This window comes from Ascaphus truei, chromosome 3 (assembly GCF_040206685.1).
Source record: "Ascaphus truei isolate aAscTru1 chromosome 3, aAscTru1.hap1, whole genome shotgun sequence".
NCBI lineage: Eukaryota > Metazoa > Chordata > Amphibia > Anura > Ascaphidae > Ascaphus > Ascaphus truei.
In genome coordinates, this window is record NC_134485.1 from 1,026,387 (window position 1) to 1,170,565 (window position 144,179).

Genomic DNA, 144,179 nt, shown 5'->3' on the forward strand with positions numbered 1-144,179 from the left:
ACAGGGAGACCATTAAAAAGAAGATTTGCCGAACATGTGTACAACATCAAGAAAGGGTTGGAGACACATAGTGTGTCCAACCATTTCAAAATACATCACAATATGTCCCCTGAAGAACTCACATTTATCGGCATAGATTGCCCAAAGGTAGGTGTAAGAGGAGGAGATAGACTGCAGAGGGTATCCCAACAGGAGACCTTCTGGATCTACACTCTGCGAACACTTCAACCTAAAGGGTTAAATATTGATTTTGACTTAGCTTCATTTTTATGACCTGTCATTTCTTGTTTTGGACTATATACCTCTTAAGTATTAGCTCCCATCCAGTGTATTTTAAACATGTATTTTATGTGATTTATGATTATCATTAAGAGTCATGGATCATTTTAAATAATTGTATTTCAAGTGCTTTTGTTAAAGATGCTTCCTAAATAACCCCGCTGGTAAGAATCACCAGGACAATAGGAACATTTTATTGCTATTCATTAGCCTCAGGTGGCCCCTCCATGTAAGGGGTTAATCTGCAGCTATATAACTGACATGGGATTGATGAGGCTCCACAACCCCCTGACGAAGTGACGTTCCCCGTCACTAAACGCGTAGGGAGGAGCCTAAGAAGCAGTGTCCCAGACATCCCGGCTGCCAGTCATATTGAAGATGGTGACGTCACCCAAGTGCGCCGGATACACGCGAGGTACACGCGGTACCTGAACGGACTCTCAGTGACTGAGGCGGCTGTGTTTGTGTGTGCTGGGCCGAGCACTTCTGTATTATATGCATACTCACCTTCTCTTGTGAGTATTTTTTATCTATGTTTTTAGGAAGGCATCATTAAAAGTTTTTACTGTGCTGCGCAATCCTCTGTCCTTTGTCTGTTCCTTAATGAAGAAAAAGGTGCAGGATTCCTCAAAGACAGGACTCGAAGAGACAGCTTTTCAGGATCCACGGAGACACCGGATACCACGAGGGGTTCGTGCTATAACCGAGGCTTCCAGGATCAGGAAGGCACAAAGAACAGTTTCTCTCCCCTGCATGTGATCTAGCCACTTCTAGTAAGTAGGCATTTTAGATAACTCAGCTTTTGAAATAACCATTGTTTGTTCAAATATACTGCGCAATGTTTGTTCTTCCCGCTTGATATTTCACATACTGTATGCAGGATCAAGTCCACCCCATGAGAAGAACTGCTTGTTGCCCCTATGAACTGTGAACTGGGTTCGTTTCTCACCGGCCACTCAAGGTTGTAAAATTGGAACTATCACTTTATCACATATTCATTTGGGACTTTTTTCATTACACACTTATGCGCCAGGTTCTGTATCTATTTTTGTGTTTATTGATTATGTTTTGAGATATATGAGATGTTTCAGTAGATTACCAGGCAGCTTAGTTATTTTAGTGCACAGCACTGTAATATTAGGTCTAGCGCTTGTCACAGTACTTTTGTATTTAATAAAATTCCATACGCCACCGCTCCCCTCTCATCTGAGAACTTGGTCCCACCTGACCGCAAGTTACTCCAAATCTCCTGGAACTCAAAATCGGCATAAAATCCCAGCCACGTCCGCTACGTTCATTTCGGAAATCTTGGTCCCAAAAAGCGGGACTTAGTCTCTGGCGGGCAGGCTTTTCTGGCTCAAAATGGAAGCCGGTTTCTCTGCTATTCACACAGAAGTAACTTTGAAATGCCCGCCCACACTCTTAGTACCGGAGACTCCGAATCTGATTAACTCATCGATTCTTATTGTATTTTCAGTTTCATTCACAAAACTGAACAGCAATCAACACGTGGGAACTTTCCATGGCAATCAGAGCCAGGCCGGCTAGAAAAGCCGGGTCAACTGGAAATCCGAAATAGCCAAGAGACATGCGCAAGCCTGCCACCTCTCTCCCTGGCTATCTCAATGCCACCCGCTGGGCAGGCTCCACCAGGTCTGGCAGAACAAGTGGCATCCCGGGGGACTGCTATTGATCTCCAGACCTGGTACTCCACCTTTCCCCGCTGACCAAACGCTATTCTCACCTCTGGCATCTTCTGGCTGCTTTGAACTCCGATGTCCAGCAGCCTTACCGGTGCCTATGGGTTAGCTCGGACAGCCTGTTTGGACATTGGTTCCAAGTGTAAAATGCATGTTACATTATTAAAGTATATTTTAATACACTCTGAGTCTTGGGGGACAGAAAATGTAACATGTTATCTATCTATTTCTATCTGCCCACACACTTTCCCTTCGACTCAGTTTGGACTCTCAGAGTTCCCCCCTCCCCCCCCCCCCTTCACCCTCAACCTTATATATGGTTGGGGCACCCACAAACCATATACTTTTTGGGGGGTTACCTTTGCACTAGCTGGGGTACCCCCCTTAACCTAGGGATTCCCCCAGCTACAGAGATAGATGTTTTAACCCTGTGCCTCATTCTCCTTTCTGGGCTGTGCTGAAGCAGGGTACCCTAGTGGTGAGTCACGCTCACGTTTTCAAGGGGACATATTGCCGGGACAATGTGCCTACATGTATCCGAGAATCAGGCATGATTCCTCGGTACATTTATAGGGGAACCGACAACTCCGGACCCCAACCTCCTAGGCACATTCTGGCAACGCTTCCTCTGCAAACCCCCTGCAACCCCCCCATTAAACTCACCCACTAGCAATCCCTTCTCGCTGGCACGCCCGGAAAGAAAACAAAATGCTTTTATTACAGACAGTACATTGGAGTGGTACATTGTTACTGGGCCCAAGAGCTAACTCTCTTGGACCTTTATACATGGAACAGGGGTAACCAAAACGGGCCTGACCTTTCTTATATAGCCTGGTTACCCGCTCCAGTGACAATGATACAGAAGAAAATATCATTACTTTAGCCCAAGACTCTCTAAATGTCACTGATTTGGGACCTATAGAGTCTGCACCCTTTGTGTTACTAATGCGTTGTGATATTGTGTATGTTATCACAGGGTAGTGATGGGAGGGAGTTGTGTAACTCTGGATAAGATTTTGTGTGTGTGTGTGTGTGTGTGTGTGTGTGTGTGTGTGTGTGTGTGTGTGTGTGTGTGTGTGTGTGTGTGTGTGTGTGTGTGTGTGTGTGTGTGTGTGTGTGTTATCACATGACCATTATGGGAATTGCTTTGTGTAACTCGGGATAAGATTGTGTGTGTGTGTGTGTATGTGTTATCAATCAGTTCAGTGATTGGACGGGAGTTGTGTAACTGGATGTGTGTGTGTGTGAGTGTGTTATCTCAGAGCAGAGATGGTGAGTTGTGTAACTCTGGATAGCATTGTGTGTGTGTTATCACAGGGCAGTGATGGGATGTGAGTTGTGTAACTGGATGTGTGTGTTATCACAGGGCAGTGATGTGAAGTGAGTTGTGTAACTCTGGATAGCATTGTGTGTGTGTGCGTGTGTATCTTTGTTATCACAGGGCAGTGATGGGAAGTGAGTTGTGTAACTCTGGATAGCATTGTGTGTGTGTGCATGTGTATCTGTGTTATCACAGGGCAGTGATGGGAATTGAGTTGTGTAACCCTGGATTAGTGCGTGTGTGTGTATCTGTGTTATCACAGGGCAGTGATGGGATGTGAGTTGTGTAACTCTGGATTAGTGCGTGTGTGTGTATCTGTGTTATCACAGGGCAGTGATGGGAAGTGAGTTGTGTAACTCTGGATAGCATTGTGTGTGTGTGCGTGTGTATCTGTGTTATCACAGGGCAGTGATGGGAAGTGAGTTGTGTAACTCTGGATAGCATTGTGTGTGTGTGAGTGTGTATCTGTGTTATCACAGGGCAGTGATGGGAAGTGAGTTGTGTAACTCTGGATAGCATTGTGTGTGTGTGCGTGTGTATCTGTGTTATCACAGGGCAGTGATGGGAAGTGAGTTGTGTAACTCTGGATAGCATTGTGTGTGTGTGCGTGTGTATCTGTGTTATCACAGGGCAGTGATGGGAATTGAGTTCTGTAACCCTGGATTAGTGCGTGTGTGTGTATCTGTGTTATCACAAGGCAGTGATGGGAAGTGAGTTGTGTAACTCTGGATAGCATTGTGCAATGGATTTCTGGGATGTGTTTGTTTATTTTCATGGCCTGAGTATAAATTCTATCTCAGAGCTGAAGGAGGAGTATTGTGACCCTCTCAGACCCCCACACACCTGCACTCTCAGACACTCTGCGAAGGAGTAGTGTGACCCTCTCACACCCCCACACACCTGCACTCTCAGACGCTCTGCGGTAGCTGTCCCTGCTCTGTCAGTATGAGGGGCTCTCTCACAACCTGCGTTCTCTTTTGTCTCCTGTCTCTCGGACTCTCGTACCCAATGTGAGTACTTTCTGTGTGTGTCACATTGCTGGAACATAGTGAGAGGCTATACAGTTTTGTGTGTGTTTGTGTGTACCATCTATTTGTGTGTTTGCTATTCTGTGAGGGTACTCTGTGTGTTTGTGTGTCTTTGTGTGTGTGTGTCTGCTATGTGTACATGCGATTCTGTGAGTGTAAGGTGTATGTGTATATATATATATATATATATATATATATATATATATATATATATATATATGTGTACATTTGTGTGTACCTGCTATGATTGTGTACATGTATACGGTGTGTCTGTATAGTGTACATACATACTGACATGTTTATATACTGGTGTGTTTGTATACTGCACATACTCACATATCTTCTGTAAACTGTACAGTACATACATATTGACGTTTATATATTGGTGTGTCTGTATACTGTACATACATCCTGGCGCATCTATATACTGTACATACTGACATGTCTATATTCTGGTGTGTCTGTAATGTACATACTGACCTGTCTTTATACTTGCGTGTCTGTATACTGCACATACATACTGGCATGTTTGTATACTGTACATACATACTGGCATGTTTGTATACTGTACATACATACTGCGTGTCTGTATACTGTACATACATACTGATATGTCTATACTGTATACAGGCATGCCTTTATACTGTACATATATACTGGTGTGTCTGCATACTGTACATACTGACATGTCTATTTACTGGCGTGTCTGTGTACTGCACATACAGTACATAGTGGTGTGTCTCCCTGTGTATATATTGATATCTATCGGCCGCTAACCTCACAGCTTAGAGAAGAATCAGATATTTAAAAGCAAACACTTTATAAATAGAAGGGTTTTGTGACGATAGCTTATGACAGGCTGTAATTTACACCAAAATATATATAACTGGGTTGAACTGGTACGAGACTTAGATATGATAAAATATCATTTATTCCTTGATAAAGGTGAACACACAAGATATACAAATAACAGGCAAAATATGGACACTCACTTAAGATGGAAATGATGAAACAGTCATAATTCTGGACTGGCAGTTCATACAGCAATCTTCATAATCCCAAGACACGAAAGACATGAAGCCCTCTGGCATGAAGACTATACATGAAGACAATAGCCATAGGCTGAGCCTGGTTATTATACCATTATTTCCCATTGAACACAACCTAAACCCAGCCCCTCTCATAAATCAGCGGTGAGGTTGACAGTTTTCCTCAGAGTAAAACTCTTCCCACCCAAGGACGTTTACAAACTGCTTTTCCTATCTAAATAACTTCAGAACTTCAGTTCAGTAATACTTACTGGCACGTGAGGCATATTAATACATTCCGGCACGCTTGACGCTCTCAATGAGACTAAATATTACAGTGTAATACTAAAATTAAGAGAGATATTAATATCTGGCTCTTAGTACTGGCTAAACATCATGTGCCTGTATTTATTATTTGCATCTCAGTCCCTCGGTTACACATATGTAACTCTTAGCATGTTCAGCCGAGGACATCTCATAATATTCTTATATTTAATAAGGTCACTCATTCTGATCTCTCCATGAGTAACCGCACCCCTGTCCCCCATCAATAAATCTCTTTGAAGCAGATTTTGGCTTCCATTGAAGTATGAAGTATCACACTTAAAAAACATTCAGTTTCTTGGTTCCTGCCTCCAACATAAACCATTAGGCAGTTAGCCTTTGATCACGGGGCTGCTTCCTAACCATTTGGTAGCTCTCCTGACCATTTGCATTTAGTAGGCAGGCATCTTTGAGGGTAAGTTAAACAAAGGGCTAGAATCACTATTTTAACATTAACCCCTTCCCTCCCGCATCAACCCTAGTGTATATGTGAGTGCAAACACCAGGATAACACAATACAGTTACACAGGGGAATAAGCATTTGGATATTGAAGCGAGGTAAAAGCACATTACTGGACCTCAGTCCAGTTAACCCCTTGTTTCCCAGGTGAGGGTAGAGGGTGGCCAATTGGGGTGTAACCCCTTTAATCCCGGGCCAAATCCTCCCCATCATCACAGGTTTGTAAGCGCATCTTATTGGGGGCAGGAGGATAGTGGCAGTACCTGCCATGTTAGTATTCACTCTTCCCAAAGACGTCATCAACTATGGACATCGCAACTTGCCGACGTACGTTTCGCTTAACCGCTTTATCAGGGCAATGAGGAGAGATATATATATACTGTATATATGAAAATATTGTATCGTAGCTAATTCTGACCGCTCACCATGGCTGCTACTCCGCAGGTCCTGCTGACTCTGCTTCAGCTTAAATTTGGCCAGCCGAGATCTGCACTGTCCCGGTTACAGAGGGATACTGATACTAGGGCATCATGCTTAAACTGATAGCTATGGGTACTTCGCTTTTGCCACAGATGGCTTCTCCTATACCTTTGTCGCAGTCAGTATAATCTCACTGCACAGGACATTATCGTGGTGAGGCTGTTTCTGTCTAAAGAGAGCATGCATGGATAAAACGAGCCATATTTAATGTGTCCGGAGCTTCAGTATAAGGGGTTAATTAACCCAGTATAAGGGGTTAATTAACTGACTCTAACAAACCACAGCAGTCCCTGTACACATACTACGATCTCCCAGAGATCCCCTATAGATCTGACAGGATCACAGGAGCTCATAATTGTGCACACTAGACTCAAGGCACCTCTTGCAACTTAGTATCTTCTCTATACCTTTGGTATTGGTTACTCTGTAAAATTCATACTTTAGTAACTCCTCCACCCGCAAGTACTCCTCTCTGCACATTGTTTGCAGCTGAGGATTTATATTGTAGGCCTGAATAGCACTCCTCCTACCCTGAAGAAGCGCAGCATATACGTGAAACGCTTGCTCGTCGTCGGTTTTAGATGATGTCATTTCGGTGACGTCGGTGGTGGGGACAGCTGCACCTGTGTACTCACACATACGGATGCACGGGTTGTATATCGGTTACAATGTGTGTATACTATCTGTGAGCTGTCCCTGTCAATGCTAGAAAGGAGAAGCTCTACACATGATAATCCAGCCTACTTACCCAAGTGATACTGGTTACCCCTTGTCACAGGAGACCAGTTTTATTAACACATTTTATACTGGGATCATTGATTGAGCAAAGCAATTAGGTAAAATAAATTGTAATTTATTTCAGGAAAAGACATACACACAATGTAACACAATTTACACGGTTAACACACTTACTGGGAACGGGGCTAACGAATAAACTTGACCTTTAAACAAAATTCACAAAAATGACCTCTGTAGGAGCCCTTTCCAATGACTGGGAGGTACTCACGAAAATCCTGGAACTGATTTCGGCGCAAGGCCAGACGCGACTGCTACGTTCTCAAAAAGTGGGACTTAGAAAATGTTCTCACTCAAAATCTTTGAAGCCGGCTCGCGTCTATTCAGTACAGAGCATCTTTGAATTTGCCGCTGTTGGTTTGGCGCTTGGAATCTGCGCTCATGATTGGCTGCAAGGCTCCTTATGGGTTTCAGTGTCCCATTCACAAACCTCTACAGCCAATCAGAGCGTGGGAATTCTCCTGCAGCCAATCACCGATTTTCCGGTATTGTAAAGCCAGGTGGGTACTTTTTTTGCATTCTGCAAAGGGGCATGCGCCAACCTGGCACCTCTGCCTATTTGCATACTGAGCCCCCCACACTGTCCAGGCTCCACAGACTCTGGGCTCTGGCAAATGGTGGCTAGATAGCCATGTGTCAGTCCAGGATGCGGGTACTCAAGTATAACTGCAGTAACCCTCCCTCCTTGGCATCCCTGAGGCTTTCAAGTCCGGACTCCGCACAGACCCAGAGGCACCAAGCTTGGTATCCGCCTGGTCCCTCGGAATCCATGACTTGGAAATCCCACAGTTCAATGACAGGTTATCAGTACATACACCTATTAAATATAACTCTTTAATAAAATACACTGTGTCCTGTATGTTGTGTGATAAAAATGTGTAAGTCCCTGTTCTGGATGCAGGGATGGAGTGAGGGGATATATCGCCTACACACACTCGCCTCATTCTTGCCACACTCTAGAAATACATTTTACACTTTTTACACATAATAAATCACTCTCAGCTTTATCACATAGCTGGAGCATCTTCTGTACCCCTATACTAGGTTCCGGGTACCTGGGCATGTATCTGGGCACACCCCTTTATACTAGGGACCCCCTGTATGGTTGCAGGTATGGATTTATTGTATACTGTTATCCACCCGTTGCAACTCACTGAGTTTATGGTAAACCTTTCTGATTGGTGGAAATACCCATAACGGGATGTCTTATAACAGTGGATACAATAATGTGACTAATATATGACATGTATCTATGTTTATACCCTTGTTGAAAGGGAAATATATGTGATTTAAAAATAGGCTATCCTATTTCCTTGAATAAGTATCTAACAAGAGCATTAACCTCTTCGGAGTATAATAATCAGTTGTTTGGCTTAGGAGGAGACAGTTACTAATTGTGCATGCGCCTTATCTACCACCAGGGTTTTAATTACACTTTATTTTATGCCTTGCACCAAACTGGTAAATTTATTATGTGATTAAAATATTATTATTTTTTCATTCTTTGCATATGAATAGGATATTTGTTTGGATTATACATTGTCCAACCCAAGAGTACTTTACCAGGGATTCTTTCCCGGGTGTTACTATGTAATAACCGGACCTTGTGTATATACTGTATACAGTATATGCCCCAGGCAGCCGGCAACCAAACTTGGGAAAAAATCAGAAAGATCCAGGGCAACGCAGAATGGACATCAGTTTAATGCAGGAAGGAAAGATGCAGACCTTGATGAACGCACCTGCTTACTGTAAAGAAACCTTTCCTTTGTTGCTGGTGAAATTTCCTTTCCTCCAACCCTAAGGGATGGCCCCGAGTCCTTTGTACTGCCCGTGGGATGAATAGTTCTTTTGAAAGCTCCTTGTATTGTCCCCGAATATATTTGTATATAGTTATCATATCCCCTCTTAGACGCCTCTTTTCTAACGTAAATAAATCTAATTTAGCTATCCTCTCCTCATAAGTTAGAATGTCCATCCCCTTTATTAATTTGGTGGCTCTTCTCTGCACTCTCTCTAGTTCCATAATGTCTTTTCTTAGGATTGGTGCCCAAAATTGTACTCCATATTCAAGGTGAGGTCTTACTAATGCTTTGTAAAGGGGCATAATTATGTTTACTTCCCTTCCATCCATTGCCCGTTTAATGCAAGATAAGATCTTGTTTGCCTTTGCAGCTACTGCATGACTTGGGCACTATTGCAAAGCCTGGTGTCTACAAGCACTCCTAAATCCTTCTGAATCAAGGATTCCCCCAATTTAATGTGTAAGTCGCCTGTTTATTCTTGCTTCCCAAATGCAACACCTTACATTTATCTGTATTAAACAAGTCCCTCTCTCTGTGTCTCCTGGCACCACTATTTATGCTGCTCCTTGGCACCTCCTCATCATCGGCTGATCCTGGATCCCGGTTTTTGGTTCAAATTATTATTCCGTCATGCTGATTATTCAGTGACCGAACAATTTAATCCGGAAGATGCCGATTGCGCTTTTGAGACTGAGCCACGGAAATCCATGGGCCAAACGAACTGGTCGATCCAAAACGGATTCAAATCCACGTAAAATGTGTCCATCTCCAGTCATCATCACCTCTGCACCGTGTGACAGTGTCACCTCTCTGCACCGTGTGACAGTGTCACCTCTCTGTGCCGTGTGACAGTGTCACCGCTCTGCACCGTGTCACAGTGTCACCTCTCTGCACCGTGTCACAGTGTCACCTCCATCATAGTGTAAGCGGTTCAACATTTTGGGATCTTTCTGTTTTAGGATGAAGGGGAAGCCCAATGATACCAGCTCTAAACCGTTCCCTTTAGAAGACCCGACACACAACCTGACAGGTGAGTTTGCACAGGACGGAGCATGCATACAGTAACAGCACAGACTGTGCACTGCACAAAGGACAGATAATGCAGTGACAGGACGGAGCATGCATACAGTAACAGCACAGACTGTGCACTGCACAAAGGACAGATAATGCAGTGAGAGGACGGAGCATGCATACAATAACAGCACAGACTGTGCACTGCACAAAGGACAGATAATGCAGTGACAGGACGGAGCATGCATACAGTAACAGCACAGACTGTGCACTGCACAAAGGACAGATAATGCAGTGACAGGACAGAGCATGCATACAGTAACAGCACAGACTGTGCACTGCACAAAGGACAGATAATGCACTGACAGGACGGAGCATGCATACAGTAATAGCACAGACTGTGCACTGCACAAAGGACAAATAATGCAGTGACAGGACAGAGCATGCATACAGTAACAGCACAGACTGTGCACTGCACAAAGGACAGATAATGCAGTGACAGAACGGAGCATGCATACAGTAACAGCACAGACTGGGCACTGCACAATGGACAGATAATGCAGTGACAGGACGGAGCATGCATACAGTAACAGCACAGACTGTGCACTGCACAAAGGACAGATAATGCAGTGACAGGACGGAGCATACATACAGTAATAGCACAGACTGTGCACTGCACAAAGGACAGATAATGCAGTGACAGGACGGAGCATGCATACAGTAACAGCACAGACTGTGCACTGCACAAAGGACAGATAATGCAGTGACAGGACGGAGCATGCATACAGTAACAGCACAGACTGTGCACTGCACAAAGGACAGATAATGCAGTGACAGGACGGAGCATGCATACAGTAACAGCACAGACTGTGCACTGCACAAAGGACAGAGAATGCAGTGACAGGACAGAGCATGCATACAATGACAGCACAGAACAGACTGTGCACTGCACAAAGGACAGATAATGCAGTGACAGGACGGAGCATGCATACAGTAACAGCACAGACTGTGCACTGCACAAAGGACAGATAATGCAGTGACAGGACGGAGCATGCATACAATAATAGCACAGACTGTGCACTTCACAAAGGACAGGTAATGCAGTGACAGGACGGAGCATGCATACAGTAACAGCACAGACTGTGCACTGCACAAAGGACAGATAATGCAGTGACAGGACAGAGCATGCATACAATGACAGCACAGAACAGACTGTGCACTGCACAAAGGACAGATAATGCAGTGACAGGACGGAGCATGCATACAGTAACAGCACAGACTGTGCACTGCACAAAGGACAGATAATGCAGTGACAGGACGGAGCGTGCATACAATAACAGAACAGACTGTGCACTGCACAAAGGACAGATAATGCAGTGAGAGGACGGAGCATGCATACAGTAACAGCACAGACTGTGCACTGCACAAAGGACAGATAATGCAGTGACAGGACGGAGCATGCATACAGTAACAGCACAGACTGTGCACTGCACAAAGGACAGATAATGCAGTGACAGGACGGAGCATGCATACAATAACAGCACAGACTGTGCACTGCACAAAGGACAGATAATGCAGTGACAGGATGGAGCATGCATACAATAACAGCACAGACTGTGCACTGCACAAAAGACAGATAATGCAGTGACAGGATGGAGCATGCATACAATAACAGCACAGACTGTGCACTGCACAAAAGACAGATAATGCAGTGACAGGATGGAGCATGCATACAATAACAGCACAGACTGTGCACTGCACAAAGGACAGATAATGCAGTGACAGGATGGAGCATGCATACAGTAACAGTACAGACTGTGCACTGCACAAAGGACAGATAATGCAGTGACAGGACGGAGCATGCATACAGTAACAGCACAGACTGTGCACTGCACAAAGGACAGATAATGCAGTGACAGGATGGAGCATGCATACAGTAACAGCACAGACTGTGCACTGCACAAAGGACAGATAATGCAGTGACAGGACGGAGCATGCATACAATAACAGCACAGACTGTGCACTGCACAAAGGACAGATAATGCAGTGACAGAATGGAGCATTCATACAGTAACAGCACAGACTGTGCACTGCACAAAGGACAGATAATGCAGTGACAGGACAGAGCATGCATACAGTAACAGCACAGACTGTGCACTGCACAAAGGACAGATAATGCAGTGACAGGACGGAGCATGCATACAATAATAGAACAGACTGTGCACTGCACAAAGGACAGATAATGCAGTGACATGACGGAGCATGCATACAGTAACAGCACAGACTGTGCACTGCACAAAGGACAGAATAGAACATTATATTTCAGTGAGCTTCAGAATAGAACATTATATTTCAGTGAGCTGCAGAATACACCATTATATTGCAGTGAGCTGCAGAGTAGAACATTATATTGCAGTGAGCTGCAGAATAATACATTATATTACAGTGAGCTGCAGAATAGAACATTATATTACAGTGAGCTGCAGTATAATACATTATATTACAGTGAGCTGCAGAATAGAACATTATATTGCAGTGAGCTGCAGTATAATACATTATATTACAGTGAGCTGCAGAATAGAACATTATATTGCAGTGAGCTGCAGTATAATACATTATATTACAGTGAGCTGCAGAATAGAACATTATATTGCTGTGAGATGCAGTACAGAACATTATATTGCAGTAAGAGTCAGTTCAGAACATTATATTACAGTGAGCTGCAGTATAATACATTATATTACAGTGAGCTGCAGAATAGAACATTATATTGCATTGAGCTGCACTTCAGAATACATTTCAATACATTATATTACAGTGATTTAATGGTCAGTAAATTATATTGCAGTGAGTTGCCGTTCAGAACATTATATTGCAGTGAGCGTCAGTTCAGAACATTATATTACAGTGAGCTGCAGTATAATACATTATATTGCTGTGAGATGCAGTACAGAACATTATATTGCAGTAAGTGTCAGTTCAGAACATTATATTACAGTGAGCTGCAGTATAATACATTATATTACAGTGAGCTGCAGAATAGAACATTATATTGCATTGAGCTGCAGTTCAGAATACATTTCAATACATTATATTACAGTGATTTAATGGTCAGTAAATTATATTGCAGTGAGTTGCCGTTCAGAACATTATATTACAGCGAGCTGCAGTATAATACATTATATTGCAGTGAGTTGCCGTTCAGTGCATTATATTGCAGTGAGCTGCAGAATAGAACATTATATTGCTGTGAGCTGCAGTTCAGAATACAGTTCAATACATTATATTACAGTGATTTCATGGTCAGTAAATTATATTGCAGTGATTTGCAGTTCAGTGCATTATATTGCAGTGAGTTGCAGTTCTGAACATTATATTACAGTGAGCTGTAGTTCAGTACATTAATATTAGTGTTTAAGTTCAGAACATTATATTGCAGTTCAGTACATTATATTGCAGTGAGCTGTAGTTCAGTACATTATGTGCAGTGAGCTGCAGTTCAGTACATTATATTGCAATGAGTTGCAGTTCAGTACATTATAGTGCAGTGAGTTGCAGTTCAGTGCATTATATTACAGTGAGCTGCAGTTCAGTACATTATATTGCAGTGAGTTGCAGTTCAGTGCATTATATTACAGTGAGCTGTAGTTCAGTACATTATATTGCAGTGAGCTGCAGTTCAGTACATTATATTGCAGTTCAGTGCATTATATTGCAGTGAGCTGTAATTCAGTACATTATATTGCAGTGAGTTATAGTTCAGTACATTATATTGCAGTGAGCTGTAGTTCAGTACATTATATTGCAGTGAGCTGTAGTTCAGAACATTATAGTGCAGTGAGTTGCAGTTCAGTACATTATATTGCAGTGAGTTGCAGTTCAGTACATTATATTACAGTGAGTTGCAGTTCAGTACATTATATTGCAGTGAGCTGTAGTTCAGTACATTATATTGCAGTGAGTTATAGTTCAGTACATTATATTGCAGTTCAGTGCATTATATTGCAGTGAGCTGTAGTTCAGTACATTATATTGCAGTGAGCTGTAGTTCAGTACATTATATTGCCGTGAGCTGTAGTTCAGAACATTATAGTGCAGTGAGTTGCAGTTCAGTACATTATAGTGCAGTGAGCTGTAGTTCAGTACATTATATTGCAGTGAGCTGTAGTTCAGTACATTATATTGCAGTGAGTTGCAGTTCAGTACATTATATTACAGTGAGTTGCAGTTCAGTACATTATATTGCAGTGAGCTGTAGTTCAGTACATTATATTGCAGTGAGTTATAGTTCAGTACATTATATTGCAGTTCAGTGCATTATATTGCAGTCAGCTGTAGTTCAGTACATTATATTGCAGTGAGTTATAGTTCAGTACATTATATTGCAGTGAGCTGTAGTTCAGTACATTATATTGCAGTGAGCTGTAGTTCATTACATTATATTGCAGTGAGCTGTAGTTCAGTACATTATATTGCAGCGAGCTGTAGTTCAGTACATTATATTGCAGTGAGCTGTAGTTCAGTGCATTATATTGCAGTGAGCTGCAGTTCAGTACATTATATTGCAGTGAGTTGCAGTTCGGTGCATTATATTGCAGTGAGCTGCAGTTCAGTACATTATATTGCAGTGAGTTGCAGTTCAGTATATTATATTACAGTGAGCTGTAGTTCAGTACATTATATTACAGTGAGCTGTAGTTCAGTGCATTATATTACAGTGAGCTGTAGTTCAGTACATTATATTGCAGTGAGCTGCAGTTCAGTACATTATATTGCAGTGAGCTGCAGTTCAGTACATTATATTGCAGTGAGCTGCAGTTCAGTACATTATAGTGCAGTGAGCTGCAGTTCAGTACATTATATTGCAGTGAGTTGCAGTTCAGTATATTATATTACAGTGAGCTGTAATTCAGTACATTATATTGCAGTGAGCTGCAGTTCAGTACATTATATTGCAGTGAGTTGCAGTTTAGTGCATTGTATTGCAGTAAACTGCAGTTCAGTACATTATAGTGCAGTGAGCTGCAGTTCAGTACATTATATTGCAGTGAGTTGCAGTTTAGTGCATTGTATTGCAGTGAGCTGCAGTTCAGTACATTATATTGCAGTGAGCTGCAGTTCAGTACATTATATTGCAGTGAGCTGCAGTTCAGTACATTATAGTGCAGTGAGCTGTAGTTCAGTACATTATATTGCAGTGAGCTGCAGTTCAGTACATTATATTGCAGTGAGTTGCAGTTCAGTACATTATAGTGCAGTGAGCTGCAGTTCAGTACATTATAGTACTGTTGGACTCCTCAACACATTTTGACCCCATTTCTCCCCAGCTCTGGCTGATCGCTGCACAGATGAAGGATTTGATGCCATGACATTGGATGACCAGGGATTAATACACCTTTTCAGAGGTAACAACACCTGCGTGTCTTACACTGCTCTCTAATAATAACCCCAACTCCTGCGTGTCTTACACTGCTCTCTAATAATAATCCAACACCTGCGTGTCTTACACTACTCTCTAATAATAACCCCAACTCCTGTGTGTCTTACACTGCTCTCTAATAATAACCCCAACTCCTGTGTGTCTTACACAGCTCTCTAATAATAACCCAACTCCTGCGTGTCTTACACTGCTCTCTAATAATAACCCAACACCTGGGTGTCTTACAATGCTCTCTAATAATAACCCCAACTCCTGCGTGTCTTACACTGCTCTCTAATAATAACCCAACTCCTTCGTGTCATACACTGCTCTCTAATAATAACCAACTCCTGTGTGTCTTACACTGCTCTCTAATAATAATCCAACTACTGCGAGTCTTACACTGCTCTCTAATAATAACCCAACTCCTGCGTGCTTTACACTGCTCTCTAATAATAACCCAACTCCTGCGTGTCTTACACTGCTCTCTAATAATAACCCCAACTCCTGCGTGTCTTACACTACTCTCTAATAATAACCCAACTCCTGCGTGTCTTACACTGCTCTCTAATAATAACCCCAACTCCTGCGTGTCTTACACTACTCTCTAATAATAACCCAACTCCTGCGTGTCTTACACTGCTCTCTAATAATAACCAACTCCTGTGTGTCTTACAATGCTCTCTAATAATAACCCAACTCCTGCGTGTTTTACACTGCTCTCTAATAATAACCCAACTCCTGCGTGTTTTACACTGCTCTCTAATAATAACCCAACTCCTGCGTGTCTTACACTACTCTCTAATAATAACCCAACACCTTCCTGTCTTACCCTGCTCTCTAATAATAACCCAACTCCTGTGTGTCTTACACTACTCTCTAATAATAACCCAACTCCTGCGAGTCTTACACTGCTCTCTAATAATAACCCAACTCCTGCGAGTCTTACACTGCTCTCTAATAATAACCCAACACTTGCGTGTCTTACACTGCTCTCTAATAATAACCCAACTCCTGCGTGTTTTACACTGCTCTCTAATAATAACCCAACTCCTGCGTGTTTTACACTGCTCTCTAATAATAACCCAACTCCTGCGTGTCTTACACTGCTCTCTAATAATAACCAACTCCTGCGTGTCTTACACTGCTATCTAATAATAACCCCAACTCCTGCGTGTCTTACACTGCTCTCTAATAATAACCCAACGCCTGCCTGTCTTACACTGCTCTCTAATAATAACCCAACACATGCGAGTCTTACACTGCTCTCTAATAATAACCCAACTCCTGCGTGTCTTACACTACTCTCTAATAGTAACCGAACACCTGTGTGTCTTACACTACTCTCTAATAATAACCCAACTCCTGCGAGTCTTACACTGCTCTCTAATAATAACCCAACTCCTGCGAGTCTTACACTGCTCTCTAATAGTAACCCAACACCTGTGTGTCTTACACTACTCTCTAATAATAACCCAACTCCTGCGTGTCTTACACTACTCTCTAATAATAACCCAACGCCTGCCTGTCTTACACTGCTCTCTAATAATAACCCAACGCCTGCCTGTCTTACACTGCTCTCTAAAAATAACCTAACACCTGCGAGTCTTACACTGCTCTCTAATAGTAACCCAACACCTGTGTGTCTTACACTACTCTCTAATAATAACCCAACTCCTGCGTGTCTTACACTAGTCTCTAATAATAACCCAACTCCTGCGTGTCTTACACTGCTCTCTAATAATAACCAACTCCTGCGTGTCTTACACTGCTCTTTAATAATAACCCAACACCTGGGTGTCTTACACTGCTCTCTAATAATAACCCAACTCCTGCGTGTCTTACACTGCTCTCTAATAATAACCCAACTCCTGCGTGTCTCACACTACTCTCTAATAATAACCCAACACCTGCGTGTCTTACACTACTCTCTAATAGTAACCCAACACCTGTGTGTCTTACACTACTCTCTAATAATAACCCAACACCTGCGTGTCTTACACTGCTCTCTAATAATAACATAACTCCTGCGTGTCTTACACTAGTCTCCAATAATAACCCAACACCTGCCTGTCTTACACTGCTCTCTAATAATAACCCAACACCTGCGTGTCTTACACTGCTCTCTAATAATAACCCAACTCCTGCGTGTCTTACACTGCTCTCTAATAATATCCCAACTCCTGCGTGTCTTACACTGCTCTCTAATAATAACCCAACTCCTGCGTGTCTTACACTGCTCTCTAATAATAACCCAACACCTGCGTGTTTTACACTGCTCTCTAATAATAACCCAACTCCTGGGTTTCTTACACTGCTCTCTAATAATAACCCAACACCTGCGTGTCTTACACTGCTCTCTAATAATAACCCAACTCCTGCGTGTCTTACACTGCTCTCTAATAATAACCCAACTCCTGGGTGTCTTACACTGCTCTCTAATAATAACCCAACACCTGCGTGTCTTACACTGCTCTCTAATAATAACCCCAACTCCTGCGTGTCTTACACTGCTCTCTAATAATAACCCAACTCCTGCGTGTCTTACACTGCTCTCTAATAGTAACCCAACACCTGTGTGTCTTACACTACTCTCTAATAATAACCCAACTCCTGCGTGTCTTACACTAGTCTCTAATAATAACCCAACTCCTGCGTGTCTTACACTGCTCTCTAATAATAACCAACTCCTGCGTGTCTTACACTGCTCTTTAATAATAACCCAACACCTGGGTGTCTTACACTGCTCTCTAATAATAACCCAACTCCTGCGAGTCTTACACTGCTCTCTAATAATAACCCAACACCTGCGTGTCTTACACTGCTCTCTAATAATAACCCAACTCCTGCGTGTCTCACACTACTCTCTAATAATAACCCAACACCTGCGTGTCTTACACTACTCTCTAATAGTAACCCAACACCTGTGTGTCTTACACTACTCTCTAATAATAACCCAACACCTGCGTGTCTTACACTGCTCTCTAATAATAACATAACTCCTGCGTGTCTTACACTAGTCTCCAATAATAACCCAACACCTGCCTGTCTTACACTGCTCTCTAATAATAACCCAACACCTGCGTGTCTTACACTGCTCTCTAATAATAACCCAACTCCTGCGTGTCTTACACTGCTCTCTAATAATATCCCAACTCCTGCGTGTCTTACACTGCTCTCTAATAATAACCCAACTCCTGCGTGTCTGACACTGCTCTCTAATAATAACCCAACACCTGCGTGTTTTACACTGCTCTCTAATAATAACCCAATTCCTGGGTTTCTTACACTGCTCTCTAATAATAACCCAACACCTGCGTGTCTTACACTGCTCTCTAATAATAACCCAACTCCTGCGTGTCTTACACTGCTCTCTAATAATAACCCAACTCCTGGGTGTCTTACACTGCTCTCTAATAATAACCCAACACCTGCGTGTCTTACACTGCTCTCTAATAATAACCCCAACTCCTGCGTGTCTTACACTGCTCTCTAATAATAACCCAACTCCTGCGTGTCTTACACTGCTCTCTAATAATAACCCAACACCTGCGTGTCTTACACTGCTCTCTAATAATAACCCAACTCCTGCGTGTCTTACACTGCTCTCTAATAATAACCCAACACCTGCGTGTCTTACACTGCTCTCTAATAATAACCCAACTCCTGTGTGTCTTACACTGCTCTCTAATAATAACCCAACTCCTGCGTGTCTTACACTACTCTCTAATAATAACACAACACCTTCCTGTCTTACACTGCTCTCTAATAATAACCCAACTCCTGCGTGTCTTACACTGCTCTCTAATAATAACCCAACTCCTGCGAGTCTTACACTGCTCTATAATAATAATCCAACACCTGGGTGTCTTACACTGCTCTCTAATAATAACCCAACTCCTGCATGTCTTTCACTGCTCTCTAATAATAACCCAACACCTTGGTGTCTTACACTGCTCTCTAATAATAACCCAACTCCTGCGAGTCTTACACTGCTCTCTAATAATAACCCAACTCCTGCGTGTCTTACACTGCTCTCTAATAATAACCCCAACTCCTGCATGTCTTACACTGCTCTCTAATAATAACCCCAACTCCTGTGTCTGTTACACTGCTCTCTAATAATAACCCAACTCCTGCGTGTCTTACACTACTCTCTAATAATAACCCAACACCTTCCTGTCTTACACTGCACTCTAATAATAACCCAACTCCTGCGTGTCTTACACTGCTCTCTAATAATAACCCAACTCCTGCGAGTCTTACACTGCTCTCTAATAATAATCCAACACCTGCGTGTCTTACACTGCTCTCTAATAATAATCCAACACCTGGGTGTCTTACACTGCTCTCTAATAATAACCCAACTCCTGCATGTCTTTCACTGCTCTCTAATAATAACCCAACACCTGGGTGTCTTACACTGCTCTCTAATAATAACCCAACACCTGCGTGTCTTACACTGCTCTCTAATAATAACCTAACACCTGCGTGTCTTACACTACTCTCTAATAATAACCCCAACTCCTGCGTGTCTTACACTGCTCTCTAATAATAACCCAACACCTGGGTGTCTTACACTGCTCTCTAATAATAACCCAACACCTGGGTGTCTTACACTACTCTCTAATAATAACCCCAACTCTTGCGTGTCTTACACTGCTCTCTAATAATAACCCAACACCTGGGTGTCTTACACTACTCTCTAATAATAACCCAACTCCTGCGTGTCTTACACTGCTCTCTAATAATAACCCAACTCCTGGGTGTCTTACACTGCTCTCTAATAATAACCCCAACTCCTGCGTGTCTTACACTACTCTCTAATAATAACCCAACTCCTGCGTGTCTTACACTGCTCTCTAATAATAACCCAACTCCTGTGAGTCTTACACTGCTCTCTAATAATAACCCAACTCCTGTGAGTCTTACACTGCTCTCTAATAATAACCCAACTCCTGCGAGTCTTACACTGCTCTCTAATAATAACCCCAACTCCTGCATGTCTTACACTGCTCTCTAATAATAACCCCAACTCCTGTGTCTGTTACACTGCTCTCTAATAATAACCCAACTCCTGCGTGTCTTACACTGCTCTCTAATAGTAACCCAACTCCTGCCTATCTTACACTGCTCTCTAATAATAACCAACTCCTGCGTGTCTTACACTGCTCTCTAATAGTAACCCAACTCCTGCCTGTCTTACACTGCTCTCTAATAATAACCCAACTCCTGCCTGTCTTACACTGCTCTCTAATAATAACCCAACACCTGCGTGTCTTAGACTGCTCTCTAATAATAACCCAACTCCTGTGTGTCTTACACTGCTCTCTAATAATAACCCAACTCCTGTGTGTCTTACACTGCTCTCTAATAATAACCCAACTCCTGTGTGTCTTACACTGCTCTTTAATAATAACCCAACTCCTGTGTGTCTTACACTGCTCTCTAATAATAACCCCAACTCTTGCGTGTCTTACACTGCTCTCTAATAATAACCCAACACCTGGGTGTCTTACACTACTCTCTAATAATAACCCAACTCCTGCGTGTCTTACACTGCTCTCTAATAATAACCCAACTCCTGTGTGTCTTACACTGCTCTCTAATAATAACCCAACTCCTGTGTGTCTTACACTGCTCTCTAATAATAACCCAACTCCTGTGTGTCTTACACTGCTCTTTAATAATAACCCAACTCCTGTGTGTCTTACACTGCTCTCTAATAATAACCCCAACTCTTGCGTGTCTTACACTGCTCTCTAATAATAACCCAACACCTGGGTGTCTTACACTACTCTCTAATAATAACCCAACTCCTGCGTGTCTTACACTGCTCTCTAATAATAACCCAACTCCTGGGTGTCTTACACTGCTCTCTAATAATAACCCCAACTCCTGCGTGTCTTACACTACTCTCTAATAATAACCCAACTCCTGCGTGTCTTACACTGCTCTCTAATAATAACCCAACTCCTGTGAGTCTGACACTGCTCTCTAATAATAACCCAACTCCTGTGAGTCTTACACTGCTCTCTAATAATAACCCAACTCCTGCGAGTCTTACACTGCTCTCTAATAATAACCCAACTCCTGCGTGTCTTACACTGCTCTCTAATAATAACCCCAACTCCTGCATGTCTTACACTGCTCTCTAATAATAACCCCAACTCCTGTGTCTGTTACACTGCTCTCTAATAATAATCCAACTCCTGCGTGTCTTACACTGCTCTCTAATAGTAACCCAACTCCTGCATATCTTACACTACTCTCTAATAATAACCCAACTCCTGCGTGTCTTACACTGCTCTCTAATAATAACCAACTCCTGTGTGTCTTACACTGCTCTCTTCAACCGTACCGCCTAAAGACGCGAGTGCATAAAATGGCATTTTTGTGTTCTGGTGTTTAAACACCTGAAATTGACACAGTAGCACAGTAACACAGTGACACAGTAACACAGTGACACAGTAACACAGTAACACATTGCAATTCATTCATTTCATTGCATTTAATTGCACACAATCCATGAAATTCAAACAAAGCAACCGCGATAAACACGTGTGCCTGGGGCGATTGGCGGCATTAATGCCGCGTGGAGTACAGCAGCGCAATGAAAACGGCGCCGTGATTTGTTTGAATAATGGCCGCTGCATCCGTAGTTGTCATGGTAGACCAGGTCTTTTAACAGATTTATATTTAAGTGATTGGTCACAGGGCAAATCAATGCAGTGAAATTAATTGAGGCTTATTTGGAGAAGACCTCGGAAACACACAGAAATACAAAATACAGAGAATATACACACTTACTGGGGCCTGGGGGTTGAGATTAAGCCCTTTACTAGTTGCAGGGCTCCTGCTTCAGCAAAAGGTGTTACCTTGTCTGCTCCAGTTGGTTCTAGCCTGCTGGCTGGGCCTCTCCATGCTTCTGGGTTGGTTTTATAGCACGTTTCACCTATAAGCACCTTTGCGAAGTCCGCCAGCAGCTGATTTTCTCTTCACATCTCCAACAGAAACAGAGAATTATCTGCAACACTGCACTCTCTTATATAGGGCTTGTGAATATCTAATAAACTGAGGGGGCAGCAGCCAATTAGAGCATGGATTGTGGTTGTGCATTCAATGATAGGAGGGGAAAATTCAAACCTTGCCAATGGAAATCTTGCCTATGAGTTTGACATCCAGCAACCGTTTTCCTGACTAGCCCCATACCCCCTGTGTTCCTGTGTCAAGGTGAAACAAAGGCTTTCTAGTCCAGATATCCTGTTCACAGCCCTTCCCCCTCATGTGCCACAAATCTGTATGTCTTTTGCTATGCTAATCTACCTATGGCTGCCTTTTGTCACCAAACTGGGTTTTCCTCACAAGACAAACACAAAATGCATTGTAGTTTTAAAACTCAAATGTGATCCCTAGAGCTTGCACTCTACAATTTTGACCTAAAATGTGGGGTCTGTGAACTAGGCTCTAAAACCTTTTCCTATGACATCAGCCCCTACACCCAATACAGTAACATTAACATTTGATCCCAAGAGCTGACACTCTAAAACTGAGATCTGTGAGCTGGGATTCTAAAAACTAAACCCAGCCCTTATTCCTTGCTGGCAGGAAATACAGGCTAGCCCTATTTGCCCCCAAATATCCCCTTTTCCCTCATGTTCCAGAAGTCTCTGCCCTGCAGCTATTTTTCATAAGGGGCCACCCATACAAGGCAACCCCCTTATAAGCTGCACAGGCAGCTACGGGACCATGATTCAAAGGGAATACACAGAGAATGCATTACCTGGCCCACTGGGCTTACATAGTTAACCCCGCACACACGGTTCCTAGCTTATAACCCTATGGGGGACAGTATAAGGGGAACAGAATTACAGGGAAACACAGTAAAATACAATATTAGGCCCGAGAGCTGACACTCTCAGCCCTTGCCATATGGTCTCAGGGGCATCCAGCCGGGCTCCACCTGTATTAATGAAGGTCGCCTACCCCCTACCGTCACAGATGGTGAGGGGTAACCTGGCTCACTAATAAAGGTTAAGCCCGTTTGGTGACCTCTGATCCATATTTTGGGGTTCAAGAGTGTCAGCTGTTTAAGCATTACCTGTAATTATGCAACAATACATAATTGTTCTGTTTTTAACATTCCAGGGATGCCAGCGAGCAGGGATTGCTAGGGTATGAGTTTCAAGGGGAAGGTTGCGGAGAAAGTGTTGTCAGAATGTGTCTTGGTAGTCAGGGTCCAGAGTTGCTGGATACCCCAAAAATGTACCCAAGAATCATGCGTGATTCCCGCATACATATAGACACATTATGGGTCCCTAGGATACCCAGTTATGGTGCAGGTCACTCAGAACCAGTACAGAGGTTCTGGGGTGTTCCAACCATAAATAAGGTTGTGAGAGGATTTTTAAAGTCCAGTCCTAAGTCTATTTCATAGTGTGTGGGGAATAAAGGCTAATAGAAAATAAAGTGCAGCTTTTTATTCTATTCCCCATACCCAGAGACATAGGACTTAGAACAGTATATGTTATTAATAGTTGTTTAATATTGTACAGTATGTACTGTTGTGCACGGTATTATGAGCTGGGACTTTCAGAACCAATGTTCTGAGTGAGCCACTGGGCTACCAACTTGGTGCCAGTGAGTCTGCTCAGGCATCTGACATGAAAGCCACAAAGGATGCCAGAGGTGGGAAGAACATTTGAGCAGGAGGGAAGGGCTCAAGTACCCACGTCCTGGGATGAATGGAAGTCCTCCGGACTAACATTTGCCCCACAAGACTTGGGAGGAGCCCGACCCAGTGGATGACTTCTGAATACCAAGTGGCAACGGTGGCAATCTTGTGCATGCCCTTGGCTGATGCTGAATCCCCACTTGCCCGGCTTCAGAAGACAGGCATCGCTCTGATTGGCTGGTTAGAAAGTTCCCACGCGGTGATTGGCTGTAATATTTTGTGAATGAGCTCCAAAATACTATAATAAGCCATGCAGCCAATCAGCCGGGAGATCCTCCAGAGCCAAAGCAGTGGCAGGGTTTTTGAATGTGTAAAAAGATGCCTCTGTGCGAATAGCAGAGAACCGGCTTCAGAAATTTCAAGTCAACATATTTTCTAAGCCCAGCTTTAAGGGGTACAACAAAAAACACAAATGCCCAAAGCTGCTTCCAATGTGACAGAAATACACCGTGCAATACCTATATATCTCCTGTAAAAAGGGTCATTTAGTTTAACCCTTTGACCAAAGCGTCTTAAGCCTGCTGCCACTTACACGGCATGACCATAGCAGGGCCTAACACTCACCTGGGTTTTAAATTCCTATTTACCTGTATAATTACAGGAAGAATGATCACATTGGATCTGTTGTAACCCGGCAACATGAAACTGACCTGCCAACTTGGAAAGTGGGGTGGGGCGAACTTAAACCTTGGGGGGGGAGGGGGGCTACCCTCCCATAAGCAACTGAGACCAGCTGCACACAGTTAGCAAAATACACAGATTCCCAACAAGCTCTGAGGAACCCCAACCAATACCACACTATATATATATATATATGTATATATATATATATATCTTATACTATATTAGTGAAAGCACTGTATGCCTGTCTGGATGTCCGGTGTCCCTAGGGGAAATCTCATTGGTCCCTTGGGCCGCCCGCCCCCGCACACCTCTCATTGGCCTGAGGCGGAGTGACGGGCCACACACACACACACACACACACACACACACACACACACACACACACACACACACACACACACACACACACACACACACACACACACACACACACACACACACACACACACACACACACGGTAGGTAGGGGGGGTGTTACATACATTAGCTTGGGGGGCGCACGATTATGTAGGGGGGCGCGAGCAGCTTGCAGGGAAACCTGGGGACGCTCCGTGCTGCTGCTTCTATGTCTGTGTCTTGCAGAGGGGGCGGGGCCTGCAGAGGGGGCGGGGCCTGCAGAGGGGGCGGGGCCTGCAGATCCGTGCTTATGCTTCTATGTCTGTGCTTGCAGAGGGGGCGGGGCCTGCAGAGGGGGCGGGGCCTGCAGAGGGGGCGGGGCCAGAAGATCCGTGCTGATACTTCTATGTCTGTGCTTGCAGAGGGGGCGGGGCCTGCAGAGGGGGCGGGGCCAGAAGATCCGTGCTTATGCTTCTATGTCTGTGCTTGCAGAGGGGGCGGGGCCTGCAGAGGGGGCGGAGTCAGAAGATCCATGCTGCTGCTTCTATGTCTGTGTCTTGCAGAGGGGGCGGGGCCTGCAGAGGGGGCGGGGCCTGCAGAGGGGGCGGGGCCAGAAGCTCCGTGCTGCTGCTTCTATGTCTGTGTCTTGCAGAGGGGGCGGGGCCTGCAGAGGGGGCGGGGCCAGAAGCTCTGTGCTGCTGCTTCTATGTCTGTGCTTGCAGAGGGGGTGGGGCCTGCAGAGGGGGCGGGGCCAGAAGATCCGTGCTGATGCTTCTATGTCTGTGCTTGCAGAGGGGGCGGGGCCTGCAGAGGGGGCGGGGCCTGCAGAGGGGCGGGGCCTGCAGAGGGGGCGGGGCCAGAAGATCCGTGCTGATGCTTCTATGTCTGTGCTTGCAGAGGGGGCGGGGCCTGCAGAGGGGGCGGGGCCTGCAGAGGGGGCGGGGCCTGCAGAGGGGGCGGGGCCTGCAGAGGGGGCGGGGCCAGAAGATCCGTGCTTATGCTTCTATGTCTGTGCTTGCAGAGGGGGCGGGGCCTGCAGAGGGGGCGGGGCCTGCAGAGGGGGCGGGGCCAGAAGATCCGTGCTGATACTTCTATGTCTGTGCTTGCAGAGGGGGCGGGGCCTGCAGAGGGGGCGGGGCCAGAAGATCCGTGCTTATGCTTCTATGTCTGTGCTTGCAGAGGGGGCGGGGCCTGCAGAGGGGGCGGGGTCAGAAGATCCGTGCTGCTGCTTCTATGTCTGTGTCTTGCAGAGGGGGCGGGGCCTGCAGAGGGGGCGGGGCCTGCAGAGGGGGCGGGGCCTGCAGAGGGGGCGGGGCCAGAAGCTCCGTGCTGCTGCTTCTATGTCTGTGTCTTGCAGAGGGGGCGGGGCCTGCAGAGGGGGCGGGGCCAGAAGCTCTGTGCTGCTGCTTCTATGTCTGTGTCTTGCAGAGGGGGCGGGGCCTGCAGAGGGGGCGGGGCCAGAAGATCCGTGCTGATGCTTCTACGTCTGTGCTTGCAGAGGGGGCGGGGCCTGCAGAGGGGGCGGGGCCTGCAGAGGGGCGGGGCCTGCAGAGGGGGCGGGGCCAGAAGATCCGTGCTGATGCTTCTATGTCTGTGCTTGCAGAGGGGGCGGGGCCTGCAGAGGGGGCGGGGCCTGCAGAGTGGGCGGGGCCTGCAGAGGGGGCGGGGCCAGAAGATCCGTGCTGCTGCTTCTATGTCTGTGTCTTGCAGAGGGGGCGGGGCCTGCAGAGGGGGCGGGGCTTCTCTCTGCACACAGACACGCCCCTCCTTCTCTTCCTGTCTGCTTCCCGTTTTCAGCAGCATGGGGGGTTGGGGGATCGGAGCATGTCGCCCCCCCAGGTGAAATTGTGGACTGATTAAGTGTGTGTGTGTGTGTTGGTGGTGGTGGTGGGGGGAGTGATTGAGTGTGTGTGTGTGTGTGTGTGTGTGTGTGTGTGTTGGTGGTGGTGGTGGTGGGGGGAGTGATTGAGTGTGTGTGTGTGTTGGTGGTGGTGGTGGTGGGGGGGGATTGAGTGTGTGTGGGGGGGGATTGAGTGGGTGTGTGTGTGGGGAGTGGGGGGGGATTGAGTGTGTGTGGGGGGGGATTGAGTGGGTGTGTGTGTGGGGAGTGGGGGGGGATTGAGTGTGTGTGTGTGTGTGTGTGTGTGTGTGTGTGGGGGGGGGGGGGATTGAGTGTGGGGATTGTGTGATTGTGTGTGTGTGTGGGGGGGGATTGTGTGTGTGTGGGGGGGGGGGGATTGAGTGTGGGGATTGTGTGTGTGTGTGTGGGGGGGGGGATTGTGTGTGTGTGGGGGGGGGATTGTGTGTGTGTGTGTGTGTGTGGGGGGGGGGATTGTGTGTGTGTGTGTGTGGGGGGGGGTTGTGTGTGTGTGTGGGGGGGGGATTGTGTGTGTGTGGGGGGGGGGGATTGTGTGTGTGTGTGTGGGGGGGGGGATTGTGTGTGTGTGTGTGTGGGGGGGGGGGGATTGTGTGTGTGTGTGTGTGGGGGGGGGGGGATTGTGTGTGTGTGTGTGGGGGGGGGGGATTGTGTGTGTGTGTGTGGGGGGGGGGGGGATTGTGTGTGTGTGTGTGTGGGGGGGGGGATTGTGTGTGTGTGTGTGGGGGGGGATTGAGTCCCCCCCTCCCTGCCCTTTGCCCCCCCTCCCTGCCCTTTGCCCCCCCTGCCCTTTGCCCACCCTGCCCTTTGCCCCCCCCCTTCCACTCCACGCCCGGGCAACGCCGGGTATATCAGGTAGTATATATATATATATATACAGTATATGCATATAAGTGTCAAAAGGAGTGCTAGAGGCTAGATAATGTGGTAATACAGAGTAATGATGCAGTAACGGGGTCTCAGTTTCCGGGTAGTAATAATGTGGTAATACAGAGTAATGATGCAGTAATGGGGTCTCAGTTTCCGGGTAGTAATAATGTGGTAATACAGAGTAATGATGCAGTAACGGGGTCTCAGTTTCCGGGTAGTAATAATGTGGTAATACAGAGTAATGATGTAGTAACGGGGGTCTCAGTTTCCGGGTAGTAATAATGTGGTAATACAGAGTAATGATGCAGTAACGGGGGTCTCAGTTTCCGGGTAGTAATAATGTGGTAATACAGAGTAATGACGCAGTAACGGGGGTCTCAGTTTCCGGATAGTAATAATGTGGTAATACAGAGTAATGACGCAGTAACGGGGTCTCAGTTTCCGGGTAGTAATAATGTGGTAATACAGAGTAATGACGCAGTAACGGGGTCTCAGTTTCCGGGTAGTAATAATGTGGTAATACAGAGTAATGATGCCGTAACGGGGTCTCAGTTTCCGGGTAGTAATAATGTGGTAATACAGAGTAATGATGCAGTAACGGGGTCTCAGTTTCCGCGTAGTAATAATGTGGTAATACAGAGTAATGACGCAGTAACGGGGTCTCAGTTTCCGGGTAGTAATAATGTGGTAATACAGAGTAATGACGCAGTAATGGGGACTCAGTTTCCGGGTAGTAATAATGTGGTAATACAGAGTAATGACGCAGTAACGGGGTTCTCAGTTTACGGGTAGTAATAATGTGGTAATACAGAGTAATGATGCAGTAACGGGGTCTCAGTTTCCGGGTAGTAATAATGTGGTAATACAGAGTAATGATGCAGTAACGAAGTCTCAGTTTCCGGGTAGTAATAATGTGGTAATACAAAGTAATGACGCAGTAACGGGGTCTCAGTTTCCGGGTAGTAATAATGTGGTAATATAGAGTAATGATGCAGTAACGGGGTCTCAGTTTCCGGGTAGTAATAATGTGGTAATACAGAGTAATGACGCAGTAACGGGGTCTCAGTTTCCGGGTAGTAATAATGTGGTAATACAGAGTAATGACGCAGTAACGGGGTCTCAGTTTCCGGGTAGTAATAATGTGGTAATACAGAGTAATGATGCAGTAACGGGGTCTCAGTTTCCGCGTAGTAATAATGTGGTAATACAGAGTAATGACGCAGTAACGGGGTCTCAGTTTCCGGGTAGTAATAATGTGGTAATACAGAGTAATGACGCAGTAATGGGGACTCAGTTTCCGGGTAGTAATAATGTGGTAATACAGAGTAATGACGCAGTAACGGGGTTCTCAGTTTACGGGTAGTAATAATGTGGTAATACAGAGTAATGATGCAGTAACGGGGTCTCAGTTTCCGGGTAGTAATAATGTGGTAATACAGAGTAATGATGCAGTAACGAAGTCTCAGTTTCCGGGTAGTAATAATGTGGTAATACAAAGTAATGACGCAGTAACGGGGTCTCAGTTTCCGGGTAGTAATAATGTGGTAATATAGAGTAATGATGCAGTAACGGGGTCTCAGTTTCCGGGTAGTAATAATGTGGTAATACAGAGTAATGACGCAGTAACGGGGTCTCAGTTTCCGGGTAGTAATAATGTGGTAATACAGAGTAATGATGCAGTAACGGGGGTCTCAGTTTCCGGGTAGTAATAATGTGGTAATACAGAGTAATGATGCAGTAACGGGGGTCTCAGTTTCCGGGTAGTAATAATGTGGTAATACAGAGTAATGACGCAGTAACGGGGGTCTCAGTTTCCGGATAGTAATAATGTGGTAATACAGAGTAATGACGCAGTAACGGGGTCTCAGTTTCCGGGTAGTAATAATGTGGTAATACAGAGTAATGACGCAGTAACGGGGTCTCAGTTTCCGGGTAGTAATAATGTGGTAATACAGAGTAATGATGCCGTAACGGGGTCTCAGTTTCCTGGTAGTAATAATGTGGTAATACAGAGTAATGATGCAGTAACGGGGTCTCAGTTTCCGCGTAGTAATAATGTGGTAATACAGAGTAATGACGCAGTAACGGGGTCTCAGTTTCCGGGTAGTAATAATGTGGTAATACAGAGTAATGACGCAGTAATGGGGACTCAGTTTCCGGGTAGTAATAATGTGGTAATACAGAGTAATGACGCAGTAACGGGGTTCTCAGTTTACGGGTAGTAATAATGTGGTAATACAGAGTAATGATGCAGTAACGGGGTCTCAGTTTCCGGGTAGTAATAATGTGGTAATACAGAGTAATGATGCAGTAACGAAGTCTCAGTTTCCGGGTAGTAATAATGTGGTAATACAAAGTAATGACGCAGTAACGGGGTCTCAGTTTCCGGGTAGTAATAATGTGGTAATATAGAGTAATGATGCAGTAACGGGGTCTCAGTTTCCGGGTAGTAATAATGTGGTAATACAAAGTAATGACGCAGTAACGGGGTCTCAGTTTCCGGGTAGTAATAATGTGGTAATACAGAGTAATGATGCAGTAACGGGGTCTCAGTTTCCGGGTAGTAATAATGTGGTAATACAGAGTAATGATGCAGTAACGGGGTCTCAGTTTCCCGATAGTAATAATGTGGTAATACAGAGTAATGATGCAGTAACGGTGTCTCAGTTCCTGGGTAGTAATAATGTGGTAATACAAAGTAATGATGCAGTAACGGGGTCTCAGTTCCTGGGTAGTAATAATGTGGTATTACAGAGTAATGACGCAGTAACGGGGTCTCAGTTTCCGGATAGTAATAATGTGGTAATACAGAGTAATGATGCAGTAACGGGGTCTCAGTTTCCGGGTAGTAATAATGTGGTAATACAGAGTAATGATGCAGTAACGGGGTCTCAGTTTCCGGGTAGTAATAATGTGGTAATACAGAGTAATGACGCAGTAACGGGGTCTCAGTTTCCGTATAGTAATAATGTGGTAATGCAGAGTAATGACGCAGTAACGGGGTTTCAGTTTCCGGGTAGTAATAATGTGGTAATACAGAGTAATGATACAGTAACAGGGTCTCAGTTTCCGGATAGTAATAATGTGGTAATACAGAGTAATGATGCAGTAACGGGGGTCTCAGTTTCCGGGTAGTAATAATGTGGTAATACAGAGTAATGATGCAGTAACGGGGTATCAGTTTCCGGGTAGTAATAATGTGGTAATACAGAGTAATGATGCAGTAACGGGGTCTCAGTTTCCGTGTAGTAATAATGTGGTAATACAGAGTTATGATGCAGTAACGCGGTCTCAGTTTCCGGGTAGTAATAATGTGGTAATACAAAGTAATGACGCAGTAATGGGGTCTCAGTTTCCGGGTAGTAATAATGTGGTAATACAGAGTAATGATGCAGTAACGGGGTCTCAGATTCCGGTTAGTAATAATGTGGTAATATAGAGTAATGACGCAGTAACGGGGTCTCAGTTTCTGGGTAGTAATAATGTGGTAATACAGAGTAATGACGCAGTAACGGTGTCTCAGTTCCTGGGTAGTAATAATGTGGTAATACAGAGTAATGATGCAGTAACGGGGGTCTCAGTTTCCGGGTAGTAATAATGTGGTAATACAGAGTAATGATGCAGTAACGGGGGTCTCAGTTTCCGGGTAGTAATAATGTGGTAATACAGAGTAATGACGCAGTAACGGGGGTCTCAGTTTCCGGATAGTAATAATGTGGTAATACAGAGTAATGACGCAGTAACGGGGTCTCAGTTTCCGGGTATTAATAATGTGGTAATACAGAGTAATGATGCAGTAACGGGGTCTCAGTTTCCGCGTAGTAATAATGTGGTAATACAGAGTAATGACGCAGTAACGGGGTCTCAGTTTCCGGGTAGTAATAATGTGGTAATACAGAGTAATGACGCAGTAATGGGGACTCAGTTTCCGGGTAGTAATAATGTGGTAATACAGAGTAATGACGCAGTAACGGGGTTCTCAGTTTACGGGTAGTAATAATGTGGTAATACAGAGTAATGATGCAGTAACGGGGTCTCAGTTTCCGGGTAGTAATAATGTGGTAATACAGAGTAATGATGCAGTAACGAAGTCTCAGTTTCCGGGTAGTAATAATGTGGTAATACAAAGTAATGACGCAGTAACGGGGTCTCAGTTTCCGGGTAGTAATAATGTGGTAATATAGAGTAATGATGCAGTAACGGGGTCTCAGTTTCCGGGTAGTAATAATGTGGTAATACAAAGTAATGACGCAGTAACGGGGTCTCAGTTTCCGGGTAGTAATAATGTGGTAATACAGAGTAATGATGCAGTAACGGGGTCTCAGTTTCCGGGTAGTAATAATGTGGTAATACAGAGTAATGATGCAGTAACGGGGTCTCAGTTTCCCGATAGTAATAATGTGGTAATACAGAGTAATGATGCAGTAACGGTGTCTCAGTTCCTGGGTAGTAATAATGTGGTAATACAAAGTAATGATGCAGTAACGGGGTCTCAGTTCCTGGGTAGTAATAATGTGGTATTACAGAGTAATGACGCAGTAACGGGGTCTCAGTTTCCGGATAGTAATAATGTGGTAATACAGAGTAATGATGCAGTAACGGGGTCTCAGTTTCCGGGTAGTAATAATGTGGTAATACAGAGTAATGATGCAGTAACGGGGTCTCAGTTTCCGGGTAGTAATAATGTGGTAATACAGAGTAATGACGCAGTAACGGGGTCTCAGTTTCCGTATAGTAATAATGTGGTAATGCAGAGTAATGACGCAGTAACGGGGTTTCAGTTTCCGGGTAGTAATAATGTGGTAATACAGAGTAATGATACAGTAACAGGGTCTCAGTTTCCGGATAGTAATAATGTGGTAATACAGAGTAATGATGCAGTAACGGGGGTCTCAGTTTCCGGGTAGTAATAATGTGGTAATACAGAGTAATGATGCAGTAACGGGGTATCAGTTTCCGGGTAGTAATAATGTGGTAATACAGAGTAATGATGCAGTAACGGGGTCTCAGTTTCCGTGTAGTAATAATGTGGTAATACAGAGTTATGATGCAGTAACGCGGTCTCAGTTTCCGGGTAGTAATAATGTGGTAATACAAAGTAATGACGCAGTAATGGGGTCTCAGTTTCCGGGTAGTAATAATGTGGTAATACAGAGTAATGATGCAGTAACGGGGTCTCAGATTCCGGTTAGTAATAATGTGGTAATATAGAGTAATGACGCAGTAACGGGGTCTCAGTTTCTGGGTAGTAATAATGTGGTAATACAGAGTAATGACGCAGTAACGGTGTCTCAGTTCCTGGGTAGTAATAATGTGGTAATACAGAGTAATGATGCAGTAACGGGGTCTCAGTTTCCGGGTAGTAATAATGTGGTAATACAGAGTAATGATGCAGTAACGGGGTCTCAGTTTCCGGGTAGTAATAATGTGGTAATACAGAGTAATGATGCAGTAACGGGGTCTCAGTTTCCGGATAGTAATAATGTGGTAATACAGAGTAATGATGCAGTAACGGGGTCTCAGTTTCCGGGTAGTAATAATGTGGTAATACAGAGTAATGACGCAGTAACGGGGTCTCAGTTTCCGGGTAGTAATAATGTGGTAATACAGAGTAATGATGCAGTAACGGGGTCTCAGTTTCCGGGTAGTAATAATGTGGTAATACAGAGTAATGACGCAGTAACGGGGTCTCAGTTTCCGGGTAGTAATAATGTGGTAATACAGAGTAATGATGCAGTAATGGGGTCTCAGTTTCCGGGTAGTAATAATGTGGTAATACAGAGTAATGATGCAGTAACGGGGTCTCAGTTTCCGGGTAGTAATAATGTGGTAATACAGAGTAATGACGCAGTAACGGGGTCTCAGTTTCCGGGTAGTAATAATGTGGTAATACAGAGTAATGATGCAGTAACGGGGGTCTCAGTTTCCGGGTAGTAATAATGTGGTAATACAGAGTAATGACGCAGTAACGGGGGTCTCAGTTTCCGGATAGTAATAATGTGGTAATACAGAGTAATGACGCAGTAACGGGGTCTCAGTTTCCGGGTAGTAATAATGTGGTAATACAGAGTAATGACGCAGTAACGGGGTCTCAGTTTCCGGGTAGTAATAATGTGGTAATACAGAGTAATGATGCAGTAACGGGGTCTCCGTTTCCGGATAGTAATAATGTGGTAATACAGAGTAATGATGCAGTAACGGGGTCTCAGTTTCCGGGTAGTAATAATGTGGTAATACAGAGTAATGACGCAGTAACGGGGTCTCAGTTTCCGGGTAGTAATAATGTGGTAATACAGAGTAATGATGCAGTAACGGGGTCTCAGTTTCCGGGTAGTAATAATGTGGTAATACAGAGTAATGACGCAGTAACGGGGTCTCAGTTTCCGGGTAGTAATAATGTGGTAATACAGAGTAATGATGCAGTAATGGGGTCTCAGTTTCCGGGTAGTAATAATGTGGTAATACAGAGTAATGATGCAGTAACGGGGTCTCAGTTTCCGGGTAGTAATAATGTGGTAATACAGAGTAATGACGCAGTAACGGGGTCTCAGTTTCCGGGTAGTAATAATGTGGTAATACAGAGTAATGATGCAGTAACGGGGGTCTCAGTTTCCGGGTAGTAATAATGTGGTAATACAGAGTAATGATGCAGTAACGGGGGTCTCAGTTTCCGGGTAGTAATAATGTGGTAATACAGAGTAATGACGCAGTAACGGGGGTCTCAGTTTCCGGATAGTAATAATGTGGTAATACAGAGTAATGACGCAGTAACGGGGTCTCAGTTTCCGGATAGTAATAATGTGGTAATACAGAGTAATGATGCAGTAATGGGGTCTCAGTTTCCGGATTGTAATAATGTGGTAATACAGAGTAATGACGCAGTAACGGGGTCTCAGTTTCCGGGTAGTAATAATGTGGTAATACAGAGTAATGATGCCGTAACGGGGTCTCAGTTTCCGGGTAGTAATAATGTGGTAATACAGAGTAATGATGCAGTAACGGGGTCTCAGTTTCCGCGTAGTAATAATGTGGTAATACAGAGTAATGACGCAGTAACGGGGTCTCAGTTTCCGGGTAGTAATAATGTGGTAATACAGAGTAATGACGCAGTAAAGGGGACTCAGTTTCCGGGTAGTAATAATGTGGTAATACAGAGTAATGACGCAGTAACGGGGTTCTCAGTTTACGGGTAGTAATAATGTGGTAATACAGAGTAATGATGCAGTAACGGGGTCTCAGTTTCCGGGTAGTAATAATGTGGTAATACAGAGTAATGATGCAGTAACGGGGTCTCAGTTTCCCGATAGTAATAATGTGGTAATACAGAGTAATGATGCAGTAACGGTGTCTCAGTTCCTGGGTAGTAATAATGTGGTAATACAAAGTAATGATGCAGTAACTGGGTCTCAGTTCCTGGGTAGTAATAATGTGGTAATACAGAGTAATGACGCAGTAACGGGGTCTCAGTTTCCGGATAGTAATAATGTGGTAATACAGAGTAATGATGCAGTAACGGGGTCTCAGTTTCCGGGTAGTAATAATGTGGTAATACAGAGTAATGATGCAGTAACGGGGTCTCAGTTTCCGTGTAGTAATAATGTGGTAATACAGAGTTATGATGCAGTAACGCGGTCTCAGTTTCCGGGTAGTAATAATGTGGTAATACAAAGTAATGACGCAGTAATGGGGTCTCAGTTTCCGGGTAGTAATAATGTGGTAATACAGAGTAATGATGCAGTAACGGGGTCTCAGTTTCCGGGTAGTAATAATGTGGTAATATAGAGTAATGACGCAGTAACGGGGTCTCAGTTTCTGGGTAGTAATAATGTGGTAATACAGAGTAATGACGCAGTAACGGTGTCTCAGTTCCTGGGTAGTAATAATGTGGTAATACAGAGTAATGATGCAGTAACGGGGTCTCAGTTTCCGGGTAGTAATAATGTGGTAATACAGAGTAATGATGCAGTAACGGGGTCTCAGTTTCCGGATAGTAATAATGTGGTAATACAGAGTAATGATGCAGTAACGGGGTCTCAGTTTCCGGATAGTAATAATGTGGTAATACAGAGTAATGATGCAGTAACGGGGTCTCAGTTTCCGGGTAGTAATAATGTGGTAATACAGAGTAATGATGCAGTAACGGGGTCTCAGTTTCCGGATAGTAATAATGTGGTAATACAGAGTAATGATGCAGTAACGGGGTCTCAGTTTCCGGGTAGTAATAATGTGGTAATACAGAGTAATGATGCAGTAACGGGGTCTCAGTTTCCTGGTAGTAATAATGTGGTAATACAAAGTAATGACGCAGTAATGGGGTCTCAGTTTCCGGGTAGTAATAATGTGGTAATACAGAGTAATGATGCAGTAACGGGGTCTCAGATTCCGGGTAGTAATAATGTGGTAATATAGAGTAATGACGCAGTAACGGGGTCTCAGTTTCCGGGTAGTAATAATGTGGTAATACAGAGTAATGATGCAGTAACGGTGTCTCAGATTCCGGGTAGTAATAATGTGGTAATATAGAGTAATGACGCAGTAACGGGGTCTCAGTTTCCGGGTAGTAATAATGTGGTAATACAGAGTAATGATGCAGTAACGGGGTCTCAGTTTCCGGGTAGTAATAATGTGGTAATACAGAGTAATGATGCAGTAACGGGGTCTCTGTTTCCGGGTAGTAATAATGTGGTAATACAGAGTAATGATGCAGTAACGGGGTCTCAGTTTCCGGGTAGTAATAATGTGGTAATACAGAGTAATGATGCAGTAATGGGGTCTCAGTTTCCGGGTAGTAATAATGTGGTAATACAGAGTAATGATGCAGTAACGGGGTCTCAGTTTCCGGGTAGTAATAATGTGGTAATACAGAGTAATGATGCAGTAACGGGGTCTCAGTTTCCGGGAGTGTAATAATGTGGTAATACAGAGTAATGATGCAGTAACGGGGTCTCAGTTTCTGGGTAGTAATAATGTGGTAATACAGAGTAATGACGCAGTAACAGTGTCTTAGTTCCTGGGTAGTAATAATGTGGTAATACAGAGTAATGATGCAGTAACGGGGTCTCAGTTTCCGGGTAGTAATAATGTGGTAATACAGAGTAATGACGCAGTAACGGGGTCTCAGTTTCCGGGTAGTAATAATGTGGTAATACAGAGTAATGATGCAGTAACGGGGGTCTCAGTTTCCGGGTAGTAATAATGTGGTAATACAGAGTAATGATGCAGTAACGGGGGTCTCAGTTTCCGGGTAGTAATAATGTGGTAATACAGAGTAATGACGCAGTAACGGGGGTCTCAGTTTCCGGATAGTAATAATGTGGTAATACAGAGTAATGACGCAGTAACGGGGTCTCAGTTTCCGGGTAGTAATAATGTGGTAATACAGAGTAATGACGCAGTAACGGGGTCTCAGTTTCCGGGTAGTAATAATGTGGTAATACAGAGTAATGACGCAGTAACGGGGTCTCAGTTTCCGGATAGTAATAATGTGGTAATACAGAGTAATGATGCAGTAACGGGGTCTCAGTTTCCGGGTAGTAATAATGTGGTAATACAGAGTAATGACGCAGTAACGGGGTCTCAGTTTCCGGGTAGTAATAATGTGGTAATACAGAGTAATGACGCAGTAACGGGGTCTCAGTTTCCGGGTAGTAATAATGTGGTAATACAGAGTAATGACGCAGTAACGGGGTCTCAGTTTCCGGGTAGTAATAATGTGGTAATACAGAGTAATGATGCAGTAATGGGGTCTCAGTTTCCGGGTAGTAATAATGTGGTAATACAGAGTAATGATGCAGTAACGGGGTCTCAGTTTCCGGGTAGTAATAATGTGGTAATACAGAGTAATGACGCAGTAACGGGGTCTCAGTTTCCGGGTAGTAATAATGTGGTAATACAGAGTAATGATGCAGTAACGGGGGTCTCAGTTTCCGGGTAGTAATAATGTGGTAATACAGAGTAATGATGCAGTAACGGGGGTCTCAGTTTCCGGGTAGTAATAATGTGGTAATACAGAGTAATGACGCAGTAACGGGGGTCTCAGTTTCCGGATAGTAATAATGTGGTAATACAGAGTAATGACGCAGTAACGGGGTCTCAGTTTCCGGATAGTAATAATGTGGTAATACAGAGTAATGATGCAGTAATGGGGTCTCAGTTTCCGGATTGTAATAATGTGGTAATACAGAGTAATGACGCAGTAACGGGGTCTCAGTTTCCGGGTAGTAATAATGTGGTAATACAGAGTAATGATGCCGTAACGGGGTCTCAGTTTCCGGGTAGTAATAATGTGGTAATACAGAGTAATGATGCAGTAACGGGGTCTCAGTTTCCGCGTAGTAATAATGTGGTAATACAGAGTAATGACGCAGTAACGGGGTCTCAGTTTCCGGGTAGTAATAATGTGGTAATACAGAGTAATGACGCAGTAATGGGGACTCAGTTTCCGGGTAGTAATAATGTGGTAATACAGAGTAATGACGCAGTAACGGGGTTCTCAGTTGACGGGTAGTAATAATGTGGTAATACAGAGTAATGATGCAGTAACGGGGTCTCAGTTTCCGGGTAGTAATAATGTGGTAATACAGAGTAATGATGCAGTAACGGGGTCTCAGTTTCCCGATAGTAATAATGTGGTAATACAGAGTAATGATGCAGTAACGGTGTCTCAGTTCCTGGGTAGTAATAATGTGGTAATACAAAGTAATGATGCAGTAACGGGGTCTCAGTTCCTGGGTAGTAATAATGTGGTAATACAGAGTAATGACGCAGTAACGGGGTCTCAGTTTCCGGATAGTAATAATGTGGTAATACAGAGTAATGATACAGTAACGGGGTCTCAGTTTCCGGGTAGTAATAATGTGGTAATACAGAGTAATGATGCAGTAACGGGGTCTCAGTTTCCGGGTAGTAATAATGTGGTAATACAGAGTAATGACGCAGTAACGGGGTCTCAGTTTCCGTATAGTAGTAATGTGGTAATGCAGAGTAATGACGCAGTAACGGGGTTTCAGTTTCCGGGTAGTAATAATGTGGTAATACAGAGTAATGATGCAGTAACGGGGTATCAGTTTCCGGGTAGTAATAATGTGGTAATACAGAGTAATGATGCAGTAACGGGGTCTCAGTTTCCGTGCAGTAATAATGTGGTAATACAGAGTTATGATGCAGTAACGCGGTCTCAGTTTCCGGGTAGTAATAATGTGGTAATACAAAGTAATGACGCAGTAATGGGGTCTCAGTTTCCGGGTAGTAATAATGTGGTAATACAGAGTAATGATGCAGTAACGGGGTCTCAGATTCCGGGTAGTAATAATGTGGTAATATAGAGTAATGACGCAGTAACGGGGTCTCAGTTTCTGGGTAGTAATAATGTGGTAATACAGAGTAATGACGCAGTAACGGTGTCTCAGTTCCTGGGTAGTAATAATGTGGTAATACAGAGTAATGATGCAGTAACGGGGTCTCAGTTTCCGGGTAGTAATAATGTGGTAATACAGAGTAATGATGCAGTAACGGGGTCTCAGTTTCCGGATAGTAATAATGTGGTAATACAGAGTAATGATGCAGTAACGGGGTCTCAGTTTCCGGATAGTAATAATGTGGTAATACAGAGTAATGATGCAGTAACGGGGTCTCAGTTTCCGGGTAGTAATAATGTGGTAATACAGAGTAATGATGCAGTAACGGGGTCTCAGTTTCCAGATAGTAATAATGTGGTAATACAGAGTAATGATGCAGTAACGGGGTCTCAGTTTCCGGGTAGTAATAATGTGGTAATACAGAGTAATGATGCAGTAACGGGGTCTCAGTTTCCGGGTAGTAATAATGTGGTAATACAAAGTAATGACGCAGTAATGGGGTCTCAGTTTCCGGGTAGTAATAATGTGGTAATACAGAGTAATGATGCAGTAACGGGGTCTCAGATTCCGGGTAGTAATAATGTGGTAATATAGAGTAATGACGCAGTAACGGGGTCTCAGTTTCCGGGTAGTAATAATGTGGTAATACAGAGTAATGATGCAGTAACGGTGTCTCAGATTCCGGGTAGTAATAATGTGGTAATATAGAGTAATGACGCAGTAACGGGGTCTCAGTTTCCGGGTAGTAATAATGTGGTAATACAGAGTAATGATGCAGTAACGGGGTCTCAGTTTCCGGGTAGTAATAATGTGGTAATACAGAGTAATGATGCAGTAACGGGGTCTCAGTTTCCGGGAGTGTAATAATGTGGTAATACAGAGTAATGATGCAGTAACGGGGTCTCAGTTTCTGGGTAGTAATAATGTGGTAATACAGAGTAATGACGCAGTAACGGTGTCTTAGTTCCTGGGTAGTAATAATGTGGTAATACAGAGTAATGATGCAGTAACGGGGTCTCAGTTTCCGGGTAGTAATAATGTGGTAATACAGAGTAATGACGCAGTAACGGGGTCTCAGTTTCCGGGTAGTAATAATGTGGTAATACAGAGTAATGATGCAGTAACGGGGGTCTCAGTTTCCGGGTAGTAATAATGTGGTAATACAGAGTAATGATGCAGTAACGGGGGTCTCAGTTTCCGGGTAGTAATAATGTGGTAATACAGAGTAATGACGCAGTAACGGGGGTCTCAGTTTCCGGATAGTAATAATGTGGTAATACAGAGTAATGACGCAGTAACGGGGTCTCAGTTTCCGGGTAGTAATAATGTGGTAATACAGAGTAATGACGCAGTAACGGGGTCTCAGTTTCCGGGTAGTAATAATGTGGTAATACAGAGTAATGACGCAGTAACGGGGTCTCAGTTTCCGGATAGTAATAATGTGGTAATACAGAGTAATGATGCAGTAACGGGGTCTCAGTTTCCGGGTAGTAATAATGTGGTAATACAGAGTAATGACGCAGTAACGGGGTCTCAGTTTCCGGGTAGTAATAATGTGGTAATACAGAGTAATGACGCAGTAACGGGGTCTCAGTTTCCGGGTAGTAATAATGTGGTAATACAGAGTAATGACGCAGTAACGGGGTCTCAGTTTCCGGGTAGTAATAATGTGGTAATACAGAGTAATGATGCAGTAATGGGGTCTCAGTTTCCGGGTAGTAATAATGTGGTAATACAGAGTAATGATGCAGTAACGGGGTCTCAGTTTCCGGGTAGTAATAATGTGGTAATACAGAGTAATGACGCAGTAACGGGGTCTCAGTTTCCGGGTAGTAATAATGTGGTAATACAGAGTAATGATGCAGTAACGGGGGTCTCAGTTTCCGGGTAGTAATAATGTGGTAATACAGAGTAATGATGCAGTAACGGGGGTCTCAGTTTCCGGGTAGTAATAATGTGGTAATACAGAGTAATGACGCAGTAACGGGGGTCTCAGTTTCCGGATAGTAATAATGTGGTAATACAGAGTAATGACGCAGTAACGGGGTCTCAGTTTCCGGATAGTAATAATGTGGTAATACAGAGTAATGATGCAGTAATGGGGTCTCAGTTTCCGGATTGTAATAATGTGGTAATACAGAGTAATGACGCAGTAACGGGGTCTCAGTTTCCGGGTAGTAATAATGTGGTAATACAGAGTAATGATGCCGTAACGGGGTCTCAGTTTCCGGGTAGTAATAATGTGGTAATACAGAGTAATGATGCAGTAACGGGGTCTCAGTTTCCGCGTAGTAATAATGTGGTAATACAGAGTAATGACGCAGTAACGGGGTCTCAGTTTCCGGGTAGTAATAATGTGGTAATACAGAGTAATGACGCAGTAATGGGGACTCAGTTTCCGGGTAGTAATAATGTGGTAATACAGAGTAATGACGCAGTAACGGGGTTCTCAGTTTACGGGTAGTAATAATGTGGTAATACAGAGTAATGATGCAGTAACGGGGTCTCAGTTTCCGGGTAGTAATAATGTGGTAATACAGAGTAATGATGCAGTAACGGGGTCTCAGTTTCCCGATAGTAATAATGTGGTAATACAGAGTAATGATGCAGTAACGGTGTCTCAGTTCCTGGGTAGTAATAATGTGGTAATACAAAGTAATGATGCAGTAACGGGGTCTCAGTTCCTGGGTAGTAATAATGTGGTAATACAGAGTAATGACGCAGTAACGGGGTCTCAGTTTCCGGATAGTAATAATGTGGTAATACAGAGTAATGATACAGTAACGGGGTCTCAGTTTCCGGGTAGTAATAATGTGGTAATACAGAGTAATGATGCAGTAATGGGGTCTCAGTTTCCGGGTAGTAATAATGTGGTAATACAGAGTAATGACGCAGTAACGGGGTCTCAGTTTCCGTATAGTAGTAATGTGGTAATGCAGAGTAATGACGCAGTAACGGGGTTTCAGTTTCCGGGTAGTAATAATGTGGTAATACAGAGTAATGATGCAGTAACGGGGTATCAGTTTCCGGGTAGTAATAATGTGGTAATACAGAGTAATGATGCAGTAACGGGGTCTCAGTTTCCGTGTAGTAATAATGTGGTAATACAGAGTTATGATGCAGTAACGCGGTCTCAGTTTCCGGGTAGTAATAATGTGGTAATACAAAGTAATGACGCAGTAATGGGGTCTCAGTTTCCGGGTAGTAATAATGTGGTAATACAGAGTAATGATGCAGTAACGGGGTCTCAGATTCCGGGTAGTAATAATGTGGTAATATAGAGTAATGACGCAGTAACGGGGTCTCAGTTTCTGGGTAGTAATAATGTGGTAATACAGAGTAATGACGCAGTAACGGTGTCTCAGTTCCTGGGTAGTAATAATGTGGTAATACAGAGTAATGATGCAGTAACGGGGTCTCAGTTTCCGGGTAGTAATAATGTGGTAATACAGAGTAATGATGCAGTAACGGGGTCTCAGTTTCCGGATAGTAATAATGTGGTAATACAGAGTAATGATGCAGTAACGGGGTCTCAGTTTCCGGATAGTAATAATGTGGTAATACAGAGTAATGATGCAGTAACGGGGTCTCAGTTTCCGGGTAGTAATAATGTGGTAATACAGAGTAATGATGCAGTAACGGGGTCTCAGTTTCCGGATAGTAATAATGTGGTAATACAGAGTAATGATGCAGTAACGGGGTCTCAGTTTCCGGGTAGTAATAATGTGGTAATACAGAGTAATGATGCAGTAACGGGGTCTCAGTTTCCGGGTAGTAATAATGTGGTAATACAAAGTAATGACGCAGTAATGGGGTCTCAGTTTCCGGGTAGTAATAATGTGGTAATACAGAGTAATGATGCAGTAACGGGGTCTCAGATTCCGGGTAGTAATAATGTGGTAATATAGAGTAATGACGCAGTAACGGGGTCTCAGTTTCCGGGTAGTAATAATGTGGTAATACAGAGTAATGATGCAGTAACGGTGTCTCAGATTCCGGGTAGTAATAATGTGGTAATATAGAGTAATGACGCAGTAACGGGGTCTCAGTTTCCGGGTAGTAATAATGTGGTAATACAGAGTAATGATGCAGTAACGGGGTCTCAGTTTCCGGGTAGTAATAATGTGGTAATACAGAGTAATGATGCAGTAACGGGGTCTCTGTTTCCGGGTAGTAATAATGTGGTAATACAGAGTAATGATGCAGTAACGGGGTCTCAGTTTCCAGGTAGTAATAATGTGGTAATACAGAGTAATGATGCAGTAATGGGGTCTCAGTTTCCGGGTAGTAATAATGTGGTAATACAGAGTAATGATGCAGTAACGGGGTCTCAGTTTCCGGGTAGTAATAATGTGGTAATACAGAGTAATGATGCAGTAACGGGGTCTCAGTTTCCGGGTAGTAATAATGTGGTAATACAGAGTAATGATGCAGTAACGGTGTCTCAGATTCCGGGTAGTAATAATGTGGTAATATAGAGTAATGACGCAGTAACGGGGTCTCAGTTTCCGGGTAGTAATAATGTGGTAATACAGAGTAATGATGCAGTAACGGGGTCTCAGATTCCGGGTAGTAATAATGTGGTAATATAGAGTAATGACGCAGTAACGGGGTCTCAGTTTCCGGGTAGTAATAATGTGGTAATACAGAGTAATGATGCAGTAACGGTGTCTCAGATTCCGGGTAGTAATAATGTGGTAATATAGAGTAATGACGCAGTAACGGGGTCTCAGTTTCCGGGTAGTAATAATGTGGTAATACAGAGTAATGATGCAGTAACGGGGTCTCAGTTTCCGGGTAGTAATAATGTGGTAATACAGAGTAATGATGCAGTAACAGTGTCTCAGTTCCTGGGTAGTAATAATGTGGTAATACAAAGTAATGATGCAGTAACGGGGTCTCAGTTCCTGGGTAGTAATAATGTGGTAATACAGAGTAATGACGCAGTAACGGGGTCTCAGTTTCCGGATAGTAATAATGTGGTAATACAGAGTAATGATACAGTAACGGGGTCTCAGTTTCCGGGTAGTAATAATGTGGTAATACAGAGTAATGATGCAGTAACGGGGTCTCAGTTTCCGGGTAGTAATAATGTGGTAATACAGAGTAATGACGCAGTAACGGGGTCTCAGTTTCCGTATAGTAGTAATGTGGTAATGCAGAGTAATGACGCAGTAACGGGGTTTCAGTTTCCGGGTAGTAATAATGTGGTAATACAGAGTAATGATACAGTAACAGGGTCTCAGTTTCCGGATAGTAATAATGTGGTAATACAGAGTAATGATGCAGTAACGGGGGTCTCAGTTTCCGGGTAGTAATAATGTGGTAATACAGAGTAATGATGCAGTAACGGGGTATCAGTTTCCGGGTAGTAATAATGTGGTAATACAGAGTAATGATGCAGTAACGGGGTCTCAGTTTCCGTGTAGTAATAATGTGGTAATACAGAGTTATGATGCAGTAACGCGGTCTCAGTTTCCGGGTAGTAATAATGTGGTAATACAAAGTAATGACGCAGTAATGGCGTCTCAGTTTCCGGGTAGTAATAATGTGGTAATACAGAGTAATGATGCAGTAACGGGGTCTCAGATTCCGGGTAGTAATAATGTGGTAATATAGAGTAATGACGCAGTAACGGGGTCTCAGTTTCTGGGTAGTAATAATGTGGTAATACAGAGTAATGACGCAGTAACGGTGTCTCAGTTCCTGGGTAGTAATAATGTGGTAATACAGAGTAATGATGCAGTAACGGGGTCTCAGTTTCCGGGTAGTAATAATGTGGTAATACAGAGTAATGATGCAGTAACGGGGTCTCAGTTTCCGGATAGTAATAATGTGGTAATACAGAGTAATGATGCAGTAACGGGGTCTCAGTTTCCGGATAGTAATAATGTGGTAATACAGAGTAATGATGCAGTAACGGGGTCTCAGTTTCCGGGTAGTAATAATGTGGTAATACAGAGTAATGATGCAGTAACGGGGTCTCAGTTTCCGGATAGTAATAATGTGGTAATACAGAGTAATGATGCAGTAACGGGGTCTCAGTTTCCGGGTAGTAATAATGTGGTAATACAGAGTAATGATGCAGTAACGGGGTCTCAGTTTCCGGGTAGTAATAATGTGGTAATACAAAGTAATGACGCAGTAATGGGGTCTCAGTTTCCGGGTAGTAATAATGTGGTAATACAGAGTAATGATGCAGTAACGGGGTCTCAGATTCCGGGTAGTAATAATGTGGTAATATAGAGTAATGACGCAGTAACGGGGTCTCAGTTTCCGGGTAGTAATAATGTGGTAATACAGAGTAATGATGCAGTAACGGTGTCTCAGATTCCGGGTAGTAATAATGTGGTAATATAGAGTAATGACGCAGTAACGGGGTCTCAGTTTCCGGATAGTAATAATGTGGTAATACAGAGTAATGATGCAGTAACGGGGTCTCAGTTTCCGGGTAGTAATAATGTGGTAATACAGAGTAATGATGCAGTAACGGGGTCTCAGTTTCCGGGTAGTAATAATGTGGTAATACAGAGTAATGACGCAGTAACGGGGTCTCAGTTTCCGGGTAGTAATAATGTGGTAATACAGAGTAATGATGCAGTAACGGGGGTCTCAGTTTCCGGGTAGTAATAATGTGGTAATACAGAGTAATGATGCAGTAACGGGGGTCTCAGTTTCCGGGTAGTAATAATGTGGTAATACAGAGTAATGACGCAGTAACGGGGGTCTCAGTTTCCGGATAGTAATAATGTGGTAATACAGAGTAATGACGCAGTAACGGGGTCTCAGTTTCCGGATAGTAATAATGTGGTAATACAGAGTAATGATGCAGTAATGGGGTCTCAGTTTCCGGATTGTAATAATGTGGTAATACAGAGTAATGACGCAGTAACGGGGTCTCAGTTTCCGGGTAGTAATAATGTGGTAATACAGAGTAATGATGCCGTAACGGGGTCTCAGTTTCCGGGTAGTAATAATGTGGTAATACAGAGTAATGATGCAGTAACGGGGTCTCAGTTTCCGCGTAGTAATAATGTGGTAATACAGAGTAATGACGCAGTAACGGGGTCTCAGTTTCCGGGTAGTAATAATGTGGTAATACAGAGTAATGACGCAGTAATGGGGACTCAGTTTCCGGGTAGTAATAATGTGGTAATACAGAGTAATGACGCAGTAACGGGGTTCTCAGTTTACGGGTAGTAATAATGTGGTAATACAGAGTAATGATGCAGTAACGGGGTCTCAGTTTCCGGGTAGTAATAATGTGGTAATACAGAGTAATGATGCAGTAACGGGGTCTCAGTTTCCCGATAGTAATAATGTGGTAATACAGAGTAATGATGCAGTAACGGTGTCTCAGTTCCTGGGTAGTAATAATGTGGTAATACAAAGTAATGATGCAGTAACGGGGTCTCAGTTCCTGGGTAGTAATAATGTGGTAATACAGAGTAATGACGCAGTAACGGGGTCTCAGTTTCCGGATAGTAATAATGTGGTAATACAGAGTAATGATACAGTAACGGGGTCTCAGTTTCCGGGTAGTAATAATGTGGTAATACAGAGTAATGATGCAGTAACGGGGTCTCAGTTTCCGGGTAGTAATAATGTGGTAATACAGAGTAATGACGCAGTAACGGGGTCTCAGTTTCCGTATAGTAGTAATGTGGTAATGCAGAGTAATGACGCAGTAACGGGGTTTCAGTTTCCGGGTAGTAATAATGTGGTAATACAGAGTAATGATGCAGTAACGGGGTATCAGTTTCCGGGTAGTAATAATGTGGTAATACAGAGTAATGATGCAGTAACGGGGTCTCAGTTTCCGTGTAGTAATAATGTGGTAATACAGAGTTATGATGCAGTAACGCGGTCTCAGTTTCCGGGTAGTAATAATGTGGTAATACAAAGTAATGACGCAGTAATGGGGTCTCAGTTTCCGGGTAGTAATAATGTGGTAATACAGAGTAATGATGCAGTAACGGGGTCTCAGATTCCGGGTAGTAATAATGTGGTAATATAGAGTAATGACGCAGTAACGGGGTCTCAGTTTCTGGGTAGTAATAATGTGGTAATACAGAGTAATGACGCAGTAACGGTGTCTCAGTTCCTGGGTAGTAATAATGTGGTAATACAGAGTAATGATGCAGTAACGGGGTCTCAGTTTCCGGGTAGTAATAATGTGGTAATACAGAGTAATGATGCAGTAACGGGGTCTCAGTTTCCGGATAGTAATAATGTGGTAATACAGAGTAATGATGCAGTAACGGGGTCTCAGTTTCCGGATAGTAATAATGTGGTAATACAGAGTAATGATGCAGTAACGGGGTCTCAGTTTCCGGGTAGTAATAATGTGGTAATACAGAGTAATGATGCAGTAACGGGGTCTCAGTTTCCGGATAGTAATAATGTGGTAATACAGAGTAATGATGCAGTAACGGGGTCTCAGTTTCCGGGTAGTAATAATGTGGTAATACAGAGTAATGATGCAGTAACGGGGTCTCAGTTTCCGGGTAGTAATAATGTGGTAATACAAAGTAATGACGCAGTAATGGGGTCTCAGTTTCCGGGTAGTAATAATGTGGTAATACAGAGTAATGATGCAGTAACGGGGTCTCAGATTCCGGGTAGTAATAATGTGGTAATATAGAGTAATGACGCAGTAACGGGGTCTCAGTTTCCGGGTAGTAATAATGTGGTAATACAGAGTAATGATGCAGTAACGGTGTCTCAGATTCCGGGTAGTAATAATGTGGTAATATAGAGTAATGACGCAGTAACGGGGTCTCAGTTTCCGGGTAGTAATAATGTGGTAATACAGAGTAATGATGCAGTAACGGGGTCTCAGTTTCCGGGTAGTAATAATGTGGTAATACAGAGTAATGATGCAGTAACGGGGTCTCTGTTTCCGGGTAGTAATAATGTGGTAATACAGAGTAATGATGCAGTAACGGGGTCTCAGTTTCCAGGTAGTAATAATGTGGTAATACAGAGTAATGATGCAGTAATGGGGTCTCAGTTTCCGGGTAGTAATAATGTGGTAATACAGAGTAATGATGCAGTAACGGGGTCTCAGTTTCCGGGTAGTAATAATGTGGTAATACAGAGTAATGATGCAGTAACGGGGTCTCAGTTTCCGGGTAGTAATAATGTGGTAATACAGAGTAATGATGCAGTAACGGTGTCTCAGATTCCGGGTAGTAATAATGTGGTAATATAGAGTAATGACGCAGTAACGGGGTCTCAGTTTCCGGGTAGTAATAATGTGGTAATACAGAGTAATGATGCAGTAACGGGGTCTCAGATTCCGGGTAGTAATAATGTGGTAATATAGAGTAATGACGCAGTAACGGGGTCTCAGTTTCCGGGTAGTAATAATGTGGTAATACAGAGTAATGATGCAGTAACGGTGTCTCAGATTCCGGGTAGTAATAATGTGGTAATATAGAGTAATGACGCAGTAACGGGGTCTCAGTTTCCGGGTAGTAATAATGTGGTAATACAGAGTAATGATGCAGTAACGGGGTCTCAGTTTCCGGGTAGTAATAATGTGGTAATACAGAGTAATGATGCAGTAACGGTGTCTCAGTTCCTGGGTAGTAATAATGTGGTAATACAAAGTAATGATGCAGTAACGGGGTCTCAGTTCCTGGGTAGTAATAATGTGGTAATACAGAGTAATGACGCAGTAACGGGGTCTCAGTTTCCGGATAGTAATAATGTGGTAATACAGAGTAATGATACAGTAACGGGGTCTCAGTTTCCGGGTAGTAATAATGTGGTAATACAGAGTAATGATGCAGTAACGGGGTCTCAGTTTCCGGGTAGTAATAATGTGGTAATACAGAGTAATGACGCAGTAACGGGGTCTCAGTTTCCGTATAGTAGTAATGTGGTAATGCAGAGTAATGACGCAGTAACGGGGTTTCAGTTTCCGGGTAGTAATAATGTGGTAATACAGAGTAATGATACAGTAACAGGGTCTCAGTTTCCGGATAGTAATAATGTGGTAATACAGAGTAATGATGCAGTAACGGGGGTCTCAGTTTCCGGGTAGTAATAATGTGGTAATACAGAGTAATGATGCAGTAACGGGGTATCAGTTTCCGGGTAGTAATAATGTGGTAATACAGAGTAATGATGCAGTAACGGGGTCTCAGTTTCCGTGTAGTAATAATGTGGTAATACAGAGTTATGATGCAGTAACGCGGTCTCAGTTTCCGGGTAGTAATAATGTGGTAATACAAAGTAATGACGCAGTAATGGGGTCTCAGTTTCCGGGTAGTAATAATGTGGTAATACAGAGTAATGATGCAGTAACGGGGTCTCAGATTCCGGGTAGTAATAATGTGGTAATATAGAGTAATGACGCAGTAACGGGGTCTCAGTTTCTGGGTAGTAATAATGTGGTAATACAGAGTAATGACGCAGTAACGGTGTCTCAGTTCCTGGGTAGTAATAATGTGGTAATACAGAGTAATGATGCAGTAACGTGGTCTCAGTTTCCGGGTAGTAATAATGTGGTAATACAGAGTAATGATGCAGTAACGGGGTCTCAGTTTCCGGATAGTAATAATGTGGTAATACAGAGTAATGATGCAGTAACGGGGTCTCAGTTTCCGGATAGTAATAATGTGGTAATACAGAGTAATGATGCAGTAACGGGGTCTCAGTTTCCGGGTAGTAATAATGTGGTAATACAGAGTAATGATGCAGTAACGGGGTCTCAGTTTCCGGATAGTAATAATGTGGTAATACAGAGTAATGATGCAGTAACGGGGTCTCAGTTTCCGGGTAGTAATAATGTGGTAATACAGAGTAATGATGCAGTAACGGGGTCTCAGTTTCCGGGTAGTAATAATGTGGTAATACAAAGTAATGACGCAGTAATGGGGTCTCAGTTTCCGGGTAGTAATAATGTGGTAATACAGAGTAATGATGCAGTAACGGGGTCTCAGATTCCGGGTAGTAATAATGTGGTAATATAGAGTAATGACGCAGTAACGGGGTCTCAGTTTCCGGGTAGTAATAATGTGGTAATACAGAGTAATGATGCAGTAACGGTGTCTCAGATTCCGGGTAGTAATAATGTGGTAATATAGAGTAATGACGCAGTAACGGGGTCTCAGTTTCCGGGTAGTAATAATGTGGTAATACAGAGTAATGATGCAGTAACGGGGTCTCAGTTTCCGGGTAGTAATAATGTGGTAATACAGAGTAATGATGCAGTAACGGGTTCTCTGTTTCCGGGTAGTAATAATGTGGTAATACAGAGTAATGATGCAGTAACGGGGTCTCAGTTTCCGGGTAGTAATAATGTGGTAATACAGAGTAATGATGCAGTAATGGGGTCTCAGTTTCCGGGTAGTAATAATGTGGTAATACAGAGTAATGATGCAGTAACGGGGTCTCAGTTTCCGGGTAGTAATAATGTGGTAATATAGAGTAATGACGCAGTAACGGGGTCTCAGTTTCCGGGTAGTAATAATGTGGTAATACAGAGTAATGATGCAGTAACGGTGTCTCAGATTCCGGGTAGTAATAATGTGGTAATATAGAGTAATGACGCAGTAACGGGGTCTCAGTTTCCGGGTAGTAATAATGTGGTAATACAGAGTAATGATGCCGTAACGGGGTCTCAGTTTCCGGGTAGTAATAATGTGGTAATACAGAGTAATGATGCAGTAACGGGGGTCTCAGTTTCCGGGTAGTAATAATGTGGTAATACAGAGTAATGATGCAGTAACGGGGTCTCAGTTTCCGGGTAGTAATAATGTGGTAATACAGAGTAATGATGCAGTAACGGGGTCTCAGTTTCCGGGTAGTAATAATGTGGTAATACAGAGTAATGATGCAGTAACGGGGTCTCAGATTCCGGGTAGTAATAATGTGGTAATATAGAGTAATGACGCAGTAACGGGGTCTCAGTTTCCGGGTAGTAATAATGTGGTAATACAGAGTAATGATGCAGTAACGGTGTCTCAGATTCCGGGTAGTAATAATGTGGTAATATAGAGTAATGACGCAGTAACGGGGTCTCAGTTTCCGGGTAGTAATAATGTGGTAATACAGAGTAATGATGCAGTAACGGGGTCTCAGTTTCCGGGTAGTAATAATGTGGTAATACAGAGTAATGATGCAGTAACGGGGTCTCAGTTTCCGGGTAGTAATAATGTGGTAATACAGAGTAATGACGCAGTAACGGGGTCTCTGTTTCCGGGTAGTAATAATGTGGTAATACAGAGTAATGATGCAGTAACGGGGTCTCAGTTTCCAGGTAGTAATAATGTGGTAATACAGAGTAATGATGCAGTAACGGGGTCTCAGTTTCTGGGTAGTAATAATGTGGTAATACAGAGTAATGACGCAGTAATGGGGACTCAGTTTCCGGGTAGTAATAATGTGGTAATACAGAGTAATGATGCAGTAACGGGGTCTCAGTTTCCGGATAGTAATAATGTGGTAATACAGAGTAATGATGCAGTAACGGGGTCTCAGTTTCCGGATAGTAATAATGTGGTAATACAGAGTAATGATGCAGTAACGGGGTCTCAGTTTCCGGGTAGTAATAATGTGGTAATACAGAGTAATGACGCAGTAACGGTGTCTCAGTTCCTGGGTAGTAATAATGTGGTAATACAGAGTAATGATGCAGTAACGGGGTCTCAGTTTCCGGGTAGTAATAATGTGGTAATACAGAGTAATGATGCAGTAACGGGGTCTCAGTTTCCGGGTAGTAATAATGTGGTAATACAGAGTAATGATGCAGTAACGGGGTCTCAGTTTCCGGGTAGTAATAATGTGGTAATATAGAGTAATGATGTAGTAACGGGGTCTCAGTTTCCGGGTAGTAATAATGTGGTAATACAGAGTAATGATGCAGTAACGGGGTCTCAGTTTCCGGGTAGTAATAATGTGGTAATATAGAGTAATGATGCAGTAACGGGGTCTCAGTTTCCGGGTAGTAATAATGTGGTAATACAGAGTAATGATGCAGTAACGGGGTCTCAGTTTCCGGGTAGTAATAATGTGGTAATATAGAGTAATGATGCAGTAACGGGGTCTCAGTTTCCGGGTAGTAATAATGTGGTAATATAGAGTAATGATGCAGTAACGGGGTCTCAGTTTCCGGGTAGTAATAATGTGGTAATACAGAGTAATGATGCAGTAACGGGGTCTCAGTTTCCGGGTAGTAATAATGTGGTAATATAGAGTAATGATGCAGTAACGGGGTCTCAGTTTCCGGGTAGTAATAATGTGGTAATACAGAGTAATGATGCAGTAACGGGGTCTCAGTTTCCGGGTAGTAATAATGTGGTAATATAGAGTAATGATGCAGTAACGGGGTCTCAGTTTCCGGATAGTAATAATGTGGTAATACAGAGTAATGATGCAGTAATGGGGTCTCAGTTTCCGGATAGTAATAATGTGGTAATACAGAGTAATGATGCAGTAACGGGGTCTCAGTTTCCGGGTAGTAATAATGTGGTAATACAGAGTAATGATGCAGTAATGGGGTCTCAGTTTCCGCGTAGTAATAATGTGGTAATACAGAGTAATGACGCAGTAACGGGGTCTCAGTTTCCGGGTAGTAATAATGTGGTAATATAGAGTAATGATGCAGTAACGGGGTCTCAGTTTCCGGGTAGTAATAATGTGGTAATACAGAGTAATGATGCAGTAACGGGGTCTCAGTTTCCGGGTAGTAATAATGTGGTAATATAGAGTAATGATGCAGTAACGGGGTCTCAGTTTCCGGGTAGTAATAATGTGGTAATACAGAGTAATGATGCAGTAACGGGGTCTCAGTTTCCGGGTAGTAATAATGTGGTAATATAGAGTAATGATGCAGTAACGGGGTCTCAGTTTCCGGATAGTAATAATGTGGTAATACAGAGTAATGATGCAGTAATGGGGTCTCAGTTTCCGGATAGTAATAATGTGGTAATACAGAGTAATGATGCAGTAACGGGGTCTCAGTTTCCGGGTAGTAATAATGTGGTAATACAGAGTAATGATGCAGTAACGGGGTCTCAGTTTCCGGGTAGTAATAATGTGGTAATACAGAGTAATGATGCAGTAATGGGGTCTCAGTTTCCGCGTAGTAATAATGTGGTAATACAGAGTAATGACGCAGTAACGGTGTCTCAGTTTCCGGGTAGTAATAATGTGGTAATACAGAGTAATGATGCAGTAACGGGGTCTCAGTTTCCGGGTAGTAATAATGTGGTAATATAGAGTAATGATGCAGTAACGGGGTCTCAGTTTCCGGATAGTAATAATGTGGTAATACAGAGTAATGATGCAGTAACGGGGTCTCAGTTTCCGGGTAGTAATAATGTGGTAATACAGAGTAATGATGCAGTAACGGGGTCTCAGTTTCCGGGTAGTAATAATGTGGTAATACAGAGTAATGATGCAGTAATGGGGTCTCAGTTTCCGCGTAGTAATAATGTGGTAATACAGAGTAATGACGCAGTAACGGGCTCTCTTTGTCAGACGGTTACTCGTGGAGCGGTTTTCGTGGCGCTGCGCAGTTCATTAACGAGACCTGGAACCTGACGGTATCCGTGGACGCCGCATTCCGGAACCACAACAAGAACCAGCCACAGACACACCAAAGAATGTACCTGCTGCAGGTCAGTGATCCACGGCAACAACACACCACAGCTACACAACCAGGAGCACCGCACACAGCTACACAACCAGGAGCACCGCACACAGCTACACAACCAGGAGCACCGCACACAGATACACAACCAGGCGCACCGCACACAGCTACACAACCAGGAGCACCGCACACAGCTACACAACCAGGAGCACCGCACACAGCTACACAACCAGGAGCACCACACACAGCTACACAACCAGGAGCACCGCACACAGCTACACAACCAGGAGCACCGCACACAGCTACACAACCAGGAGCACCGCACACAGCTACACAACCAGGAGCACCGCACACAGCTACACAACCAGGAGCACCGCACACAGCTACACAACCAGGAGCACCGCACACAGCTACACAACCAGGAGCACCGCACACAGCTACACAACCAGGAGCACCGCACACAGCTACACAACCAGGAGCATCGCACACAGCTACACAACCAGGAGCACCGCACACAGATACACAACCAGGAGCACCGCACACAGCTACACAACCAGGAGCACCGCACACAGCTACACAACCAGGAGCACCGCACACAGCTACACAACCAGGAGCACCGCACACAGCTACACAACCAGGAGCACCGCACACAGCTACACAACCAGGAGCACCGCACACAGCTACACAACCAGGAGCACCGCACACAGCTACACAACCAGGAGCACCGCACACAGCTACACAACCAGGCGCACCGCACACAGCTACACAACCAGGAGCACCGCACACATCTACACAACCAGGAGCACCGCACACAGCTACACAACCAGGAGCACCGCACACAGCTACACAACCAGGAGCACCGCACACAGCTACACAACCAGGAGCACCGCACACAGCTACACAACTAGGAGCACCGCACACAGATACACAACCAGGAGCACCGCACACAGCTACACAACCAGGAGCACCGCACACAGCTACACAACCAGGAGCACCGCACACAGCTACACAACCAGGAGCACCGCACACAGATACACAACCAGGAGCACCGCACACAGATACACAACCAGGAGCACCGCACACAGCTACACAACCAGGAGCACCGCACACAGCTACACAACCAGGAGCACCGCACACAGCTACACAACCAGGAGCACCGCACACAGCTACACAACCAGGAGCACCGCACACAGCTACACACCCAGGAGCACCGCACACAGATACACAACCAGGAGCACCGCACACAGCTACACAACCAGGAGCACCGCACACAGCGACACAACCAGGAGCACCGCACACAGCTACACAACCAGGAGCACCGCACACAGCTACACAACCAGGAGCACAGCACACAGCTACACAACCAGGAGCACCGCACACAGATACACAACCAGGAGCACCGCACACAGCTACACACCCAGGAGCACCGCACACAGATACACAACCAGGAGCACCGCACACAGCTACACACCCAGGAGCATCGCACACAGATACACAACCAGGAGCATCGCACACAGATACACAACCAGGAGCACAGCACACAGGGACACAACCAGGAGCACCGCACACAGCTACACAACCAGGAGCACCGCTCACAGCTACACAACCAGGAGCACAGCACACAGGGACACAACCAGGAGCACCGCACACAGCTACACAACCAGGAGCACCGCACACAGATACACAACCAGGAGCACAGCACACAGGGACACAACCAGGAGCACCGCACACAGCTACACAACCAGGCGCACCGCACACAGCGACACACCCAGGAGCACCGCTCACAGCTACACAACCAGGAGCACCACACACAGCTACACAACCAGGAGCACCGCACACAGCTACACAACCAGGAGCACCGCACACAGATACACAACCAGGAGCACCGCACACAGATACACAACCAGGAGCACAGCACACAGGGACACAACCAGGAGCACCGCACACAGCTACACAACCAGGAGCACCGCACACAGCTACACAACCAGGAGCACCGCACACAGCTACACAACCAGGAGCACCGCACACAGCTACACAACCAGGAGCACCGCACACAGCTACACAACCAGGAGCACCGCACACAGCTACACAACCAGGAGCACCGCACACAGATACACAACCAGGAGCACAGCACACAGGGACACAACCAGGAGCACCGCACACAGCTACACAACCAGGAGCACCGCACACAGCTACACAACCAGGAGCACCGCACACAGCTACACAACCAGGAGCACCGCACACAGATACACAACCAGGAGCACCGCACACAGGGACACAACCAGGAGCACCGCACACAGCTACACAACCAGGAGCACCGCACACAGCTACACAACCAGGAGCACCGCACACAGCTACACAACCAGGAGCACCGCACACAGATACACAACCAGGAGCACCGCACGCAGCTACACAACCAGGAGCACCGCACACAGCTACACAACCAGGAGCACCGCACACAGATACACAACCAGGAGCACCGCACACAGATACACAACCAGGAGCACCGCACACAGATACACAACCAGGAGCACCGCACACAGCTACACACCCAGGAGCACCGCACACATATACACAACCAGGAGCACCGCACACAGCTACACAACCAGGAGCACCGCACACATATACACAACCAGGAGCACTGCACACAGCTACACAACCAGGAGCACCGCACACAGATACACAACCAGGAGCACCGCACACAGCTACACAACCAGGAGCACAGCACACAGCTACACAACCAGGAGCACCGCACACAGCTACACAACCAGGAGCACCGCACACAGATACACAACCAGGAGCACCGCACACAGCTACACAACCAGGAGCACAGCACACAGCTACACAACCAGGAGCACCGCACACAGCTACACAACCAGGAGCACCGCACACAGATACACATCCAGGAGCACAGCACACAGCTACACAACCAGGAGCACAGCACACAGCGACACAGCCAGGAGCACCGCACACAGATACACAACCAGGAGCACCGCACACAGCTACACAACCAGGAGCACCGCACACAGCTACACAACCAGGAGCACCGCACACAGCTACACAACCAGGAGCACCGCACACAGCTACACAACCAGGAGCACCGCACACAGATACACAACCAGGAGCACCGCACACAGGGACACAACCAGGAGCACCGCACACAGCGACACACCCAGGAGCACCGCACACAGCTACACAACCAGGAGCACCGCACACAGCTACACAGCCAGGAGCACAGCACACAGCGACACAGCCAGGAGCACCGCACACAGATACACAACCAGGAGCACCGCACACAGCTACACAACCAGGAGCACCGCACACAGCTACACAACCAGGAGCACCGCACACAGCTACACAACCAGGAGCACCGCACACAGCTACACAACCAGGAGCACCGCACACAGATACACAACCAGGAGCACCGCACACAGGGACACAACCAGGAGCACCGCACACAGCTACACAACCAGGAGCACCGCACACAGCTACACAACCAGGAGCACCGCACACAGATACACAACCAGGAGCACCGCACACAGCTACACAACCAGGAGCACCGCACACAGATACACAACCAGGAGCACCGCACACAGATACACAACCAGGAGCACCGCACACATCTACACAACCAGGAGCACCGCACACAGCTACACAACCAGGAGCACCGCACACAGATACACAACCAGGAGCACCGCACACAGATACACAACCAGGAGCACCGCACACAGCGACACAACCAGGAGCACCGCACACAGCTACACAACCAGGAGCACCGCACACAGCTACACAACCAGGAGCACCGCACACAGCTACACAACCAGGAGCACCGCACACAGCTACACAACTAGGAGCACCGCACACAGATACACACCCAGGAGCACCGCACACAGATACACAACCAGGAGCACCGCACACAGCTACACAACCAGGAGCACCGCACACAGCTACACAACCAGGAGCACCGCACACAGATACACAACCAGGAGCACAGCACACAGCTACACAACCAGGAGCACCGCACACAGCGACACAACCAGGAGCACCGCACACAGCTACACAACCAGGAGCACCGCACACAGCTACACAACCAGGAGCACCGCACACAGATACACAGCCAGGAGCACCGCACACAGATACACAACCAGGAGCACCGCACACAGCTACACAACCAGGAGCACCGCACACAGCGACACAACCAGGAGCACCGCACACAGATACACAACCAGGAGCACCGCACACAGCTACACAACCAGGAGCACCGCACACAGCGACACAACCAGGAGCACCGCACACAGCTACACAACCAGGAGCACCGCACACAGCTACACAACCAGGAGCACCGCACACAGCTACACAACCAGGAGCACCGCACACAGATACACAACCAGGAGCACCGCACACAGATACACAACCAGGAGCACCGCACACAGCTACACAACCAGGAGCACCGCACACAGATACACAACCAGGAGCACCGCACACAGCTACACAACCAGGAGCACCGCACACAGCTACACAACTAGGAGCACCGCACACAGATACACAACCAGGAGCACCGCACACAGCTACACAACCAGGAGCACCGCACACAGCTACACAACCAGGAGCACCGCACACAGATACACAACCAGGAGCACCGCACACAGATACACAACCAGGAGCACCGCACACAGCTACACAACCAGGAGCACCGCACACAGATACACAACCAGGAGCACCGCACACAGCTACACAACCAGGAGCACCGCACACAGATACACAACCAGGAGCACCGCACACAGCTACACAACCAGGAGCACCGCACACAGATACACAACCAGGAGCACCGCACACAGCTACACAACCAGGAGCATCGCACACAGCTACACAACCAGGAGCACCGCACACAGCTACACAACCAGGAGCGCCGCACACAGCGACACAACCAGGAGCACCGCACACAGCTACACAACCAGGAGCACCGCACACAGCTACACAACCAGGAGCACCGCACACAGCTACACAACCAGGAGCACCGCACACAGCTACACAACCAGGAGCACCGCACACAGCTACACAACCAGGAGCACCGCACACAGCGACACAACCAGGCGCACCGCACACAGCTACACAACCAGGAGCACCGCACACAGATACACAACCAGGAGCACCGCACACAGCTACTCAACCAGGAGCACCGCACACAGCTACACAACCAGGAGCACCGCACACAGCTACACACCCAGGAGCACCGCACACAGATACACAACCAGGAGCACCGCACACAGCTACACAACCAGGAGCACCGCACACAGCTACACAACCAGGAGCACCGCACACAGATACACAACCAGGAGCACCACACACAGCTACACAACCAGGAGCACCGCACACAGCTACACAACCAGGAGCACCGCACACAGCTACACACCCAGGAGCACCGCACACAGATACACAACCAGGAGCACAGCACACAGGGACACAACCAGGAGCACCGCACACAGCTACACAACCAGGAGCACCGCACACAGATACACAACCAGGAGCACCGCACACAGCTACACAACCAGGAGCACCGCACACAGCTACACAACCAGGAGCACCGCACACAGATACACAACCAGGAGCACCGCACACAGCTACACAACCAGGAGCACCGCACACAGCTACACAACCAGGAGCACCGCACACAGCTACACAACCAGGAGCACCACACACAGCTACTCAACCAGGAGCACCGCACACAGCTACACAACCAGGAGCACCGCACACAGCTACACAACCAGGAGCACCACACACAGCTACTCAACCAGGAGCACCGCACACAGCTACACAACCAGGAGCACCGCACACAGCTACACACCCAGGAGCACCGCACACAGATACACAACCAGGAGCACCGCACACAGCTACACACCCAGGAGCACCGCACACAGATACACAACCAGGAGCACCACACACAGCTACTCAACCAGGAGCACCGCACACAGCTACACAACCAGGAGCACCGCACACAGCTACACACCCAGGAGCACCGCACACAGATACACAACCAGGAGCACCACACACAGCGACACAACCAGGAGCACCACACACAGCTACACAACCAGGAGCACCGCACACAGCTACACAACCAGGAGCACCGCACACATCTACACAACTAGGAGCACCGCACACAGCTACACAACCAGGAGCACCGCACACAGCTACACAACCAGGAGCACCGCACACAGCTACACAACCAGGAGCACCGCACACAGCTACACAACCAGGAGCACCGCACACAGCTACACAACCAGGAGCACCGCACACAGCTACACACCCAGGAGCACCGCACACAGATACACAACCAGGAGCACCGCACACAGCTACACAACCAGGAGCACCGCACACAGCTACACAACCAGGAGCACCGCACACAGATACACAACCAGGAGCACCGCACACAGCTACACAACCAGGAGCACCGCACACAGCTACACAACCAGGAGCACCGCACACAGCTACACAACCAGGAGCACCGCTCACAGCTACACAACTAGGAGCACCGCACACAGATACACAACCAGGAGCACCGCACACAGCGACACAACCAGGAGCACCGCACACAGCTACACAACCAGGAGCACCGCACACAGATACACAACCAGGAGCACCGCACACAGCTACACAACCAGGAGCACCGCACACAGCTACACAACCAGGAGCACCGCACACAGATACACAACCAGGAGCACAGCACACAGATACACAACCAGGAGCACCGCACACAGCGACACAACCAGGAGCACCGCACACAGCTACACAACCAGGAGCACCGCACACATACAACCAGGAGCACCGCACACAGATACACAACCAGGAGCACCGCACACAGCTACACAACCAGGAGCACCGCACACAGCTACACAACCAGGAGCACCGCACACAGCTACACAACCAGGAGCACCGCACACAGCTACACAACCAGGAGCACCGCACACAGCTACACAACCAGGAGCACCGCACACAGCGACACAACCAGGAGCACCGCAGACAGCTACACAACCAGGTGTACCGCACACAGCTACACAACCAGGAGCACCACACACAGCTACACACCCAGGAGCACCGCACACAGATACACAACCAGGAGCACCGCACACAGCGACACAACCAGGAGCACCGCACACAGATACACAACCAGGAGCACCACACACAGCTACACAACCAGGAGCACAGCACACAGCTACACAACCAGGAGCACCGCACACAGCTACACAACCAGGAGCACCGCACACAGCTACACACCCAGGAGCACCGCACACAGCTACACAACCAGGAGCACCGCACACAGCGACACACCCAGGAGCACCGCACATAGCTACACAACCAGGAGCACCGCACACAGCTACACAACCAGGAGCACCGCACATAGCTACACAACCAGGAGCACCGCACACAGCTACACAACCAGGAGCACCGCACACAGCTACACAACCAGGAGCACCGCACACAGCTACACAACCAGGAGCACCGCACACAGCTACACAACCAGGAGCACCGCACACAGCTACACAACCAGGAGCACCGCACACAGCTACACAACCAGGAGCACCGCACACAGCTACACAACCAGGAGCACCGCACACAGCTACACAACCAGGAGCACCACACACAGCGACACATCCAGGAGCACCGCACACAGCTACACAACCAGGAGCACCGCACACAGCTACACAACCAGGAGCACCGCACACAGATACACAACCAGGAGCACCGCACACAGCTACACAACCAGGAGCACAGCACACAGCTACACAACCAGGAGCACCGCACACAGCTACACAACCAGGAGCACAGCACACAGCTACACAACCAGGAGCACCGCACACAGCTACACAACCAGGAGCACAGCACACAGCTACACAACCAGGAGCACCGCACACAGATACACAACCAGGAGCACCGCACACAGCTACACAACCAGGAGCACCGCACACAGCTACACAACCAGGAGCACCGCACACAGCTACACAACCAGGAGCACCGCACACAGCTACACAACCAGGAGCACCGCACACAGCTACACAACCAGGAGCACCGCACACAGCTACACAACCAGGAGCACCGCTCACAGATACACAACCAGGAGCACCGCACACAGATACACAACCATGAGCACCGCACACAGCTACACAACCAGGAGCACCGCACACAGCTACACAACCAGGAGCACCGCACACAGATACACAACCAGGAGCACCGCACACAGCTACACAACCAGGAGCACCGCACACAGATACACAACCAGGAGCACCGCACACATACAACCAGGAGCACCGCACACAGATACACAACCAGGAGCACCGCACACAGCTACACAACCAGGAGCACCGCTCACAGATACACAACCAGGAGCACCGCACACAGATACACAACCAGGAGCACCGCACACATACAACCAGGAGCACCGCACACAGCTACACAACCAGGAGCACCGCACACAGCTACACAACCAGGAGCACCGCACACAGCTACACAACCAGGAGCACCGCTCACAGATACACAACCAGGAGCACCGCACACAGATACACAACCAGGAGCACCGCACACAGCTACACAACCAGGAGCACCGCACACAGATACACAACCAGGAGCACCGCACACAGCTACACAACCAGGAGCACCGCACACAGATACACAACCAGGAGCACCGCACACAGCTACACAACCAGGAGCACCGCACACAGCTACACAACCAGGAGCACCGCACACAGCTACACAACCAGGAGCACAGCACACAGCTACACAACCAGGAGCACCGCACACAGCTACACAACCAGGAGCACCGCTCACAGATACACAACCAGGAGCACCGCACACAGCTACACAACCAGGAGCACCGCTCACAGATACACAACCAGGAGCACCGCTCACAGATACACAACCAGGAGCACCGCACACAGCTACACAACCAGGAGCACTGCACACAGCTACACAACCAGGAGCACCGCACACATACAACCAGGAGCACAGCACACAGCTACACAACCAGGAGCACCGCACACAGCTACACAACCAGGAGCACCGCACACAGCTACACAACCAGGAGCACCGCACACAGCTACACAACCAGGAGCACCGCACACAGCTACACAACCAGGAGCACCGCACACAGCTACACAACCAGGAGCACCGCTCACAGATACACAACCAGGAGCACCGCACACAGCTACACAACCAGGCGCACCGCACACAGCGACACAACCAGGAGCACCGCACACAGATACACAACCAGGAGCACCGCACACAGCGACACACCCAGGAGCACCGCACACATACAACCAGGAGCACCGCACACAGCTACACAACCAGGAGCACCGCACACAGCGACACACCCAGGAGCACCGCACACAGCTACACAACCAGGAGCACCGCACACAGCTACACAACCAGGAGCACCGCACACAGCTACACAACCAGGAGCACCGCTCACAGATACACAACCAGGAGCACCGCACACAGATACACAACCAGGAGCACCGCACACAGCTACACAACCAGGAGCACCGCACACAGCTACACAACCAGGAGCACCGCACACAGCTACACACCCAGGAGCACAGCACACAGCGACACAACCAGGAGCACCGCACACAGATACACATCCAGGAGCACCGCACACAGCTACACAACCAGGAGCACCGCACACAGCTACACAACCAGGAGCACCGCACACAGATACACAACCAGGCGCACCGCACACAGCTACACAACCAGGAGCACCGCACACAGCGACACACCCAGGAGCACCGCACACAGCTACACAACCAGGAGCACCGCACACAGCTACACAACCAGGAGCACCGCACACAGCTACACAACCAGGAGCACCGCACACAGATACACAACCAGGAGCACCGCACACAGCTACACAACCAGGAGCACCGCACACAGCTACACAACCAGGAGCACCGCACACAGCTACACACCCAGGAGCACCGCACACAGCTACACAACCAGGAGCACCGCACACAGATACACAACCAGGAGCACCGCACACAGATACACAACCAGGAGCACAGCACACAGCTACACAACCAGGAGCACCGCACACAGCTACACAACCAGGAGCACAGCACACAGCTACACAACCAGGAGCACCGCACACAGCTACACAACCAGGAGCACCGCACACAGATACACAACCAGGAGCACCGCACACAGATACACAACCAGGAGCACCGCACACAGCTACACAACCAGGAGCACCGCACACAGATACACAACCAGGAGCACCGCACACAGCTACACAACCAGGAGCACCGCACACAGCTACACAACCAGGAGCACCGCACACAGCGACACAACCAGGAGCACCGCACACAGCTACACAACCAGGCGCACCGCTCACAGCTACACAACCAGGAGCACCGCACACAGCTACACAACCAGGAGCACCGCACACAGATACACAACCAGGAGCACAGCACACAGCTACACAACCAGGAGCACCGCACACAGCGACACACCCAGGAGCACCGCACACAGGGACACAACCAGGAGCACCGCACACAGCTACACAACCAGGAGCACCGCACACAGCTACACAACCAGGAGCACCGCACACAGATACACAACCAGGAGCACCGCACACAGCTACACAACCAGGAGCACCGCACACAGCTACACAACCAGGAGCACCGCACACAGCTACACAACCAGGAGCACCGCACACAGATACACAACCAGGAGCACCGCACACAGATACACAACCAGGAGCACCGCACACAGCTACACACCCAGGAGCACCGCACACAGATACACAACCAGGAGCACCGCACACAGCTACACAACCAGGAGCACCGCACACAGATACACAACCAGGAGCACAGCACACAGATACACAACCAGGAGCACCGCACACAGATACACAACCAGGAGCACAGCACACAGATACACAACCAGGAGCACCGCACACAGCTACACAACCAGGAGCACCGCACACAGCTACACAACCAGGAGCACCGCACACAGCTACACAACCAGGAGCACCACACACAGCTACACACCCAGGAGCACCGCACACAGATACACAACCAGGAGCACCGCACACAGCTACACAACCAGGAGCACCGCACACAGCTACACAACCAGGAGCACCGCACACAGATACACAACCAGGAGCACCGCACACAGCTACACAACCAGGAGCACAGCACACAGCTACACAACCAGGAGCACCGCACACAGCTACACAACCAGGAGCACCGCACACAGATACACAACCAGGAGCACCGCACACATACAACCAGGAGCACCGCACACAGATACACAACCAGGAGCACCGCACACAGCTACACAACCAGGAGCACCGCACACAGCGACACACCCAGGAGCACCGCACACAGATACACAGCCAGGAGCACCGCACACAGATACACAACCAGGAGCACCGCACACAGCTACACAACCAGGAGCACCGCACACAGCTACACAACCAGGAGCACCGCACACAGATACACAACCAGGAGCACCGCACACAGCTACACAACCAGGAGCACCGCACACAGATACACAACCAGGAGCACCGCACACAGCTACACAACCAGGAGCACCGCACACAGCGACACAACCAGGAGCACCGCACACAGATACACATCCAGGAGCACCGCACACAGATACACAACCAGGAGCACCGCACACAGCTACACAACCAGGAGCACCACACACAGCTACACAACCAGGAGCACCGCACACAGCTACACAACCAGGAGCACCGCACACAGCTACACAACCAGGAGCACCGCACACAGCTACACAACCAGGAGCACCGCACACAGCTACACAACCTGGAGCACCGCACACAGCTACACAACCAGGAGCACCGCACACAGCTACACAACCAGGAGCACCGCACACAGCGACACAACCAGGAGCACCGCTCACAGATACACAACCAGGAGCACCGCACACAGATACACAACCAGGAGCACCGCACACAGATACACAACCAGGAGCACCGCACACAGCGACACACCCAGGAGCACCGCACACAGATACACAACCAGGAGCACCGCACACAGCTACACAACCAGGAGCACCGCACACAGATACACAACCAGGAGCACAGCACACAGATACACAACCAGGAGCACCGCACACAGATACACAACCAGGAGCACAGCACACAGATACACAACCAGGAGCACCGCACACAGCTACACAACCAGGAGCACTGCACACAGCTACACAACCAGGAGCACCGCACACAGCTACACAACCAGGAGCACCGCACACATACAACCAGGAGCACCGCACACAGCTACACAACCAGGAGCACCGCACACAGATACACAACCAGGAGCACCGCACACATCTACACAACCAGGAGCACCGCACACAGCTACACAAACAGGAGCACCGCACACAGCTACACAACCAGGAGCACCGCACACAGCTACACAACCAGGAGCACCGCACACAGCGACACAACCAGGAGCACCGCACACAGCTACACAACCAGGAGCACCGCACACAGCTACACAACCAGGAGCACCGCACACAGCTACACAACCAGGAGCACCGCACACAGATACACAGCCAGGAGCACCGCACACAGATACACAGCCAGGAGCACCGCACACAGATACACAACCAGGAGCACCGCACACAGATACACAACCAGGAGCACCGCACACAGCGACACACCCAGGAGCACCGCACACAGCTACACAACCAGGAGCACCGCACACAGCTACACAACCAGGAGCACCGCACACAGATACACAACCAGGAGCACCGCACACAGATACACAACCAGGAGCACCGCACACAGCTACACAACCAGGAGCACCGCACACAGCTACACAACCAGGAGCACCGCACACAGCTACACAACCAGGAGCACCGCACACAGCTACACAACCAGGAGCACCGCACACAGCGACACAACCAGGAGCACCGCACACAGCGACACAACCAGGAGCACCGCACACAGATACACAACCAGGAGCACCGCACACAGCGACACAGCCAGGAGCACCGCACACAGATACACAACCAGGAGCACCGCACACAGATACACAACCAGGAGCACCGCACACAGCTACACAACCAGGAGCACCGCACACAGATACACAACCAGGAGCACCGCACACAGCTACACAACCAGGAGCACCGCACACAGATACACAACCAGGAGCACCGCACACAGCTACACAACCAGGAGCACCGCACACAGATACACAACCAGGAGCACCGCACACAGCTACACAACCAGGAGCACCGCACACAGATACACAACCAGGAGCACAGCACACAGGGACACAACCAGGAGCACCGCACACAGCTACACAAACAGGAGCACCGCACACAGCTACACAACCAGGAGCACCGCACACAGATACACAACCAGGAGCACAGCACACAGGGACACAACCAGGAGCACCGCACACAGCTACACAAACAGGAGCACCGCACACAGCTACACAAACAGGAGCACCGCACACAGCTACACAAACAGGAGCACCGCACACAGATACACAACCAGGAGCACCGCACACAGATACACAACCAGGAGCACCGCACACAGCTACACAACCAGGAGCACCGCACACAGATACACAACCAGGAGCACCACACACAGATACACAACCAGGAGCACCGCACACAGATACACAACCAGGAGCACCGCACACAGCTACACACCCAGGAGCACCGCACACAGCTACACCCAGGAGCACCGCACACAGGGACACAACCAGGAGCACCGCACACAGATACACAACCAGGAGCACCGCACACAGCTACACAACCAGGAGCACCGCACACAGCTACACAACCAGGAGCACCGCACACAGATACACAACCAGGAGCACAGCACACAGCTACACACCCAGGAGCACCGCACACAGCTACACAACCAGGAGCACCGCACACAGATACACAACCAGGAGCACCGCACACAGCTACACAACCAGGAGCACCGCACACAGCTACACACCCAGGAGCACCGCACACAGCTACACAACCAGGAGCACAGCACACAGGGACACAACCAGGAGCACCGCACACAGATACACAACCAGGAGCACCGCACACAGATACACAACCAGGAGCACCGCACACAGCTACACAACCAGGAGCACCGCACACATACAACCAGGAGCACCGCACACAGATACACAACCAGGAGCACCACACACAGCTACACAACCAGGAGCACCGCACACAGCTACACAACCAGGAGCACCGCACACAGCTACACAACCAGGAGCACCGCACACAGATACACAACCAGGAGCACCGCACACAGCTACACAACCAGGAGCACCGCACACAGGGACACAACCAGGAGCACCGCACACAGCTACACAACCAGGAGCACCGCACACAGCTACACAACCAGGAGCACCGCACACAGATACACAACCAGGAGCACCGCACACAGCTACACAACCAGGAGCACCGCACACAGCTACACAACCAGGAGCACCGCACACAGCTACACAACCAGGAGCACCGCACACAGCGACACAGCCAGGAGCACCGCACACAGATACACAACCAGGAGCACCGCACACAGATACACAACCAGGAGCACCGCACACAGCTACACAACCAGGAGCACCGCACACAGATACACAACCAGGAGCACCGCACACAGCTACACAACCAGGAGCACCGCACACAGCTACACAACTAGGAGCACCGCACACAGATACACAACCAGGAGCACCGCACACAGCTACACAACCAGGAGCACCGCACACAGCTACACAACCAGGAGCACAGCACACAGCTACACAACCAGGAGCACCGCACACAGCTACACAACCAGGAGCACCGCACACAGCTACACAACCAGGAGCACCGCACACAGATACACAACCAGGAGCACCGCACACAGATACACAACCAGGAGCACCGCACACAGCTACACAACCAGGAGCACCGCACACAGCTACACAACCAGGAGCACCGCACACAGCTACACAACCAGGAGCACAGCACACAGCGACACACCCAGGAGCACCGCACACAGCGACACACCCAGGAGCACCGCACACAGCTACACAACCAGGAGCACCGCACACAGCTACACAACCAGGAGCACCGCACACAGCTACACAACCAGGAGCACCGCACACAGATACACAACCAGGAGCACCGCACACAGATACACAGCCAGGAGCACCGCACACAGCTACACAACCAGGAGCACCGCACACAGATACACAACCAGGAGCACCGCACACAGCTACACAACCAGGAGCACCACACACAGCTACACACCCAGGAGCACCGCACACAGATACACAACCAGGAGCACCGCACACAGCTACACAACCAGGAGCACCGCACACAGATACACAACCAGGAGCACCGCACACAGCTACACAACCAGGAGCACCGCACACAGATACACAACCAGGAGCACCGCACACAGCTACTCAACCAGGAGCACCGCACACAGCTACACAACCAGGAGCACCGCACACAGCGACACACCCAGGAGCACCGCACACAGCTACACACCCAGGAGCACCGCACACAGCTACACAACCAGGAGCACCGCACACAGCGACACACCCAGGAGCACCGCACACAGCTACACAACCAGGAGCACCGCACACAGATACACAACCAGGAGCACCGCACACAGCTACACAACCAGGAGCACCGCACACAGCGACACAGCCAGGAGCACCGCACACAGCTACACAACCAGGAGCACCGCACACAGCTACACAACCAGGAGCACCGCACACATACAACCAGGAGCACCGCACACAGCGACACAACCAGGAGCACCGCACACAGATACACAACCAGGAGCACCGCACACAGATACACAACCAGGAGCACCGCACACAGCTACACACCCAGGAGCACCGCACACAGCTACACAACCAGGAGCACCGCACACAGCGACACAACCAGGAGCACCACACACAGCTACACAACCAGGAGCACCGCACACAGCGACACAACCAGGAGCACCGCACACAGCTACACAACCAGGAGCACCGCACACAGCTACACAACCAGGAGCACCGCACACAGCTACACAACCAGGAGCACCGCACACAGCGACACAACCAGGAGCACCGCACACAGCTACACAACCAGGAGCACCGCACACAGCTACACAACCAGGAGCACCGCACACAGATACACAACCAGGAGCACCGCACACAGATACACAACCAGGAGCACCGCACACAGATACACAACCAGGAGCACCGCACACAGCTACACAACCAGGAGCACCGCACACAGATACACAACCAGGAGCACCGCACACAGCGACACACCCAGGAGCACCGCACACAGCGACACACCCAGGAGCACCGCACACAGATACACAACCAGGAGCACAGCACACAGCTACACAACCAGGAGCACCGCACACAGCTACACAACCAGGAGCACCGCACACAGCTACACAACCAGGAGCACCACACACAGCTACACAACCAGGAGCACCGCACACAGATACACAACCAGGAGCACCGCACACAGATACACAACCAGGAGCACCGCACACAGCTACACAACCAGGAGCACCGCACACAGCTACACAACCAGGAGCACCGCACACAGCTACACAACCAGGAGCACCGCACACAGCTACACAACCAGGAGCACCACACACAGCTACACAACCAGGAGCACCGCACACAGCTACACAACCAGGAGCACCACACACAGCTACACAACCAGGAGCACAGCACACAGCTACACAACCAGGAGCACCGCACACAGCTACACAACCAGGAGCACCGCACACAGATACACAACCAGGAGCACCGCACACAGATACACAACCAGGAGCACCGCACACAGCGACACAACCAGGAGCACCGCACACAGCTACACAACCAGGAGCACCGCACACAGCTACACAACCAGGAGCACCGCACACAGCTACACAACCAGGAGCACCGCACACAGCGACACAACCAGGAGCACCGCACACAGCTACACAACCAGGAGCACCGCACACAGATACACAACCAGGAGCACCGCACACAGCTACACAACCAGGAGCACAGCACACAGGGACACACCCAGGAGCACCGCACACAGATACACAACCAGGAGCACCGCACACAGCGACACAACCAGGAGCACCGCACACAGCGACACAACCAGGAGCACCGCACACAGCTACACAACCAGGAGCACCGCACACAGCTACACAACCAGGAGCACAGCACACAGATACACAACCAGGAGCACAGCACACAGGGACACAACCAGGAGCACCGCACACAGCTACACAACCAGGAGCACCGCACACAGCTACACAACCAGGAGCACCGCACACAGCGACACAACCAGGAGCACCGCACACAGCTACACAACCAGGAGCACCACACACAGCTACACAACCAGGAGCACCGCACACAGCTACACAACCAGGAGCACCGCACACAGCTACACAACCAGGAGCACTGCACACAGCGACACAACCAGGAGCACCGCACACAGCTACACAACCAGGAGCACCGCACACAGCTACACAACCAGGAGCACCGCACACAGCTACACAACCAGGAGCACCGCACACAGCTACACAACCAGGAGCACCGCACACAGCTACACAACCAGGAGCACCACACACAGCTACACAACCAGGAGCACCGCACACAGCTACACAACCAGGAGCACCGCACACAGCTACACAACCAGGAGCACAGCACACAGATACACAACCAGGAGCACCGCACACAGCTACACAACCAGGAGCACCGCACACAGCTACACAACCAGGAGCACCGCACACAGCGACACAACCAGGAGCACCGCACACAGCTACACAACCAGGAGCACCACACACAGCTACACAACCAGGAGCACCGCACACAGCTACACAACCAGGAGCACCGCACACAGCTACACAACCAGGAGCACCGCACACAGATACACAACCAGGAGCACAGCACACAGCTACACAACCAGGAGCACCGCACACAGATACACAACCAGGAGCACAGCACACAGGGACACAACCAGGAGCACCGCACACAGCTACACAACCAGGAGCACCGCACACAGCTACACAACCAGGAGCACCGCACACAGCGACACAACCAGGAGCACCGCACACAGCTACACAACCAGGAGCACCACACACAGCTACACAACCAGGAGCACCGCACACAGCTACACAACCAGGAGCACCGCACACAGCTACACAACCAGGAGCACCGCACACAGATACACAACCAGGAGCACAGCACACAGCTACACAACCAGGAGCACCGCACACAGATACACAACCAGGAGCACAGCACACAGCTACACAACCAGGAGCACCGCACACAGCTACTCAACCAGGAGCACCGCACACAGCTACACAACCAGGAGCACCGCACACAGCTACACAACCAGGAGCACCGCACACAGCTACACAACCAGGAGCACCGCACACAGCTACACAACCAGGAGCACCGCACACAGCTACACAACCAGGAGCACCGCACACAGATACACAACCAGGAGCACCGCACACAGCTACACAAACAGGAGCACCGCACACAGCTACACAACCAGGAGCACCGCACACAGCTACACAACCAGGAGCACCGCACACAGCGACACAACCAGGAGCACCGCACACATACAAACAGGAGCACCGCACACAGCTACACAACCAGGAGCACCGCACACAGCTACACAACCAGGAGCACCGCACACAGATACACAACCAGGAGCACCGCACACAGCTACACAACCAGGAGCACCGCACACAGCTACACAAACAGGAGCACCGCACACAGCTACACAACCAGGAGCACCGCACACAGCTACACAACCAGGAGCACCGCACACATACAACCAGGAGCACCGCACACAGCTACACAACCAGGAGCACCGCACACAGCGACACAACCAGGAGCACCGCACACAGATACACAGCCAGGAGCACCGCACACAGATACACAACCAGGAGCACCGCACACAGCTACACAACCAGGAGCACCGCACACAGCTACACAACCAGGAGCACCGCACACAGATACACAACCAGGAGCACCGCACACAGCTACACAACCAGGAGCACCGCACACAGCTACACAAACAGGAGCACCGCACACAGCTACACAACCAGGAGCACCGCACACATACAACCAGGAGCACCGCACACAGCTACACAACCAGGAGCACCGCACACAGCGACACAACCAGGAGCACCGCACACAGCTACACAACCAGGAGCACCGCACACAGATACACAACCAGGAGCACCGCACACAGCTACACAACCAGGAGCACCGCACACAGATACACAACCAGGAGCACCGCACACAGATACACAACCAGGAGCACCGCACACAGCGACACAACCAGGAGCACCGCACACAGATACACAGCCAGGAGCACCGCACACAGCTACACAACCAGGAGCACAGCACACAGCTACACAACCAGGAGCACCGCACACAGCTACACAACCAGGAGCACAGCACACAGCTACACAACCAGGAGCACCGCACACAGCTACACAACCAGGAGCACCGCACACAGATACACAACCAGGAGCACCGCACACAGATACACAACCAGGAGCACCGCACACAGCGACACAACCAGGAGCACCGCACACAGATACACAACCAGGAGCACCGCACACAGATACACAACCAGGAGCACCGCACACAGATACACAACCAGGAGCACAGCACACAGGGACACAACCAGGAGCACCGCACACAGATACACAACCAGGAGCACAGCACACAGGGACACAACCAGGAGCACAGCACACAGCTACACAACCAGGAGCACCGCACACAGATACACAACCAGGAGCACCGCACACAGCTACACAACCAGGAGCACCGCACACAGCTACACAACCAGGAGCACCGCACACAGATACACAACCAGGAGCACCGCACACAGCTACACAACCAGGAGCACCGCACACAGCTACACAACCAGGAGCACCGCACACAGCTACACAACCAGGAGCACCGCACACAGATACACAACCAGGAGCACCGCACACAGCTACACAACCAGGAGCACCGCACACAGCTACACAACCAGGAGCACAGCACACATCTACACAACCAGGAGCACCGCACACAGCTACACAACCAGGAGCACCGCACACAGCTACACAACCAGGAGCACCGCACACAGCTACACAACTAGGAGCACCGCACATAGCTACACAACCAGGAGCACCGCACACAGCGACACAACCAGGAGCACCGCACACAGATACACAACCAGGAGCACCGCACACAGATACACAACCAGGAGCACCGCACACAGCGACACAACCAGGAGCACCGCACACAGCTACACAACCAGGAGCACCGCACACAGCTACACAACCAGGAGCACAGCACACAGCTACACAACCAGGAGCACAGCACACAGCTACACAACCAGGAGCACCGCACACAGCTACACAACCAGGAGCACCGCACACAGATACACAACCAGGAGCACCGCACACAGCTACACAACCAGGAGCACCGCACACAGCTACACAACCAGGAGCACCGCACACAGATACACAACCAGGAGCACCGCACACAGCTACACAACCAGGAGCACCGCACACAGATACACAACCAGGAGCACCGCACACAGCTACACAACCAGGAGCACCGCACACAGCTACACAACCAGGAGCACCGCACACAGCTACACAACCAGGAGCACCGCACACAGATACACAACCAGGAGCACCGCACACAGCTACACAACCAGGAGCACCGCACACAGCTACACAACCAGGAGCACCGCACACAGATACACAACCAGGAGCACCGCACACAGCTACACAACCAGGAGCACCGCACACAGATACACAACCAGGAGCACCGCACACAGCTACACAACCAGGAGCACCGCACACAGCTACACAACCAGGAGCACCGCACACAGCTACACAACTAGGAGCACCGCACATAGCTACACAACCAGGAGCACCGCACATAGCTACACAACCAGGAGCACCGCACACAGCTACACAACCAGGAGCACCGCACACAGATACACAACCAGGAGCACCGCACACAGCTACACAACCAGGAGCACCGCACACAGATACACAACCAGGAGCACCGCACACAGCTACACAACCAGGAGCACCGCACACAGCTACACAACCAGGAGCACCGCACACAGCTACACAACCAGGAGCACCGCACACAGATACACAACCAGGAGCACCGCACACAGCTACACAACCAGGAGCACCGCACACAGCTACACAACCAGGAGCACCGCACACAGCTACACAACTAGGAGCACCGCACATAGCTACACAACTAGGAGCACCGCACATAGCTACACAACCAGGAGCACCGCACACAGCTACACAACCAGGAGCACCGCACACAGCTACACATCCAGGAGCACAGCACACAGCGACACAACCAGGAGCACCACACACAGCTACACAACCAGGAGCACCGCACACAGATACACAACCAGGAGCACCGCACACAGATACACAACCAGGAGCACAGCACACAGCTACACAACCAGGAGCACCGCACACAGCTACACAACCAGGAGCACCGCACACAGATACACAACCAGGAGCACCGCACACAGATACACAACCAGGAGCACCGCACACAGCTACACAACCAGGAGCACAGCACACATACAACCAGGAGCACCGCACACAGATACACAACCAGGAGCACCGCACACAGATACACAGCCAGGAGCACCGCACACAGATACACAACCAGGAGCACCGCACACAGCTACACAACCAGGAGCACCGCACACAGCTACACAACCAGGAGCACCGCACACAGCTACACAGCCAGGAGCACCGCACACAGCGACACAACCAGGAGCACCGCACACAGCGACACAACCAGGAGCACCGCACACAGCTACACAACCAGGAGCACCGCACACAGCGACACAACCAGGAGCACCGCACACAGATACACAACCAGGAGCACCGCACACAGCTACACAACCAGGAGCACCACACACAGCTACACAACCAGGCGCACCGCACACAGCTACACAGCCAGGAGCACCGCACACAGCTACACAACCAGGAGCACCGCACACAGCTACACAACCAGGAGCACCGCACACAGCTACACAGCCAGGAGCACCGCACACAGCTACACAACCAGGAGCACCGCACACAGATACACAACCAGGAGCACCGCACACAGATACACAACCAGGAGCACCGCACACAGATACACAACCAGGAGCACCGCACACAGGGACACAACCAGGAGCACAGCACACAGCTACACAACCAGGAGCACCGCACACAGCGACACAACCAGGAGCACCGCACACATACAACCAGGAGCACCGCACACATACAACCAGGAGCACCGCACACAGATACACAACCAGGAGCACCGCACACAGCTACACAACCAGGAGCACCGCACACAGCTACACAACCAGGAGCACCGCACACAGCTACACAACCAGGAGCACCGCACACAGCTACACAACCAGGAGCACCGCACACAGCTACACAACCAGGAGCACCGCACACAGATACACAACCAGGAGCACAGCACACAGGGACACAACCAGGAGCACAGCACACAGATACACAACCAGGAGCACCGCACACAGCTACACAACCAGGAGCACCGCACACAGATACACAACCAGGAGCACAGCACACAGGGACACAACCAGGAGCACAGCACACAGATACACAACCAGGAGCACCGCACACAGCTACACAACCAGGAGCACAGCACACAGCTACACAACCAGGAGCACCGCACACAGCGACACAACCAGGAGCACCGCACACATACAACCAGGAGCACAGCACACAGCTACACAACCAGGAGCACCGCACACAGCGACACAACCAGGAGCACCGCACACAGATACACAGCCAGGAGCACCGCACACAGATACACAACCAGGAGCACAGCACACATCTACACAACCAGGAGCACCGCACACAGATACACAACCAGGAGCACCGCACACAGCTACACAACCAGGAGCACCGCACACAGCTACACAACCAGGAGCACCGCACACAGATACACAACCAGGAGCACCGCACACAGCGACACAACCAGGCGCACCGCACACAGCTACACAACCAGGAGCACCGCACACAGATACACAACCAGGAGCACAGCACACAGGGACACAACCAGGAGCACCGCACACAGCTACACAACCAGGAGCACCGCACACAGCGACACAACCAGGAGCACCGCACACAGATACACAACCAGGAGCACCGCTCACAGCTACACAACCAGGAGCACCGCACACAGATACACAGCCAGGAGCACCGCACACAGCTACACAACCAGGAGCACCGCACACAGCTACACAAACAGGAGCACCGCACACAGCTACACAACCAGGAGCACCGCACACAGCTACACAACCAGGAGCACCGCACACAGATACACAACCAGGAGCACCGCACACAGATACACAACCAGGAGCACCGCACACAGATACACAACCAGGAGCACAGCACACAGGGACACAACCAGGAGCACCGCACACAGCTACACAACCAGGAGCACCGCACACAGATACACAACCAGGAGCACCGCACACAGCTACACAACCAGGAGCACCGCACACATACAACCAGGAGCACCGCACACAGCTACACAACCAGGAGCACCGCACACAGATACACAACCAGGAGCACCGCACACAGCGACACAACCAGGAGCACCGCACACAGCGACACAACCAGGAGCACCGCACACAGATACACAACCAGGAGCACCGCACACAGCTACACACCCAGGAGCACCGCACACAGCGACACACCCAGGAGCACAGCACACAGATACACAACCAGGAGCACCGCACACAGCGACACAACCAGGAGCACCGCACACAGATACACAGCCAGGAGCACCGCACACAGATACACAACCAGGAGCACCGCACACAGATACACAACCAGGAGCACCGCACACAGCGACACAACCAGGAGCACCGCACACAGATACACAACCAGGAGCACCGCACACAGCTACACAACCAGGAGCACCGCACACAGCTACACAACCAGGAGCACCGCACACAGCGACACAACCAGGAGCACCGCACACAGATACACAACCAGGAGCACCGCACACAGCTACACAACCAGGAGCACCGCACACAGCTACACAACCAGGAGCACCGCACACAGCGACACAACCAGGAGCACCGCACACAGATACACAACCAGGAGCACAGCACACAGGGACACAACCAGGAGCACAGCACACAGCTACACAACCAGGAGCACCGCACACAGCTACACAACCAGGAGCACCGCACACAGATACACAACCAGGAGCACCGCACACAGATACACAACCAGGAGCACAGCACACAGATACACAACCAGGAGCACCGCACACAGATACACAACCAGGAGCACCGCACACAGCTACACAACCAGGAGCACCGCACACAGCTACACAACCAGGAGCACCGCACACATACAACCAGGAGCACCGCACACAGCTACACAACCAGGAGCACCGCACACAGCTACACAACCAGGAGCACCGCACACAGCGACACACCCAGGAGCACAGCACACAGCGACACACCCAGGAGCACCGCACACAGATACACAACCAGGAGCACCGCACACAGATACACAACCAGGAGCACCGCACACAGCGACACACCCAGGAGCACCGCACACAGATACACAACCAGGAGCACCGCACACAGCTACACAACCAGGAGCACCGCACACAGATACACAACCAGGAGCACCGCACACAGCTACACAACCAGGAGCACCACACACAGCTACACAACCAGGAGCACCGCACACAGCTACACAACCAGGAGCACCGCACACAGATACACAACCAGGAGCACCGCACACAGATACACACCCAGGAGCACCGCACACAGATACACAACCAGGAGCACCGCACACAGATACACAACCAGGAGCACCGCACACAGCGACACACCCAGGAGCACCGCACACAGCTACACAACCAGGAGCACCGCACACAGATACACAACCAGGAGCACCGCACACAGATACACAACCAGGAGCACCGCACACAGATACACACCCTCACTATACAGCGCCTCCTCCCGTGCACACCCTCACTATACAGCCCTTCCTCCCGTGCACACCCTCACTATACAGCGCCTCCTCCCGTGCACACCCTCACTATACAGCGCCTCCTCCCGTGCACACCCTCACTATACAGCGCCTCCTCCCGTGCACACCCTCACTATACAGCGCCTCCTCCCGTGCACACCCTCACTATACAGCGCCTCCTCCCGTGCACACCCTCACTATACAGCCCTTCCTCCCGTGCACACCCTCACTATACAGCCCTTCCTCCCATGTACACCCTCACTATACAGCCCTTCCTCCCGTGCACACCCTCACTATACAGCCCTTCCTCCCGTGCACCCCTCACTATACAGCGCCTCCTCCCGTGCACACCCTCACTATACAGCGCCTCCTCCCGTGCACACCCTCACTATACAGCGCCTCCTCCCGTGCACACCCTCACTATACAGCCCTTCCTCCCGTGCACACCCTCACTATACAGCGCCTCCTCCCGTGCACACCCTCACTATACAGCCCTTCCTCCCGTGCACACCCTCACTATACAGCCCTTCCTCCCGTGCACCCCTCACTATACAGCGCCCCCTCACCCTGTGTCTGGTTCTGTTTCAGGGTTCTGATGTTTGGGGGTTCTATGAAGGCCACCTGTTAGCGGGGTACCCCCGTCCCATCAGCCAGGAGTTCCCCGGGGTCCCGGACAATGTGGACGCGGCGGTGGAGTGTCACGCGGGCGAGTGCCAGACGGACAGCGTCATCTTCTTCAAGGGTGAGCCAGTGCGGAGTGAGGAACTGGGGCGGGATGATCTGCGGAGCCGGGGCGGGGTGCTCTGCAGAACCGGGGCACTCTGCGGAACCACGGTGCTCTGCGGAACCGAGTCGGGGTGCTCTGCGGAACCTGGGCAGGTTGCTCTGCAAAACCGGGGCGGGTGCTCTGCGGAACCTGGGCGGTGCTCTGTGGAACCACGGTGCTCTGCGTAACCGAGTCGGGGTGCTCTGCGTAACCGAGTCGGGGTGCTCTGCGGAACCGGGGCGGGTGCTCTGCGGAACCTGGGCAGGGTGCTCTGCGGAACCACGGTGCTCTGCGGAACAGAGTCGGGGTGCTCTGCGGAACCGGGGCGGGTGCTCTGCGGAACCGGGGCGTGTGCTCTGCGGAACCACGGTGCTCTGCGGAACCGAGTCGGGGTGCTCTGCGGAACCTGGGCAGGGTGCTCTGCGGAACCACGGTGCTCTGCTGAACTGGGTTGGGGTGCTCTGTGGAACCGGGGCGGGTGCTCTGTGGAACCTGGGCGGCATGAGATGACATTGAGGCATTTTGACACATGATCCAATCCTAAAGGGTGATGTGGATAAATATCCCTCCTCTGTATAGGAAAGCGGACAGGACCAAAAGTCTGTTAACTGCCTGTCTGCCTGTCTGCCTGTCTGCCTGTCTGCCTGTCTGGCTGTCTGCCTGTCTGTCTGTCTGCCTGTCTGTCTGCCTGTCTGGTTGCCTGTCTGCCTGCCTGCCTGCCTGACTGCCTGTCTGCCTGCCTGTCTGCCTGTCTGCCTGTCTGCCTGCCTGCCTGCCTGCCTGCCTGTCTGCCTGTCTGCCTGTCTGCCTGTCTGTCTGCCTGCCTGTCTGCCTGCCTGTCTGCCTGCCTGTCTGCCTGACTGTCTGCCTGACTGCCTGACTGCCTGACTGCCTGTCTGCCTGCCTGTCTGCCTGTCTGCCTGTCTGCCTGCCTGTCTGCCTGTCTGCCTGTCTGTCTGCCTGTCTGCCTGCCTGTCTGCCTGTCTGTCTGCCTGTCTGTCTGCCTGTCTGCCTGTCTGCCTGCCTGTCTGCCTGCCTGTCTGCCTGCCTGCCTGTCTGCCTGACTGTCTGTCTGCCTGCCTGCCTGCCTGTCTGCCCGTCTGTCTGCCTGCCTGTCTGTCTGTCTGCCTGTCTGCCTGCCTGCCTGCCTGTCTGTCTGCCTGTCTGCCTGTCTGTCTGCCTGTCTGTCTGTCTGTCTAAGATGATAAGGCTGCAGGGGATGGAGCATCTAGCAGCAACAGCGCTGACCGGGCGGCCTGCAGCCCCCCCCTCCCCCCCCCCCAGTGTGGGGTTTAGTAACACAATAGTTATGCCGCTGCGCGTGCCTCTCCAGCCGCGGGCATGGTCAGCACTTAGTCACTGACCCGCGCTGACGCTTGGCAGTGAGCTCCTGCAGCCACAATGAGAGCGGCTTTAGCAGGGGCTCGTGCACGCGTCCGGAGGCGTCCGGAAGCGTCCGGAGGCGTGGCCGACAATGCAATTAAAATTTCCCTGTACACTGCGCGAGCCTCTTCCCTGTACACTGCGCGAGCCTCTTCCCTGTACACTGCGCTCGCCTCTTCCCTGTACACTGCACGCGCCTCTTCCCTGTATACTGCGCTCGCCTCTTCCCTGTACACTGCGCTCGCCTCTTCCCTGTACACTGCGCTCGCCTCTTCCCTGTACACTGCGCTCGCCTCTTCCCTGTACACTGCGCGAGCCTCTTCCCTGTACACTGCGCTCGCCTCTTCCCTGTACACTGCGCGAGCCTCTTCCCTGTACACTGCGCGAGCCTCTTCCCTGTACACTGCGCGAGCCTCTTCCCTGTACACTGCACGCGCCTCTTCCCTGTACATTGCGCGCGTCTCTTCCCTGTACACTGCGCTCGCCTCTTCCCTGTACACTGCGCTCGCCTCTTCCCTGTACACTGCGCTCGCCTCTTCCCTGTATACTGCGCTCGCCTCTTCCCTGTATACTGCGCTCGCCTCTTCCCTGTACACTGCGCGAGCCTCTTCCCTGTACACTGCGCTCGCCTCTTCCCTGTACACTGCGCGCGCCTCTTCCCTGTACACTGCGCGCGCCTCTTCCCTGTACACTGCGCGCGCCTCTTCCCTGTACACTGCGCGCGCCTCTTCCCTGTACACTGCGCTCGCCTCTTCCCTGTACACTGCGCTCGCCTCTTCCCTGTACACTGCGCGCGTCTCTTCCCTGTACACTGCGCGCGCCTCTTCCCTGTACACTGCGCGCGCCTCTTCCCTGTACACTGCGCGCGCCTCTTCCCTGTACACTGCGCGCGCCTCTTCCCTGTACACTGCGCGAGCCTCTTCCCTGTACACTGCGCTCGCCTCTTCCCTGTACACTGCGCTCGCCTCTTCCCTGTACACTGCACGCGCCTCTTCCCTGTACACTGCGCTCGCCTCTTCCCTGTACACTGCGCGCGCCTCTTCCCTGTACACTGCGCTCGCCTCTTCCCTGTACACTGCACGCGCCTCTTCCCTGTACACTGCGCGAGCCTCTTCCCTGTACACTGCGCGAGCATCTTCCCTGTACACTGCGCGCGCCTCTTCCCTGTACACTGCGCGCGCCTCTTTCCTGTACACTGCGCTCGCCTCTTCCCTGTACACTGCGCTCGCCTCTTCCCTGTACACTGCGCTCGCCTCTTCCCTGTACACTGCGCGAGCCTCTTCCCTGTACACTGCGCGAGCCTCTTCCCTGTACACTGCGCTCGCCTCTTCCCTGTACACTGTGCGAGCCTCTTCCCTGTACACTGCGCTCGCCTCTTCCCTGTACACTGCGCGCGCCTCTTCCCTGTACACTGCGCGAGCCTCTTCCCTGTACACTGCGCGCGCCTCTTCCCTGTACACTGCGCGAGCCTCTTCCCTGTACACTGCGCGAGCCTCTTCCCTGTACACTGCGCTCGCCTCTTCCCTGTACACTGCATGCGCCTCTTCCCTGTACACTGCGCTCGCCTCTTCCCTGTACACTGCGCTCGCCTCTTCCCTGTACACTGCGCTCGCCTCTTCCCTGTACACTGCGCGAGCCTCTTCCCTGTACACTGCGCGAGCCTCTTCCCTGTACACTGCGCGAGCCTCTTCCCTGTACACTGCGCTCGCCTCTTCCCTGTACACTGCACGCGCCTCTTCCTGTACACTGCATGCGCCTCTTCCCTGTACACTGCGCTCGCCTCTTCCCTGTACACTGCGCTCGCCTCTTCCCTGTACACTGCGCTCGCCTCTTCCCTGTACACTGCGCGCGCCTCTTCCCTGTACACTGCGCTCGCCTCTTCCCTGTACACTGCGCGAGCCTCTTCCCTGTACACTGCGCTCGCCTCTTCCCTGTACACTGCGCGAGCCTCTTCCCTGTATACTGCGCGAGCCTCTTCCCTGTACACTGCGCTCGCCTCTTCCCTGTACACTGCGCTCGCCTCTTCCCTGTACACTGCGCGAGCCTCTTCCCTGTACACTGCGCGAGCCTCTTCCCTGTACACTGCGCTCGCCTCTTCCCTGTACACTGCGCGCGCCTCTTCCCTGTACACTGCGCGCGCCTCTTCCCTGTATACTGCGCGAGCCTCTTCCCTGTACACTGCGCTCGCCTCTTCCCTGTACACTGCGCGAGCCTCTTCCCTGTACACTGCGCTCGCCTCTTCCCTGTACACTGCGCTCGCCTCTTCCCTGTACACTGTGCGAGCCTCTTCCCTGTACACTGCGCTCGCCTCTTCCCTGTACATTGCGCTCGCCTCTTCCCTGTATACTGTGCGAGCCTCTTCCCTGTACACTGCGCTCGCCTCTTCCCTGTATACTGCACGAGCCTCTTCCCTGTATACTGCGCTCGCCTCTTCCCTGTATACTGCGCGAGCCTCTTCCCTGTACACTGCGCTCGCCTCTTCCCTGTATACTGCGCGAGCCTCTTCCCTGTATACTGCGCGAGCCTCTTCCCTGTACATTGCGCTCGCCTCTTCCCTGTATACTGTGCGAGCCTCTTCCCTGTACACTGCGCGAGCCTCTTCCCTGTATACTGCGCGAGCCTCTTCCCTGTATACTGCGCTCGCCTCTTCCCTGTATACTGCGCGAGCCTCTTCCCGGTACACTGCGCTCGCCTCTTCCCTGTACACTGCGCGAGCCTCTTCCCTGTACACTGCGCTCGCCTCTTCCCTGTACACTGCGCGAGCCTCTTCCCTGTATACTGCGCGAGCCTCTTCCCTGTACACTGCGCTCGCCTCTTCCCTGTACACTGCGCGAGCCTCTTCCCTGTACACTGCGCTCGCCTCTTCCCTGTACACTGCGCTCGCCTCTTCCCTGTACACTGCGCTCGCCTCTTCCCTGTACACTGCGCGCGCCTCTTCCCTGTACACTGCGCGCGCCTCTTCCCTGTATACTGCGCGAGCCTCTTCCCTGTACACTGCGCTCGCCTCTTCCCTGTACACTGCGCGCGTCTCTTCCCTGTACACTGCACTCGCCTCTTCCCTGTACACTGCGCTCGCCTCTTCCCTGTACACTGCGCGAGCCTCTTCCCTGTACACTGCGCAAGCCTCTTCCCTGTACACTGCGCTCGCCTCTTCCCTGTACACTGCACGCGCCTCTTCCGGTACACTGCGCGCGCCTCTTCCCTGTACACTGCGCGCGCCTCTTCCGGTACACTGCGCTCGCCTCTTCCCTGTACACTGCGCTCGCCTCTTCCCGGTACACTGCGCGAGCCTCTTCCCTGTACACTGCGCGCGCCTCTTCCCTGTACACTGCGCTCGCCTCTTCCCTGTACACTGCGCGAGCCTCTTCCCTGTACACTGCGCGAGCCTCTTCCCTGTACACTGCGCGAGCCTCTTCCCTGTACACTGCGCGCGCCTCTTCCCTGTACACTGCGCTCGCCTCTTCCCTGTACACTGCACGCGCCTCTTCCCTGTACACTGCGCGCGCCTCTTCCCTGTACACTGCGCGCGCCTCTTCCCTGTACACTGCACGCGCCTCTTCCCTGTACACTGCGCGCGCCTCTTCCCTGTACACTGCGCGCGCCTCTTCCCTGTACACTGCGCGAGCCTCTTCCCTGTACACTGCGCGAGCCTCTTCCCTGTACACTGCGCTCGCCTCTTCCCTGTACACTGCACGCGCCTCTTCCCTGTACACTGCGCTCGCCTCTTCCCTGTACACTGCGCGCGCCTCTTCCCTGTACACTGCGCTCGCCTCTTCCCTGTACACTGCACGCGCCTCTTCCCTGTACACTGCGCTCGCCTCTTCCCTGTACACTGCGCGCGCCTCTTCCCTGTACACTGCGCGCGCCTCTTCCCTGTACACTGCGCGCGCCTCTTTCCTGTACACTGCGCTCGCCTCTTCCCTGTACACTGCGCTCGCCTCTTCCCTGTACACTGCGCGAGCCTCTTCCCTGTACACTGCATGCGCCTCTTCCCTGTACACTGCGCTCGCCTCTTCCCTGTACACTGCGCTCGCCTCTTCCCTGTACACTGCGCGAGCCTCTTCCCTGTACACTGCGCGAGCCTCTTCCCTGTACACTGCGCGAGCCTCTTCCCTGTACACTGCATGCGCCTCTTCCCTGTACACTGCGCTCGCCTCTTCCCTGTACACTGCGCTCGCCTCTTCCCTGTACACTGCGCTCGCCTCTTCCCTGTACACTGCGCGCGCCTCTTCCCTGTACACTGCGCGCGCCTCTTCCCTGTACACTGCGCTCGCCTCTTCCCTGTACACTGCGCGAGCCTCTTCCCTGTACACTGCGCTCGCCTCTTCCCTGTACACTGCGCGAGCCTCTTCCCTGTATACTGCGCGAGCCTCTTCCCTGTACACTGCGCTCGCCTCTTCCCTGTACACTGCGCGAGCCTCTTCCCTGTACACTGCGCTCGCCTCTTCCCGGTACACTGCGCGAGCCTCTTCCCTGTACACTGCGCGCGCCTCTTCCCTGTACACTGCGCTCGCCTCTTCCCTGTACACTGCGCTCGCCTCTTCCCTGTACACTGCGCGAGCCTCTTCCCTGTACACTGCGCTCGCCTCTTCCCTGTACACTGCGCTCGCCTCTTCCCTGTACACTGCGCGCGCCTCTTCCCTGTACACTGCGCGCGCCTCTTCCCTGTATACTGCGCGAGCCTCTTCCCTGTACACTGCGCTCGCCTCTTCCCTGTACACTGCGCTCGCCTCTTCCCTGTACACTGTGCGAGCCTCTTCCCTGTACACTGCGCTCGCCTCTTCCCTGTACACTGCGCGAGCCTCTTCCCTGTACACTGCGCGAGCCTCTTCCCTGTACACTGCGCGAGCCTCTTCCCTGTACACTGCGCGAGCCTCTTCCCTGTACACTGCGCGAGCCTCTTCCCTGTACACTGCATGCGCCTCTTCCCTGTACACTGCGCTCGCCTCTTCCCTGTACACTGCGCTCGCCTCTTCCCTGTACACTGCGCTCGCCTCTTCCCTGTACACTGCGCTCGCCTCTTCCCTGTACACTGCGCGCGCCTCTTCCCTGTACACTGCGCTCGCCTCTTCCCTGTACACTGCGCGAGCCTCTTCCCTGTACACTGCGCTCGCCTCTTCCCTGTACACTGCGCGAGCCTCTTCCCTGTATACTGCGCGAGCCTCTTCCCTGTACACTGCGCTCGCCTCTTCCCTGTACACTGCGCGAGCCTCTTCCCTGTACACTGCGCTCGCCTCTTCCCGGTACACTGCGCGAGCCTCTTCCCTGTACACTGCGCGCGCCTCTTCCCTGTACACTGCGCTCGCCTCTTCCCTGTACACTGCGCTCGCCTCTTCCCTGTACACTGCGCGAGCCTCTTCCCTGTACACTGCGCTCGCCTCTTCCCTGTACACTGCGCTCGCCTCTTCCCTGTACACTGCGCGCGCCTCTTCCCTGTACACTGCGCGCGCCTCTTCCCTGTATACTGCGCGAGCCTCTTCCCTGTACACTGCGCTCGCCTCTTCCCTGTACACTGCGCTCGCCTCTTCCCTGTACACTGTGCGAGCCTCTTCCCTGTACACTGCGCTCGCCTCTTCCCTGTACATTGCGCTCGCCTCTTCCCTGTATACTGTGCGAGCCTCTTCCCTGTACACTGCGCGAGCCTCTTCCCTGTATACTGCGCGAGCCTCTTCCCTGTATACTGCGCTCGCCTCTTCCCTGTATACTGCGCGAGCCTCTTCCCTGTACACTGCGCTCGCCTCTTCCCTGTATACTGCGCGAGCCTCTTCCCTGTATACTGCGCGAGCCTCTTCCCTGTACATTGCGCTCGCCTCTTCCCTGTATACTGTGCGAGCCTCTTCCCTGTACACTGCGCGAGCCTCTTCCCTGTACACTGCGCTCGCCTCTTCCCTGTACACTGTGCGAGCCTCTTCCCTGTACACTGCGCTCGCCTCTTCCCTGTACATTGCGCTCGCCTCTTCCCTGTATACTGTGCGAGCCTCTTCCCTGTACACTGCGCGAGCCTCTTCCCTGTATACTGCGCGAGCCTCTTCCCTGTATACTGCGCTCGCCTCTTCCCTGTATACTGCGCGAGCCTCTTCCCTGTACACTGCGCTCGCCTCTTCCCTGTATACTGCGCGAGCCTCTTCCCTGTATACTGCGCGAGCCTCTTCCCTGTACATTGCGCTCGCCTCTTCCCTGTATACTGTGCGAGCCTCTTCCCTGTACACTGCGCGAGCCTCTTCCCTGTATACTGCGCGAGCCTCTTCCCTGTATACTGCGCTCGCCTCTTCCCTGTATACTGCGCGAGCCTCTTCCCGGTACACTGCGCTCGCCTCTTCCCTGTACACTGCGCGAGCCTCTTCCCTGTACACTGCGCTCGCCTCTTCCCTGTACACTGCGCGAGCCTCTTCCCTGTACACTGCGCGAGCCTCTTCCCTGTACACTGCGCGAGCCTCTTCCCTGTACACTGCGCTCGCCTCTTCCCTGTACACTGTGCGAGCCTCTTCCCTGTACACTGCGCTCGCCTCTTCCCTGTACACTGCGCTCGCCTCTTCCCTGTACACTGCGCTCGCCTCTTCCCTGTACACTGCGCTCGCCTCTTCCCTGTACACTGCGCTCGCCTCTTCCCTGTACACTGCGCTCGCCTCTTCCCTGTACATTGCGCTCGCCTCTTCCCTGTATACTGCGCTCGCCTCTTCCCTGTACACTGCACGCGCCTCTTCCCTGTACACTGCGCGAGCCTCTTCCCTGTACACTGCGCTCGCCTCTTCCCTGTACACTGCGCTCGCCTCTTCCCTGTACACTGCGCGCGCCTCTTCCCTGTACACTGCACGCGCCTCTTCCCTGTACACTGGGCGAGCCTCTTCCCTGTACACTGCGCGAGCCTCTTCCCTGTACACTGCGCGCGTCTCTTCCCTGTACACTGCGCTCGCCTCTTCCCTGTACACTGTGCGAGCCTCTTCCCTGTACACTGCGCGAGCCTCTTCCCTGTACACTGCGCGCGTCTCTTCCCTGTACACTGCGCTCGCCTCTTCCCTGTACACTGCGCGCGTCTCTTCCCTGTACACTGCGCTCGCCTCTTCCCTGTATACTGCGCGAGCCTCTTCCCTGTACACTGCGCGAGCCTCTTCCCTGTACACTGCGCGAGCCTCTTCCCTGTATACTGCGCTCGCCTCTTCCCTGTACACTGCGCTCGCCTCTTCCCTGTACACTGCGCTCGCCTCTTCCCTGTACACTGCGCTCGCCTCTTCCCTGTACACTGCGCGCGCCTCTTCCCTGTACACTGCGCTCGCCTCTTCCCTGTACACTGCGCTCGCCTCTTCCCTGTATACTGCGCGCGCCTCTTCCCTGTACACTGCGCGAGCCTCTTCCCTGTACACTGCGCGAGCCTCTTCCCTGTACACTGCGCGAGCCTCTTCCCTGTACACTGCGCGCGCCTCTTCCCTGTATACTGCGCGCGCCTCTTCCCTGTACACTGCGCTCGCCTCTTCCCTGTACACTGCGCTCGCCTCTTCCCTGTACACTGCGCTCGCCTCTTCCCTGTACACTGCGCTCGCCTCTTCCCTGTACACTGCGCTCGCCTCTTCCCTGTACACTGCGCTCGCCTCTTCCCTGTACACTGCACGCGCCTCTTCCCTGTACACTGCGCTCGCCTCTTCCCTGTACACTGCGCTCGCCTCTTCCCTGTACACTGCGCTCGCCTCTTCCCTGTACACTGCGCTCGCCTCTTCCCTGTACACTGCGCTCGCCTCTTCCCTGTACACTGCGCTCGCCTCTTCCCTGTACACTGCGCTCGCCTCTTCCCTGTACACTGCGCTCGCCTCTTCCCTGTACACTGCGCTCGCCTCTTCCCTGTACACTGCGCGAGCCTCTTCCCTGTACACTGCGCGCGCCTCTTCCCTGTATACTGCGCGAGCCTCTTCCCTGTACACTGCGCGCGCCTCTTCCCTGTACACTGCGCTCGCCTCTTCCCTGTACACTGCGCTCGCCTCTTCCCTGTACACTGCGCTCGCCTCTTCCCTGTACACTGCGCGCGCCTCTTCCCTGTACACTGCGCGCGCCTCTTCCCTGTACACTGCGCGCGCCTCTTCCCTGTACACTGCGCGCGCCTCTTCCCTGTACACTGCGCGCGCCTCTTCCCTGTACACTGCGCGCGCCTCTTCCCTGTACACTGCGCGCGCCTCTTCCCTGTACACTGCGCGCGCCTCTTCCCTGTACACTGCGCGAGCCTCTTCCCTGTACACTGCGCGCGCCTCTTCCTGTACATTGCGCGCGTCTCTTCCCTGTACACTGCGCTCGCCTCTTCCCTGTACACTGCGCGCGCCTCTTCCTGTACACTGCGCTCGCCTCTTCCCTGTACACTGCGCGCGCCTCTTCCCTGTACACTGCGCGCGCCTCTTCCCTGTACACTGCGCGCGCCTCTTCCCTGTACACTGCACGCGCCTCTTCCGGTACACTGCACGCGCCTCTTCCGGTACACTGCGCGCGCCTCTTCCCTGTACACTGCACGCGCCTCTTCCCTGTACACTGCGCGAGCCTCTTCCGGTACACTGCGCGAGCCTCTTCCGGTACACTGCGCGCGCCTCTTCCGGTACACTGCGCGCGCCTCTTCCGGTACACTGCACGCGCCTCTTCCGGTACACTGCGTACTATTAAAATCGACCACAAGTTTTTTGTATGAACATTCATAAAACATTGATAATTAACCTCCCTATGGTACGCCTCTGTACTACCCACATACATTCTAGTGGGTTACACAGCCCTTACTATGAGTAGAGCTAAGGTACTCCTCTGTGTTACTCATTCTCAGTGTTAGTAATACTGTATGTATCACCAGCCCTGTTAAAGGATTGATAAGAGGCACGATTTGCAAGAGGGTATATTTATTGGCCAACAGTAATTTGGTCGTTATAGGGTAATGATAAACAGGGAACATGGTAGCACATGGGGTCATGTCATAGGCACATATATCTTACTGACCCATACACTGGTTCAGATATGGCGGTTTATCCCAACCCTTATTTCCCTGGGTATAACGGGCCAGATCGGGCTTACAAATCGCGGCACCTTCCTTCCCATCTGGTATTTCTACCGAATGAACTCTTGTGTGCAACTTCTCATCCACATATTCTACTCGGTCTGAATATACGCCCTGACCGATGTGCCAAATACGCATCCGTTAATCTACCCTTTCTGGGCGCTATAATATGGTCTACCATCCGTATCATATCCTCAGTGATATAAGGATAGTCATACCCATTAATACTGATATTTCTGGCCCAAACAACACAATCCGCCCAACTAAGTTGAGTCAAGTGTTGGGTCAAGTGTTAAGGAGAAGGGCACGCCTGGCAGAACCCACACTAGTGGTTTTACTTTGGGCGTGGGGCCAGGGTCATATCCCACAACACATCATGGCTAAAATAGTCTATCCATACTCTCGAGCCATTCTCGATAGATCTTATTCTCTTCCTCCTCGTTCAGTCCCATTTCCCACCAGGTCTCCACCTTACCTCGGTATCAACTGACAATGCGGGTCATGGGTAAGTGCGGGCCGGCCGTTGATGAAAGTGCAGTATAGAAATGGGCGCCAGGAACTTATATAAAACAAAAGTGTTTATTGAACTGCCAGTCTCAATACACGGGGTTGACTATAAGAGCTCACGGAATCCCCCCCCCCCGCAGGCTCCGGTCCTAGCCAGAGGGGGTACTTAGGTTTAGTTACCCATTGCATAAGAATGTAGGGGAGTAGCTTGCAGGGAGACAGTGATACGAGAAACAGACAGGATGAATAGGCCTATCCTATAGGAGCACGAGTTATAGTATAGGCACCCTGAAAGTGCGGCATCCTTCTCTGGCAAACTTACTGTAGACTTCCTGATCCTTTAACAGGTGCTTACTGAATATCGGGGCATGCTACTTAACTGGAAATAATAAACAGTGACATAAACAAACGAGCTGCAGACTAGACACATAGAAACATATATACAGGACTCACAGTGAGGATCCCAGTCAGAACTCTGAAGAACCTGCTTCTACAACAAAGGGTGGGCTATATATACCCTTAGTGCTGACATCATGTAACACAAGGTAGAGAGGGGAGTAACCTGAGTGACCCCACACAGTTAACCCCTTAAGGTAGTTAACCCAATACATAAACTAGTAGCCATCCAAGCGGGGCTACCTATATATTTCACATAGGTGACATAGTGTACGTATATATCTCACACAGGTGACACCGTGTACATATACAGCCCCATGGATGTCCCCGTGGTGAAGCAGCGTCACTGGGCAGCTCTGGGTCCCTGTACGGCCGCTTTCCGCTGGCTGGAGAGATATTACTGCTTCAAAGGAATCAACTTCACTCGCTTTGACCCTGTCAGTGGGGAGGTCCTTTCAACCAGACCGCTCGACACCCGGGACTACTTTGTGAGCTGCCCCGGGAGAGGTGAGGCGGGCGAAGGGAGACAGGTGAGGCAGGCGGAGGGAGACAGGTGAGGCAGGCGGAGGGAGACAGGTGAGGCAGGCGAAGGGAGACAGGTGAGGCAGGCGAAGGGAGACAGGTGAGGCAGGCGGAGGGAGACAGGTGAGGCAGGCGGAGGGAGACAGGTGAGGCAGGCAAAGGGAGATAGGTGAGGCAGGCGAAGGGAGACAGGTGAGGCAGGCGGAGGGAGACAGGTGAGGCAGGCGGAGGGAGACAGGTGAGGCAGGCGGAGGGAGACAGGTGAGGCAGGCGGAGGGAGACAGGTGAGGCAGGCGGAGGGAGACAGGTGAGGCAGGCGGAGGGAGACAGGTGAGGCAGGCGGAGGGAGACAGGTGAGGCGGGCGGAGGGAGACAGGTGAGGCGGGCGGAGGGAGACAGGTGAGGCGGGCGGAGGGAGACAGGTGAGGCGGGCGGAGGGAGACAGGTGAGGCGGGCGGAGGGAGACAGGTGAGGCGGGCGGAGGGAGACAGGTGAGGCGGGCGGAGGGAGACAGGTGAGGCGGGCGAAGGGAGACAGGTGAGGCGGGCGAAGGGAGACAGGTGAGGCGGGCGAAGGGAGACAGGTGAGGCGGGCGGAGGGAGACAGGTGAGGCGGGCGGAGGGAGACAGGTGAGGCGGGCGGAGGGAGACAGGTGAGGCGGGCGGAGGGAGACAGGTGAGGCGGGCGGAGGGAGACAGGTGAGGCGGGCGGAGGGAGACAGGTGAGGCGGGCGGAGGGAGACAGGTGAGGCGGGCGGAGGGAGACAGGTGAGGCGGGCGGAGGGAGACAGGTGAGGCGGGCGGAGGGAGACAGGTGAGGCGGGCGGAGGGAGACAGGTGAGGCGGGCGGAGGGAGACAGGTGAGGCGGGCGGAGGGAGACAGGTGAGGCGGGCGGAGGGAGACAGGTGAGGCGGGCGGAGGGAGACAGGTGAGGCGGGCGGAGGGAGACAGGTGAGGCGGGCGGAGGGAGACAGGTGAGGCGGGCGGAGGGAGACAGGTGAGGCGGGCGAAGGGAGACAGGTGAGGCGGGCGGAGGGAGACAGGTGAGGCGGGCGAAGGGAGACAGGTGAGGCGGGCGAAGGGAGACAGGTGAGGCGGGCGGAGGGAGACAGGTGAGGCAGGCGGAGGGAGACAGGTGAGGCAGGCGAAGGGAGACAGGTGAGGCAGGCGGAGGGAGACAGGTGAGGCAGGCGGAGGGAGACAGGTGAGGCAGGCGGAGGGAGACAGGTGAGGCGGGCGAAGGGAGACAGGTGAGGCAGGCAAAGGGAGACAGGTGAAGCACGTGGAGGGAGACAGGTGAAGCACACTGAGGGAGACAGGTGAGGCGGGCGGAGGGAGACAGGTGAGGCGGGCGAAGGGAGACAGGTGAGGCGGGCGGAGGGAGACAGGTGAGGCGGGCGGAGGGAGACAGGTGAGGCGGGCGGAGGGAGACAGGTGAGGCGAGCGGAGGGAGACAGGTGAGGCGGGCGGAGGGAGACAGGTGAGGCGGGCGGAGGGAGACAGGTGAGGCGGGCGGAGGGAGACAGGTGAGGCGGGCGGAGGGAGACAGGTGAGGCGGGCGGAGGGAGACAGGTGAGGCGGGCGGAGGGAGACAGGTGAGGCGGGCGGAGGGAGACAGGTGAGGCGGGCGGAGGGAGACAGGTGAGGCGGGCGGAGGGAGACAGGTGAGGCGGGCGGAGGGAGACAGGTGAGGCGGGCGGAGGGAGACAGGTGAGGCGGGCGGAGGGAGACAGGTGAGGCGGGCGGAGGGAGACAGGTGAGGCGGGCGGAGGGAGACAGGTGAGGCGGGCGGAGGGAGACAGGTGAGGCGGGCGGAGGGAGACAGGTGAGGCGGGCGGAGGGAGACAGGTGAGGCGGGCGGAGGGAGACAGGTGAGGCGGGCGGAGGGAGACAGGTGAGGCGGGCGGAGGGAGACAGGTGAGGCGGGCGGAGGGAGACAGGTGAGGCGGGCGGAGGGAGACAGGTGAGGCGGGCGAAGGGAGACAGGTGAGGCGGGCAAAGGGAGACAGGTGAAGCACGTGGAGGGAGACAGGTGAAGCACACTGAGGGAGACAGGTGAGGCGGGCGGAGGGAGACAGGTGAGGCGGGCGAAGGGAGACAGGTGAGGCGGGCGAAGGGAGACAGGTGAGGCGGGCGAAGGGAGACAGGTGAGGCGGGCGAAGGGAGACAGGTGAGGCGGGCGGAGGGAGACAGGTGAGGCGGGCAAAGGGAGACAGGTGAAGCACGTGGAGGGAGACAGGTGAAGCACACTGAGGGAGGCAGGTGGAGGGAGACAGGTGAAGCACGCGGAGGGAGACAGGTGAAGCACGCGGAGGGAGACAGGTGAGGCGGGCGAAGGGAGACAGGTGAGGCGGGCGAAGGGAGACAGGTGAGGCGGGCGAAGGGAGACAGGTGAGGCGGGCGGAGGGAGACAGGTGAGGCGGGCGGAGGGAGACAGGTGAGGCGGGCGGAGGGAGACAGGTGAGGCGGGCGGAGGGAGACAGGTGAGGCGGGCGGAGGGAGACAGGTGAGGCGGGCGGAGGGAGACAGGTGAGGCGGGCGAAGGGAGACAGGTGAGGCGGGCGAAGGGAGACAGGTGAGGCGGGCGAAGGGAGACAGGTGAGGCGGGCGAAGGGAGACAGGTGAGGCGGGCGAAGGGAGACAGGTGAGGCACGCGGAGGGAGACAGGTGAGGCACGCGGAGGGAGACAGGTGAGGCACGCGGAGGGAGACAGGTGAGGTGGGAGGGGGGTGAATCTGGGAGAAGAGAGAGAGGTACAGGAGAAAGAGGGGCAACGTGAGAGAATCGGCAGATAAAAGGGGTGGAAATTTAAGGGAAAGAGAGAAAAGAGAGGAGACTGGAGAGAAATGGAAGAGAGAATGGTGGGACAGGGAAGTATGTGAGAGTGAAGTTAAGAAGAGGATAGTGCAGGGAGAAGATAAAGAGTGAGGAGACAAGTGAAGAGTGTGGAGAGAAGACAAGAAAAATGACAGTGTGGAGAAGAGAGTGAGATTTATTTATTTATAAAATATTTTACCAGGATGTAATACAGTGAGAGTTACCTCAGGGAGTAATACAGTGAGAGATACCTCAGGGAGTAATACAGTGAGAGTTACCTCAGGGAGTAATACAGTGAGAGTTACCTCAGGGAGTAATACAGTGAGAGTTACCTCAGGGAGTAATACAGTGAGAGTTACCTCAGGGAGTAATACAGTGAGAGTTACCTCAGGGAGTAATACAGTGAGAGTTACCTCAGGGAGTAATACAGTGAGAGATACCTCAGGGAGTAATACAGTGAGAGATACCTCAGGGAGTAATACAGTGAGAGTTACCTCAGGGAGTAATACATTGAGAGTTACCTCTCGTTTTCAAGTATGTCCTGGGCACAGAGTAAGACAAATAATACTTGGTTACAAATACAGTTACATAATGAGCAGGGTATACATTATATACAAGACATTGCATGCACAGTTAAAGATAATATATATTATGGGCGTATGAAACAGTTACAGACCAGATTAAAGTGTGAGACAGCCTTACATTTGAGAGGAGAGGACTCTAAGATATAGATGAGACGTTGTGGGAGGAGGCGAGAGAGTAATGTGATAAAGATGAGAGTGCTTGGGACACAATTTTTTTATGTATCTCTCGCTAACCCTCCCTTCATCTGCCTTCTCTCTCTCTCTTTCTCTCTCTCTCTCTCTCTCTCCCTCTCCCTCTCCCTCTACATATGTATCTTCCATCTTCTGTCCACATCTCCTCCATCACTCTTGTCTCCTAATATTTGCACTCCCTATGTCCTACCTCCTTTTTTCAATTTCCTCTCTCCCTCTCCCCCCCCCCATTCTCCTCCTCCCATTCTCCTCCTCCCATCTCCTCTCTCTCTCTCTCTCTCTTTCTACCTCCGCTCACCCTCAAGTCGCCTCTCTGCATCTCTTTCCCCACTGTCCTCACGTCCTCTCACCCCCAATCTAATTATTCTCCCTCCCCCTTCTACCAGTTCTCACATCTCATTTCCTCCCTTCTCTCTCCCTCTCCATCCCCTGGTTCTCACGTCTTTACTCCCCCTCTTGTCCCCTCCCCCATCCTCACATCTCCTCTCTCCCCCTCACCCCTCAGGTCATGGACATGTTGCCCGTCAGAACGCTACCTTGATGTCCATCAAAAACCGCTGCAGTGGCCGCCCCTTCAAGGCATTCAGCTCCGACGAGCTTGGGCGAACCTACGTGTTCCGAGGTGAGTGTTTGTGTATATATACTGTATATATCACAATTAGTAGGTTTATTGTATGGGGTTTGACACCTTTAAAATAACTGTACATATTTGTGTTTTTAACCTGTGACGTCTCCATGGTAAACAATTGCTTTGGGCGGTGCTTACAACCTTTACATAATCTCATTTGTGATAAAACTGGCTGCAAATTTTTGGTCCAAACTTTTTTTTTTCTTTTGTCATTTTATGTGATATAATTACACCGGTATCATTTGTCAAAGAGATAAAGGGGAGTAGCAATAAGTACTACGATTGGAATTACATGGACCCGAAGTAAATGGAAACACACTCAATTCTCACTTCTACACTCCTCTGCTCCTCCTTACATCTCAGCGCTAATTTCTCACTATGCACCATCCCGACTCTTGCGTTCTTCTCAAGGATGTCTTCATTCTACCCCCTTTGTATCTAAAGCCCTCTCCCGCCTTAAACCTTTTTCACTGACTGCCCCACACCTCTGGAATGCCCTTCCCCTCAGTACCCGACTAGCACCCTCTCTATCCACCTTTAAGACCCACCTCAAAACACATCTTCTTAAGGCTGCGCTTATAGTGCCGGCGACACAACATCGCGTCAAAACAAATGCATTGAATCTGTAGCATGTCTCCGCCCCTCTGCCTTCCCCCTTGCTCCTGTCTCCGCCCCTCCCCCTTGCTCCTGTCTCCGCCCCTCTCCCTTCCCCCTTGCTCCTGTCTCCACCCCTCTCCCTTCCCCCTTGCTCCTGTCTCCGCCCCTCTCCCTTCCCCCTTGCTCCTGTCTCCGCCCCTCTGCCTTACCCCTTGCTCCTGTCTCCGCCCCTCTCCCTTCCCCCATGCTCCTGTCTCCGCCCCTCTCCCTTCCCCCTTGCTCCTGTCTCCGCCCCTCTCCCTTCCCCCTTGCTCCTGTCTCCGCCCCTCTCCCTTCCCCCTTGCTCCTGTCTCCGCCCCTCTGCCTTCCCCCTTGCTCCTGTCTCCGCCCCTCTGCCTCCCCCTTGCTCCTGTCTCCGCCCCTCTCCCTTCCCCCTTGCTCTTGTCTCCGCCCCTCTCCCTTCCCCCTTGCTCCTGTCTCCGCCCCTCTGCCCTCCCCCTTGCTCTTGTCTCCGCCCCTCTGCCTTCCCCCTTGCTCCTGTCTCCGCCCCTCTGCCTTCCCCCTTGCTCCTGTCTCCGCCCCTCTGCCTTCCCCCTTGTTCCTGTGTCCGCCCCTCCGCCTTGCTCCTGTCTCCGCCCCTCTCCCTTCCCCCTTGCTCCTGTCTCCGCCCCTCTGCCTTCCCCCTTGCTCCTGTCTCCGCCCCTCTGCCCTCCCCCTTGCTCTTGTCTCCGCCCCTCTCCCTTCCCCCTTGCTCCTGTCTCCGCCCCTCTCCCTTCCCCCTTGCTCCTGTCTCCGCCCCTCTCCCTTCCCCCTTGCTCCTGTCTCCGCCCCTCTCCCTTCCCCCTTGCTCCTGTCTCCGCCCCTCTCCCTTCCCCCTTGCTCCTGTCCCCGCCCCTCTGCCTTCCCCCTTGCTCTTGTCTCCGCCCCTCTCCCTTCCCCCTTGCTCCTGTCTCCGCCCCTCTCCCTTCCCCCTTGCTCCTGTCTCCGCCCCTCTCCCTTCCCCCTTGCTCCTGTCTCCGCCCCTCTCCCTTCCCCCTTGCTCCTGTCCCCGCCCCTCTGCCTTCCCCCTTGCTCTTGTCTCCGCCCCTCTCCCTTCCCCCTTGCTCCTGTCTCCGCCCCTCTCCCTTCCCCCTTGCTCCTGTCTCCGAACGCTCTCCCTTCCCCCTTGCTCCTGTCTCCGCCCCTCTCCCTTCCCCCTTGCTCCTGTCTCCGAACGCTCTCCCTTCCCCCTTGCTCCTGTCTCCGCCCCTCTCCCTTCCCCCTTGCTCCTGTCTCCGCCCCTCTACTTTCCCCCTTGCTCCTGTCTCTGCCCCTCTCCCTTCCCCCTTGCTCCTGTCTCCGCCCCTCTCCCTTCCCCCTTGCTCCTGTCTCCGCCCCTCTCCCTTCCCCCTTGCTCCTGTCTCCGCCCCTCTCCCTTCCCCCTTGCTCCTGTCTCCGCCCCTCTCCCTTCCCCCTTGCTCCTGTCTCCGCCCCTCTCCCTTCCCCCTTGCTCTTGTCTCCGCCCCACTCCCTTCCCCCTTGCTCCTGTCTCCGCCCCTCTCCCTTCCCCCTTGCTCCTGTCTCCGCCCCTCTCCCTTCCCCCTTGCTCCTGTCTCCGCCCCTCTCCCTTCCCCCTTGCTCCTGTCTCCGCCCCTCTGCCTTCCCCCTGTCTCCGCCCCTCTCCCTTCCCCCTTGCTCCTGTCTCCGCCCCTCTCCCTTCCCCCTTGCTCCTGTCCCCGCTCCTCTCCCTTCCCCCTAGCTCTTGTCTCCGCCCCTCTCCCTTCCCCCTTGCTCCTGTCTCCGCCCCTCTCCCTTCCCCCTTGCTCTTGTCTCCGCCCCTCTCCCTTCCCCCTTGCTCCTGTCTCCGCCCCTCTACTTTCCCCCTTGCTCCTGTCTCCGCCCCTCTCCCTTCCCCCTTGCTCCTGTCTCCGCCCCTCTCCCTTCCCCCTTGCTCCTGTCTCCGCCCCTCTCCCTTCCCCCTAGCTCTTGTCTCCGCCCCTCTCCCTTCCCCCTTGCTCCTGTCTCCGCCCCTCTCCCTTCCCCCTTGCTCTTGTCTCCGCCCCTCTCCCTTCCCCCTTGCTCCTGTCTCCGCCCCTCTACTTTCCCCCTTGCTCCTGTCTCCGCCCCTCTGCTTTCCCCCTTGCTCTTGTCTCCGCCCCTCTCCCTTCCCCCTTGCTCCTGTCTCCGCCCCTCTGCCTTCCCCCTTGCTCTTGTCTCCGCCCCTCTCCCTTCCCCCTTGCTCCTGTCTCCGCCCCTCTGCCTTCCCCCTGTCTCCGCCCCTCTCCCTTCCTCCTTGCTCCTGTCTCCGCTCCTCTCCCTTCCCCCTTGCTCCTGTCTCCGCCCCTCTCCCTTCCCCCTTGCTCCTGTCTCCGCCCCTCTCCTTTCCCCCTTGCTCCTGTCTCCGCCCCTCTGCCTTCCCCCTTGCTCCTGTCTCCGCCCCTCTGCCTTCCCCCTTTCTCCTGTCTCCGCCCCTCTCCCTTCCCCCTTGCTCCTGTCTCCGCCCCTCTCCCTTCCCCCTTGCTCCTGTCCCCGCTCCTCTCCCTTCCCCCTAGCTCTTGTCTCCGCCCCTCTCCCTTCCCCCTTGCTCCTGTCTCCGCCCCTCTCCCTTCCCCCTTGCTCTTGTCTCCGCCCCTCTCCCTTCCCCCTTGCTCCTGTCTCCGCCCCTCTACTTTCCCCCTTGCTCCTGTCTCCGCCCCTCTCCCTTCCCCCTTGCTCCTGTCTCCGCCCCTCTGCCTTCCCCCTTGCTCTTGTCTCTGCCCCTCTCCCTTCCCCCTTGCTCCTGTCTCCGCCCCTCTCCCTTCCCCCTTGCTCCTGTCTCCGCCCCTCTCCCTTCCCCCTAGCTCTTGTCTCCGCCCCTCTCCCTTCCCCCTTGCTCCTGTCTCCGCCCCTCTCCCTTCCCCCTTGCTCTTGTCTCCGCCCCTCTCCCTTCCCCCTTGCTCCTGTCTCCGCCCCTCTACTTTCCCCCTTGCTCCTGTCTCCGCCCCTCTCCCTTCCCCCTTGCTCTTGTCTCCGCCCCTCTGCTTTCCCCCTTGCTCTTGTCTCCGCCCCTCTCCCTTCCCCCTTGCTCTTGTCTCCGCCCCTCTGCTTTCCCCCTTGCTCTTGTCTCCGCCCCTCTCCCTTCCTCCTTGCTCCTGTCTCCGCCCCTCTGCCTTCCCCCTTGCTCTTGTCTCCGCCCCTCTCCCTTCCCCCTTGCTCCTGTCTCCGCCCCTCTGCCTTCCCCCTGTCTCCGCCCCTCTCCCTTCCCCCTTGCTCCTGTCTCCGCTCCTCTCCCTTCCCCCTTGCTCCTGTCTCCGCCCCTCTCCCTTCCCCCTTGCTCCTGTCTCCGCCCCTCTCCTTTCCCCCTTGCTCCTGTCTCCGCCCCTCTGCCTTCCCCCTTGCTCCTGTCTCCGCCCCTCTGCCTTCCCCCTTGCTCCTGTCTCCGCCCCTCTCCCTTCCCCCTTGCTCCTGTCTCTGCCCCTCTCCCTTCCCCCTTGCTCCTGTCTCCGCCCCTCTCCCTTCCCCCTTGCTCCTGTCTCCGCCCCTCTCCCTTCCCCCTTGCTCCTGTCTCCGCCCCTCTGCCTTCCCCCTTGCTCCTGTCTCCGCCCCTCCCCCTTGCTCCTGTCTCCGCCCCTCTCCCTTCCCCCTTGCTCCTGTCCCCGCTCCTCTCCCTTCCCCCTAGCTCTTGTCTCCGCCCCTCTGCCTTCCCCCTTGCTCCTGTCTCCGCCCCTCTGCCTTCCCCCTGTCTCCGCCCCTCTCCCTTCCCCCTTGCTCCTGTCTCCGCTCCTCTCCCTTCCCCCTTGCTCCTGTCTCCGCCCCTCTCCCTTCCCCCTTGCTCCTGTCTCCGCCCCTCTCCCTTCCCCCTTGCTTCTGTCTCCGCCCCTCTGCTTTCCCCCTTGCTCCTGTCTCCGCCCCTCTCACTTCCCCCTTGCTCCTGTCTCCGCTCCTCTCCCTTCCCCCTTGCTCCTGTCTCCGCCCCTCTCCCTTCCCCCTTGCTCCTGTCTCCGCCCCTCTGCCTTCCCCCTTGCTCCTGTCCCCGCCCCTCTGCCTTCCCCCTTGCTCCTGTCCCCGCCCCTCTGCCTTCCCCCTTGCTCCTGTCCCCGCCCCTCTCCCTTCCCCCTTGCTCCTGTCTCCGCCCCTCTCCCTTCCCCCTTGCTCCTGTCTCCGCCCCTCTCCCTTCCCCCTTGCTCCTGTCTCCGCCCCTCTCCCTTCCCCCTTGCTCCTGTCTCTGCCCCTCTCCCTTCCCCCTTGCTCCTGTCTCCGCCCCTCTCCCTTCCCCCTTGCTCCTGTCTCCGCCCCTCTCCCTTCCCCCTTGCTCTTGTCTCCGCCCCTCTCCCTTCCCCCTTGCTCCTGTCTCCGCCCCTCTACTTTCCCCCTTGCTCCTGTCTCCGCCCCTCTGCTTTCCCCCTTGCTCCTGTCTCCGCCCCTCTGCCTTCCCCCTTGCTCCTGTCTCCGCCCCTCTGCCTTCCCCCTTGCTCTTGTCTCCGCCCCTCTCCCTTCCCCCTTGCTCCTGTCTCCGCCCCTCTGCCTTCCCCCTTGCTCCTGTCTCCGCCCCTCCCCCTTGCTCCTGTCTCCGCCCCTCTCCCTTCCCCCTTGCTCCTGTCCCCGCTCCTCTCCCTTCCCCCTTGCTCTTGTCTCCGCCCCTCTGCCTTCCCCGTAGCCCCTGTCTCCGCCCCTTTCCCTTCCCCCTTGCTCCTGTCTCCGCCCCTCTCCCTTCCCCCTTGCTCCTGTCCCCGCTCCTCTCCCTTCCCCCTAGCTCTTGTCTCCGCCCCTCTCCCTTCCCCCTTGCTCCTGTCTCCGCCCCTCTCCCTTCCCCCTTGCTCTTGTCTCCGCCCCTCTCCCTTCCCCCTTGCTCTTGTCTCCGCCCCTCTGCTTTCCCCCTTGCTCTTGTCTCCGCCCCTCTCCCTTCCCCCTTGCTCCTGTCTCCGCCCCTCTGCCTTCCCCCTTGCTCTTGTCTCCGCCCCTCTCCCTTCCCCCTTGCTCCTGTCTCCGCCCCTCTCCCTTCCCCCTTGCTCCTGTCTCCGCCCCTCTGCCTTCCCCCTTGCTCCTGTCTCCGCCCCTCTCCTTTCCCCCTTGCTCCTGTCTCCGCCCCTCTGCCTTCCCCCTTGCTCCTGTCTCCGCCCCTCTCCTTTCCCCCTTGCTCGTCTCCGCCCCTCTCCCTTCCCCCTTGCTCCTGTCTCCGCCCCTCTCCCTTCCCCCTTGCTCCTGTCTCCGCCCCTCTCCCTTCCCCCTTGCTCCTGTCTCCGCCCCTCTCCCTTGCTCCTGTCTCCGCCCCTCTCCCTTCCCCCTTGCTCCTGTCTCCGCCCCTCTCCCTTCCCCCTTGCTCCTGTCTCCGCCCCTCTCCCTTCCCCCTTGCTCCTGTCTCCGCCCCTCTGCCTTCCCCCTTGCTCCTGTCTCTGCCCCTCTGCCTTCCCCCTTGCTCCTGTCCCCGCCCCTCTGCCTTCCCCCTTGCTCTTGTCTCCGCCCTTCCCCCTTGCTCCTGTCTCCGCCCCTCTCCCTTCCCCATTGCTCCTGTCTCCGCCCCTCTCCCTTCCCCCTTGCTCCTGTCTCCGCCCCTCTCCCTTCCCCCTTGCTCCTGTCTCCGCCCCTCTCCCTTCCCCCTTGCTCCTGTCTCCGCCCCTCTCCCTTCCCCCTTGCTCCTGTCTCCGCCCCTCTCCCTTCCCCCTTGCTCCTGTCTCCGCCCCTCTCCTTTCCCCCTTGCTCCTGTCTCCGCCCCTCTCCTTTCCCCCTTGCTCCTGTCTCCGCCCCTCTGCTTTCCCCCTTGCTCTTGTCTCCGCCCCTCTCCCTTCCCCCTTGCTCCTGTCTCCGCCCCTCTCCCTTCCCCCTTGCTCCTGTCTCCGCCCCTCTCCCTTCCCCCTTGCTCCTGTCTCCGCCCCTCTGCCTTCCCCCTTGCTCCTGTCTCCGCCCCTCTGTCTTCCCCCTTGCTCCTGTCTCCGCCCCTCTGTCTTCCCCCTTGCTTTAGTCTCCGCCCCTCTGCCTTCCCCCTTGCTCCTGTCTCCGCCCCTCTGTCTTCCCCCTTGCTCCTGTCTCCGCCCCTCTGTCTTCCCCCTTGCTCCTGTCTCCGCCCCTCTGCCTTCCCCCTTGCTCTTGTCTCCGCCCCTCTCCCTTCCCCCTTGCTCCTGTCTCCGCCCCTCTCCCTTCCCCCTTGCTCCTGTCTCCGCCCCTCTCCCTTCCCCCTTGCTCCTGTCTCCGCCCCTCTCCCTTCCCCCTTGCTCCTGTCTCCGCCCCTCTCCTTTCCCCCTTGCTCCTGTCTCCGCCCCTCTGCTTTCCCCCTTGCTCTTGTCTCCGCCCCTCTCCCTTCCCCCTTGCTCCTGTCTCCGCCCCTCTGCCTTCCCCCTTGCTCTAGTCTCCGCCCCTCTGCCTTCCCCCTTGCTCCTGTCTCCGCCCCTCTGTCTTCCCCCTTGCTCCTGTCTCCGCCCCTCTGTCTTCCCCCTTGCTCTTGTCTCTGCCCCTCTGCCTTCCCCCTTGCTCTTGTCTCCGCCCCTCTCCCTTCCCCCTTGCTCCTGTCTCCGCCCCTCTCCCTTCCCCCTTGCTCCTGTCTCCGCCCCTCTCCCTTCCCCCTTGCTCCTGTCTCCGCCCCTCTGCCTTCCCCCTTGCTCTTGTCTCCGCCCTTCCCCCTTGCTCCTGTCTCCGCCCCTCTCCCTTCCCCATTGCTCCTGTCTCCGCCCCTCTCCCTTGCTCCTGTCTCCGCCCCTCTCCCTTCCCCCTTGCTCCTGTCTCCGCCCCTCTCCCTTCCCCCTTGCTCTTGTCTCCGCCCCTCTCCCTTCCCCATTGCTCCTGTCTCCGCCCCTCTCCCTTCCCCCTTGCTCCTGTCTCCGCCCCTCTCCCTTCCCCCTTGCTCCTGTCTCCGCCCCTCTCCCTTCCCCCTTGCTCCTGTCTCCGCCCCTCTGCCTTCCCCCTTGCTCCTGTCTCCGCCCCTCTCCCTTCCCCCTTGCTCCTGTCTCCGCCCCTCTCCCTTCCCCCTTGCTCCTGTCTCCGCCCCTCTCCCTTCCCCCTTGCTCCTGTCTCCGCCCCTCTCCTTTCCCCCTTGCTCCTGTCTCCGCCCCTCTGCTTTCCCCCTTACTCTTGTCTCTGCCCCTCTCCCTTCCCCCTTGCTCCTGTCTCCGCCCCTCTCCCTTCCCCCTTGCTCCTGTCTCCGCCCCTCTCCCTTCCCCCTTGCTCCTGTCTCCGCCCCTCTGCCTTCCCCCTTGCTCCTGTCTCCGCCCCTCTGCCTTCCCCCTTGCTCCTGTCTCCGCCCCTCTGCTTTCCCCCTTGCTCCTGTCTCCGCCCCTCTGCCTTCCCCCTTGCTCCTGTCCCCGCCCCTCTGCCTTCCCCCTTGCTCCTGTCTCCGCCCCTCTGCCTTCCCCCTTGCTCCTGTCTCCGCACCTCTGCCTTCCCCCTTGCTCCTGTCTCCGCACCTCTGCCTTCCCCCTTGCTCCTGTCTCCGCCCCTCTGCCTTCCCCCTTGCTCCTGTCTCCGCCCCTCTGCCTTCCCCCTTGCTCCTGTCTCCGCCCCTCTGCCTTCCCCCTTGCTCCTGTCTCCGCCCCTCTGTCTTCCCCCTTGCTCCTGTCTCCGCCCCTCTGCCTTCCCCCTTGCTCTTGTCTCCGCCCCTCTCCCTTCCCCCTTGCTCCTGTCTCTGCCCCTCTCCCTTCCCCCTTGCTCCTGTCTCCGCCCCTCTCCCTTCCCCCTTGCTCCTGTCTCCGCCCCTCTCCCTTCCCCCTTGCTCCTGTCTCCGCCCCTCTCCTTTCCCCCTTGCTCCTGTCTCCGCCCCTCTGCTTTCCCCCTTGCTCTTGTCTCCGCCCCTCTCCCTTCCCCCTTGCTCCTGTCTCCGCCCCTCTCCCTTCCCCCTTGCTCCTGTCTCCGCCCCTCTCCCTTCCCCCTTGCTCCTGTCTCCGCCCCTCTCCCTTGCTCCTGTCTCCGCCCCTCTGCCTTCCCCCTTGCTCCTGTCTCCGCCCCTCTGTCTTCCCCCTTGCTCTAGTCTCCGCCCCTCTCCCTTCCCCCTTGCTCCTGTCTCCGCCCCTCTCCCTTCCCCCTTGCTCCTGTCTCCGCCCCTCTCCCTTGCTCCTGTCTCCGCCCCTCTGTCTTCCCCCTTGCTCCTGTCTCCGCCCCTCTGTCTTCCCCCTTGCTCTAGTCTCCGCCCCTCTCCCTTCCCCCTTGCTCCTGTCTCCGCCCCTCTGCCTTCCCCCTTGCTCCTGTCTCCGCCCCTCTCCCTTCCCCCTTGCTCCTGTCTCCGCCCCTCTGTCTTCCCCCTTGCTCCTGTCTCCGCCCCTCTGCCTTCCCCCTTGCTCCTGTCTCCGCCCCTCTGCCTTCCCCCTTGCTCCTGTCTCCGCCCCTCTGCCTTCCCCCTTGCTCCTGTCCCCGCCCCTCTCCCTTCCCCCTTGCTCTTGTCACCGCCCCTCTCCCTTCCCCCTAGCTCTTGTCTCCGCCTCTCTGCCTTCCCCCGTGCTCTAGTCTCCGCCCCTCTGCCTTCCCCCTTGCTCCTGTCTCCGCCCCTCTGCCTTCCCCCATGCTCCTGTCTCCGCCCCTCTGCCTTCCCCCTTGCTCCTGTCTCCGCCCCTCTCCCTTCCCCCATGCTCCTGTCTCCGCCCCTCTCCCTTCCCCCTTGCTCTTGTCTCCGCCCCTCTGCCTTCCCCCTTGCTCTTGCCTTTCATGGAGTGAGACTGAGTGAGAGACTGAGTGAGTGAGACTGCCTTCCACGAAGTGAGACTGATTGAGTGAGACTGATTTTTACGTAGAGAGACTAAGTGAGGCTTTTCACAGAGTGAGACTGAGTGAGACTGCCTTCCACTGAGTGATACTTATTTCTAATTGTGTTAGACTGCCTTCCACAGAGTGAGACTGAGTGAGACTGCTTTCCACAGAGTGAGACTGAGTGAGTGAGACTGCCTTCCACAGAGTGAGACTGCCTTCCACAGAATGAGACTGAGTGAGTGAGACTGCCTTCCACAGAGAGACTGAGTGAGTGAGACTGCTTTCTACAGTGAGATTGAGTGATTGAAACTGCCTTACAGAGAGTGACACTAAGTGAGTGAGACTGTCTTACACAGTGAGTAAAACTGGGTGAGTGAAACTGAGTGAGTGAGATTTAATTCCTTAGAGATAGGCTGTCTTACAGTGAGACTGATTTCTACACTGTGAGTGAGACTGCCTTACACCGAGTGAGACTCAGTGAGTGAGACTGCTTTCTACAGAGTGTGAGTGAGACTAACTTACATAGTCAGGCTGGGTGAGTGGGACTTACACAGAGTGAAATTGAGTGAGTGAGACTGAGTGAGACTGCTTTCTACAGAGTGTAGAAAGAAGACTCGCTCTCACTCAGTGAGACTGGTTGAGTGAGACTGGGTGAGTGAGGGAGACAGGGTGAGGGAGACTGCCTAGTAATAAGTAATGTACTGTATGGGCTCCAGTTTAGTGACACAGGCTGGCTCTCTTCCAACAAATAGCACTCCCATTTTGCAGCTGAGACCTGCTTTGCTCTGTGTCTCTGCCGCTGTATTTCAGTGTGCTCACCACGACTCTCTGGGGCCCTTATTCAGCACGTGTGAAGCTTTCCCTAAGCTGGAGCAGACTTTAGTCCCACTCATGTAACGGAGCGCACCCCTCCTCCTGCGCTGGGAAGCCGCTTCCCAGCATGTTACACAGGGCGCCCAACATTCAGCTGCCTACGTCTCTCTCTGCCATCAGGGGGCTGGTACTTCCGCGCGGACAGCAGCAAGGATGGGTGGCACGCCTGGCCCCTCAGCCATTCCTGGAGGAACCTGCAGGGAGAGGTGGACGCGGCCTTCAGTTGGGAAAACAAGATGTACTTTATCCAGGTGTGCGGCCTCTCACCCCAACAGCCAGGGGGACTTGGCAGAGAGGGATCCCGGAGGGGGTGTGGGGGGGTCGTAATGTGGGCTAATTCTGGGGCTATATTTTAGACCTCCCAGTGGGACAGGTGTGAGGGGGTCAGGCAGGTATCAAGCTGGGAGAGGAGGCAGAGAGAGGGGGACAGGTTACATGGGGTGAGCTGGGAGGGGGGACAGGTTACATGGGGTGAGCTGGGAGAGGGGGGACAGGTTACATGGAGCGAGCTGGGAGAGGAGGCAGAGAGAGGGGGACAGGTTACATGGGGTGAGCTGCGAGGGGAGGCAGAGAGGGGGGACAGGTTACATGGGGTGAGCTGGCAGAGGAGGCAGAGAGGGGGGACAGGTTACATGGGGTGAGCTGGGAGAGGGGGCAGAGAGGGGGGACAGGTTACATGGGGTGAGCTGGGAGAGGGGGCAGAGAGGGGGGACAGGTTACATGGGGTGAGCTGCGAGGGGAGGCAGAGAGGAGGGGACAGGTTACATGGGGTGAGCTGGGAGAGGAGGCAGAGAGGGGGGGACAGGTTACATGGGGTGAGCTGGGAGAGGGGGCAGAGAGGGGGGACAGGTTACATGGGGTGAGCTGCGAGGGGAGGCAGAGAGGGGGGGGACAGGTTACATGGGGTGAGCTGGGAGAGGAGGCAGAGAGGGGGGGACAGGTTACATGGGGTGAGCTGGGAGAGGGCAGAGAGGGGGGACAGGTTACATGGGGTGAGCTGCGAGGGGAGGCCGAGAGGGGGGGACAGGTTACATGGGGTGAGCTGGGAGAGGGGGCAGAGAGGGGGGACAGGTTACATGGGGTGAGCTGCGAGGGGAGGCAGAGAGGAGGGGACAGGTTACATGGGGTGAGCTGGGAGAGGAGGCAGAGAGGGGGGGACAGGTTACATGGGGTGAGCTGGGAGAGGGGGCAGAGAGGGGGGACAGGTTACATGGGGTGAGCTGCGAGGGGAGGCAGAGAGGGGGGGACAGGTTACATGGGGTGAGCTGGGAGAGGGGGCAGAGAGGGGGGACAGGTTACATGGGGTGAGCTGGGAGAGGAGGCAGAGAGGGGGGGGCAGGTTACATGGGGTGAGCTGGGAGAGGAGGCAGAGAGGGGGGGCAGGTTACATGGGGTGAGCTGGGAGGGGAGGCAGAGAGGGGGGACAAGTTACATGGGGTGAGCTGGGAGAGGAGGCAGAGAGAGGGGGGACAGGTTACATGGGGTGAGCTGGGAGAGGGGGCAGAGAGAGGGGGACAGGTTACAGGGGGTGAGCTGGGAGAGGAGGCAGAGAGGGGGGACAGGTTACATGGGTTGAGCTGGGAGAGGAGGCAGAGAGGGGGGACAGGTTACATGGGTTGAGCTGGGAGAGGAGGCAGAGAGGGGGGACAGGTTACATGGGGTGAGCTGGGAGGGGAGGCAGAGAGGGGGGACAGGTTACATGGGTTGAGCTGGGAGAGGGGGCAGAGAGAGGGGGACAGGTTACATGGGTTGAGCTGGGAGAGGGGGCAGAGAGGGGGGACAGGTTACATGGGGTGAGCTGGGAGAGGAGGCAGAGAGAAGGGGGACAGGTTACATGGGATGAGCTGGGAGAGGGGGCAGAGAGGGGGACAGGTTACATGGGGTGAGCTGGGAGGGGAGGCAGAGAGGGGGGACAGGTTACATGGGGCGAGCTGGGAGAGGAGGCAGAGAGAGGGGGACAGGTTACATGGGTTGAGCTGGGAGAGGGGGCAGAGAGGGGGGACAGGTTACATGGGGTGAGCTGGGAGAGGAGGCAGATAGGGGGGACAGGTTACATGGGGCGAGCTGGGAGAGGAGGCAGAGAGAGGGGGACAGGTTACATGGGGTGAGCTGGGAGAGGAGGCAGAGAGAGGGGGACAGGTTACATGGGGTGAGATGGGAGAGGAGGCAGAGAGAGGGGGACAGGTTACATGGGGTGAGCTGGGAGGGGAGGCAGAGAGGGGGACAGGTTACATGGGGTGAGCTGGAAGAGGAGGCAGAGGGGGGACAGGTTACATGGGGTGAGCTGGGAGGGGAGACAGAGAGAGGGGGACAGGTTACATGGGGTGAGCTGGGAGGGGAGGCAGAGAGAGGGGGATAGGTTATATGGGGTGAGCTGGGAGAGGAGGCAGAGAGAGGGGGACAGGTTACAGGGGGTTGAGCTTGGAGGGGAGGCAGAGAGGGGGGGACAGGTTACATGGGGTGAGCTGGGAGGGGAGACAGAGAGGGGGGGACAGGTTACATTGGGTGAGCTGGGAGGGGAGACAGAGAGGGGGGACAGGTTACATGGGGTGAGCTGGGAGGGGGGGGGACAGGTTACATTGGGTGAGCTGGGAGGGGAGACAGAGAGAGGGGGACAGGTTACATGGGGTGAGCTGGGAGGGGAGGCAGAGAGGGGGGGACAGGTTACATGGGGTGAGCTGGGAGGGGAGACAGAGAGGGGGGGACAGGTTACATTGGGTGAGCTGGGAGGGGAGACAGAGAGAGGGGGACAGGTTACATGGGGTGAGCTGGGAGGGGAGGCAGAGAGAGGGGGATAGGTTATATGGGGTGAGCTGGGAGAGGAGGCAGAGAGAGGGGGACAGGTTACAGGGGGTTGAGCTTGGAGGGGAGGCAGAGAGGGGGGGACAGGTTACATGGGGTGAGCTGGGAGCCGAGACAGAGAGGGGGGGACAGGTTACATTGGGTGAGCTGGGAGGGGAGACAGAGAGGGGGGACAGGTTACATGGGGTGAGCTGGGAGGGGGGGGGACAGGTTACATTGGGTGAGCTGGGAGGGGAGGCAGAGAGGGGGGCAGGTTACAGGGGGGTGAGCTGGGAGACAGGAGTGGGCAGTGTGTATATTGGCAGTAAATGAAGATTCCTGGACCCTCTCACTATCTCTCCTTCTCTCCCTCAGGATTCTCAAGTCACTATTTACCGGTCAAATCCAGCATATACCCCAGTACAGGGGTACCCCAAGCCCCTGCAGGAGGAGCTGGGGGTGACTGAGGTGGACGCTGCTTTTATCTGCCAGAGCTCCGATGTCCTTCATATTATCAAAGGTGAGTGCGCAGTGACCCACAGATACAGGTGGATATTTAACTCCGCGTGAGCGCCTTGCAGCACATATTGTACGACTGTACATCAGGCTAATACAGGCAGTCCTCATTATCCAACGCTGTGCAATGCACACCTATGTTCATGTTTACACGCCAAAACGGCTTATCCAACGCTGTGCAATGCAGACCTATGTTCATGTTTACACGCCAAAACGGCTTATCCAACGCTGTGCAATGCAGACCTATGTTCATGTTTACACGCCAAAACGGCTTATCCAACGCTCTTACTACGCTTTGTAAAGTTGTTTATGTATATAATATATATTACATAATATTATATAATATTATATTACTATACTATATGTTATATTATATATATAATACAGTATATACAGTATATAATTTATGTGTGTGCTGCATATCTTATTAGCTGCGTAAAATATTTTGTGTATTTTAGCATTAAAAATGCCTTCAGGAACGGAAGCTTTCATTTAAACAGTGTTCCTATGGGAAAACGTGTTTCGCTTTCCGACGTTTCGCTATCCAACGCCATTTTGAGTAACGCATTGTGCCGGGCACACACACACACACACACACACACCACACATCACACACCACACACACCCCCCACGCCCCCCAAGAGGTCTTGCTCTAAAGGTGGTGGCACAGCCTGAGAGGAAATGTGAGGAAGTATTTCTGCATGGAAAAGGTGGTGGATTCATAGAACAATCTCCCAGCAGAGCTGGTAAAGGATAATACAGTATGTAATGAAATGACAAAGAAAGAAAACCACGGATCAATATGCTCTGCTGTTTTACAGCAGATCAGAAAGTGGGCCAAACTGGGCCTGTAATATTGGTTACCGCAGCTCTTCTTCATGTGGTCCCATGTTCTCCATGCCACGTTCTTCCCTCCGGGTTGGGTTCCTCTCTATAACACCCGTCCTTCTTCTGTGTGCAGGTAACAAGCTGCGGTCAGTGGATCTGAAGCAGAGCCCTCGTCTACCGGGACAGGAGAGACCCATTGCTCACACTCAGGTGGATAGTGCCATGTGCAATGCTAATGGGATCTACCTCTTCCATGGACCCTCCTTCTACCTGTACAAGGATGTGGAGGAGATGGTGACGGCTGCTGAGCCCCCTGAGCCTGGGAACATAGCAGCTACGTTCCTGCAGTGCACAGAATAGGAGCTTCATCTCCTGCCCCCTCATCCATTCAATCACCCGGTCCTCTTATCATCCTTCAGTTTCCTGTCTGTCACTCTCATTCCATCAACACACACATCCTCCCATCACCAACACTTACCCACTGTCACACTCATTCCATCAGCACACACATCCTCCCATCACCAACACTTACCCACTGTCACACTCATTCCATCAGCACACACATCCTCCCATCACCAACACTTACCCACTGTCACTCTCATTCCATCAACACACACATCCTCCCATCACCAACACTTACCCACTGTCACACTCATTCCATCAGCACACACATCCACATGCACCAACACTTACCCACTGTCACACTCATTCCATCAGCACACACATCCTCCCATCACCAACACTTACCCACTGTCACACTCATTCCATCAGCACACACATCCACATGCACCAACACTTACCCACTGTCACACTCATTCCATCAGCACACACATCCTCCCATCACCAACACTTACCCACTGTCACACTCATTCCATCAGCACACACATCCTCCCATCACCAACACTTACCCACTGCCACACTCATTCCATCAGGACACACATCCACATGCACCAACACTTACCCACTGTCACACTCATTACATCAGCCACACATCCTCCCATCACCAACACTTACCCACTGTCACACTCATTCCATCAACACACATACTCCTATCACCAACACTTACCCACTGTTGCACTCATTCCATCAGCACACACATCCACATGCACCAACACTTACCCACTGTCACACTCATTCCATCAGCACACACATCCTCCCATCACCAACACTTACCCACTGTCACACTCATTCCATCAGCACACACATCCACATGCACCAACACTTACCCACTGTCACACTCATTCCATCAGCACACACATCCTCCCAGCACTAACACTTACCCACTGTCACACTCATTCCATCAGCACACACATCCTCCCAGCACTAACACTTACCCACTGTCACACTCATTCCATCAGCCACACATCCTCCCATCACCAACACTTACCCACTGCCACACTCATTCCATCAGGACACACATCCTCCCATCACCAACACTTACCCACTGTCACACTCATTCCATCAGCCACACATCCTCCCATCACCAACACTTACCCACTGTCACACTCATTCCATCAGCACACACATCCACATGCACCAACACTTACCCACTGTCACACTCATTCCATCAGCACACACATCCTCCCATCACCAACACTTACCCACTGTCACTCTCATTCCATCAACACACACATCCTCCCATCACCAACACTTACCCACTGTCACTCTCATTCCATCAGCACACACATCCTCCCATCACCAACACTTACCCACTGTCACACTCATTCCATCAACACACACATCCTCCCATCACCAACACTTACCCACTGTCACTCTCATTCCATCAACACACACATCCTCCCATCACCAACACTTACCCACTGTCACTCTCATTCCATCAACACACACATCCTCCCATCACCAACACTTACCCACTGTCACACTCATTCCATCAGCACACACATCCTCCCATCACCAACACTTACCCACTGTCACACTCATTCCATCAGCACACACATCCTCCCATCACCAACACTTACCCACTGTCACACTCATTCCATCAGCCACACATCCTCCCATCACCAACACTTACCCACTGTCACACTCATTCCATCAGCACACACATCCACATACACCAACACTTACCCACTGTCACACTCATTCCATCAGCCACACATCCTCCCATCACCAACACTTACCCACTGCCACACTCATTCCATCAGGACACACATCCACATGCACCAACACTTACCCACTGTCACACTCATTCCATCAGCCACACATCCTCCCATCACCAACACTTACCCACTGTCACACTCATTCCATCAGCACACACATCCTCCCATCACCAACACTTACCCACTGCCACACTCATTCCATCAGCACACACATCCTCCCATCACCAACACTTACCCACTGTCACACTCATTCCATCAGCACACACATCCTCCCATCACTAACACTTACCCACTGCCACACTCATTCCATCAGCACACACATCCTCCCATCACCAACACTTACCCACTGTCACACTCATTCCATCAGCCACACATCCTCCCATCACCAACACTTACCCACTGTCACACTCATTCCATCAACACACACATCCTCCCATCACCAACACTTACCCACTGTCACACTCATTCCATCAGCACACACATCCTCCCATCACCAACACTTACCCACTGCCACACTCATTCCATCAGCCACACATCCTCCCATCACCAACACTTACCCACTGTCACACTCATTCCATCAGCACACACATCCTCCCATCACCAACACTTACCCACTGTCACACTCATTCCATCAGCCACACATCCTCCCATCACCAACACTTACCCACTGTCACACTCATTCCATCAGCACACACATCCTCCCATCACTAACACTTACCCACTGCCACACTCATTCCATCAGCACACATATCCTCCCAGCACTAACACTTAGCCACTGTCACACTCATTCCATCAGCACACACATCCTCCCATCACCAACACTTACCCACTGTCACACTCATTCCATCAGCACACACATCCTCCCATCACCAACACTTACCCACTGTCACACTCATTCCATCAGCACACACCTCCTCCCATCACCAACACTTACGCACTGCCACACTCATTCCATCAGCACACACATCCTCCCATCACCAACACTTAACCACTGTCACTCTCATTCCATCAGCACACACATCCTCCCATCACCAACACTTACGCACTGCCACACTCATTCCATCAGCACACACATCCTCCCATCACCAACACTTACCCACTGTCACACTCATTCCATCAGCACACACATCCTCCCATCACCAACACTTACCCACTGTCACACTCATTCCATCAGGACACACATCCTCCCATCACCAACACTTACGCACTGTCACACTCATTCCATCAGCACACACATCCTTCAGCACCAACACAACATAAGAGGTATGCGAGTGTGGGCGGTTTAGATTTATCTCAGGTCAGTGGGTATATGTGGAGTGGCTGGAGCCTCGTGGCTGAAACAGTGGCCTGGTGAGAAACAATTGCAGCCGATGTATTAAAGGGAACAATCCCTTTGCTTTTATCCCTGTGCTTTTGAATCCGTTTGTCCATCTTTTGCAGTTGGGAGACATTAGTAATTACCGGTACCGGCTGCTCCAACGTTTTATTCAAATAAACTACCAGATACTTATTCAAATACTAACATTGCGTGTTCTTGGGTGTCAAATATGTGTGTGTTTGGGGGTGAAGTGTGTGCGTGTGTAGTCAAATATGTGTGCGTGTGTGGGGTCAGATGTGTGTGTGTGTTTGTGCGTGTGCGTCTGGAGTCAGATGTGTGTGGTCAGGTGTGTGTGTGTGTGTGTGTGTGTGTGTGTGTGTGTGTGTGTGTGTGTGTGTGTGTGTGTGTGTGTGTGTGTGTGTGTGTGTGTGTCAGTGACCTGAAAACAATGACACAAATGTTGTGGTTGAATATTTGTTGGGGAGTTGTCAAATATGTGGGTATTTGTGTGTGCGTGTTAGTGACTGAAAACAATGAAACGTGTGTGTGTGTCAGTGACGGAAAACAATGACACGTGTGTGTGTGTGTGTCAGTGACGGAAAACAATGACACGTGTGTGTGTGTGTGTCAGTGACGGAACAGAAAGGCACACACTTTGAAGCAAGCGTCAGCTCCTTGGGTCGGTCACGTTATCTCCCTGTGACTCAGCCACGGATACAGATTGTAAGCTCAGCGGGGCAGGGAGAGTGCCTGTACAGTCCTACGCTGCGTACTGCGCGCTGTAATATATATATATAACTGTGACGCGCAGAGGAGGACGGGGCTCTGCGACATAACGTTATTACACACACTACATTTATACATACTGGGGCTCGGATTAATACTACATTCATCTCTCTGCAGTACTAAAGTGCTACCATACAGTATGAACATACTGCAGTACTACCTAACAGTATGAACATACTGCAGTACTACCAAACAGTATGAACATACTGCAGTACTACCAAACAGTATCAACAAACTGCAGTACTACCAAACAGTATCAACATACTGCAGTACTACCAAACAGTATGAACATACTGCAGTACTACCAAACAGTATGAACATACTGCAGTACTACCAAACAGTATCAACATACTGCAGTACTACCAAACAGTATCAACATACTGCAGTACTACCAAACAGTATCAACATACTGCAGTACTACCAAACAGTATGAACATACTGCAGTACTACCAAACAGTATGAACATACTGCAGTACTACCAAACCGTATAACATACTGCAGTACTACCATACAGTATGAACATACTGCAGTACTACCAAACAGTATGAACATACTGCAGTACTACCATACAGTATGAACATACTGCAGTACTATCATACAGTATGAACATACTGCAGTACTACCAAACAGTATGAACATACTGCAGTACTACCAAACAGTATGAACATACTGCAGTACTACCAAACAGTATGAACATACTGCAGTACTACCAAACAGTATGAACATACTGCAGTACTACCAAACAGTATGAACATACTGCAGTACTACCAAACAGTATGAACATACTGCAGTACTACCAAACAGTATGAACATACTGCAGTACTACCAAACAGTATGAACATACTGCAGTACTACCATACAGTATGAACATACTGCAGTACTACCATACAGTATGAACATACTGCAGTACTACCAAACAGTATGAACATACTGCAGTACTACCAAACAGTATGAACATACTGCAGTACTACCAAACAGTATGAACATACTGCAGTACTACCAAACAGTATGAACATACTGCAGTACTACCAAACAGTATGAACATACTGCAGTACTACCAAACAGTATGAACATACTGCAGTACTACCAAACAGTATTAACATACTGCAGTACTACCATACAGTATTAACATACTGCAGTACTACCAAACCGTATAACATACTGCAGTACTACCAAACAGTATCAACATACTGCAGTACTACCAAACAGTATCAACATACTGCAGTACTACCAAACAGTATCAACATACTGCAGTACTACCAAACAGTATCAACATACTGCAGTACTACCAAACAGTATCAACATACTGCAGTACTACCAAACAGTATGAACATACTGCAGTACTACCAAACAGTATCAACATACTGCAGTACTACCAAACAGTATCAACATACTGCAGTACTACCAAACAGTATCAACATACTGCAGTACTACCAAACAGTATCAACATACTGCAGTACTACCAAACAGTATGAACATACTGCAGTACTACCAAACAGTATGAACATACTGCAGTACTACCAAACCGTATAACATACTGCAGTACTACCAAACAGTATTAACATAAAACACTATTCAAAATATCCATCATTGGGTTTTTATTGCACTCCAGTACTCAGAAGTCAGCAAATACGTATTTAATCACACATGGCGCCGTCTTTCTATCAGAGGAAGTGGCAGCCATTTTAAAAGTTGTCACAAGCTTAAGAGATAAAATCATTTAGATTTGTCTTTTTTTCACTTTATATTTTTTCAGAATCGGAACCAGGGATCCCCCAGACCTGAACCCCGATATTCTTAGCTCTGGGGACCTCCCCAGTTCCCAAGAAATTAAGCTTTTTAATATGCCAGTAATCTTCTCTTTTGAGAAGTCAAAATGGCCGTCACTTCAGGCTCGCTTTCACTGGGCAACATGAAGCTACAGAGACAGGTGGGCGTAACATCGAGGCCGCCTGTTGGATGACCCAGCGCCACTGAGATTTCAGTTTTCAAGTTTAAAAGTAATAAAAAGGGGTCAATTTCTTGGGAACGGAGGGGGGCCCGGGACAGGAATAAGGCGGAGAAAGCCCCGCTCCAAACACGGTAAAAAAAACATTGACACGTTAGGGGATTGCTGCTTCCATGTAGAAGAATGGCCTTTAATAATTCAATTGCCCTCGCTCAATGTTCTGTGATTCTGCCCTTCCCGGACTTTACGGTCAGTGAAAAGGCGGCTTTACAAAATGGTGACCAAGGGCGACATTACTAAGCAGCTCCGAGACTAAAGGCAACGTGTGGCCCTTTAACGCACCGCTTCGTTAATAAGGTCCGTCGTGTCTGATGCTCGTCAGTGAACAGGCGGCTGAGATTTAATAAGCAGGGGTCTTTGGAGAGAGTGCGAAGAATGAAAGGAATCACTGCAGAAAGTAGGGCAAGGCTGATAACCAGATACCTCCGCTGTTCCTTCACTGGGGGAACCCATTACACACCCAATGATATCACAGCCACGGAGATACTCTCCCTCGTCACCCAAAGATACAGACTGTACCAGACGCTATCCGGTGCTTGTACTCGTACAAAACAAAGGAGGCTTGGGGGAAGTTGCCACTCATCTGCAGCTTCCCCGGTACCGTGTGGATGGTGACCCCGTTGCCCAGCCCCTCCGCCAGCTTCTGCAGCATGCGCTGGGCCAGGTAGCGCTTACCATAGCCAGGATCAGCCTCAATGTTGGCATAGACATCAGGAGGTGGATTAGGGAGCTTCCATTCCAGCTCCCCGATCAACTGGTGCGTCTTCCCCTTGTCCAGAGAGACTGGGCTCTCGCTGTAACATGCCACCACCTGGGACCCGCACTCCCCCCTCACTGAGATGTAGCTTCCCTTTACCAGGACCTCCCCAGGCTCCTTACTGGCGGGATGGGACACCATCACCGCCCAGCGCAGCCAGTCATAATTCTTCTCCAGTGTCTTCAAGATACCGGAAGCCTTCTCCAGGTCTGTGTGCATCTCGTTCGCTGGTAGGAACTTCTCCACGTCTTCTTGGGCCTGATCCTTGAAGTAAGCTGCACAGTCTCCGGATGCAGTCTCCATTCTTCGATACAGGACCGCCATTTTGTCTTTCCATCTGCTCATCATCAGCTGGACATCCCGCCCGGTCAAGGAGCCATGGACAAAGAGGGAAAGCAGCCCCGTGCCAAGGACAAAGTTGACTTTTTGGCAGAAGGCTATTATCTCCCAGCGGCGAGGGTGATGCTCTTGTATGACCTGCTGCAGGAGGGTGGTCTGGTCGGCAAGGACGGACACCCCCAGCAGACGGTTGTAGAGGGCATTCAGCTGCCTCTCAATCTTGTAATCCTGCATGTACTGCAGGAAGACTTCCTTTTCCTGACCTGTGTGCGGCTTCCCAGCTCTGATCACTGTGGTCAGCTGCTGGTAGACCACGGTGATGTCGTCCTCACACCGGGTCACATCCGCATCTCTCATCAGGCCCTTTCCCGCTGCCAGCTCCCGGTCGATGGACTCTAGGTTCTTCTTGACAAACTCCATCTCATCGGCCGTTGCCGAGCCCTGGATCTGAGCCATGATTCCCACAACCACAGAGCTCACAGACTGGAGGTAGCCCACTGGCTCCCACACCTTCCCGAAGAGAGCCATGGACTCACCAAAAACAATGTCCAAGCTGAGAGGTGGAACGATGAATCAGCTCTGTGACTGAGAGGACCAAGGAAGAAAAGAGAGAAGGAGGAAGAGGTGAAGAACCGAGTGACAAAACATAACCAGCACCCAGGTGTATACAGTGTACTGCACCGACACACTTTATTCGAGCAAATACCCGGTATGTACCTGGCAGATACCTGGAATGCGCCACTCCTAACCTCTGACAAGCCCCGTTGCATTTGCCTTCCCAGCCTGGGTTCATGCCTGGCTGATGGGCGGCTGATCTGTTAAATGATAATGATTAGGATTTAATAGGCTGCAATGCTTCGCGTGTCTACCAGATGGCATAAATTCATGAATTGTAATGCAGTTTATATATATATATACTGTGCAGTATTGCAGCCAGCGGGAATAAAATGCTTCAATCCCTGCTTGGAAAATAACTCAATGTACTCGGGCAGAAAACAGTCACAAACCTCAATACACCCGGGTATACCCGAATTCGTGGGACTAGCCAAGCTCGAATAAAGTGTGTCGCCAGTGTATACCCAGGTACCCCTCAGTGGTCTATATAACAACCCCACCTGTATACAGTGTGTACCCAGGTATCCCTCAGCTGTCTATATAACCACCCCACCTGTATACAGTGTGTACCCAGGTACCCCTCAGCTGTCTATATAACCACCCCACCTGTATACAGTGTGTACCCAGGTACCCCTCAGCTGTCTATATAACCACCCCACCTGTATACAGTGTATACCTAGGTACCCCTCAGCTGTCTATATAACCACCCCACCTGTATACAGTGTATACCCAGATACCCCTCAGTGGTCTATATAAACAACCCATCTGTATACAGTGTATACCAAGGTACCCCTCAGATGTCTATATAACAACCCCATCTGTATACAGTGTATACCCAGGAACCCCTCAGCTGTCTATATAACACCCCCCCCCTCCCATTTCTCTCTCTCTCTCTCCTCCCCACCCAGCTCTATATATCCCCCCAGCCCAGCTCTATATATCCCCTCCCCCCAGCTCTATATATCCCCTCCCCCCAGCTCTATATATCCACTCCCCCCAGCTCTATATATCCACTCCCCCAGCTCTATATATCCCCTCCCCCCCATCTCTATATATCCCTCCCCCCAGCTCTATATATCCCCTCCCCCCAGCTCTATATATCCACTCCCCCCAGCTCTATATATCCACTCCCCCAGCTCTATATATCCACTCCCCCCACCATCTCTATATATCCCCTCCCCCCCAGCTCTATATATCCACTCCCCTCAGCTCTATATATCCCCCCCAGCTCTATATATCCACTCCCCCAGCTATATATATCCCCCCCCCAGCTCTATATATCCCCTCCCCCCAGCTCTATATATCCCCTCCCCCCCAGCTCTATATATCCACGCCCCCCAGCTCTATATATCCCCCCCAGCTCTATATATCCCCGCCCCCCCAGCTATATATATCCCCTCCACCCAGCTCTATATATCCCCTCCACCCAGCTATATATATCACATCCCCCCAGCTCTATATATCCCCTCCCCCCAGCTCTATATATCCCCTCCCCCCCAGCTCTATATATCCCCTCACCCCAGCTCTATATATCCCCTCCCCCCAGCTCTATATATCCCCTCCCCCACAGCTCTATATATCCCCTCCCCCCACCTCTATATATCCCCTCCCCCCAGCTCTATATATCCCCTCCCCCCAGCGCTATATATCCCCTCCCCCACAGTTCTATATATCCCCTCCCCACCACATCTCTATATAACCCCAGCTCTATATATCCACGCCCCCCCCCTGCTCTATATATCCCCTCTCCCCACCACATCTCTATATATCCCCTCCCCCAGCTCTATATATCCACGCCCCCCCAGCTCTATATATCCCCTCCCCCAGCTCTATATATCCCCTCCTCCCCAGCTCTATATATCCCCTCCCCCCCAGCTCTATATATCCCCTCCCCCCCAGCTCTATATATCCCCTCCCCCAGCTCTATATATCCCCTCCCCCCAGCTCTATATATCCCTTCCCCCCAGCTCTATATATCCCCCCAGCCCAGCTCTATATATCCCCACCCCCCAGCTCTATATATCCCCTCCCCCCAGCTCTATATAATCTCCCCCCCAGCTCTATATATCCTCCCCCCAGCTCTATATATCCCCTCCCCCCAGCTCTATATAATCTCCCCCCCCAGCTCTATATATCCCCTCCCCCCCAGCTCTATATATCCTCCCCCCAGCTCTATATATTTCCCCCAGCTCTATATATCCCCCCTAGCTCTATATATCCCTGCAGCCCCAGCTCTATATATCCCCTCCCCCCAGCTCTATATATCCCCTCCACCCAGCTCTATATATCACATCCCCCCAGCTCTATATATCCCCTCCCCCCAGCTCTATATATCCCCTCCCCCCCAGCTCTATATATCCCCTCACCCCAGCTCTATATATCCCCTCCCCCCAGCTCTATATATCCCTTCCCCCCGAGCTCTATATATCCCCTCACCCCAGCTCTATATATCCCCTCCCCCCAGCTTTATATATCCCCTCCCCCGCAGCTCTATATATCCCCGCCCCCCCAGCTATATATATCCCCTCCACCAAGCTCTATATATCACATCCCCCCAGCTCTATATATCCCCTCCACCCAGCTCTATATATCACATCCCCCCAGCTCTATATATCCCCTCCCCCATCTCTATATATCCCCTCCCCCCAGCTCTATATATCCCCTCACCCCAGCTCTATATATCCCCTCCCCCCAGCTCTATATATCCCCTCCCCCACAGCTCTATATATCCCCTCCCCAGCTCTATATATCCCCTCCCCCCAGCTCTATATATCCCCTCCCCCCAGCTCTATATATCCCCTCCCCCCAGCTCTATATATCCCCTCCCCCCAGCTCTATATATCCCCTCCCCCCCAGGTCTATATATCCCCTCACCCCAGCTCTATATATCCCCTCCCCCAGCTCTATATATCCCCTCCCCCACAGCTCTATATATACCCTCCCCCACAGCTCTATATATCCCCCCCAGCTCTATATATCCCCTCCCCCACAGCTCTATATATCCCCTCCCCAGCACATCTCTATATAACCCCAGCTCTATATATCCACGCCCCCCCCTGCTCTATATATCCCCTCCCCCCACCACATCTCTATATATCCCCTCCCCCCAGCTCTATATATCCCCTCCCCCAGCTCTATATATCCCCTCCCCCAGCTCTATATATCCACGCCCCCCCAGCTCTATATATCCCCTCCCCCAGCTCTATATATCCCCTCCTCCCCAGCTCTATATATCCCCTCCCCCAGCTCTATATATCCCCTCCCCCCAGCTCTATATATCCCCTCCCCCAGCTCTATATATCCCCTCCCCCCAGCTCTATATATCCCTTCCCCCCAGCTCTATATATCCCCTCCCCCCAGCTCTATATATCCCCTCCCCCACAGCTCTATATATCCCCTCCCCAGCACATCTCTATATAACCCCAGCTCTATATATCCACGCCCCCCCCTGCTCTATATATCCCCTCCCCCCACCACATCTCTATATATCCCCTCCCCCCAGCTCTATATATCCCCTCCCCCAGCTCTATATATCCCCTCCCCCAGCTCTATATATCCCCTCCCCCAGCTCTATATATCCACGCCCCCCCAGCTCTATATATCCCCTCCCCCAGCTCTATATATCCCCTCCTCCCCAGCTCTATATATCCCCTCCCCCAGCTCTATATATCCCCTCCCCCCAGCTCTATATATCCCCTCCCCCAGCTCTATATATCCCCTCCCCCAAGCTCTATATATCCCTTCCCCCCAGCTCTATATATCCCCTCCCCCCAGCTCTATATATCCCCCCAGCCCAGCTCTATATATCTCCACCCCCCAGCTCTATATATCCCCTCCCCCCAGCTCTATATAATCTCCCCCCAGCTCTATATATCCTCCCCCCAGCTCTATATATCCCCTCCCCCCAGCTCTATATAATCTCCCCCCCCAGCTCTATATATCCCCTCCCCCCCAGCTCTATATATTCTCCCCCCAGCTCTATATATTCTCCCCCCAGCTCTATATATTTCCCCCAGCTCTATATATCCCCCCCTAGCTCTATACATCCCTGCCCCCCCCAGCTCTATATATCCCCTCCCCCCAGCTCTATATATCCCCCCACAGCTCTATATATCCCCCCACAGCTCTATATATCAACTCCCCACAGCTCTATATATCCCCTCCCCCACAGGTCTATATATCCCCTCACCCCAGCTCTATATATCCCCTCCCCCCAGCTCTATATATCCCCTCCACCAGCTCTATATATCCCCCCACAGCTCTATATATCAACTCCCCCCAGCTCTATATATCCCCTCCCCCACAGGTCTATATATCCCCTCCCCCCAGCTCTATATATCCCCTCCCCCCAGCTCTATATATCCCCTCACCCCAGCTCTATATATCCCCTCCCCCCAGCTCTATATACCCCCCCCCCCAGCTCTATATATCCCCTCCCCCCAGCTCTATATATCCCCTCCCCCAGCTCTATATATTCCCTCCCCCAGCTCTATATTTCCCCTTCCCCAGCTCTATATATCCCCTCCCCCAGCTCTATATGTCCCCTCCCCCAGCTCTATATATCCCCTCCCCCCAGCTCTATATATCAACTCCCCCCAGCTCTATATATCCCCTCCCCACAGGTCTATATATCCCCTCCCCCCAGCTCTATATATCAACTCCCCCCAGCTCTATATATCCCCTCCCCACAGGTCTATATATCCCCTCCCCCCAGCTCTATATATCCCCTCCCCCAGCTCTATAAATCCCCTCCCCCCCAGCTCTATATATCCCCTCCCCCCAGCTCTATATATCCCTTCCCCCACAGCTCTATATATCCCCTCCTCCCAGCTCTATATATCCCCTCCCCCCAGCTCTATAAATCCCCTCCCCCCCAGCTCTATATATCCCCTCCCCCCAGCTCTATATATCCCTTCCCCCACAGCTCTATATATCCCCTCCTCCCATCTCTATATATCCCCTCCCCCCAGCTCCAGACAGGGAGTGTCCTGGAACTAGATTCCATATTCCCCCGTCTTCTCCTTTAGTTTATGGGATTAATTTCTCCCTTGTTCAGTTGCCTGTCATTTTCCCCTGTCCCATCAGCTTGCTGTGTGAGAAAATGCAACATTATTGCTACATGTTGTGGCTCCCTCAGACATTTCTGTGAGTTGCTATAGCAGCCCCAGCCTTTCTCTCAAATGAGCTAGTCTGCTTTCTCCCCCTCTGCTCTGCCCACAGATGGTCTGTCCCCAGGCTATCTTGCTACCCAGCATACATTGGGACTTCCTTTTCCACCTTCACCACTAGCTGAGTGAGTACCCTGCTGTAACTGCTCTAGTGGCAGAATTACCCTTTTCACCTGTCCTTAACTACAAAGCACCCACAGAGAGACATTATCTAAACACCAACATTTCTTCACAAGTGCCTGTCTTTTATGCTGCTTTCCCCAAATAAAGTGAAGAAAAGATACAGGACTTGTTGTGCTTTGAAAAGAGGGCCGAGTTGAAACTATCTGGGCTAATCATCTTACACATGACCCTGGCCTCCAGAATAGTGAAAAGCATACCGTGTGCCTTACAGACACTTACAGGAGCTGCTACTCCAGACTTTATAATAACACAGAGCAGTCTCTGCAGACTGAAAAGCAGCAAGCAGCTTACACTGCACACGCAGCTTTGCAGACAGAAAGTCCATAACACACAGAGCCTTGATCGCCTTCTCTGTCTTTTTGAGTCCACCCTCTGCACAGCTCCATAGTAAGGGATTACCATCTCACCTTACCCTGCGCACGTTCCCACGGCCAGTGCCACCAAGGGCCACACACCGGACACCCGCCAGGACACCGGCAGAGCCACCAGACACCTGTGAGTACAGCTACCCCTACGCTGAACGCTGCAGGACACCTCTCGACATCATCTGAGACAGTCGCCCATCGTTGACACAGGTAAAAGACCGCACGCCACACGCACTGGCAAAGGCCTACACACACCTACAGCATGGCAGAGCTCAGAGCCTCACCAGACATCACGCAGGAGAGTGATCACTCAGACACAGAGACCGCTGCGCAACTGCAACAGGTGCAGACAGAAGCAAGGCCTAAACGGACGGTCACACTGACACAAAAGGCCCGCGAAAAATATGAGACTGACATTGAAGCGCACCGCGCTAAATTAAAGTTGGCCTGGGAAACAACCACACTTGGAATACGCAATGTCGCCGGCGCCGGCAATTATGTACAACAGCTCGAGCAGGCAATAACTCAATTAAAGATAGATCACGCACGCTACCAAGAGCTGTCAGAAGCATACGCCACTTACTTGGCCAGGACTAACACCGGCGAAAGCCTGCAAGAAAGGGACCTACAGCATAACATTGACTTGACACGTGACAGCCGCGTGCGAACCTCTATCACGGAAGCCGAGACTAAGAGGAAAGACCTTTTGCTGGAAACCGCATCGCAGTGCTCAAGCATATCCAGGCATTCTTCAAGGTCAGCAAGATCAACGCGATCTAACGTGTCCAGCGCAAGCACCAGCGCTACCAAGGCACGAGCTACCGCAGAGGCCGCACGTGCCAGGGCCAAATATGGTCGGAGAGAGGCAGCCGTAAGGGCAGAAAAAGCGCGCATAGAAGAGGAGGAGCAGGCTGCTGCCGCTGCTACCGCCGCCGCTGCCAATGCGCGTAGAAAGGCCGTATTAGACGCGGATCTAGAGGCTCTAAGCAAAGAAGAGGATGCCGCTGCCGCCATAGCCCAAGCCGAAGTCTTAGAAGCAGCTGCGAGACAGGACGGCGGGGAGCTACCGTACAGACGGATAGTCTCAGAGGATCCAATCCAACGCACTGAAGACTACGTAGGAAGCCTCCTCAGTGTAAACACCAGCACGCCATCTCAACACGGAGGGAGTGACTCCACAGACACCAAAGACTTGCTAGGTCCACAAGGAGAAGACGCTGTTCCTACAATGGTACATGCTGCCTGGAATAGCCACAGCCGCAACAGTGATCCACACGCCAGCGCGCACACGGATGCACTACAATGGGTTCGCAATACAGGTACACCCACACAGGAGAACACAGCCCCTCACACCGACCAGCAGTCGTCACGCGTCCACGCCAAAGAAGAGGCTACCGCACGGACCCTCCCAGCAACTACCTCAGAACGGGACAAACACGCCGATGCCTCAGGCCTGACAGACATAGCCAAGTACATGATCAGGCGTGACCTGGTGCAAGCAGGACTCATCAGCTTCGACGACCGCCCTGAGAACTACCGGACGTGGAAGTTCACGTTCAAAGACGCAATCAACAGCTTGGACTTCTCAGCAAGGGAAGAGCTCAACCTGCTATTCAAGTTCCTGGGGAACGAATCCAGGGAGCACGCGAAGAGACTTCGGGCGGCAGACGCGCACCAACCCCAAGTAGGTCTTGATTTAGTGTGGGAAAGGCTAGAAGAGTCTTACGGTAGCCCCGAAGCAGTCGAGGACTCGCTCTTCAAAAGAGTCGACAGCTTCCCCAAGATCACAACTAAAGACTACTCGAAGTTACGAGAGCACGGGGACCTGCTGCAAGGCGAGGAACCAAGGGACCCAAACAGGGAATGTCCCATACACAAGAAGCCACACCCATTCAACAAGTGCTTTGGGTCAGGAGCCTGAGGAAGCCCAAGAAGGGCGAAACGCGTTGCTACAATCCCTGAGTACTTTTTTACCACTTCAGCCACCGTCAGGAGCAGGAAATAGGAGCGCAGCACAACACCCGGACGCGGAGAGTTAGCTGCTCACTTAAGTATCCTGCACGAACTTTTCCTGAAAGACTGGCTGTTTTTACGCTCACCCAGCTCTTAAGTCATTTTGACTAAGTGCTTTTTTAAACGTTTTGTTGGGGTTCTGTTTATTGGTATTTTTTATTAAAGATCAAGATTACTTTACCCGTGTACCACTGTGTTAACAAGGCACTTTGAGTGACTTTCACACTCAGCTGAAGGTTTGGCTTTGGAGTTCCATAGAGGGGAGAAGAGATACCAACTTCAGTCTCTACTCACACATGGCCGTGTGAGTTTCCATATAACTATACATGGTTATATTCCAACCTACCTCTGCCCCTTCATCTTTTTCCCACTGTTCAGTGTGAAAAACAGGAGGAGTGCATGACAGTCCTGCAGTGAGGTGCCATCAAAGACACCTCCCTCCAGAGGACACTCACGCTTGCCCGTGTGAGTGGATGCAGCATTTCTCTGCGTTTTGATTTAATACAACCGTCTACCCCAGAACTATATACTTATTCTGTCTTGTCCCTCACATATTTGTTTTTTCACTCTATTTTACTCTGAGGACAACACCACGAGTTATTCCCGCAGAGAAGACTAGAGAAGCCTTACTTTGGACCAGAGGAGAAGAAACGACCGTGCGGAGAGAACATAGAAAAGAGAGAAGCAAAAGTAAAGATACCTTGATGTGAAAGCATTTACACAAGGCCGTGTAAGTGTTCATGATATTTTACACTTTATTACACATCACAGTCACTAACCATCATAGTGTTTGAAACATCTGTATAGTCCCTCAACCTGTGCTCCCCCTGTTTTTCTGTACTATCAAGGATCCTGGATAGGTCCTTTTGGGGTCTTGAGCAGCAGGAAGAGATTTGGAAGTAGAGGGGACCCTTATCCACTTTTTAAGGTTGTTTTGTTCTATCTTAAGAACTTTATCACCCCACAAATTTATTCTTTAGGGTAGCGCCCGGGCTTTTTCTTGCATCTCAGGCATATAGCCTTCTCCTTCCGTCAGACACCAGATGGTAAAATTACCGGCTGCCACGGCTGGCACATCTGCAAAGAGTTGTGAACCGTGGAGGAAGTCGCAAGGGCTAAGGAAACTGTTCTCGATCATATTCAGAGAGAAACGTATGAGGAAGAGATCAATTGCATTCGCGGAGGGAAGAGTGTTTCAAAAAACAGCCCACTTTGGAAGTTGAATCCCTTCATCGACGATGACGGCCTCATGAGAGTAGGAGGCCGCCTCAACAAGTCCCAACTGAGCAGGGAGGAAAGCAATCCTCTTATCATTCCTGGCCGGCATCACATCGCTACTTTGTTGGTGCGCTACTACCACGAACAAGTCATGCATCAGGGACGACACTTCACCAAAGGCGCTATTAGGGCGGCGGGCATTTGGGTCGTTGGCATGAAAAGGTGCGTGGCCAGTAATCTCCACAGATGTGTTAGGTGCCGAATGCTGCGAGGCAAAAGCCAAGACCAAAGGATGGCAGATTTACCTATCGACAGACTTAATACAGAACCCCCCTTTACCTATGTAGGACTCGATGTATTTGGGCCCTGGATGGTCTTCTCACGTAGAACGAGAGGCGGACTAGCAAACATTAAACGATGGGCGGTACTCTTCACCTGCATGAGTACGCGAGCTATACACATCGAGATTATAGAATCTTTGGATGCTTCAAGCTTCATAAATGCCCTCAGAAGATTCTTTGCAGTCAGAGGACCAGTTAAACAAATACGCTCCGATTGTGGCACCAATTTCGTTGGAGCATGTAAGGAATTACAAATAGACACTAAAGATAATAGAGACAACAGTATCCAAAGATACCTGCGTGACCAAGAGTGTACGTGGACATTCAACCCTCCTCACTCCTCTCACATGGGCGGAGCATGGGAACGCATGATCGGGGTGGTCCGGCGTATCTTGGACTCTATGATGCTGAAAACCGATTTAACTCGACTCACCCACGAAGTGTTAATCACATTTATGGCTGAAATATCAGCGATAATTAATGCTAGGCCTTTGATTCCAGTGTCAACAGATCCAGAATCATCAAGTATTTTGACAACAGCAATGCTGCTAACCCAGAAAGTAGGGAACATCCCCACCCCAGTCAAAGGCTTCCACTCTAAGGATATGTACAAATGACATTGGAGACAGGTGCAGCGCTTGGCCAACACATTTTGGGATCGCTGGAGACGCGAGTATCTGGTGACACTCCAAGAACGCCATAAATGGCAAACGGTTAAACCAGATATCCAAGTAGGAGATGTGGTTCTGTTGAAGGACAAACAGGTGACAAGAAACGAATGGCCCATGGGACTTATTATCAAAACAATCCCAAGCGAAGATAAAAGGGTCCGCAAGGTGGAAGTTCGGGTGACCCAGAATGGGATCGTTAAAACCTTTTTAAGACTTATCACAGAGACTATCCTCCTAATGCCTAAATCGGACTATAACAAGGAAGAACTGACTACCAGTTCTGTGGACTCTGAGAGACATTGTGGTGCATCAAGCTAACCTAGAGCTGTGCATTCACCTACCTTACCGAGATGGCAAAGGACTTCAAGCTGGTGGTACCGGTCGGTATCCCATCGTTATGTGGACATGAACTTTGCATCATTATGTTATGTTATATTGCACATATGTTCCACATATACCTAGAATATAGTGGTATCTCCAGATACCAGACAGGGAGTGTCCTGGAACTAGATTCCATATTCCTCTGTCTCTCCTTTAGTTTATGGGATTCATTTCTCCCTTGTTCAGTTGCCTGTCATTTTCCCCTGTCCCATCAGCTTGCTGTGTGAGAAAATGCAACATTATTGCTACATGTTGTGGCTCCCTCAGACATTTCTGTGAGTTGCTATAGCAGCCCCAGCCTTTCTCTCAAATGAGCTAGTCTGCTTTCTCCCCCTCTGCTCTGCCCACAGATGGTCTGTCCCCAGGCTATCTTGCTACCCAGCATACATTGGGACTTCCTTTTCCACCTTCACCACTAGCTGAGTGAGTACCCTGCTGTAACTGCTCTAGTGGCAGGATTATTACCCTTTTCACCTGTCCTTAACTACAAAGAACCCACAGAGAGACATTATCTAAACACCAACATCTCTTCACAAGTGCCTGTCTTTTATGCTGCTTTCCCCAAATAAAGTGAAGAAAAGATACAGGACTTGTTGTGCTTTGAAAAGAGGGCCGAGTTGAAACTATTTGGGCTAAATCATCTTACATATGACCCTGGCCTCCAGAATACCCCTCCCACAAAATCTATATATCCCGCCCCCCCAGCTCTATATATCCCCTCCCCCAGCTCCATATATCCCCTCCCCCCAGCTCTATATATCACATCTCCCGAGCTCTATATATCCCCTCCCCCCCAGCTCTATATATCCCCTCACTCCAGCTCTATATATTCCCTCCCCCAGCTCTATATATCCCCTCCCCAGCTCTATATATCACCTCCCCCTAGCTCTATATATCCCCATCCCCCAAGCTCTATATATCCCCTCCCCCCAGCTCTATATATCCCCTCCCTCCAGCTCTATATATCCCCTCCCCCCCCAACTCTATATATCCCCTCACCCCAGCTCTATATATCCCCTCCCCCACAGCTCTATATATCCCCTCCCCCACAGCTCTATATATCCCCTCTCCCCGCTCTATATATCCCTTCCCCCCCAGCTTTATATATCCCCTCCCCCCAGCTCTATATATCCCGCCCCCCCCAGCTCTATATATCCCCTCCCCCCAGCTCTATATATCCCCTCCCCCAGCTCAATATATTCCCTCCACCCCAGCTCTATATATCCCCTCCCCCAGCTCTATATATCCCCTCCCCCAGCTCTATATATTCCCTCCCCCAGCTCTATATATCCCCTCCCCCCAGCTCTATATATCCCCTGCCCCCCCAGCTCTATATATCCCCTCCCCCCAGCTTTATATATCCCCTCCCCCCAGCTCAATATATTCCCTCCACCCCAGCTCTAAATATTCCCTCCCCCAGCTCTAAATATTCCCTCCCCCAGCTCTATATATCCCCTCCCCCCAGCTCTATATATCCCCTGCCCCCCCAGCTCTATATATCCCCTCCCCCCAGCTCTATATATCCCCTCCCCCCAGCTCTATATATCCCCTCCACCCCAGCTCTATATATCCCCTCACCCCAGCTCTATATATCCCCTCCACCCCAGCTCTATATATCCCCTGCCCCCCCAGCTCTATATATCCCCTCCCACCAGTTCTATATATCCCCTCCCCCCAGCTCTATATATCCCCTCCCACCAGCTCTATATATCCCCCCAGCTCTATATATATACCCTCCCCCCAGCTCTATATATCCCTTCCCCCACAGCTCTATATATCCCCTCCCCCACAGCTCTATATATCCCCTCCCACCAGCTCTATATATCCCCTCCCACCAGCTCTATATATCTCCCTCAGCTCTATATATCCCCTCCCCCAGCTCTATATATCCCCCCCCAGCTCTATATATCCCCTCCCCCAGCTCTTTATATCCCCTCCCCCCCAGCTCTATATATCCCCTCCCCCCAGCTCTATATATCCCCTCCCCCCAGCTCTATATATCCCCTCCCCCCAGCTCTATATATCCCCCACAGCTCTATATATCCCCTCCCCCCAGCTCTATATATATCCCCTCCCCCCAGCTCTATAAATCCCCTCCCCCCAGCTCTATATATCCCCTCCCCCAGCTCTATATATCCACTCCCCCCAGCTCTATATATCCCCTCCCCCCAGCTCTATATCTCCCCACCCCCCCAGCTCTATATATCCCCTCCCCCCCAGCTCTATATATCCCCACCCCCCAGCTCTATATATTCCCTCCCCCAGCTCTATATATCCCCTCCACCCCAGCTCTATATATCCCCTCCACCCCAGCTCTATATATCCCCTCCCCAGCTCTATATATTCCCTCCCCCCAGCTCTATATATCCCCTCCACCCCAGCTCTATATATTCCCTCCCCCCAGCTCTATATATCCCTCCACCCCAGCTCTATATATCCCCTCACCCCAGCTCTATATATCCCCTCCACCCCAGCTCTATATATCCCCTGCCCCCCCAGCTCTATATATCCCCTCCCACCAGTTCTATATATCCCCTCCCCCAGCTCTATATATCCCCCCCACCCCAGCTCTATATACCCCCCCACCCAAGCTCTATATATCCCCTCCCCCCAGCTCTATATATCCCCTCCCCCCAGCTCTATATATCCACTCCCCCCCAGCTCTATATATCCCCTCCCCCAGCTCTATATATCCCCTCCCCCCTCATCCCAGCTCTATATATCCCCTCCCCCAGCTCTATATATCCCCTCCCCCCTCATCCCAGCTCTATATATCCCCTCCCCCCAGCTCTATATATTCCCACCCCAGCTCTATATATCCCCTCCTCCCCTCATCCCAGCTCTATATACCCCCCCACCCCTGCTCTATATATCCCCTCCCCCCAGCTCTATATACCCCCCCACCCCAGCTCTATATATCCCCTCCCCCCCACCCCAGCTCTATATACCCCCCCACCCCTGCTCTATATATCCCCTCCACCCCAGCTCTATATATCCCCTCACCCCAGCTCTATATATCCCCTCCACCCCAGCTCTATATATCCCCTGCCCCCCCAGCTCTATATATCCCCTCCCACCAGTTCTATATATCCCCTCCCCCAGCTCTATATATCCCCTCCCCCCAGCTCTATATCTCCCCGCCCCCCAGCTCTATATATCCCCTCCCCCCAGCTCTATATATTCCCTCCCCCCCAGCTCTATATATTCCCTCCCCCCCAGCTCTATATATCCACTCCCCCCAGCTCTATATATCCCCCCCCAGCTCTTATATTCCCTCCCCCCCAGCTCTATATATCCCCTCCCCCCAGCTCTATATATCCCCTCCCCCCAGCTCTATATATTCCCTCCCCCCCAGCTCTATATATTCCCTCCCCCCCAGCTCTATATATCCCCTCCCCCCAGCTCTAAATATTCCCTCCCCCCCAGCTCTATATATTCCCTCCCCCCCAGCTCTATATATCCCCTCCCCCCAGCTCTATATATCCCCTCCCCCCAGCTCTATATATCCCCTCCACCCCAGCTCTATATATCCCCTCCCCAGCTCTATGTATCCCCTCCCCCCAGCTCTATATATCCCCTCCCCCACAGCTCTATATATCCCCGCCCCCCCAGCTCTATATATCCCCGCCCCCCCAGCTCTATATATCCCCTCCCCCAGCTCTATATATCCCCCCCAGCTCTATATATCCCCTCCCCCAGCTCATTATATTCCCTCCCCCCCAGCTCTATATATCACCTCCCCCAGCTCTATATATCCCCTCCCCCCCAGCTCTATATATCCCCTCCCCCAGCTCTATATATCCCCTCCCCCAGCGCTATATATCCCCTCCCCCCCAGCAATATATATCCCCTCCCCCCCAGCTCTATATATCCCCCCCAGCTCTATATATCCCCTCACCCCAGCTCTATATATCCCCTCCCCCCAGCTCTATATATCACCTCCCCCCCAGCTCTATATAACCCCTCCCCCCAGCTCTCTATATCCCCTCCCCCCAGCTCTATATATCCCCGCCCCCCCAGCTCTATATATCCCCCACCCCCAGCTCTATATATCCCCCCCCAGCTCTATATATCCCCTCACCCCAGCTCTATATATCCCCTCACCCCAGCTCTATATATCACCTCCCCCCCAGCTCTATATATCACCTCCCCCCCAGCTCTATATATCCCCTCCCCCCAGCTCTATATATCCCCTCCCCCCAGCTCTTTATATCTCCTCCCCCGAGCTCTATATATCCCCTCCCCCCAGCTCTATATATCCCCCCAGCTCTATATATCCCCTCCCCCAGCTCTATATATCCCCTCCCCCCCAGCTCTACATATCCCCTCCCCCCAGCTCTATATATCCCTGCCCCCCCAGCTCTATATATCCCTGCCCCCCCAGCTCTATATATCCCCTCCCCCCAGCTCTATATATCCCCTCCCCCAGCTCTATATATCCCCTCCCCCCAGCTCTATATATCCCCTCCCCCCAGCTCTATATATCCCCTCCCCCCAGCTCTATATATCCCCTCCCCCAGCTCTATATATCCCCTCCCCCAGCTCTATATATCCCCTCCGACCCAGCTCTATATATCCCCTCCCCCCCAGCTCTATATATCCCCTCCCCCCAGCTCTATATATCCCCTCCCCCCAGCTCTATATATCCCCTCCCCCCAGCTCTATATATCCCCTCCCCCCCAGCTCTATATATCCCCCCCCAGCTCTATATATCCCCCCCAGCTCTATATATCCCCTCCCCCAGCTCTATATATCCCCTCCCCCCAGCTCTATATATCCCCTCCCCCCCAGCTCTATGTATCCCCTCCCCCCAGCTCTATATATCCCTTCCCCCCAGCTCTATATATCCCCTCCCCCCAGCTCTATATATCCCCTCCCCCAGCTCTATATATCCCCTCCCCCCCAGCTCTATATATCCCCTCCCCCCAGCTCTATATATCCCCTCCCCCAGCTCTATATAACCCCTCCCCTCAGCTCTATATATCCCCTCCCCCCAGCTCTATATATCCCCTCCCCCCAGCTCTATATATCCCCTCCCCTCAGCTCTATATATCCCCTCCCCCCCAGCTCTATAGATCCCCTCCCCCAGCTCTATAGATCCCCGCCCCCAGCTCTTTATATCCCCTCCCCCATCTCTATATATCCCCAGCTCTATATATCCCCTCCCCCCAGCTCTATATATCCCCCCAGCTCTATATATCCCCTCCCCCCAGCTCTATATATCCCCAGCTCTATATATCCCCTCCCCCCAGCTCTATATATCCCCTCCCCCCAGCTCTATATATCCACAGCTCTAAATATCCACGCCCCCCCAGCTCTATATATCCCCTCCCCCACAGCTCTATATATCCCTGCCCCCCCAGCTCTATATATCCCCTCCCCCGCACCCCAGCTCTACATTTCCCCGCCCCCCCAGCTCTATATATCCCCTCCCACCCAGCTCTATATATCCCCTCCTCCCCAGCTCTATATATCCCCTCTCCCCCTCATCCCAGCTCTATATATCCCTCCCCACCCCAGCTCTATATATCCCCTCCCCCCCACCCCAGCTCTATATACCCCCGCCACCCCAGCTCTATATATCCCCTCCCTCCAGCTCTATATATCCCCTCCCCCCCAGCTCTATATATCCACTCCCCCCCAGCTCTATATATACCTGCCCCCCCAGCTCTATATATCCCCTCCCCCCAGCTCTATATATCCCCTCCCCCAGCTCTATATATCCCCTCCCCCCAGCTCTATATATCCCCTCCCCCCAGCTCTATATATCCCCTCCCCCCAGCTCTGTATATCCCCTCCCCCAGCTCTATATATCCCCTCCCCCAGCTCTATATATCCCCTCCCCCCCAGCTCTATATATCCCCTCCCCCCCAGCTCTATATATCCCCTCCCCCCAGCTCTATATATCTCCTCCCACCAGCTCTATATATCCCCTACCCCCAGCTCTATATATCCCCTCCCCCCCAGCTCTATATATCCCCTCCCCCCCAGCTCTATATATCCCCCCCAGCTCTATATATCCCCTCCCCCAGCTCTATATATCCCCTCCCCCAGCTCTATATATCCCCTCGGCCCAGCTCTATATATCCCCTCCCCCCCAGCTCTATATATCCCCTCCCCCCCAGCTCTATATATCCCCTCCCCCCAGCTCTATATATCCCCTCCCCCCAGCTCTATATATCCCCTCCCCCCCAGCTCTATATATCCTCTCCCCCCAGCTCTATATATCCCCCCCAGTTCTATATATCCCCCCCAGCTCTATATATCCCCTCCCCCCCAGCTCTATATATCCCCTCCCCCCAGCTCTATATATCCCCTCCCCCCAGCTCTATATATCCCCTCCCCCCAGCTCTATATAACCCCTCCCCTCAGCTCTATATATCCCCTCCCCCCAGCTCTATATATCCCCTCCCCCCAGCTCTATATATACCCCTCCCCTCAGCTCTATATATCCCCTCCCCCCCAGCTCTATATATCCCCTCCCCCAGCTCTATATATCCCCTCCCCCAGCTCTATAGATCCCCGCCCCCAGCTCTTTATATCCCCTCCCCCATCTCTATATATCCCCAGCTCTATATATCCCCTCCCCCCAGCTCTATATATCCCCCCAGCTCTATATAGCCCCTCCCCCCAGCTCTATATATCCCCAGCTCTATATATCCCCTCCCCCCAGCTCTATATATCCCCTCCCCCCAGCTCTATATATCCACAGCTCTAAATATCCACGCCCCCCCCAGCTCTATATATCCCTTCCCCCACAGCTCTATATATCCCTGCCCCCCCCCAGCTCTATATATCCCCTCCCCCCCACCCCAGCTCTACATTTCCCCGCCCCCCCCAGCTCTATATATCCCCTCCCACCCAGCTCTATATATCCCCTCCTCCCCAGCTCTATATATCCCCTCCCCCCCTCATCCCAGCTCTATATATCCCTCCCCACCCCAGCTCTATATATCCCCTCCCCCCCACCCCAGCTCTATATACCCCCCCCCCCACCCCAGCTCTATATACCCCCCCCCCACCCCAGCTCTATATACCCCCCCACCCCAGCTCTATATATCCCCTCCCCCCAGCTCTATATATCCCCTCCCCCCCAGCTCTATATATCAACCCCCCCAGCTCTATATATCCCCTCCCCCAGGTCTATATATCCCCTCCCCCCTCATGCCAGCTCTATATATCCCCTCCCCCAGCTCTATATATCCCCTCCCCCCTCATCCCAGCTCTATATATCCCCTCCCCCCAGCTCTATTTATCCCCACCCCAGCTCTATATATCCCCTCCCCCCCTCATCCCAGCTCTATATACCACCCCACCCCTGCTCTATATATCCCCTCCCCCCAGCTCTATATACCCCCCCCCACCCCAGCTCTATATATCCCCTCCCCCCCACCCCAGCTCTATATACCCCCCCACCCCTGCTCTATATATCCACTCCCCCCCAGCTCTATATATCCACCCCCCCAGCTCTATATATCCCCTCCCCCAGCTCTATATATCCCCGCCCACCAGCTCTATATATCCCCTCCCCCCAGCTCTATATATCCCCCCACCACTGCTCTATATATCCCCTCCCCCCAGCTCTATATATCCCTCCCCACCCCAGCTCTATATACCCCCCCCACCCCAGCTCTATATATCTACTCCCCCCCAGCTCTATATATCCACTCCCCCCCCAGCTCTAAATATCCCCTCCCCCAGCTCTATATATCCCCGCCCCCCCCCCCCAGCTCTATATATCCCCTCCCCCCAGCTCTATATATCCCCTCCCCCCAGCTCTATATATCCCCTCCCCCCAGCTCTATATATCCACTCCCCCCCAGCTCTATATATCCCCTCCCCCCAGCTCTATATATACCCCCCAGCTCTATATATCCCCTCCCCCCAGCTCTATATATCCCCTCCCCCCAGCTCTATATATCCCCTCCCCCAGCTCTTTATATCCCCTCCCCCCAGCTCTATATACCCCCCACCCCTGCTCTATATATCCCCTCCCCCAAGCTCTATATATCCACTCCCCCAAGCTCTATATATCCACTCCCCCCCAGCTCTATATATCCCCTCCCCCCCAGCTCTATATATCCCCTCCCCCCCAGCTCTCTATATCCCCTCCCCCCAGCTCTATATATCCCCGCCAACCCAGCTCTATATATCCCCTCCCCCCCAGCTCTATATATCCCCTCCCCCCAGCTCTATATATCCCCTCCCCCCAGCTCTATATAACCCCTCCCCCCAGCTCTCTATATCCCCTCCCCCCAGCTCTCTATATCCCCTCCCCCCAGCTCTATATATCCCCCCCCAGCTCTATATATCCCCCCCCAGCTCTATAGATCCCCCCCAGCTCTATATATCCCCTCACCCCAGCTCTATATATCCCTTCACCCCAGCTCTATATATCACCTCCCCCCCAGCTCTATATATCCCCTCACCCCAGCTCTATATATCCCCTCCCCCAAGCTCTATATATCCCCTCCCCCCATCTCTATATATCCCCTCCCCCGAGCTCTATATATCCCCTCCCCCCAGCTCTATATATCCCCTCCCCCCAGCTCTATATATCCCCTCCCCCAGCTCTATATATCCCCTCCCCCAGCTCTATATATCCCCTCCCCCAGCTCTATATATCCCCTCCCCCCAGCTCTATATATTCCCTCCCCCCCAGCTCTATATATTCCCTCCCCCCCAGCTCTATATATCCACTCCCCCCAGCTCTATATATCCCCCCCCAGCTCTTATATTCCCTCCCCCCCAGCTCTATATATCCCCTCCCCCCAGCTCTATATATCCCCTCCCCCCAGCTCTATATATTCCCTCCCCCCCAGCTCTATATATTCCCTCCCCCCCAGCTCTATATATCCCCTCCCCCCAGCTCTATATATTCCCTCCCCCCCAGCTCTATATATTCCCTCCCCCCCAGCTCTATATATCCCCTCCCCCCAGCTCTATATATCCCCTCCCCCCAGCTCTATATATCCCCTCCACCCCAGCTCTATATATCCCCTCCCCAGCTCTATGTATCCCCTCCCCCCAGCTCTATATATCCCCTCCCCCACAGCTCTATATATCCCCGCCCCCCCAGCTCTATATATCCCCGCCCCCCCAGCTCTATATATCCCTTCCCCCCAGCTCTATATATCCCCTCCCCCAGCTCTATATATCCCCCCCAGCTCTATATATCCCCTCCCCCAGCTCATTATATTCCCTCCCCCCCAGCTCTATATATCCCCTCCCCCAGCTCTATATATCCCCCCCAGCTCTATATATCACCTCCCCCAGCTCTATATATCCCCTCCCCCCCAGCTCTATATATCCCCTCCCCCAGCTCTATATATCCCCTCCCCCAGCTCTATATATCCCCTCCCCCCCAGCAATATATATCCCCTCCCCCCCAGCTCTATATATCCCCCCCAGCTCTATATATCCCCTCACCCCAGCTCTATATATCCCCTCCCCCCAGCTCTATATATCACCTCCCCCCCAGCTCTATATAACCCCTCCCCCCAGCTCTCTATATCCCCTCCCCCCAGCTCTATATATCCCCGCCCCCCCAGCTCTATATATCCCCCACCCCCAGCTCTATATATCCCCCCCAGCTCTATATATCCCCTCACCCCAGCTCTATATATCCCCTCACCCCAGCTCTATATATCACCTCCCCCCCAGCTCTATATATCACCTCCCCCCCAGCTCTATATATCCCCTCCCCCCAGCTCTATATATCCCCTCCCCCCAGCTCTTTATATCTCCTCCCCCGAGCTCTATATATCCCCTCCCCCCAGCTCTATATATCCCCCCAGCTCTATATATCCCCTCCCCCAGCTCTATATATCCCCTCCCCCCCAGCTCTACATATCCCCTCCCCCCAGCTCTATATATCCCTGCCCCCCCAGCTCTATATATCCCTGCCCCCCCAGCTCTATATATCCCCTCCCCCCAGCTCTATATATCCCCTCCCCCAGCTCTATATATCCCCTCCCCCCAGCTCTATATATCCCCTCCCCCCAGCTCTATATATCCCCTCCCCCCAGCTCTATATATCCCCTCCCCCAGCTCTATATATCCCCTCCCCCAGCTCTATATATCCCCTCCCCCAGCTCTATATATCCCCTCCGACCCAGCTCTATATATCCCCTCCCCCCCAGCTCTATATATCCCCTCCCCCCAGCTCTATATATCCCCTCCCCCCAGCTCTATATATCCCCTCCCCCCAGCTCTATATATCCCCTCCCCCCCAGCTCTATATATCCCCCCCCCAGCTCTATATATCCCCCCCAGCTCTATATATCCCCTCCCCCAGCTCTATATATCCCCTCCCCCCAGCTCTATATATCCCCTCCCCCCCAGCTCTATGTATCCCCTCCCCCCAGCTCTATATATCCCTTCCCCCCAGCTCTATATATCCCCTCCCCCCAGCTCTATATATCCCCTCCCCCAGCTCTATATATCCCCTCCCCCCCAGCTCTATATATCCCCTCCCCCCAGCTCTATATATCCCCTCCCCCCAGCTCTATATAACCCCTCCCCTCAGCTCTATATATCCCCTCCCCCCAGCTCTATATATCCCCTCCCCCCAGCTCTATATATCCCCTCCCCTCAGCTCTATATATCCCCTCCCCCCCAGCTCTATAGATCCCCTCCCCCAGCTCTATAGATCCCCGCCCCCAGCTCTTTATATCCCCTCCCCCATCTCTATATATCCCCAGCTCTATATATCCCCTCCCCCCAGCTCTATATATCCCCCCAGCTCTATATATCCCCTCCCCCCAGCTCTATATATCCCCAGCTCTATATATCCCCTCCCCCCAGCTCTATATATCCCCTCCCCCCAGCTCTATATATCCACAGCTCTAAATATCCACGCCCCCCCAGCTCTATATATCCCCTCCCCCACAGCTCTATATATCCCTGCCCCCCCAGCTCTATATATCCCCTCCCCCGCACCCCAGCTCTACATATCCCCGCCCCCCCAGCTCTATATATCCCCTCCCACCCAGCTCTATATATCCCCTCCTCCCCAGCTCTATATATCCCCTCTCCCCCTCATCCCAGCTCTATATATCCCTCCCCACCCCAGCTCTATATATCCCCTCCCCCCCACCCCAGCTCTATATACCCCCGCCACCCCAGCTCTATATATCCCCTCCCTCCAGCTCTATATATCCCCTCCCCCCCAGCTCTATATATCCACTCCCCCCAGCTCTATATATACCTGCCCCCCCAGCTCTATATATCCCCTCCCCCCAGCTCTATATATCCCCTCCCCCAGCTCTATATATCCCCTCCCCCCAGCTCTATATATCCCCTCCCCCCAGCTCTATATATCCCCTCCCCCCAGCTCTGTATATCCCCTCCCCCAGCTCTATATATCCCCTCCCCCAGCTCTATATATCCCCTCCCCCCCAGCTCTATATATCCCCTCCCCCCCAGCTCTATATATCCCCTCCCCCCAGCTCTATATATCTCCTCCCACCAGCTCTATATATCCCCTACCCCCAGCTCTATATATCCCCTGCCCCCCAGCTCTATATATCCCCTCCCCCCCAGCTCTATATATCCCCCCCAGCTCTATATATCCCCTCCCCCAGCTCTATATATCCCCTCCCCCAGCTCTATATATCCCCTCGGCCCAGCTCTATATATCCCCTCCCCCCCAGCTCTATATATCCCCTCCCCCCCAGCTCTATATATCCCCTCCCCCCAGCTCTATATATCCCCTCCCCCCAGCTCTATATATCCCCTCCCCCCCAGCTCTATATATCCCCTCCCCCCAGCTCTATATATCCCCCCCAGTTCTATATATCCCCCCCAGCTCTATATATCCCCTCCCCCCCAGCTCTATATATCCCCTCCCCCCAGCTCTATATATCCCCTCCCCCCAGCTCTATATAACCCCTCCCCTCAGCTCTATATATCCCCTCCCCCCAGCTCTATATATCCCCTCCCCCCAGCTCTATATATACCCCTCCCCTCAGCTCTATATATCCCCTCCCCCCCAGCTCTATATATCCCCTCCCCCAGCTCTATATATCCCCTCCCCCAGCTCTATAGATCCCCGCCCCCAGCTCTTTATATCCCCTCCCCCATCTCTATATATCCCCAGCTCTATATATCCCCTCCCCCCAGCTCTATATATCCCCCCAGCTCTATATAGCCCCTCCCCCCAGCTCTATATATCCCCAGCTCTATATATCCCCTCCCCCCAGCTCTATATATCCCCTCCCCCCAGCTCTATATATCCACAGCTCTAAATATCCACGCCCCCCCCCAGCTCTATATATCCCTTCCCCCACAGCTCTATATATCCCTGCCCCCCCCCAGCTCTATATATCCCCCCCCCCCACCCCAGCTCTACATTTCCCCGCCCCCCCCAGCTCTATATATCCCCTCCCACCCAGCTCTATATATCCCCTCCTCCCCAGCTCTATATATCCCCTCCCCCCCTCATCCCAGCTCTATATATCCCTCCCCACCCCAGCTCTATATATCCCCTCCCCCCCACCCCAGCTCTATATACCCCCCCCCCCACCCCAGCTCTATATACCCCCCCACCCCAGCTCTATATATCCCCTCCCCCCAGCTCTATATATCCCCTCCCCCCCAGCTCTATATATCAACCCCCCCAGCTCTATATATCCCCTCCCCCAGGTCTATATATCCCCTCCCCCCTCATGCCAGCTCTATATATCCCCTCCCCCAGCTCTATATATCCCCTCCCCCCTCATCCCAGCTCTATATATCCCCTCCCCCCAGCTCTATTTATCCCCACCCCAGCTCTATATATCCCCTCCCCCCCTCATCCCAGCTCTATATACCACCCCACCCCTGCTCTATATATCCCCTCCCCCCAGCTCTATATACCCCCCCCACCCCAGCTCTATATATCCCCTCCCCCCCACCCCAGCTCTATATACCCCCCCACCCCTGCTCTATATATCCACTCCCCCCCCAGCTCTATATATCCACCCCCCCAGCTCTATATATCCCCTCCCCCAGCTCTATATATCCCCGCCCACCAGCTCTATATATCCCCTCCCCCCAGCTCTATATATCCCCCCACCACTGCTCTATATATCCCCTCCCCCCAGCTCTATATATCCCTCCCCACCCCAGCTCTATATACCCCCCCCACCCCAGCTCTATATATCTACTCCCCCCCAGCTCTATATATCCACTCCCCCCCCAGCTCTATATATCCCCTCCCCCAGCTCTATATATCCCCGCCCCCCCCCAGCTCTATATATCCCCTCCCCCCAGCTCTATATATCCCCTCCCCCCAGCTCTATATATCCCCTCCCCCCAGCTCTATATATCCACTCCCCCCAGCTCTATATATCCCCTCCCCCCAGCTCTATATATACCCCCCAGCTCTATATATCCCCTCCCCCCAGCTCTATATATCCCCTCCCCCCAGCTCTATATATCCCCTCCCCCAGCTCTTTATATCCCCTCCCCCCAGCTCTATATACCCCCCACCCCTGCTCTATATATCCCCTCCCCCAAGCTCTATATATCCACTCCCCCCCAGCTCTATATATCCCCTCCCCCCCAAGCTCTATATATCCCCTCCCACCAGCTCTATATATCCACTCCCCCCAGCTCTATATATCCCCTCCCCCCCAGCTCTATATATCCCCTCCCCCCAGCTCTCTATATCCCCTCCCCCCAGCTCTATATATCCCCGCCAACCCAGCTCTATATATCCCCTCCCCCCCCAGCTCTATATATCCCCTCCCCCCAGCTCTATATATCCCCTCCCCCCAGCTCTATATAACCCCTCCCCCCAGCTCTCTATATCCCCTCCCCCCAGCTCTCTATATCCCCTCCCCCCAGCTCTATATATCCCCCCCCAGCTCTATATATCCCCCCCCCAGCTCTATATATCCCCCCCCAGCTCTATAGATCCCCCCCAGCTCTATATATCCCCTCACCCCAGCTCTATATATCCCCTCACCCCAGCTCTATATATCACCTCCCCCCCAGCTCTATATATCCCCTCACCCCAGCTCTATATATCCCCTCCCCCAAGCTCTATATATCCCCTCCCCCCATCTCTATATATCCCCTCCCCCGAGCTCTATATATCCCCTCCCCCCAGCTCTATATATCCCCTCCCCCCAGCTCTATATATCCCCTCCCCCAGCTCTATATATCCCCTCCCCCAGCTCTATATATCCCCTCCCCAGCTCTATATATCCCCTCCCCCCACCTCTATATATCCCCTCCCCCCCAGCTCTACATATCCCCTCCCCCCAGCTCTACATATCCCCTCCCCCAGCTCTATATATCCCCTCCCCCTAGCTCTATATATCCCTGCCCCCCCAGCTCTATATATCCCTGCCCCCCAGCTCTATATATCCCCTCCCCCCAGCTCTATATATCCCCTCGCCCCAGCTCTATATATCCCCTCCCCCAGCTCTATATATCCCCTCCCCCAGCTCTATATATCCCCTCCCCCAGCTCTATATATCCCCTCCCCCCCAGCTCTATATATCCCCTCCCCCCCAGCTCTATATATCCCCTCCCCCCAGCTCTATATATCCCCTCCCCCCTGCTCTATATATCCCCTCCCCCCAGCTCTATATATCCCCTCCCCCCCAGCTCTATATATCCCCTCCCCAAAGCTCTATATATCCCCTCCCCCAGCTCTATATATCCCCTCCCCCCCCAGCTCTATATCCCCTCCCCCAGCTCTATATATCCCTTCCCCCCAGCTCTATATATCCCCTCCCCCCAGCTCTATATATCCCCTCCCCCCAGCTCTATATATCCCCTCCCCCCAGCTCTATATATCCCCTCCCCCCCAGCTCTATATATCCCCTCCCCCAGCTCTATATATCCCCTCCCCCCAGCTCTATATATCCCCTCCCCCCAGCTCTATATAACCCCTCCCCTCAGCTCTATATATCCCCTCCCCCCAGCTCTATATATCCCCTCCCCCCAGCTCTATATATCCCCTCCCCTCAGCTCTATATATCCCCTCCCCCCCAGCTCTATATATCCCCTCGCCCCAGCTCTATAGATCCCCGCTCCCAGCTCTTTATATCCCCTCCCCCATCTCTATATATCCCCAGCTCTATATATCCCCTCCCCCCAGCTCTATATATCCCCTACCCCCAGCTCTATATATCCCCTCCCCCTAGCTCTATATATCACCCCAGCTCTATATATCCCCTCCCCCCAGCTCTATATATCCCCAGCTCTACATATCCCCTCCCGCCAACTCTATATATCCCCTCCCCCCAGCTTTATATATCCACAGCTATATATATCCACGCCCCCCCAGCTCTATATATCCCCTCCCCCACAGCTCTATATATCCCTGCCCCCCAGCTCTATATATCCCCTCCCCCCACCTCTATATATCCCCTCCCCCCCAGCTCTACATATCCCCTCCCCCCAGCTCTACATATCCCCTCCCCCAGCTCTATATATCCCCTCCCCCTAGCTCTATATATCCCTGCCCCCCCAGCTCTATATATCCATGCCCCCCCAGCTCTATATATCCCCTCCCCCCAGCTCTATATATCCCCTCGCCCCAGCTCTATATATCCCCTCCCTCAGCTCTATATATCCCCTCCCCCAGCTCTATATATCCCCTCCCCCCAGCTCTATATATCCCCTCCCCCCAGCTCTATATATCCCCTCCCCTCAGCTCTATATATCCCCTCCCCCCCAGCTCTATATATCCCCTCGCCCCAGCTCTATAGATCCCCGCTCCAAGCTCTTTATATCCCCTCCCCCATCTCTATATATCCCCAG

General features: G+C 52.0%; 2 protein-coding genes across 2 annotated transcripts in view; one reads left to right on the forward strand and one right to left on the reverse strand.

Annotated features, from left to right (window-relative positions):
* The first annotated feature begins 4,086 nt into the window (after positions 1-4,086).
* HPX (hemopexin) lies at positions 4,087-110,818 on the forward strand. The gene is made up of 10 exons (XM_075593496.1): positions 4,087-4,310; positions 10,180-10,250; positions 15,559-15,636; positions 53,941-54,080; positions 79,695-79,848; positions 91,469-91,684; positions 95,798-95,914; positions 106,136-106,266; positions 109,172-109,316; positions 110,274-110,818. Exons 1-10 carry the CDS (start codon positions 4,246-4,248, stop codon positions 110,498-110,500), a joined length of 1,344 nt encoding a protein of 447 aa, XP_075449611.1. The 5' UTR covers positions 4,087-4,245; the 3' UTR covers positions 110,501-110,818.
* Positions 110,819-115,958: 5,140 nt separating this feature from the next.
* LOC142490858 (uncharacterized) overlaps positions 115,959-144,179 on the reverse strand; it is a 31,699-nt gene continuing 3,478 nt past the window's right edge. Inside the window, exon 2 of the mRNA XM_075593278.1 lies at positions 115,959-118,050. Coding sequence (XP_075449393.1) covers positions 116,866-117,993 — 1,128 coding nt within the window. The 5' untranslated portion in view covers positions 117,994-118,050 and the 3' untranslated portion in view covers positions 115,959-116,865. The remainder of the gene's footprint in view (positions 118,051-144,179) is intronic.

Coding starts and splice junctions, on each gene's coding strand:
- HPX (XM_075593496.1), top strand. CDS start 4,246: ATGAGGGGCTCTCTCACAACCTGCGTTCTCTTTTGTCTCCTGTCTCTC. Junction 79,849..91,468: donor CAGCGTCATCTTCTTCAAGG/GTGAGCCAGTGC, acceptor TATCTCACACAG/GTGACACCGTGTACATATAC. Junction 95,915..106,135: donor GCGAACCTACGTGTTCCGAG/GTGAGTGTTTGT, acceptor CTCTGCCATCAG/GGGGCTGGTACTTCCGCGCG.